This window comes from Numenius arquata, chromosome 9 (assembly GCF_964106895.1).
Source record: "Numenius arquata chromosome 9, bNumArq3.hap1.1, whole genome shotgun sequence".
Taxonomy (NCBI): Eukaryota; Metazoa; Chordata; class Aves; order Charadriiformes; family Scolopacidae; genus Numenius; species Numenius arquata.
Window position 1 is genome coordinate 36006047 of NC_133584.1, and position 125572 is coordinate 36131618.

At 38.5% G+C, this 125572-nt stretch overlaps 1 protein-coding gene across 2 annotated transcripts; it reads left to right on the forward strand.

Annotated features, from left to right (window-relative positions):
- The first annotated feature begins 35855 nt into the window (after positions 1–35855).
- HMGCLL1 (3-hydroxy-3-methylglutaryl-CoA lyase like 1) lies at positions 35856–114656 on the forward strand. Of its 2 annotated transcripts, XM_074153306.1 has the most exons (10): positions 35856–35935; positions 35970–36146; positions 59909–59986; positions 60977–61084; positions 65884–65979; positions 67470–67618; positions 80763–80826; positions 85304–85492; positions 110151–110276; positions 114543–114656. In XM_074153306.1, the coding sequence occupies exons 2-10, from the start codon at positions 36045–36047 to the stop codon at positions 114654–114656; spliced, it is 1026 nt and encodes a 341-aa protein (XP_074009407.1). In that variant the 5' UTR covers positions 35856–35935; positions 35970–36044. The 2 variants fall into 2 exon arrangements, with proteins under 2 accessions (XP_074009407.1, XP_074009406.1); XM_074153305.1 differs by lacking the exon at positions 35856–35935 and having other exon boundaries at positions 36045–36146.
- Positions 114657–125572: the final 10916 nt, after the last annotated feature.

The following is a 125572-nucleotide window of genomic DNA, read 5'->3' on the forward strand; positions in this document are numbered from 1 at the left end:
TGTTCTGAAAAAGAAAGCATTTGGCTAATTGGACAAAGGTGCTTGGTGGAGCTCTGAAATAATCACTACCATCCCTCATCTTTCCCAGCCCTAAATACACATTTGAACTCTATCTTTTAATCCTGTTTTTTTGGCAGAACATCTTTAATCTCCTGCTCTCCATACTAAGAAAAATTCATCTGCATGTGAGTTTAAGTAAAAGTTACTATTTATAGTAGTTTTAAGTGGTTTATATTGTCTAAATTTTTATTATACTGTCATGATAAATTTACAGGCTTTTTTCCAGTGTTTTGCTTTGAGTAGAGACTCAGATGTGTGCTCTGCTCATACCGTCTGACTACTGAAGTTGGATGACTTTTTTTCTTCCAGTAATAAATATCTTCACCCCTTCCTATCCTTTTCTAAAATACAATCTAAGGTCATTCAGAAACGGTTGCAAATTTGACTAGAATCTTCCTTAGTTGTTCCCACCAAGTGAAAAATAGAGACAAATTTTGGAAATGAGACATTTCCAAATGCTTTAAATCCTAGGGTATGGTTCACAGCAAGTTTAAGGTGCCCTTCATAACCCTGTTTTGTCACTGTCAGTGCACCCATAGTTAGGATGTAATGTGGTAGTTTGGATATTTGCTTAAAATATGTCCTACTCAAGCCCTCTACTTGCTGCTTTTTTGGAGTGTTTTCAGCCTTTTCCTGTAGAATATAGTGTGATGATTCTCTCTGCCACTCTTTGTGAACTCCTGTTTAAGTTGTTAAAATATCTAAGAAATAATTCATTAATGTTATTCACTCCAATTAGTGAAAGAGGAAATAAGAATTGTATATTCTGATTCTGTGGTCATACAGAAAAAGAAATTATTTGTACAGCTCACTATCCACATGCTAAATTTTTGGGTGATGATTTCCTGGATACCTTATGTTGAGTTAATAAAGAATTTTGATGCTGTGATTTGGGTAGGGGGAGGTCTAAAAAGCTGGCTGGGTTAGCTACTGGCCTAAGGGCTGCTTGCTTCTTAGTGACCATTCCATGGATAATCTGGTTTCTTAATGACTGTTTTATTTTGATTTAATTCCATGGTTGTTGTGACAGAATGAATTATCAGATGTAGGAAAAAGCCAAAAGCATCTGGGTTCAATTAATCATTAACCCCCTCATGTCTGCAGGGAGCTGTGGCAGGAGCAGGGAGAAGGCTCTAAGGCATCTGTACGTTGGACTCAATTCACAATAGGACAAGAAGATTTCAGGAATTTATGAAGTATCAAGAAATTACTTTTCTAATGCAAGATTGACAGACTGCAGGACACATTAAATAATTCTTCCATTCTGACCAAGCCTTTGCCATGCCCACTTTGGGAAAAAAGGTAGTTCAAATAAAAAAGAACAGCAGAGGGAGTAATCAGAGATCTTGAAGACATGGTTTATCCAGAAAGAATGAAATTAATTGTTTTAAGCTTAAAGAATTGTACCTGGTGGGAGGATTTCAAATATACAAAGAGGAAGAAAAAGATCTGATTTCTCAGTCAGTGAAGGACCGGTCAAAAAGGAATAGGCTGAAACCACAGTATGTAAGGTACACGTTACCAACAGGAAAACTTCCCAGTGATTAAGAAGTGAAGAACATGTTTCTATATTCCTATCAGTGACAGGAGAGACATACCTCCAAACAAGCTAGGGTTGACTGTGCAACACTATCCTGTTTCACCATATGTGCTCTGAATCAGGAAAATTTAAGTTCTGGTCATCTTTTTCCAGATGAATGTTGTAAACCTTAGACCAGTGGTTTCCAAATTGGAAGATGAGGTGTGAGCACAATGAATATGAACTACCAAGCCCAAACTAATAAACTCTAGTTCTGCAGGACAGTATCAATACTGGTCTTGAGATTGGTCTGGGGAAGGCAGCGGGCTAAGGAGTCAGACCCAGTAATGCATGGGACAGGGCCGATTTATGTTCCTGATGCTCAATAATATAAATATTGGGTCTACACAGTATCTACCCAAGTGGTAGATGCTTGTGTTTTGGTCCCTGATCTAGTGGGAATGCGCTTACATAAAACAGTATAGCTTCACCAGAAGAAACCAAGTCTGCCCACTTGCTCCCCGAATACTTTCTAACTTTCAAGCCCTTCAAGCCCTTTCAAGATAAGGGTTAAAATCTTTTAAACCAGAGAATTCTTTAGCTACTGTCTGATATAGTACTTTAACCCCAGAGCTACTGGATAAAAAGAGCAGAGGAAGGATCTTCACACCGAAAGTTTTGTGAAAAATTTAACTTCAAGAAAACCAAATGAAACTATTGTATGTATTCAGCAGAATTTATGTATAATTTTAGGGTGACTGAAATGGAACTTTTTTTTTTTTTTTGAAAAATAGACCTTCTTACCATTGTAAAACTGTTGCTAAGACGTTCTTCTAGTACTTTTGATATTACAGTGTTAATACATTTAGGAATACAAGGTTAAATTTCATGTTTGGACATGATCTCTGTGAATGTAATGTGTCCATTCTTTTCTGGAAAGATATGACCTGACAACACTTGTTACCCTTATGACCACATTGTTGTAAGTATTGTTTAGTTGTTTGCTGCTGTTTTAAATTATTTCAGGAGACCAGTGGACAGTGCTTCTCTATAGTTTCTTTTACAAAGGGACCGAAAAGTTACCTGTGTTGTGTTCCTAGAAGATAATGAAATTAAAAAAAAAAAAAGACATCCTGTTTTAAAATTAGGGCACAATATGTGCAAATACCTCTTTTCGACTCCACCCACTGACATTAAAATGCAGTACCAATTGCAACAGACCTAATTATTTATAATATGACAACCCTTTTCCTTTTTTTACCCATTTATCAAAGTGCCAGAGTGCTATAACAGTCTCCTGTACTATCTATGAATTATAAGAACAAGTTTAAAATAATATCTTCATCCTATTTATTGCTTAGCTATTTGGAGAGAAGCTGTGATCTAGTCAAAAGTAAGTACTAGTAAATAGATTATTGATTCCAGCATACAGAACCTACACATTCCTCAGACAGCCTGAACAGGTACTTATCCCCGCTCCTTAATTCTCCGCTACCCAAAGCAGAGAACGATTGTTTTCTGAGCCATGGATCTGACTATCATCCTCCACTACATAGCTATCAGTGATGGTATTGAAAACCAGAATGGTGAGGAAGGTGAGCCCACCACTGTAAAAAGAGAAACACAATAAGCAATGTAAGTGGAAGCCAGGAAAAAAAAAAAAGTCTGCAAAATAGAAATAAAAGAATGTTTTTGGTATTTTCTTCTTCGATATTAGCGTTTGTTGCTGTCACTCCTTATTTCAAGAAACAAGTTTGCCCAGTTTAACTTACTTTTTTATATTAAAAGAAAACAAAACAGGCACTAGTAAAGAGCTCTGTGTTCAGTTTTTAATGGGGAGAAAAAGCTGTAAGAACCTCAAGAGCAGATGAAGGGCTGTTGAAGCCTATAGCTATGACAATGCTTATGGGAAAGTCTGGAACAGCAGGGAGGAAAGTGTCAGCCAAGAAACCTGAAAAATAGTCCAAACACCACCATAAAGTCCTTCTTTTAATAACGTGGTTTTAATTTTAATAATATATTACTATTTGGTTTGTTTCTTAGGGACCTGTGTTTATTATAAAGCATTTCTTGAAGCTGTCAGTCTATGGGAGCTCCCCTAAACTCCCTCAAAATGCAGCCTTAGCATGTTTCCTCTGTTTTGAGAGGGTACATGAGTAACCACATACTACTAGAGGCATTAAATAGGCCACCCACCCTCCAAGAAGTACAGTCCACACTTCTATCTGCTCTTTATGGCAGCTAGCCTAATGGGAACAATGTCAAGGGGGTGCAATGAAACACCCTGTGCGTCTTTTGACTTCTATCTTAGGGAGGATCTTTTCATGTTTGACAGCTATTCAGTCAGAGAAAATTAGGAAAATTACAGAGGAGCTGATTTAGTGCTGATGAGAAAGGAAGGGTGCCACCTGCCATATCATCATCATCATCATCATCATCATCATCATCATAACTGGTTTCCAGCCTGTGCTGTTGCCCTTTGGTCACGTCTGCATAGGCATGACCTGTTAGCTGCTCTAATTACTCATAGGTCTCTAGTTTATCACTCACACATGCTGCACGACCGCGACCCATGAGCAATGTCTGCAGCGGTGGGAGCCTCATTTTCTGGATGACTCCAGAGAGTTCATGCTTGGTCTTGTAACTCTCTGTTCTTCTCGTCTACATCTGGCCAGCTGTGCTAGGTCTGTCCAGCGGCAGACACATGGGCACAAATGAGTTTTTTGAGGAAGTACATGGGTGTGCATATGCGTATGTGCAATTTTTTATTACAAGCAGGGCTGGCAGCTCTCTTTATTTAAAGTTGCCTGACACTTTCCACTATAAAACCTTATTTCCAGTTGCCAAAATTTAACTATTCGATCTGAAATGGTTCAAGTCAATAGCTCACCTCAGATTCAAAAGATTGCAAGGGGCATGTCCTTGTTTATTTGAAGTTATCAGGCAAGACCTTTCAGTGGTTCCCTGAAAGTTAAGGACACCAATACACTGCTTTATAAGCAGTACATTTCTTTTCCCACATTAAAAAACACAGTTCTCTGGTGAGAACTCATGCCTCCACAGTAGCAGGAATGACTTCCAGCTTGGCTGGCATATTGGTGACTGCTAGTCTAGGTGAATACTCTTACAGTGATAATGTGTCCAAATCTGCCTGAGATTTAAGCCAACACCTCAGAAATTGCAGCCTGCCTTGTAACTGCAACTTCATTTGCTGTTGCTGCAGCCGCATGAAAGAACATGAACTGGTTGTAGGCTGCTCTCTAGTGTCTCTTGATTGACTGGGATCCAGACTGTATTGCTGTCAAAACTCATGTGTCAGACATCCATCCTACAAGTCACAGAATCACAGAATCTTCATGGTTGGAAGGGACCTTTGAGATGATTGACTCCAACCATACACAAAAAAAAAAACCCAACCCAACAATCCCAGGCACTAGAGCATGCCCTGAAGTGCCATGTCTACATGTTTCTTAAATACCTCCAGGGATGGCGACTCCACCACCTCCCTGGGCAGGCTGTTCCAGTGCCTGACCACCCTCTCAGTAAAGTAATTCTTCCTAATATCTAATCTAAACCTCCCCTGCCGCAACTTCAGACCATTTCCTCTGGTCCTGTCATTATTCCCTTGGGAGAAGAGGCCAACACCCACCTCTCTACAACCTCCTTTCAGGTAGTTGTAGAGGGCAAAGAGTCCTTAGGACATGCCTTACAAGGCATCATGCATTCACCAGATTACACCCAGTAATTGCAGATTATGCTGGTGGTCACCTTTCAGTGATCTAAAAGTGCCAGGGACCATCCTCTAGCTCTGAGACCTGGTGTCTTGGCTGCATCCATATCACATAACACTTGGCCTTGGGTCCCAAAATAAGTGCAATATATCCGTGCATCTAATGTAAAAGGTTTTGTTTGTGATATGCCAAAATTAATGTACTAAGCTGGCTCTCTCTGACGTACTGAATTCATCACACTTCCTGATATGCTCATGCACAGTAGCCATTTCTTTGATATTTCTCAGCCTTCAATAGCCCAAATAGAGCTACTTCTCTGATCAGAACAGTGGATAGATGGAGTACAGAAATATCTCCAGGACAAAGACTCTGTGTGGAAGAAAAAAATAAGGGCATTTGTAGCGAAACTCAGATGTTCAGTAACCATATATTCAGTCTGATTGGTGAAGGGGCCAAAACCAAGGTACCTTTGAAAGACCAGAAGGGTTCTATCACAGGAGGCAGAAAAGTCCTTACTTACCCAAGGCTACTCTTCTCCAGCCAGAACCCAACACTCCTCCCTGCCATCACGCTGCTATCAGCAAACACTAACTCAACCTACCCCTTCTAGTGATAATGAACAAAGAAGAAGACCACTCTAAGTGTGTTATCAAGTTACTGCATTTGTTCAAGTGGAAGAATTTTTGTCTGGTGTACTGGGAGATCAAAGAGCAGTTACATAAGGTTTCCGTTCTCATTTCTGGTTTCGTTTTTTTCTTTTTTTAAATTTCCTTTAAAAGAAAAACTCCAGACCTTCTTCACACATAAAATAATTGTAATCCAATAGCATATTCAGATATTCAGAGTTTAGGAAATTCCAGAATAAAAGGCATTTCTGTCCTGATAGTGTTTATGTTAAAAATGTAATTTTATAAAACATAAATATAGAAAATACTACATAGCTTGCATCAGTATAAAACACAAACAGATTTTTTTTACAAAAGTCTTAATCACAATGTGTGCTATTCTTTGTTTCCTAATATGTAACCTTTTATTACTGTGTCTGCTTTATAAAATTTTCTTGAACTGGATGATTTTTTAATTAGCTCCCTATTATTTTCCAATCAACCGCTAAAAAATTCCTCAGTTTGATCCTTCCTTCTGTCTAGAATATCCATTCATGAATAATGAACCTAATCACTCAGGTATTTTCCTACTTTATTTGACATTTTCTTTACGTAAGTATTCTGCATTTTAATCCAATAAATTAAGAATTACTTCAATCATAATTATTAGAAAAGAAGTTTCATACAATAAGAACATTACATAATACAAAGTAATACCAGACTGAAAAGTCAATGGTTTTTAATAATTTTCAGTGTTGTGAAAGAGAAAAAAAAAAAAACAGCTCATGATGTTTTCAAGCAGAGCAGCTTTTAGAGAACTTTTATCAACAGCAGCTGTCACAGATGGGTTATGTTAGTTAAGAAGATTCCAAAACAGGGAAAAAAACCCATGCTTATATAAATGAGAATATCAGCTTGATTATAATACTCTTTTGCTAAGAGAACATATAATGTTGGGCTTGTCTGTGTTTGCTTAGACAGGAGTAAGGAAGTGTAGACCATAAAAATATAGTTCAGAGCACTTTTTCCTATCTAAAAAACTTGTATCTATTCAAATGCTCAGTGATTAAACAGAGCACAATATATCATTCTGCATATTTTGAGGACTTCGTAGGAGCCTGGATGAGAGAAGTGCTAAGAAGATCGTGAAGCCAAACACAGAATTCTTTAGTCAAAAGATAATACTTTATTGCCAGATTAATTTCTGAACACAATAGATATTTTTATCTTAATGTATTACAAATTGATGTAGTTATTCATTTTTACTTGAGTCTTTACAGAACTTTAATGAAACAAAACTGTTCTCCATAGAGTTAGCATAGACAGTCACAAATCAAAAGGTATTAATAATCTGAAAATGAATAGAACTTTGTCTGACATGATCCCACATTTTATGTTTTTAGTCATGTCAATAGAATTAACTGGAGTGTAGTCAGTGATTCCTGTAATCTGTGTTATAACACAGCTCTTCATGAAGTGAAAATGATGACGGTTATATTTGTCAAGTTCACTGCATAGTCACATGGAAGAATTAATTAGCATCAGAACACTGATTTAAGAAATATTTCTCTAGTCAAATCCATCATCATAACCTAATAATTAACTACCTGTTTCAGTCTTTGCTATCAAGATTATGTTCTTTATTCTCTATATGGAGTGTAAAGCATATAGATGGAAAAACACGAGTATGTATGGAGCGCTCTCATAATCATAGAGTGGTTTGGGTTGGAAGGGCCCTTTAAAGATCATCTAGTCCAACCCCCCCTACTGTGGGCAGGGACATGTTTCACTAGATCAGGTTGCTCAAAGCCCCATCCAACCTAATCTTGAACAATTTCGATGATGGGGCATCCACAACTTCTCTAGGTGACCTGTTCCAGTGCCTCACCACCATTATCCTAAGAACTAGAACTTATTTGGCTCCACAATTTATGTTCTTGACAGCCTAGTGGTGTACTTTCAGCAGGCCAGTCAATAAAAGGTTTCATCTTCTGGAAGAAGATAAGGATTCAAATAACCTGAGGCTAAGGTGGGACCTCGGCTGCATACCCTAGAGAGCAGAATACTACGTGAATGGTGGTAGTATTCCCCCCCCCCCCCCTCCTTATCTGAAGAACAGGCCAACCATTTGTATTCAAATGTGATGTTTTAGGTGCTGACAGTAGTTTCAGCAACTGAATCCATCCTACAGAGCAGGTGAAGTATATGCGAGGGTCAGAAGTCTCAACGCTCTCCTTTGGCTGTGTCTCTGGTACTCCTGTAGTTATCCACATAACTCCTGATGTTATCCACATCCTCCTAAGGCAGCTAACTTTCCCAATTTATTGTTTAGGGAATGCAGAGTCTTGATTCAGTGTTATGAATTCCATTTCCTAACACTGGCACCTGCAAGTCAGGTGTAGTTAAGCCACATCAACGTGCTCTTCTCAGAATGTGCCCAAGCAAGAGAACATCAGTCACACTAAGTACACATTATGCTATACTGGAGTTTGAACTGGGAAAGCTGACGGGTGCAGAGGATCAACTGGAGAATAACTCATCTCTACATGCACTTAGCCATGGCTATACTGCTTTCCAAATGATTTCTTTTTCTTTATACCTGATATTTTGATATCCTGAATATATTAGAAATGTTTCTTTAACTACCTGCTTGACATAACCATTGGCTTGCTTTGGGCAAGGAGGTGTTGGAGGAATCTTAGGAGAGCAGTTGACGACTGTAATATGTAGAATAGAAAGTTTACACCCAAGGGAACCCAGTTTTGATAATTAATTTGTAAACTGGTGTTTCCAGTATAATCAGAAGAGCTGAAAAAAAAAGGGGGGTTAGATATGTCACTGAACCACAATCCTTTGGAGAATATGCTTCCCTAATATGTGTCTCTTGGCTCTTTGAGGACTAAGAACTTGATCAGTTTTCCTGTTGCCGTCATCCTCCTTTATTCAAGTGGTCTGAGCAATATAGTTAATTCAGAAGAGTTGTAATCAGTCTGCACTTAGCTTGAAGTTGGCTTCCTGCATTTCAGATCAGCCAAGTCCTTGTGTTCCTAAAAATGTATCTGTTATTTCTAACACCATTGATCTAATAAATACATGAAGTCCCCCTAAAATCCTTGTCCTGTGTTATTGAAAATCACAGCCTAAAGGAATCTGTTGGAGATGTATCCTTCTAAGCATGTCTGTAAGTTCTTTCTGGATATCTGCTAAGTATAGAGAGTTTTCTAAACTCTTTTTAAGATAAGGCATGGGCAATTCTATGTGGGAACTGTCATACAACACATTGTAAAACTTTTTAAAGTTTAGAACATTTCACTGTAACAAGAGGTCAGAAAGATAGGAGATTTGGGGAAAGCAATGTGTTAGTTTGCTTTTAACAAAGACAAAAGGAAGGGCAAGTAAGTAATGTATACTGAAGCTACTAAAGGATTAGAAGGTGCAAAATTATAAATAAAATGATAATAATATTTAACAGTAATTACAACCTCAATGCTAATGATTTTGTATATTTTATGTTCTTTATGTGCACAACAGCAATATATTTAATACTGAAAGTAATGTTATTTTGATAAAAACTCTTTCACAAAATTATAATTTAAGAATCGTTCAACACTTAGAGATAATAAACAAGATCAGTAGCAATAGCATCTGTCCTAAATGGCTCATAAACCCAACATCTAAGCAAAATAACTTCAGTTCAAACTGATGGTAAAATTGAATTTGTTTGAATGTGAGGTCTTCAAGATGCCCAATGAACCAGTAAAAGTGAAACCAGCTATTGAATGCATATCAAGACATCATCAAAAGAACTTGCTAGAATTAGAAGTGGAAGAGACTAGCAAAGAATTCTGCCTAGGAGTGAATGATGTAAATAGCAAGAAATCCAAATAGAAATGTGTTTTTTTTTTTTTCTTAATCAGCGTTAATCAAACATAGAGTAAGAATTTAAGATTGCAATTTCTCAAAATATATTTGCATGAAATATGAAGGCAACCCATCCTTCTGCCTAACAATTTCTTTCTTTTCTTTTCTTTTCTTTTCTTTTCTTTTCTTTTCTTTTCTTTTCTTTTCTTTTCTTTTCTTTTCTTTTCTTTTCTTTTCTTTTCTTTTCTTTTCTTTTTTTCTTTTTCTTTTTCTTTTTCTTCTTTCTTGTTAGCACTGTGGGAGGATCTCAGCCTAACTCTTACTAAGTGCTGTACTAGTCCAGACCACAACACTCATTTTCCTCTTTTTCTTAAGCTGTGATTTAAAAAGGTTTAACAGCTACATTCCCAATCACGTAGCTGTAGTGGAAAAGCTAAGAAGAGCACATGCAAAAGGTAGTACAGCCTTCTCGTTCACGCTTCCATCAAGCAAATGCTGTTGTTTGGTAGACTAGAGGAGGAAATTCAGACTGTATGTAACATTTTCACCCAATCTCCTCTTCAAAAGCATTAACTTAGTTAGCAGAGTTGAAGTCATTCTGCCAAAACACTGTGTATCTTTGGCATTCCCAGATAATCAGACACAGAATATATTCCTGTAGGTATAATTGAATTCTGAAATAAGTACTTACTGTAGTATAAAATACACTTGGGCAGCATTTTCATTACAGCACTTAATCCAGTTGAAATCTGTATGAGTGCCTCAGAATTCCCCCAAAGAGTATCGTGTTTGCAAAAATAGGTTTGACAGATGTACAATAGGTCATGAAGTATTTAAGAGAGATAACACCTCCAAAACATAATTACTTCCACAATGAAATGAATAAAAGAAAGGTGTAGAGACTTCAATAAAATAAGTCTGAAACACTCCACATTTTATTGAAGTACCTAAGAGAGACCGATCTTTCCCAGAAAAGAGCTGAACTTATTACAAAGCAGAGGTGGAATATCTGCACTCAGGACATGGCTTCCAAAATACCAATTATTTTAATGTGACTGTGTGACTTTTAAGACATAGATTGGTCAGAGAAGTATTTTAGTTGGGTTTTAAACTGAATTCCTAAAGTCTATGAAAATGATTCTAACGATTTATTTTCAAAAACACCACACCTCATTACAAGACATTACAGAAAAATTCTGAATAGGTTTTCAATTGCCAAACTGGTTTGAGAACTAAGATAAATCTGGAACTTTTGGAACTTCTACTGTCTTTTTGAGATTTCAAAATTATGGAAAGCCATGTTTACAGAGACACTTCTTTCCATTCGATCACTTCAGATGGTGTTTCTACCTTCTTTGCAGAAGAGATTGTAAACTACGGAAAACATATTCAGGTACAAAAAAATGTGCTAAAGAGAGAGACACCTGATAAGATGTCTCATTAAATATATATACAAATTCCCTTATGCCTAAGAAGAAACATTTAATAATATAGGAAACAGATGTTTTCAGCATGGAAAACTGTAGAGATTTTATACAATTACCAAAATTAAATGGTATAGTGTCCTTTTTCTGTTTACATGATACCAAAATGCTTCAGTGCTAGGTGTCTGATCTGCATAAGCACTTACAGCTGTTTCTTAAACTGTGCAGTTTGTAAATCTGTTGGCTCTTATTGCCTAACAACAGCTGCCAGGTGATCAGATTTGCATGATTATTATATATCTCTTCTTCAATAGCCATCAGCTGAAAGGCAGATCTCTGCTCAGTGTGATGCCTCCTGTCCTGAAGCTTTTCAGAAATGTCAAGACCCTTGCCAGCAGTCAAGCTGCAGTTTCTCTCCTCCTCCCCTCCCTCCAACACAGACAACCACCCCCAACCCAACCCAGCCCCATGGTAAAATTTACATAAAAGAGAAAGAAAACCTCTTTCCCTCCAGGCCACCTCTGCAGCAAGTGGAGTCGATGGAAGTTTTGCCAATGACCTCATAGGCGCAACACTCCCTAAACTTCCTTTCTTCTAGCAGGCCAATAAACTTCTTATCTGCACAACGTCTGCCACATATTTGTACCTACATATTTTTGCCTACAGTTAGACTAACTTAACACTGGGAAAAGTTACATAGCCATAAATTTGGAAAGCATTTAATAGGGCTTTTAGGAATATAACCCCCTGCAAATCAGCAGAAGTTGTGCAGCTGAAACCTGACGTTTGCTCTGCAAGTGCTGTTGAGGTACCATTTTCTTGTATACGGTATGACCGTTAGTAGACGTATGGGTTTTTATATCAGAATAATGAATGAAAACTAGAACATTGTTTATTTGTAATATATGCTATCGAGCATCTGAATTAATGAAGCAGAATTTGTGGATGGATGGCATGTTCAGGGAAGTAGAAAAACATTACTGCTTATAATTCAACCTTTGACATTTATATTTAGGAGTAGCTGAAGCAGGAGTCTGATGTGTTGCTGGTTTTGTTGTCTCTTACGTATTTCACTAATAATTTCAACTTTGGAAGAGGGAGAGCAAATATCCATGTTAAGGGTATAATTAGAATGTAGAGAAATCTAGGCAAAGCTGCTTTCCAAACATCAGCCTACCTCAGTGCGGATGGGAAAGGGCATCATAGACTGAGATTCCAGTCAGATGCAGTCTTTTCTGACTGGGGGAAGAAAAAAAGGAAGCTGTGATGGAGTTCTGGGATGATCACATCTGCCCATTAGGGGCTGGACATCTATCTCTCTTTACACAGAGCTACCGAGCAGCCATCATTTACATTAAAACTCTCAGTCCATTACCAACAGTTGACCTTGTGACCTTAGTTTAAATGCTTCACATCCCATTACTTTCCTCCTGAGTCATCTACTTTCCTAATATTTTACAATAACGCACTTCAGCATTGTCACAGGTTTCTGGCTCCAATTCTGGAAAATGTTTCCATTCAAGAAAACACTCCACTGTGTGCTTTATTTTACTTATCTCCTGAAATTAAAATGAAGCATGCCGTTACCATTTGCTCTCCATAGAGATAGACTGAAAACATACTTATGTGCTTCTCTGTCGTGGGCTCTGAATGATGGCAGTTATTTTTTCCAGTCTGTTTCAAACAGAAGAACTAATGTAATCATAAATGCATTGAAATTAAATCATAATACAGGGTCTTCAGAAGAATGCATATATTCATGTTCCCACTTAAAAAAAGAGGTTTATTATACTTGAAAAAGATATTTGAAGCAATCCAGCTTTCTAAAGCATTGCAGTATACTTTTGCAATAGCTTGTTACCCATTACTGAATAGATTTAATTATACTTTCTCTGTAGTAGAATTACAGTTACAGATGTTTTTTTGCTACTGATTGGAACGTCAGTAATAATTTAATTAGATATTATGACAGTTTCCATGGCTTATACGTTAACACAGTTAAATTCTCTCTGTAAACTAATTTTGAGAACAAATGTTTCTGTTCAAAATCTTTTACAGTGGAAATGTTTCAAAGGTAGAAAAAGTTAATTATAAGGCTTTTTTCCCCTTCTAAATCCTCTGAAGGAGTAAGAACATTTTCCATGGAAATATGGTCAGTCACTGAAATGCCAAAGAGACTCTAACTGTAGAACACTGAACGGTAGATGGAAAGTATATGAAATTTAAACTACCTTACAATCTAAGTTAAACGGTACTATTTATTTATATAACTATAGTGACCCTCAGTGTGCAGAAGATATGCTTTTTACTGTGTGGTTTTCTTGTATGCGAGAACATTGAATGGCTGTATTATATTTAATTAAAAGCAACAGTGGGCCTACCCAGATGTTAAAAGGGCTTGATCTGAACAGTGTGTTGACATCAGATGAATAGGAGAGGCCACCTGCTAGCTCCACTTTTGGCTTTGTGGATGATTTGCATTCCTGTGGCCTGTTGCTCTGCATGATTGCTCTCAGCACTTCACAGCCCCGTGAACTGTTTAATATCATGGATACCTTCCAGCCATGCAGGCTATCTCCTTTTGTAACATCAGTGCAAAAGAAAGAATGACCACTTGCATGATTCTGATGGGTAGAGCATGATGTTTTCACTTAGCATATACCACATCAAAGAGGAGGAAATGCTTTTCTATAAACTGGATTAAGATAAAAATTAATCCATTCTTGCCTAAGAGCGCTAACAGACCTTTTTTTCCTCTTTCTGAAAGATAATGCTCATAATTTGAATCTGAGTACGATACAGTTCAGACTGCAAGAGGTATCCTTGTCTTTTCACTTGAGCACAGAATGTTTCTAGTGTAAATATGTAAAATTTAAATAATTTACTAAATACGTATACTCTCTGAACACTGCGAATCCCTTCAATAGCATAAATGTATTCACAAACACAAACGCAAATACTGGACTGCATGTGCTTTATAACTATTACATTACCAGTGTAGTCCTGATTTCTGTCATCTTTCTAAAAAACTATAAATACTTTAAAGTGAGAGGCAAGAAAAAATGGAATCAAAAGGAAAAAGAAATCATCATAGCATTTTCCAGCAGGTAATACTGAAAGACAAAAAGGAAATTTAAGATCCATGTTTCCATGTATTGTCCTCTCTTGAGATTATACTTGCTGCATAAGACTTAGTGAAAAGTTCTTACATGCTTCCAACTTCAAGGTTACCGTATCATCACTCAAGGAGTGGAAGGATGCCATTATCTAAAAATATTCACGGTTATTTTCCACCTTTGTATTTGTGATCTATATTTATTTTTGCAGTGATGAGTTGACTTCATTCCAGCTCTCATTGACATTTCCTTGTAGTTTTATACTTCAGGATTAAATAATATATTTAGCAGACAAAAAAATGCATCCTGTTATGGTGTGATAAAAGATATATTCATTTATTTATGTTCTAGAAGCAAAAGCTAACAGTTACTTTAAGTTTTAGTAGACTGCTGAAAAATATGCTCACTTTTGTGTTTGATGTATTTTTCATTATGCAGATTTAAGGTACAAGGCAGAAAAATAAAATATTAATGCACAGCAGATTTATTATACAATGTGTGTGATAATTCAGTTCTGACTTCAGGTTAAAAGATTTTTTAAAGTCTGAACATTTTAAATCAACTTTTTGCTATAACCAGACAATGACCTTCTTGCCAAATTAAGTTACTTAAGAGTGGGGATAACTGAGATTAAACCACAATATATACTCTTAAATGCCTCTTTAGGAGCCTACTCTAAAGCACAGATTTTTCCGACTCCTTACTCAGCTAACTCCAGTATATAAAATTCCTACGTATTTAAGCTTATCATTTCAAAGTTGCTCATGTATTGCAAATTTTTTTTCTCAGTATATCCACAGATGACTCAGTCTTAATGTTGGGAGAGAGCAGAGATTTCATTTTGAATTCCAGAATATAAAGTGCACATAGCACTGGTGAGAAATGTGATTTTGGTTCCATCCTTTGGTTGAAAGGGTCTGAATCCAACATCGTTTCTAAACTGCCAGACTTCAGAGGTTTCAGGGAATAGGAACTGTCATTCTCTTCTGGTTAATTAAAGTTTTTCATTGCCCAATTAAATGTTTTCTAGTCAGTGGCTGTGATGAAGAAAGTCAGTGACCCCATGGCCTGCTGACTGGTCAGGATTTTCCTTGTGGAAAAGCTATAGTGACGGCTAGTGAACTTCTGCAGCCAAATAAAATGGCTCAGCTCTGCTCAGGCAGAATGTGGATCACTAGCACTGGACTGTTGGCTAAACAGAAGGTACTTGGTTGTTCTGGTTTTCCTGAAAAAAAACATTGCCCCCAGCTTCCAAATAGTGAAACACCATCAGATAGAAGATAGGAGTATCTTTTTAATCTGTAATTAAGCATCCTAAACCTCAAAAAGGATGAAGCTGAAGATAATGCCCCACTTGCAGCATTTCAATTTGAGGGGCTCTGGGGTGTCCAAGACATCTGCAGTAGGTCTGACAGATGCCAAAGGGCCTGCTGGACACCTATAGTCCTCTAGACCAGCAGCCAGGGGACATGGCATCTCAAAAAGCAGTGGGTTTTTGTAAGCACACATGTTAAGCTGAGACAATGGAATCCCAATAAGAGTGTTTAAGCTCCTGTGATAGTGGTTATCTAATCACCACAGTCTAGAGAGTGATTGAATTCACTTTGTGCCTGGACCTGGGAATGGGTTTTCCAGCTCCATGGACTGCATTGGCTAAGTCTGCACCGGCTGCCACCGGAGCTCATGTCTCTAGCATTGGAGACAACTGCATGCAGACACAATTGAATTCAACTGTCCTAATCATGTGCTGAATCTTATAACTGATTGTGATGTTTTCCTGTACTTCTAACTATAATCAGTAAAACTATAAGGATTTAGGGAATATATTGCAACAAATGCAAATGTTATAAACCACCTATTCGTAAGGTGACCACAGAAGCTGGGTATTGTACGCTTGGACTTTGCAAAAACCTGCAATTATTTATGCACATCTTCTCCATAGCACCAGGGAAGTGTAGGGAGAAGAGAACAGAGACACTGACATTATTCCCCCAGTGAGCTGGCTTTGCAGCACTGGGTTTAACTAAGAGCTAATATAACTCGTGTCCACCACGCTTCTTCTGGAGAGGCCCTGCAGTCCTAAAAAAGCTGAAGGACTTGAGACTGGCAGCAAATTAAAGTTTAATATGTACTGCAATTTGTATCTTTTAGAATCCTACATCACTTCCCCATCATAACTGTGTGTTAACTGCCATTACATCCAAGTATATGAAGTAATAAATAGGTCCCAAGTGCCAAGTAAATGCTGAAAAAAATCTGAGGCATTTCTTCTCCATGTGGGAATCATCTCTAGTGAACTATACTTCTGTAAAAGGAAAGTTATTACTGTTGTTCTACAAGTGTTTTCCTTCACTAGAAAGCTGCTATGGAAAATGACAAAGAGTTTACTCTTTGGTTGAGTGCTCTGTAAATGCTGTATGCCTTCTCCAGATACAGCTTTGCAGATGGAAATGTTTGAGGTGAGGCTGAAGGCTTTACTGAATTGTGACCTGCTATAACATGAGTTTTCTTCTCAGCCTAATTGTCTCTGCTTTGCACTGTTCAGGTGTGGCAAAACAGCTGTTGGACTCGCTGATCTATGCAGATTTAAATTCTTCTGCGTGCCTGAATCCCTATGTCATGTCATGGTGATGGAAAAGGACTGAAGATCTGTGTACCAACTGACTTTTAGCCATGAAAGAGAAGTGGGCTTTCCCTGAAGAGGTGATAGTCCAGAGCATTCCAGCACTCCACTGATCCCTGTATCTACACAGATTTGTGTAATTTTGAAGCAGAGCTAACTTCTGCCACAGTCAAAATAGTTCCTGCTGAACCTCAAAAACACTAAAAGTGACATAAAGTCATCTTTGCCACCCATACATGACAGAGGCTTATGTTTAATCAGCATTAAGTAAGGAATTTAAGTAAAAGAGAATACGATTATATAAATTTCACTTTTAAAACAAACTAGATTATCATCCCTTTGACCATATCATGGAGACAGCTTTACGATAATATCTCCAAGTATATCCAAAACACGATAAGGAATTGATAGTGGATGTTTTTGTTGTTACAGCAAATGGAGTGGTAAGGCATAATGATAACTACTGCTATGTACTGCCATTGTATATATAACGATGGGGTTGTGAGGCACCACACTCTTTAGGGCTTATCTCTGTCTATTTTTAAGCAAAGTGTTAATTGAGTGCAAATGTGTCTGATTCTGTGATGTAAAGAACTGTTCTTTGTTGACAGTCCTTAGTCTCTTGATTGCTTGTTTGGTATTGGCCAGTGTGGCCTTGAGTGATGAAACACCTTAAAATATGAACTGTGCTTTCTTCAAAGTATGTATTTTGCCTTCAATATGGTGAAGCGATCAAACACTTAGACTTAGCTTACAGGAAGAGAACAACTTTGCTATAATAAGTACTGGGGGGCCTCAGTTCAAGGAAAGAGAGGATGCTGAGGAATGTTAAAAGCAGACACTGTTATCACTCCCTTTGAGTACTGAGTTTACCTTCACCTACAGTTGCTTCGGATCCTCCCTCTCTAACCTTGAAGAAAGCCTTTCACAAGTATAGTGACATAATTTAAGGAAGGTGTAGCACTGGGGAGGACAGAAAAGGGAATATCGCCATCTTCTCTTTGCAGTATTTTTACAGAAAATATATAGGCAACTCTCTGGATTCCATGAACACATGAACAAAGATCTGCCTGCCTTCTTGGTAATAATCTTAAAACAAAGCAAAATTCGCCAGCCTCCTCACTCCTCTAGTTACCCCTCTCCACCCTTAGGAAAAAAAGTCAGAACAGTTTCGTATGTTCCTTTGTTTGGAAAATTAGAAAATATACTTGTAATTCTTGACTGATGCGTGTTGACCGCTTGTCCCCTTGCTAACTTAGAAGGGGATCAAACCCAGTTTCACTGATGTTCTGACATGAGATGCATATCATGAACAGATTCTTTTTGAGAAAGTGCCTCTTTGTATCTTTCCACAATTCAAAATCTTAGAATCTCTGGACCTTCCTGCTTACAAAATAAACACAACTGGCCCCAACCTTGACAACACCCCTTTCCTCCCTCAACCCCACACTCAGGTGGTAATTGAAAGCCCACCAAAGTCTATGTCTTCCCTGGAGGCATTAATTTCAACAGAGCTATTCTTAAGGGACGTGAATTCACAGGACTGAGCACTGTGCTCACTGTGTGAGCACTACTCTGGTGGTTGTCCCATGCAGAGAAAGCTCCTCTCCCTCTCTCCCAGTAACAACTTGTTACTTGCATTTTTTGTCTTTAGCGCATTCTCTGAAGTGTCTCACAACATTTCTTATGTCCTTGAAAAATAAATGCAATGATCATATCTGTGGCTCACATTCACTCCAGCGGGATTCTTGTTTCCTAGCTCTTCTGACTATTCCCAGATCTCTGACCTGCTCTCTTACCTTCATTTCATGCCACTGGGAGAGACCAAAGCCTTCTGTGACTCTCTCCTTCTGAAAAGCATTCAGTTCCCTTATTCTGTGACTTGTATTTCTTACCTGCTGAAGGTGAGAAAGTTCTTCTCTCCTGACTTAATCATTTTACGGGCTACCCTTGCTGCTGCCTTCCTTCAACAGAAAAGGTGGCTCCCACACCTTGCTCCCTAGTGCTTTGCAGAGATTCACTGGTGTGGGCACAGTGCAAATCCCAACAGCTGGAAATTGATCGTTACAGGAAGAAGTTAGGTCCAGCTCTTAACTGCCTGAGCTGTGAAAGACAGGTATTTAAAAAAAATTAGTAGATTACGCTTTTGAATAGAAGTCACTAGATGATTGCCTTTTTATTTGCAATGATCACGTAAGCTGGTAAACTTTATGTTGCATACGTTCAAGTTGCAGTCTTTCTCTTTCACATACGTGACATACGTATGCATATAGGAGACTCCATCTTGCACCTGATAAATATGTTATCAACAATAAAGCTAGAAAAAAGTACTATTCGATACATTTTTCTTGGGTTTCTGCAAATCTTTAGTTACGTCAGAAGATAGCTCAAGATATTTCTTAGGCAGTTCACTTGAGATCATAATAACAGGTTTGTTTCTACTGTCGCTGGTAAGAACCAGCAGGAAACACAATAATTCAAGAGCGGGTATAGCTTGGGTAGGTCACACCCAAGTTTCTTTCAACTGGTGACTGGAAAAGGGCAAAGAAGAAAGGAAAAGGAGACGGGGTTAGAAACGGAGCATGCTATTCCTCTTCCTTCCAAAATGAGCTCTGGAAAAACAAGACTCTGCTCTCAATCTATAGTAAAGAACCTGGACTGCCAAAATGAGGATCATTTTCCGTCTTTAAGCCTCCTGTAATTTTTCAGTGAAACCAACACAGAACACTCACTGAAAAAAGCAACTAGTACTGAGTTTGAAAAAAAAAGAATTTAAAATTCTGTTATCAGAAAGAAATGTTATTCCTAAACCACTTAATTGTAGTTAATTACCCAGTAGAAATATGTCACGTTTGAGGATTTGATTTTTTTTCCCCCTCTGCTACTTATAAGCACATTAGCAGGTATCCTGAATCTGGAATATCTCTTCCTGAAGCATGATTATGGTTATCTACAGTCCTGAAGGACTGCGCTCTTCAGAGTTAAGAAGGCAGAGCAAAGGTCAATGGAAGCTCAGCTCATGACTTTTTACAATCCAGCTTTTTCTCCAGCACAGTCTGAGGAAGTCCAAGCTGTGGTGTTTCAGTCTCATGAACGTCTTTTGGCTTTCACTGCGGCTTGTATTTAAAGCTGGATAACTGTTTTAAAGGGCACTTGAATTCAGTGTCCTTTGTAGCATACTGTTCTGCATCTGTTTAAGAGGTGTTCCATGTGCTTTTGGCAGATGATATTTCCAGCCGTTCTGAAATGTTTAAAAAGGCCAGTTTTCTGAACTGCCTGCTGCTGTATATGCTGTAATTCATATTTGGGCTTTTGAGGTTATGGATAAATTCAGTATTTTAGATGTACGTTGTTGTGAAAATAATAATAAAAATAAAATGCCACTCCAAAATATAAACAGTGGAGGAAAAATATAAAAATATAGGTTTAATATTTTTATGGTTTATCTATTTAATTTGGAAAATAAATTTTTGTTTCTTTTTGACACTGCTGGGAGGCAACAAAATCACTTCTCACTGTAGCAATATGGTAGTTGTCTGGCCCAGAATGTATCATTGCAAAAGAACAACATCGTTACTTCTGCGTAAACAAAAACATTGGGGATAATTCTCAGAACGAGAAGATCGAATCTTTACGTGTTTATAGATTTTGACACTCCCCACTGCCACATGGAAGACATAAAATCAAGACAGAAAAGCTGTTTCACCTTGCTGCATTATGCAAAATATATAGCTGAATAAGTAAGATGGGGTGATGTATATGGATGCCCTTTCTTTCCTTTCTGTTTTGCTCATTAGAATATAAAAACAGAAGCTGCTGTAACAGAGCATGAGAGAGAGCTTAAAATTCGGAGAGCCTGGAGCTGCTTGTCATTATGCTAACCTTAAATTACTTTTTAGGCAATTATAGCAGATGCACAGCCATTCTAGAAAGGCACAGGTCACAGTCCCATGCTGCCAATCCCATACAAGACATGTATCATCTCTTATTTCATGTCTGGTGGCCTCATACAAACGTCTTGTTAACTACAGTGCTTAAAGGTATCAGGCATCCGTGTTTATGAACCTGAATCACTGCCCAGATGAACTACTTGTGAAGAAGCCACAATGGAAACTGTTCTTTGCAAATATTTATAAAGGATGGTTCACTGGTTATGTCTGGCGCTGCTTTCATAAGTAAACAGCTACCCTGTGTGTAATTTAGAGATAGTAGATGTACAGACATCAATACTTAAATACTGGCAGAAATATATGTGAATGCTATGCAAGTTCATGTCTCAGTCGCAATAATAAAAGAACCAACTCAACATGTGTGTACATGTATATGTGCATGCATACACGTGTGCAAATTTTCTCCATAGAAAATATATTATTGGAAATCCTACTCTAGTACATTTTCACACATATAGAGAGGAACCATTTCTTCTGGCTTAATATACATTATTATTATGCATTGTGCATCATCCTTCAACTCATACACTTATAAAATCCAGTTGGGAACAATAGGCATCCTCTCTATGTAGGAATTGCTACATTTATTTAGATTTCTAAATTTACATTAAACAAGGTAGCTAATGCTTTTTTAGTGTAACATAGCGTTGTTCTCTAGAACAAAACGGTAATAACTCTGAATCTGCTCAGACACTGGAGGTTTTGAGGGACCTATGGACTCAACGCTTTTAAGTTTCAATAGCTTTCATATAAAGTTGGCATATAGGATATTGGGGTATTCACTCAAGCACTGTTATTTTGAGTAATCAGACCTGACGACATAATGAAATGCCTTTCTTCTTGCCTTGCACAGCTCCTCATTTTAAAATATTATGTGTCTTAAGTTAAGAGTGCTCAGCACCTCACAAAACAGAGTCCTTAAGCAGCACAGTCATACAGTTGCATTTCATTATTCTAACATTAAACATACACTTTTCAGTCTTGGTATCAATTTTATCCTGTTCACATGTTACGGTGGTTTGCTGTTTTCAGGTTTGTCGCTCTTGCTTCACAGTAAGAGGCCAGTTTACAATATAGCGCGACCGGCTGCACCTTGGTAAAAAGAAATATATTGCAGACGTGCTGAGCAACCACCGCTGGTATTGCTTTCCCATTGCACTTTGTTTCTGATCTGCCACACCAGGATTATTACAGGCCTGAGCCTCTCCGGAGCGAAGGCTGCCAAATGTGCTGAGCTCTGTCAAACTTGCACGGCGAGTCTCTGAAGTACTCGTCCGATGCGAGGGAGGTTTCATCCATACGGTGGCTTTCCCCTAAACAAAATGGAATCAAATTGAAAGCAGTTGTAATTTGGAGCATAAATTGTACATCGAATAACAGAACTGCAGTTTGCCTGTCATTTTTCATGAGGAAAATATGCATAACTGGTATTTTGCTGAGAAATACATCAGTAGAGTTTAAATATAAAAGAGAATGATTGCTTTAAAGGAAGACCAGTGCTTCATTTGAGAAAATATACTTTATTATTACGATTAATATAGGTATCCAAAACAGTATGTGTCTGCAAAATTCCAGAATGATTTAAAATAGATTCCCATTGGAGAGCAAGGCCCACCTCAGACCAGTTTCCACACTCTGTGACTTGCAGATCAGGGTCTAAAAAGTTTACATCTCAGTGGGAAATGTCCTTTATCTCCTTTCACAGCAGGTGAGTCTGTCAAAGGTGAAGAATGATACCAAGAAGACTCCTTCCAGCCCACTTTATCATTCAGTCTCATTTTGCTTTATTAAATTTTTTAAACAGTTCATCAGGTTAGTCACCAAGCTTTATTCTCACTTATTGGACTAATTTTAAAATGATACTATTTTGTCTGCAGGAATAATGAGAAAAAGTCATTGGGGATCAGCTGTGGATATATGGCCCCTCCTTTACTCATGCTCTCGTGGGGTGGATTAGTCATGTGTTGGTTTAACACATCCCTACAGGCAATGTCTTATTGCTTAAGGTTCAGAAATATGAATAATAAAACTAGACCATAAGCTATTTAGCTTGCTAGAAATTAAATTTAACAGCTTCAGCTCATGAATCCAGCTGTAAAAGTACATACAAGGCATTAAATTAACAGGAACACATGGAAATCTATAGGATCATATTCCAGAGGAACCAAGTTTTGTATTTGTCTTACCAGATAATCTAGTATAACTAGACAAAACAGATTTCTTTTTCCTAACATTAAACTTCTCCCTCCGCTAACAAAACCCTTCTTTGAAGAAACTTTACTGCTGCAGAACAATACTCATAACCCTGACTTGTCCTCCTCATAAAAACCCCAAATCTCTCAACTAGTCAACTTCCTTGCCCCTGTAGCAAAAAATTGATGCATTTAGGAAGGATTAATGTGCCCAAGAGATTATCTGTTGTGGTTTTTTTTTTTTTTTTCAAATACACTGATTAAGCCCACTAATGATATTGCATCTGCCCGCAAACTTCTTGTGCATATTCTTAGATCATCACAGTCACAGCAATGCTTCTAGAGTTAGTATTTGAGTTTATATCCATATGAACAAAAATTAATGACTAAAATCTTGTATCTCAAGAACAAACTCCAGTCCAAAGGGATTTTACTTTTTTCAAAGTAGAGACATTGCTGCTGTTACTGATTCTGTATAGCAAGCATTCAAACACTGCAGTAATAGGCAGCAGTATAAAATCCCAGGGTAGATATGGGGTGGGGGGTTCACTTATATAATCGTAAGATACATTTGAGCCTTCTGTGGCAGAAGAAGTTTCATGTAGGAAATTCCTGTGTTAAATGCTATGACCGCCTTTAAGTAAGGAAGTATGGGTGACAGTGTAGTGGGCTTCATAGAAAGGTGAGCTTTGCATCTATTATGAATATATCAGTGAAGACATACTGGGGTAGGCCAGGTTAAGAGCAAAAGTGAACATCTGGCAACTTGTCTTCCTCCAGACCCTACATGCAACACCTGCACAGAGGCCAAATACTTTGTCATTACACAGAATTTCAGGATTTCTTACTGTATGAGGAAAATAAAGTGCTTTTTCTCCCTTGGGGCAAATCCTAATTCTGCTTCTGAGGCCAAGATGACTCTTTCTGAATTGCAATTACGTTTTGGCAGCACATGTCAGGACAACAGACTTTGATGGCACATCTCTGTACAGACCAGTGCACCAGTAAGGGCTAAGAATGGGAGCCAGGCCAATGACCAGCTGCTAGCCAGCTCTCTTCCTTCTGCAGAGTACTATACCAGGAATAGGATATTCTGCTTACTTATCCCACAGCCCCCCAGAGAAGATGAACTGCTGTCAAAGTCTTGGGTTGTATCGTGTATGAAGTCAGTTGTCCGTTGTTGCCCAGATATTATTTATGTAATTACTGCTAGGCAGCCTTTTTAGGAGAAAGTTGATTTCATCACAGCCACATATCCATCAATTTTATCGTCTTCTGACATCATCCCTCATGCCCCTATATCGCTGTTGCTAGGTGACATACTACCAATTGTGAAATCACAGCTAAGTAAGGGTTGTTCACATTATCACAGTTAGTGTCTTTTCAGCTATTGTATATGGCCTTATCTTTTGTAGTGGTAGAGATGGAAGGGCTTAGTTATGGCACTATAAAAGGGAGCAATTAAGTCTTCCTTTAAAATTATGACCTGATTAGTATTCATATTAAAAGCATAACATCACATATTGGTGCACACGATGCATTTTGTTTATATCAGAGGTATGTATTGCGATACCTCTTCATGTACATATTAAAGAGACAACTACAGGAGGTGTAAGGTCTAGGTACAAGCAACCTCTCACAGGATCTGCGTTCCATTGGTTACTATAAGAAATCAGGCAGTGATGAATAATTAAATATGCTTCTGAGTAAAACTCTCTAATTCCACCTAATGACAACTGGGTAAATACTTGTTATATTTTTTAGCCTTTCTTTTATAGCTGCCTTCTCATGCCTATGGACACTAGTCTTCCTTAGAATTCTGCTAAGCTTTTAGCTTCCATGATATCTCATGCAATGATAATAATCCATACTAGTTAAGAATTACCTAAATATGTACTGAAAGATGAAAATTTTTATCAGTTTGAAATGTTCTGCCTGCCATGAAATTCATCCTTGTTTTTATGCTATACGAGAAAAATGTGACATACTCAATTTTAACCTTGGTTGAAAAGTCATACTTTTCTGATTTGTCATGATGACATGTGTTAAGAATCAAAGGAATCATTTGCTTTCTTAATGGTATGGGAATATAATTTGAAGTTTGTTTTTAAAGCTGAATCACTGTTTTCAAATATAATTCCTCAGGAAATATGTTTTCAATTATACTCCCCTCCCCTTTTTCTTTCAGAACAGCTACACAATCTATTTAGGCAAGATATAGAAGTTGTTTTCCATAAAGATCTCTCTCAAACACCTTCTTTTCTAAGTCTCCATTTCTGTTGGAATTGCTTACATAATATGTAGAACAATAGGCCACTTATTCCAATGATACCCAGTTAATCCTGAATGTGCATCTCATCCATGGTTGACTTAATTTACTCTCACTTTGATTTGTGCTTTGAAAAGCTCAAATCATTGGTGCTATTCACAGACTGTTAAGACCCATTGGCAGCAAAAATTTCGTATCAGTTTAATGCTTTAATTAATTCTTGTATTCCATGTCTGTATATAGCACCAGCTGCACAATAATTCATGACAGTACATTCCAGATAAACCACATTTTGAATAGAATACAATAATTACCACCCTTAACAGACCATTTATGCTTCTACAGAAGGATTCCAAATCTGCCTGGGCAGACCAGAGGACTAATAAGAATAAGGGTGGTGAATTATTCATCATGCAGTGAATCTACTCCTTAATTTGGAAGATTGCTTCACATTTTCCAGCAGAAAAGACATTTCAACTGTTTTTGCCTTTTCCATATAGCTCTTTTATGGATGGAGCCTTCATCTGTGTTAAAATTTGGTTCCTTGTGGTTAGAATTTTACTGCCAACTTTGGAGACCCCACCTATTCACCTGCTGCTAGGACCTGAATTTGATCTCCCTTCTGTTTAAGAAGGGATCATCTTATTCCCTTTGTATGGTACCACTGTTCAAATGCCATAGCAACGATTCACTCAGATATCTAACCATGACAAACAGAGATTATTTCTTGGTTTTCTTAAAAGGTTTTCAGCAATACAACCACTTCTTCATAGTTAATATGCTAATTAATAAAATCTAGTCATGACATAAACAGAGAACAGCAAGAGATTCTATGCTCTGCCTACCGCATTTTCCTATCTGTTTCTGTCTGAAAGAAACAGGTCTCGCTATTTTGTATCATTTTTGTCAATAAAAGGCTTTAAAAAGCTGATTATTTTTCTGATTGCCTTTCCCTTCCCATATTTCTGTTCTCTTTTGTCATTTTGATAAATTGGGATAGGAACCATGTTTTATTTTACATCTGGATACAGTCTAGCTGAAGACAAACATGCAAGTACCATTATATTTTTATATGTTCATAATTAGCATCTTACACACCTTAGCTGAATGATCTCTTGCCTGAAATAATTGTTTTAGTAGAAACAAAATAGTCTACAGGTACAACCAAATTCCTTTAGAAGTAGAATTCTGTGAATTAACATTCTGTGAACTTTCTATCCATACTATAAAAAACATACGAATCAGACGTGAAATCTATGAAGCACAGCATCCTGTCTGTGATGGTAGCCAGGACCAGATGTTTTACACAAAGGTGCAAAAAACCCTTACGGTAGGCAGATGTTGGATTATTTCTCTACTAAGGAGGTCTCATCCTAAGCCCTAATACTTAGAGATTGTCTGGTACTCTAAAGGATGAAGTTTTATTTTCATTCCAGAACTCTTCTTCAGTGTCTCACTAAGTTTTGCTCTTCGAGAGTGTTTGTTGCGGAATGGTGGCAGGAATTGAGTTGTGTGGGCTCCAGATGTAGGTTCAGCATTGTTTCCCATGCTGGAGCAACATGCAAGAGCACAATCTGCTCAGAGCAACTGGAATATTAAACTGCTTAGCTGTTAGCCCCTGGCAAACATAAAGGAGCAGAACATAGCTAGAAAATTACATTTCTTAACATTGTAGAAATTAAATCGATATTCACCGGGCATATTCCTGACTCCAGGCTATGCTGCTGCTAAATTCCAAATTCTTGCTACAAGACATGGAGATGCCTGTGCTTTTAAAAACAGTTGGACATACTTTTGTAATGGAAAAGCTTTGGCAACTTAAATATAGTGGTCACTGCTTCAGGCACAGATGTACCATGGGTAAACACCACTGTGTTTACAATGGGAACACAAGTTTATTGTCTCATGAACATGTGTGGTGACAACACTACGGCAAGGAGCAGGAAATGGACGTTAATGAGGCTGAAGAGAGCAAAGTCTCTCTGGGACCAATTGCAAAAGAAAGTTAAAGCTTCCCTTCCTGGCTGTCATGCACTGGAGCAATCCTACCGCCTCTGTGGTAACAATGCAGCCCCTCCTGTCTGCGTTGCATCTTATGGTGCTCCATGGTGACCTGTTCCCCTTCTCCCATGTTCCTCAAAAAGCCCACTTAAAGAGGAGTATAAGAACTCAAACTACCTCCGTGAACACTATGGTATCTCACATCTTCGTTAGCTCTCTCCTTCAGCTCTAAATTACAATTATAGTAATTGAAGCATTGGGTCAAATTATGGTCCTTAACATGGTATTAAACACCTCAAAAATTTTAATAGAAGTTCTGTAGATGCCAGAGGGGGAAAAAAATTGCAAAAATAATAAAGAATAGTTTTATGTCCAAAAAGCCTGTTTACCTGTTGTCCTCAAGGGAAACCATATATCTTTAAGTATCTCTCTATACCAGGACCCGCCATTCTTAAAGGTCAAAGAAAAGTCAGAACTGTAACACTAATGTATTACTATAGAAGTTAATGAAATATTCTATGCATTGTTTTTAATTCCTTATTACTCAAATTCCTGGCTGTACAGTGATCCAGTGTCAACATTTGGTTTGGCATCTAGGATTCTCTCCTAGGAAATGGGAAGTGTGGGTTGAATACTCTGAAGGCTTCTCAAACTCTGAGCCAGCAACTTCACGGCTGTTCCTCTGTGCTTGACATTTCCTACTGGCCAAACTTTCAGGGGCTACCTGTTCAACATGTGGACATACTGCATTGCCTAGAAGAGACACCTAAGCTTCCCACATGGCAGTGGAGAAGCAAGTCCGTAGCTAAGCTGCTCCAAGTAAGTCCCTGAGGGTGATGTGGACACCTAGCTCTCTCCACTGACTCTGCAGAAAAACGCAGCTTAGGCAGCCTAAATCTCTCTAAAGGCTCATAAATGCTGCAATGCCTCATTTAAATGCCTAAAGTAGGAGGTTTGACTAATGCTGTCCATACCTATTTTAATTCTCTGCAGTCTCATGCAGACAGACTGCTGTATCTGTTTGTTGTGGGTCACCCCCTGGCAGGCAGCTCAGCCCCACACAGCCACTCGCTCACTACCCCTCCGCAGGGGGACGGGGGACAGAATCAGAAGGGTAAATGTGTGAAAACTCAGGTTAAGATAAAGACAGTTAACTAGGTAAAGCAAAACTGTGTGTGCAAGCAAGGCAAAGTAAGGAATTACCTCACTACTTCCCATCAGCAGGCAGGTGTTTTGCCATTTCCAGGGAAACAGGGCTTCATCGTGTGTAATTGTCACTTAGGAAGACAAGCGCCAGAACCCCGCTTCCTCCTTCTTTCCCCCAGCTTTTATTGCTGAGCATGATGTCATCTGGTATGGAATATCCCTTTGGTCACCTGGGATCAGCTGTCCCAGCTGTGTCCCCTCCCGACTGCTTGCCCACCCTCAGCCTACTTGCTGGGAGGACAAGGTGAGAAACACAGAAGAAGGCTTTGGCACCGGTCAGACAGCTAAAACATGGGTGCATTATCAATACTGTTTTCATCACGAATCCAAACCACAGCACCGTAAGAGCTATAATGGAAAAAATTAACTCCACCCCAGACAAAATCAGTATCCTCTTGTACTAGGACCACACTGTCACATTTCAAAGCCATTCTTTGCAATCAGAAAGATGAGAAAATTTGTAATTTTCTTAAGAAAATGGCCGAGTCTTGTGTTGTCACATAATTCTATGAGCTGACACATAGACATTAAAACCCCCAGCTACTAAGCGAAACAAACCCCCTTCTTGTCCTGGTATACAAACATCTGTTTTGGTGGTGAACTGTGTTGTAAGTTGGGGAAAGAAATCACTAGGGGTAGCGTGGAATGGTTGATACTGCAAATAACAATCTTGTTATGAAGAACAAGATTGCTCTCTTTCACAGAATATTGCTTAACCAGCACTGTGGGTACCTAAGGGTAACAACAATAACATGTGTTCTGCTTCACAATATGGCAGCAGTAATTTAATTTAAAGGTTCTTCTCCTCCTCCCCCCCCCTAAGATGAAGCTTACAGATATATTTTTGTTTGAGGTGTTGTGGACTCAAGAAAGTGCTTATTACTGCAACTGTAACATGAAGTAATGCACCTTAATTTTTATGTGATTATATCTTGTATTAGCAATGAAGACAGAGAAAGAAGATGTAAAAAAACCTAGAGTTTTTCCAAGTTTATTGTGGTGTTGCTACCATTATGCTGGAAAGGGAATCTCTGAAAGTCAATACCATTCCAGTATTTCCTATGTCTAGAGTCACAGTATTCATTTGCTTGGTTCAGTCTTTGCTATTGAAGCCAAAAAACACAATCCTTTGTCCTAACCAATGCTACCAATGAGGATTTTAGATCACAGGACACAGCTGAAAACTGCAATCTGACTCTGGAGTTAAATACAAACAGAGATGGAAGAAATAAATGATGCACACATTTACTTGATCATCTCAGATTACTTTGTATTATGGTGCATGTGATATTTGTTTTTATTCCACATTACACACTATTTCAATTTATTTTTCATTATTTAGCAGTATATTGTCCAAAAGTTTTCGCTATGCTGATAATTTAACAACTGCATGCGGTTATTGTGGATATGCATTTTAATTATGCATTGTCTGGGCAAAATGATATGAAGTAAATTGAAAAACATCAAACTGCCATATTAAACACAGGCAGACTACCTTGGCAAGCACATCCTTTATGTGCAAATGTAAACTTTGCTTTGTCTGTTCAGTAATACCTCTGTCTTTTTTACTGTTTGGTTGCCAGATTAAGCAAGTTTATACTGCATCAGAAGACGACTTCTCCACTTATTTTTGGCCCTATGTTGAATAATGTTGGTGACAGAAGAAACAGAAAAATTCTAGTGGCAGACGGGTCACTAGAATTTAAACTGCTACTATTGCCCTGGAACAATTTACTGTCAGGGACACAGCAGTTGAGTATCCCAAGTCATTTTTAAAGGACAATTATATGTTAAATGCCTAAAAAGAATTTAAACAGTTATTCCTGGTATGGCCACAAAATATTTTTTGTACATTAACTTAGTAATTAGAAGAATAAAACTAAAAAGAACAGAGAAATCTAACCTTTGGCTTAATATAATCTACATATATTTGTGCTTTATTAGATAATGCCTAATTCATTTTCACTTGCTGGAAAATTTGAAATAGAGAAATTGCATATTGGGTATTAGTATATTAGACATTACTATATTAGATCCTAGGGTTTGTAATACAATCTCCAACAAGCAAGACAGCAACTAATCAATCTCTATTTCTCTTGTGATTTCATTGCCTGAATACACAGTTCCTTGGACTATCTGAGCTTCCCAGAAACACTTCCGTTCTACTCTTTTTTCCCTCCCCTTATGCTGAAGTTGCATCCTATGCTGCTGGAGGGACACACTCTCTAGTTATCTCTTTACCTACCGACCTCAAAGCTATTACCACATAACCCTTAACAGATTATATATTATATAATATATAATGAGATACAATGAGATTATATATTCATATTTGTATATTGAACTTCATTTCTACCCTCCCTTTCAGCCAACTTCCCGCTTCCTTGGTGACCTTTTCTCTGAAGTCATCAACAAGTTTGCTAAGTGTACTGGTTTAAGACTTTCCTTGTCTGCAGAGGTAGAAATCAGGTATGGAGTCGAATGCAGTGACAATATAATGGACTTAATAATGTTAGGTGGCGTGGGACTCATTCGACTAAATCTATCTACATCTGAGTAGTTACGCTTGTCTCTGTACAGTCAGCGGGGAGACAAAGGCATACATTAGAATATTGTTCATTTGATACTAAAAGACATGTTTAAAATAAATCAGAATTGCTCCCTAAGAGAACACAGAAAAGGTGCAGGTCTTTTAACTCTTTTTCCTGTTTGGAAAGCACTATCCCCAGAATGCAGTGCAGGTACACTTGCCAGGTGGTTATTTTGTGATGTTTTGGCTAAACTCTGATAAATGCTCTCTACTTGAGAAGAAACGGATATAGCATGAAAATTGTCCCAGCACCTCCTTATTCAGTAAATATTTCCTAAGGATGATTAATAGTTTCTCTTTGTACTGTGTGATATAAAGCGGTTGCTGGCTGGAAGAGCAAGAAAACTGGCCCCACTGACAAATCAATACTGTTTTCTTGGCTCTTAGTAACATAAAAGGAGGAAGGAAAACAGAGGTTACTGCATATCGTACCTTATAATCCATATAAGAAATCACATCAGTATTTAATGGCAGAAAAGACCAGGTGGGAGAGGAGAGGGAGATACTAACTGCATTTATGTGAAAGAGAGATGGTAAAGTAGTCTGTGTAACAGTAGGCAAAATACTTGCTCTTAAAAGGAAATATTTTCTTAAATGTTATAATAGCACCTTGAAAATCTATGCAGGAATTGGCTCATTGTTTCTCCTGATAATGCCAAGTGGTAAGTCAGGTCACCGAGAGGGAGAACTTGCAGTCTAAAACACAAGGGACACATTTGGTTCATCCACATTTCTGTCAAGTACGGAAATATCTCAAATGGAAAATGTTATCCATAAATAAGCACTTTCTGCTACAATCCTCTGCTGTCTTTGGTATTCCTCATGACAATTATATGTAGCTATGTAATGCTGGCACTTTGGAGATCACCCAAAGGGCTGCAGAGTACCATTCTTACCAGTGTAAAGCCAGTGCCCTGTATAAATATAGAATAACCTAGCTTAAGGTACGTCCCTTTATTTTATGACTGTGTATAGGTGTATAACTGTTGATTATGAAACTAGGTCTAAGCTCACAGAATTTCCTTCTTTTCCTATTTAATACTGTCTAGTAGTATGAGAATAAAATGTTTCAATTTCTTTGTGTGTTTTACACTGTCATCTAGTTGGCCAAAACCCTGTCATCTGACTGAATTAGTGAAAGAATAGAAAAGAACAGGATCCAACATCTGGCAAGACGTAACTTGGACTTTCCTCTTGATTGTGTCTGTTTCAAATGCCAGGTGTCTATCACCTGGGGTGTAATCTTACTTTGGCAAAGTAATTCTATTACTAACTCTCTGAAGAATGCCGTCTCTGAATGATGCCGCTGCTAATGGAACACTGATTTACTGCCACAACTGTAAAGAATCTTTTTTAACATTGTGTTACACTTCCCATCAATTTAGATCAACCAGACCTACCATATGTGAGAAGTTATCTGCATTTTTCTCCAATAAAACTGAAATGATGAAAGCTTTGCTTTCCCTGAGGTATCATCCACTATTGGTAGCCCCGTTGTTTGTTCTTTAGCCCTCATCTTCTTTGTCAGGGCTGGAGCATATTATTCCTGCAAGGCTTGCCAGAATTCTATGGCTTATTTGTTGTTTGAGACTCACCATATGTGTCTTTGATCCCTGCCTAGTAGGCACCTTGGCCGCTTGCCAGTTTGGCACTTACAATTATCAGCAGTATGAATAGCTCCCTTGCTTCTGATTCTGTCCTTCTTGCTGTCATCAAATCACTCTTTAAACAACTTTCTTATTTTCTTTTAGATGCTTGTAAACCATCAACTTATTTTTACCATGCCTTTCTTGGCCAAGGCTTTGTGTCACACGGCAGGAAATCCAACAGCTTGATGTTTCCACTCCTAATGATCTGACTGCCAACTACCTGTGTAATTGCATGGGAACAATAAGGAGTACAGAAACATCTCTCATGGTAATATTTGAAGTTTCTCTGCATATTACACAAATTTGCCTGTTCTCTCCATCTGCTAGGCTTGGTGGCATGACTTTTATGACAGGTTATTTATTTTAGTGAAAAGCATTCCTTTTAATAAACGTTTTAAAACCTTTGACCAGAACAGAGCGTGAGCCAACGACAATGATAAATTCAGAGGAATATCAGAATGATAAATAGCTTTAAGAGACAGATGGAAAGCCAAAAGCCAGTCATGTGCAATTTCTATTTGTTATCCTGATGTAGCACTAAACACATCTGAGTCCTTCCATGTGTTCTAGTAAACTGAAGTTGTTCCAAAATGCCATTGTTGAACAAAAGATATGCAGAATCAAAATAAGGAACAGCACAGGGCATAGAAAGGTCCAGACCACGAGAGGCCCATGTGCTGTTGCAGAAAGATCTGCCAGAAGTCTCCATTATTCTTCACATGATTTTGCAAAAGCTTCAATCAGTAAATATACTGGTACTACCACCGAAAGTAGACAAGGTTAAACAGCATGTTACCTACCTTCATGCTAAGTCAGAAAGTTGGGCGGAGTAAGTTTTTTAGCCCCTGCAAGCAAAGAACAGTATGGGCATAATTATGCCTGCCCAAGACGCGCTCTTCTTGGAGCTACTTTCACATTGTGTTATCATCCCATGTGGCTCCTGTTTAGGAAAAACAATTTGGTTTAGCTCTAAAGTCTTTAACACACAGTGCTAGATTTAACAGCCTTCTCCCAAGAGACATGGGAGTTTCAGATAAATTTGTCTTATGTATATATCTCTTGATTTTGAAACAAAAATTTACATTAAATTAGAAGCAGTAGTTGAAAAAATCAGTGCTAAATTGGCAAGTGTGAACAACAAATTCAGGTTTCAGGGAGAATGAGAGGTACATCAGGAAAAAAACAACAAGAAACTGTTCCGTGAGAATCCAGATTAATTGGAATTACTTTATAACGTGTCACTGTTACATTTTCTTTCTCTGTCCCACAACACTGGGATTTCAGATAAAGATGCTCCTTCTCAGCATATTTGGTGGCGCTTTGAGTCTTAAAGCAGGCCTGAGTCAGAAAGCATTCACAGTGGACTTAGAGCACGCTGCTTTAAGCCCTACAAAAATGGCATCAAATTCTGGCAGTATGTTTTTATGGTTACAACAACAGTGACCAACAAAGAAGCAAGGCTATTAAAAGGGATTTATTGTGGAGAAGACAGCAGTTTGACGGCCAAGCTACCTACAGAGGGTTACAATGAACCTCATTTCAGAGGTATTTGTAAGAAAGATGATTAAAGGGAATATTAAGTTTGATTTCAATATTGAAGTAACTTGAGAACATGCCACGTAGGTAGGAGAGATATACTTTATACACACACTTGCATTTTTCAATCTATTTTCAACTCGCTGTGAAATGTATAGAAAATTGCAAATGAAATTTAAGTGCTTTTCTCCTTACTCGTATGACATCATCGATAAACTGTCTCTCCCTGGGAGACAAAAGAGAAAGGCTTGATTTCACGGCCAACCTTTGTATATTTCATCCCTAGCTTTACAGGTAACCAGACCAAAGCAAGTACCCAGAGTCAGATTTAACGGAAACTTAGTGGAATTTTGAACAGTGAAAATATAAGAAGTTTGAATTCACAAATATTTTACTGGAAGAAGGCAGAAAAAATACTAACTGCCTCAGCTCGCATTCAGTAGAGAAACCCCCTGGCACTTTCCTGTGGCCAGATTTGAAATTGAAGAGATGCCAACTAGCGATGTTTCAAAATAAGTTTTTAAATCGTATTTTAAATACTTTATTCCTGAAAAGCTGTCATTATCCTTGAAAAACAAAAATTTCCCAGCCAATCAATCAGCATCCAGTTTTGGTGAATAATTGCACTCAGAAACAGGGAGAGTTTTGGGTGCACAGAACCGCAAGCTTGAAATGCAAAACAGCGAAAGAAAAGAGACGGTGCTTTGAGAGCATCATTTCTATCCGCGAACGACTGCAACAGGCTTGGCTGTAAACCTGATAATCTCTTGCAGAAAATGACTGAGGGAAAGGTTAGTGAATTTTACAAAAAATCCCTGATACCCCGGAAAAGGAACGATCCAGAAACAATTTCCAATGCATACGGTATTTCGCTTGAGAGTAGTTTGGAAAGTTGGCTGACACACTGAACGCTGAAGGAGATGACAAAATATAACCTGCTGCTTCTGAGAGAGCTGCTAAAACCTGGAAAGTATTTCGTGTGCTAAGGTTCTGCCGCACAAACGAAAAGCATAAATGCAAGCGTGCACACAAAGCCTCCTGTCAAAAGACCTGCTGCCACCTGAACGGCCAAGCGAGCGCGACAGGCTTTATTCCGCACCGTTTGCACAGCCTCAGGAGCCCCAACAGGGCAAGCGGCCTTGGTCTCGAAGCAGCCCGCTCCCTTCCCCTTGCTCCTCTCTGTGCCCCGCAAGCCTTCTGCCAAAAGCATGGAAAGCCCGGGCTGGGCCCCCTTTCCCCCCGGGATGCAGAGTGTCGGGGACGGCTGGCCGTCCCCACGCTTGGAGCCCCCCAACACCGAGCTGTGGGCCCGCCGAGCCTCCTCAGGGGTTTCTCCCCCACCCCCGCCCCGCAGGCAACACCAAACGCGGGCAGCCGCCTCCGGGGCTCCTCTGCCGGTGGAAGGCGAGGAGGAGGAGGAGGTGAGGAACGGCGGCCGTTCCGCGGTGGCGGTTGCCGGCCGTTGGCGGGCCGAGGCGGCGGTTGCCGCAGCAGCCGCGGGAGGGGGCGCGGCGGGGCTGCCGGCGCGGCGGGCTCCCGCCCTCCGCCAATCACAGGCGCTGCTCGGGGCCGGGCTGCAGCCAGTGGCTGCGGCGGGGGCTGCGGCGGGCGCGGGGCCGGGGCGCGGGGGGGGGTGTCCCCGTCGGCCGGGAGGCTGTGCCGACCTTGCGGCTGGCTGCCGGGCGTCCGGCGAGCGCCCCGGCCGCCGCGCCATGGGCACGGTGCCGTCGGCGCTGAAGCACTGCCTCAGCTACCAGCACCTCCTCAAGGAGCAGCTGTGGATCGGGGAGCCGGCGGCTCCGCACACCGGGCAGGTATCGCCGGGCTGGGGGTGAAGGGATGGGATGGTGCCGGCCCGGCGAGGCGCGGCCGCCACCAGGGGGAGGCCGGGGCCCGCCGGGCGCGGGGGGCCGCCGCCGCCGCCCCCTCGATGCCGCCCCCTTCGCCTCCGCCTCGCCCCCTCGATGCCGCCCCCTTCACCTCCGCCTCGCCCCCTCGATGCCGCCCCTTCGCCGCCGCCTCGCCCCTCACACACATACCCTGTGTCCCTGCTGCCCCCTGCCTGCGGGCCGGCCCGCGCCCCTCTCCCGGCCCGCCCCGCCCAGAGGGGGCCTCTCTCATCCCCACCCGTCGCCGGGCCTTTCCCGGTGAGCGTTTCAGAAGGCGGCTGGTTTTAAACCGCCTGACTGGTAGTAGACACATAGGTAGGCAGCGCTAGTGGCAAGGATGAGGGCAGTGTTAAAAAAATCTGCTCGTCTGTGCCGCCACTCACCTGTTGTAATCCACTTTGTGGGAAGTCATGAAATTGTACGGTGACACGTATTTTGGCGAGGCCACAGTATCGCCTTTGCTCCCCTGGAGTTCGGAGTTCACAAACCAGAGTGTGGTGGACCCATCTGCGCTCTCAGGTGGGAAGTCACCACAGCCGTGGCGTGCAGAGGCAGAGCTGTTGACTCCTCCGGGACAGCTGTACCCTCCTTTTGGCCGGTGGTGCTCTGTGTAAGGATGGGGTTGTCATGGAGGGATGAGTGGAGGTGGTTGCTGACCCTCCTGTCTGTCTCCACAGGTGTGGAGAGCGGCTGGAGATAGTGGGGAGTGGAAGTCAGATGAGGAGGCATGCGGGCAGGTGGCCAAACGAAGACCATAGGCCAAGACTGTCCTAATTGTGCGTTTGGAAAGAAAGAAATGAAGGAAAGGGAAAGCTACCAGTGGCTTTCAGGGAGAGGCTGCATAAATCTGGAAGGACTTTGGAGGAAGATGTCAATATGGAGAGCTCGAAGGAAATTGAGTGTGACATTGTCTTTGCTATAACAACGCATATGTTGTTGGGGGCATATTGTATTTGAACTGTCATTCTCTCCTGAGTCTTAACTCCAGTAATCATTCAGTGCTTCAAACATTACAGAACATGAGCCAAGTCTAGAACAAAATTGGTTTAAATATCATGTCTTAAAAAAAATGCACTTCTTATTCATTACATCTTTCTTCCTGTTTCCGACACCTTTCAGATATACCAGGGGTATGTCTTCCATTTTTCTCCACCATCTGGAAGTGAAATTCAATTATTGGATAGCAATGTAACTTCAGAGGTGGGGAGATCATGAAAAATACAATGCTCTGAGTGCCATGAAAGCTGGCAGCACTGCACTGTGACTTTGCTTCAGATGATCTGGGCTTGATATCTCAGAAGCTACATCTATGGAGTACCCAAAGGAATGCTTATGGCAGATGTAGATCCAAACTTTGCCAAACCATAAAAAAAGCTATTGTGAGCACAGAGCTTTGTATAGGTAAGCTCCATGCAACTTCTAGCTGTCACAGTTACCTGAGAGTAGTCTTTATCCAGCATTGAATTTTGGAGAAAAAATCGGACGTAATTCCTTCAGTCATTTCTGTAAAAGTGCAAAAGCATTTTTTTTACTGTAAAAAGAAGTAAAATAGAATGAAAGGACTTTTATGTATGAGGCATAAAGCAAAGCACTATAATCCTCTTCAGCATGCCCTTGGTATATTTTGGTGTGTCATTTTCTTTCAAAAGATGTGAATGTTTTTAAAAAATTCCTTAAAAATACCTTGATAATGCCACTTCGTTACGTCAGTCTGTGCCCCCTATCAGACAAAGCATCTGAAAGGTTCAAGGGCTTGCAACAGAGTTTGAAGTCAAAGACAAGCAGTAATATTTTCCCAGAAAATCACAGATCGAGAAAAAAACAGTGGTTTCTTTATTTTGATGGATGCCTGTAACTTTTGCTTTATTTTTCCAGTGCTATTCTTTCATTTTCATCACCATTTTTCTTCCCAAAGATATGGAAAGATATCTTCCTCAGTAAACAGCAAACATGAGAATTTGCTGCTTACCCTCCCTGTGCATATTGATGTGATTGTAAGACTCACAGTCCATCAACACTAATTAAGTCTGGAGTTGGTCACTGTTAATGTTTTAACATTTGCATCTGCATTACCGTGCTCTGATTTTTATTAGATGATTTCAATAAGTTTCTTCACTTGACATGAATCTGTTCAAATTTCCATTTTTCTCACATGGGTGATTCTGTAACCAAGCCAGTTCAAGAAAAACCATACTCCTCTTTATGGGATCTACAAACCATACTAGCTCAATGATTGTAAAAAGTGATTTTTTTGTTTTAACCAGTGTATGTAAGACAGTTATGGGAGCACCACTGTGATGACATTTATGTGGGTACACCAAGAAATAAAGTAGGGGAAAGGGCTTGGAGTGTAAGAACAGTTTCCCAGAAATGAGTTAGTGCTTTCATCTTTGATGAAAACGAGGAGTTTATTTTCTTGCTGAAAATGTTCAGGAATTTTTCAGGGTGTTCCTTTAAAGACAAAGTAAAATGTAGGTGTTACTAGACTGTTGCTACTAGGGCCCTGGTAAAAGTAAAATAATTACGTTTTCTCCAAAAAAACCCAAATACATATAAATTTTTCTGTTTCATTTAGCCAGCAATTTTGTATTATTTTTACAACTATATTTGACTTCAAAACAGGGTTGATTGAGGAGCAAAATTATTGAAAAGGAGAGGTGAAAAGCAAAAGGTAATTGGGATAATGGCTAAAGAGAAAGTAATCAGATTTTTCTACTATATTAGAATTTACTAATAGCTATTTCACTCTTATTTAGACTAGTCTGTATTGCATAAACTGTCAAACAGCCGAATAGTCAATAGGACACCATATTCCTGTTGTAGTATCTTCATCTTACTCCATTTTCTTAATTTCTTCATCTTGTTTGCTTCAGAAATACTGTTTTATGTTTTATACAAGGGGATCCTAGTTCTCCTTCATTCTCTTAGCATTATCTCAGTGTATACTGTTTTTATTAATACATCTGATTAACTTAATACTAAGGGTCTGATTAATTTTACTAAATAGGAGCTATAGCTACACGAGAATTTGTTAAAGATGAATTTATATCAGAACTGTAAAATGTGCTAGGATCTACGTAGAAAGGAGGTGGCAGTAGATGTAGCTGAACTAGGGAGATTTCCACACTGATGGAGATTGCTACTGATGGTGACTCATAGCACTTGACTGGAATTAGTAATGTACTTTGTGTTCTGTTTTGTAAAAAGCTCAGGCTGTGCACCAGGGAGGAAGGCTGGCTGTTCATCCACTGCTGGTCATCATCCTCTGGCTTAGTGGAAACCTTCTGGCTGGAAGGAGGGATTCTCTGAGAGCAACTGGCATTGGTCTTATCCTGCATCCGACTTAATGCTATGTTTTCATGTAGGTTAAAATTGAATTTTAATGCATTAGGAATATGCTAAAAGGACACAGCAGGGAAGAGCTGGATGGCTAAAGAAGGGGTGTAAAAGACTGAGATGAAATTCAAGGATGCAGAATGATTATGTACTTTGAGACTAATAATCCAAACTAGAAAGGGACATTATCAGTTAGAAGCGATTGAAGCAGAGAAGAACCTTGGAATACTCAATAATTGTAGGTCTGTGAGCTGCCAGTACAGTACAGCTGTTAAAAAAATCAGATTAACTCCTCAGATACATCAGAGAAGAAATTACCAGTCAAACAGGGAAACGTTAGTGCCATTGCAAAAGACCTTATCTGAGACTTGTTTGGTTAGTCATGTTCAAGAAATTGAATACCAGCTGGGATGGGTTAGGTTTTGCACTCTGGAATGGTCAGAAAAATGGAGATGAAATGTAAAAGGACTGATCTGTTCAATATCTAGTGTTAAGACCTGGAGGATGGGCAGACAGGGAGAGAAGACGACGAAAGAGCTCCTTAAAATAAAGGATATGTTGCCACACACAAGCAAACACTTGTTATCTTTTTATATTTTAAAAGCAGAGTAGAAATTTAGAAGCTAAGTATCAAGTGGTGACATTCTTTAATAGCTTTCTAATCAAAATAATGAGTGAATTACATATGATTTAAGTTTAGAAGAAGGTGGTTTCCATTGTAGTGAAAATGATTTGATTCTTAAGAGATTTTAAAGTTTACGTAGTAAGGAATAGAGGACTAGATATTTAAATGATGTAAAATAGAGACAATTCCAAATCCAGGTTTTAATTATGTTGCATGGCTTATAGTACTTGGAAAAAGTAGAATTAGTTGAGGTCAGAGTGTCAAGTTCAGTGTGAATACTGATCTTCTGCCACTTAAATCAGTGCATCCTACTCTACAAGAGGGTAAGATTCTTTCTCTTAGAGCGTTGTGTTTTAATATACCACTAGCTAGGTGAATTAAGAGATACTGTATATTAGGAGTATATTAGGAGTTACATGGTTTGGTGAGGGCTGCCTACATCTACCACAAACAAGCAAAAATAAGTCAAAAATAAAACTAGTCTCTTGCTCTGCTGGATGTGACTGACTCTAGGAGGCATAAATCTACCTAAATAAGCTAATATGTGCTATGTTATCTCGTAGGATTTCTGTCACAGATTTAGGCTGTCATGTGGGATGCAATACCCAGAATTATTAACAATTGATTAGTATATTATCAGTGGAAAGCACAGTGTATGTTATTGTCAGTTTTATAACCGGAGAGGAACACAAATTCTGCATGCTAAATATGTATGATAATGAAGAAGAGCTTGGATTCTCTAATTTTGACAGCTGACTTCTGTTTCGGTGCCTAGGTTGCGGTGATTTATATGTTACATGCCTAAATAGCCAGCCCTAAACCACACAGCCTAAGATTCCCTCATGTCCTCACTGCATGACACTCTTGGATCAAGAGATGCACACAAGTGTCTTACTTTTGCAGTTTTAATTTCATAGTTTAGATTTGGCAGGATACTATCATATTTTAACCATATGCCAGAAACCTCTCAAATTTATTTTTAAAGTAATTCAAGGATAACAACAAAAACCACAGTTCATATGACAATTATGTATATTTGTCTTAATCACTTCTTGTATTTGATGGTTGATTCTTGATTCAAATTACAGTATAAAAAATGAGGCATATGGTATTATGCTACCTGGGAGAAGAAGGCATGTCTGTTTTATTTTAATCTTTCAGCTACACCTCACAGCAACTGATTTGAGGCATACTATATTTCATGTTCTTTTTATCTCCATGTAATTACATATTCCAGGAACAAATTCATATTTGCAGGCTCTCCTTAAATAACTATTTAAATTATTTTAATTTTTTATGTAATTTATTTAGTTTAAGAAGTATTATAAAAATTTAATGTCATCAATATTGTAGATATATTAATTTATTATGACGATTACAATACGCAATAAATACATCATAATTTGCATTCAGTTTTTTTTTGTCTGCTGAAGATTGCATATAAAGTGTATTTTTAGTAGAGAAAAAGGAAGCTAGATGTCCGGAATTTTATATTGTTTCTTCTTTAAAAGGATGAGGTTATTTAAAGGAACTTAATGAAATCAGTATAAAGTATATTAATTGCATGGAGCAAAGATCTTGTATCCTTTCTTTTTTTCTCTTTCCTTTACCCACCATTCTTACTTCATTCTGTGTTTTAGTCCTAAACTTTCAAGATACTTAGATTTTATGTTGTCTTTCATGTAATTGAAGACTAAATAACTGATCACTAAGAGACTTTGAAATTCCTGATTTCCAGCCCTTCATACTCCTCTACATGTAGAAGCCTTGTCAATACAGAACTCAGTAGATGGATCTTGACAAGAATAGGACTTTTTGGGTTTTTTTGCAGATTCCCAAGCAGCATTTATTTTCGTAATGTTCGTAAGATGTAAAGCATGCAATGTTATTCAAAAAAGAAAATAAATACAAGAATATAAAGTAGAAAGGTTAACTGTAAATATGAATTAGAATGAAATTATAAACCATTAAGTTTGTATTGGTATGCTGTATCTTTTCTTGATGACTTTGGAGATGATAAATTACATTTCATACGGGCTGACACTGAAGGTAGTAAATAAAACACAAAAACTCCCAGTGAATTTAACTGGAGTAGAGGGAGTTCAACGCTGAGCTCTTTCCAAAGTTTTCTTTGAAGTCAAGAGGAGTTTCCCCTTTAGAAGATCCAGTCAGTAGACTCAGGCCAATTTTTTCAGCCAGGTATTCTTTATGCTGCAAAATAAGAGCTCAGGAACGTTGGTGGATAAAATGTTGAAGAGAGAATGTCTGAAAAGGCTAAGTAGTTGGCTTGTTAAAGGTCTTAAACAGGATGTTAGAAGTTAAGAGGCTGATAATAAAGTGTAAGTTTGACCTAAATGAAGTCACTAACTTGTAGTTCTTTTGTGCCATTAGATTGCAAATAGTGGAAAGATAACAGGAGCTTTTTAGTTGATACAGATTTATGCTATATTGGGGTTATTATGTGGGTTTAGAACTTTATAATACAGCTGGAAATGTTGTAAAGGATTTTACAGATCTTGCTCTGCAAATTTGGGAACTAAAAAAACACACAGGAAATTTCTGCTCAGACCCAACATCTGTTTTTTGGTGAGATCCCATTTTTGACTTGTCCACCTCCACCTCCTTCAAAGCTTACATATGGGCACAGTGATGTTCATTTCCTCTCTTGCCAGCTCAAGGAAAAAGATTAATTTCAGACACCCCATGTGTCAAATCATCATTTTAAAATTCATACGTCTTGAGATCATTCTTCTTAATTCATTTTCTCATTGCCTTGGCTGAGAGTGAAGATAAGTGGCTTGCCTAAGATCAACCAGATCCAAATTTAATTCCTACTGAAATAAATGGGAATATTATCTTTGTCTGAGGTTTTAATAAGGATTTTATTTACAATTTGTGGATCTTCTAGCTTCTAGTTTGGGTAAGGAGATCTCACAAGTGCCTTATAAGACTACTGCAAGACTTACCAGACGGTCAGACATAGAAGTTTTCATAAAGCAAAATATTTACTGCTCCTAATGAAGCAAATTTTATATCTTTGAACTGTCTGACAAAGTGACAAATAGTAGTAACAGTCATCTCTATATTGGCTAGGATTGCAAGTTTGTTTTTGTTTTTTTTTTTTTTTTAATTTAGGCTTGGCTTAAAGGTGGAATGCTGGGTACCGAGAATGAAGTTACACTTAATTTCTCCTAGTTTTAGTGCTAGGACCTTTTTTTGTGTTTCAAAGGAAAAAAGGTAGCTCCAATTCTTGCAGCATCTGGGTTGCAAGATTCACTTGTTTATGCAAGTGTGTGTTTGAATTTCAGTTTCTGTATGAATATCACACAATGAGAAACCAGTGCAGCGTTGGTACCATCCAGAGATAGAGCTGAAATGAATTCTTGTCACCCTCTGCTCTTTCACAACATAAATATTTGAGGCATTTAACCAAGGTGATGATTCTCTGAAATTTTAGGAATTGAAGGTTATTGAGATCCTTTGATGTGTCAAATATGGAAGAAATTATATTTAAAGAAACTGAGGGGGACTTCAGAAAAGTAGTTATTTAGTACTTCAGGCTGTGTTGAATTCTTTTCTATTGTTTAGCTCTCTCATTCATTTTGCAAAGATGAAATATTTTCCTTAGCATTTTTCTTTTCCCCCAAATGTATATTTAAAAAGATAGATGAAGTATGAAAGAGAAGTGTGTATTAAAGATGGTGTGCGGTATTGTGAACTTGTTGGGGAATACGTACCATCTTATAATGTGTGCCAATGTACATCGTAATGTATTTGTGGACCTTGACATGCAGTGTAATGAAGGACCGTCAATTAACTGAACCTCAGAAAATATTGGAACAGAAAAATATTAGTTTTAAGAATGGGGGGAAAAAAAGCTATCAGACACAGATTTAGAGGAAAAGGTTCCCTTTGGCTGTCTAATCCATCCATCTTCTGTCACAGAAAACCTTATCAGGATATTGAAACTCTGAGGAAAGTTACTTTATTGGCTGACTTGGAATTTCTGAGATAAGAGGATGTAATATGACGCCTGTAGCTCCATGATGAAAATCAGGCTTTCGTACCTTGCTAAATACCAGTAAAGCTAATTCAGCATTTTTGCTTTTCAGCAAAAGGGAAATATTTTATTACTGCTGTATTAGTGTATACTTGTATAGCCCTTTTGGGGCAGAAATGTCAAAATGGTGTGCAGCTGAGATAAAAGATTTTTCTATTTTGTAATACGTTGATAGTGACATAAGTTATAACGAATAATATAGAATTTATTAAATAAGAGATTGTGAATCACATTCAAACTATTTTTTTGACTGTCTGGGCTTTTAGTCAATCTCTCTGAAGCAATCAGAAAACTGATAAATGCATGATTTACATGTCAGGAAAATACTTTCAGGGATTGTTTTAAGGGTTGCTTTTTAATCTTAAGGCGTTAGAGTTGGAAGTAATCAGCTCATGACTTTTCACAGTTTTACTGGGTTAGACATAATAATTAATGGCAAAGATTCAATCATAGTTTGGGACAAAATTCTAATGTTGCAAAAGTTGACAAATAAGTTGCAGGTGATGAGAAGAAAAGTACACTTTCTGTCAGAACATTGTAGCTGATACTGTTTAGATAATAGTCTTGTTAAGTGGAGATTTATTTTATGGTTTGGTGTAAATGAATGAAAGTTACTCCAATTGTTATATTCCAATTAAATTTTTTATTTGCATTAAATGTATTTAGGAGAGTGCTTCTCAACAGCTCTTGCAACAAAAAAATAGATTTATTACAGGCAAAAACTGCTCAAAGGTGCATTGGTAAAAAACTGTGCTGGGTAGACATTTCTTCTTTGTTTGGCTGTTTTTTTTTTGTCCACAGATGTTAGCTGGTTTGTATGGGAATAAAGGTGTTAGTTTATGAGTTTCTTGGAAAAAAAAAAAGTTTAAAGGCTTTGAATGCATGAGATGTGTGGACTGAAGCGCCAGAGGACATTGGTGGAATGTTAGGTGAAGCCCATAGGGAAATAATTCAACAGCAGCATCTGGAAAGGAACTGTATGTGGCTTTAGGGTTTACTTTTAATGCAAGTAGTTAAGATGAGATTAAATATAGGTGTTACTATGTGAGAAATCGGGGAGCAAGGTAAGTGATGAAGGTATGTCATGTGGAACACTGTGATTAGGAAAGAGATTTAACAGAATCCACAGCTGATCGCAGCTGAATTTTTAAAAGCCTGGAAACATACTTTGAATTGAACTATATGTTGGCTTCATATAAAGCAAAACAGCTTACATGAAGAAGTTATTGGGAAAGAGAAGAGAGAGGATAGGCAAGTTCCTTAGCCCTGCCTTGCCTGAATGGTATGAAGAAGACATAAAGTTAAGCTACTAAACCAGCTGCCTATTGGCTATGCAGAGAGGAATCAACTGGTGATTGAGAACTGTCTTGTCTCTCAGCTGTTTTTTGATATTTAGGACTTGGTTCAATTACTTAAGCACAGTTGCTTGGTGCCATGCGAATTGCCCTAGAGTGGCTGAGATGGCTTATAGGGTTGACAGATATCAATAGATATATATGGGAGATCTGTGCCCTCTGGCACATTAACTGGAAGTGGGATGCATCTCAAATGCACTAGATGCCTGTAATTAGCCATCTGACTTGTGCCCTTACTGCTTACCTGAGTTGTTTCATATGTTTTTGGCCATTGCTGATAGTGCTGCGAAGTGGCTTGATTCAGTGATCCACGCTTCATCGCTGATGCCTTTTAAGATGCTGTATAATATCTTACTCTACCTCCAGCTTCCAGAAAAGGCACAGGTCCCGTGTCCTACATGCTGTGTTTAGGGAACCTTAAGACATTATATATGAATATATGAATTGACTGTACTGGGATACCTAGCACACCTGTAGACACTAATGTGGAGATATCTGAGTTCAGGTGTCTTAAAGTCCAGTTGAATCCTGCCATCAAGGACACTTCAGGACATTTTGAGCTTAGTGAGTAGTATGGCTGGATTTCTGTTTAGCCCTTAATTATTACCTTTTGCCAGAATTTAGAACAATTCTTTGGTCAAGATTCCATGTCATGGTAAAGTGAAAGTACAGCTAATGGTAATACTATTTTTGACTTATTTTGTGCTTAGTTAACACTGACCCATTGATCTTATTACCAGTTTTACAACACATTTTTCTCATCTGTTCTACAACTTATTATCCAGAATATAAAGACTGAAAAAAATCTTCCTAAATTTGTGGTCTAGAAGTGGAAGCAATAAAAAATAAGTAACTCTTGTGATTCATTTTGCCATGACAATGCTTAATCTTCTTAAAAAGTCTGAAGAGATACGATCCCATTTTGATTTTGTCTTTGTCATAGTTTCTCTAGTACCGGTCCATTTTCTTCTGCTTGTTCCATTCCACTGATTTCAGGTTTGCATGATTAGAACATGTTAAAATCTTATTACATTACTATTTAATGTAATTGGAAATTTAACCAGTTCAGCAGAAGCTGTGCCATATAATTATAATATGAGTACTTTTTAATAAGCTCATAAAAGCTGATAACCATTTTTAAGTGTTTATTTTAAAAATAAGGCATCATATCTGTCTTTTTTCTAAATTTCAAATAAGGAAAGTTTTCAATAGCTTTAATTATTATCAGTTAATAATTATTATCAGGGTAGAGAATTATATTCTCTAAATATGCTCACATTTGACTGATTCCTTTGTGAAAATGAAACATTTTTATAACATCAAGAATGGTGTAGCATTCAAGATACCATAATTTCCTTCCTACTATTGGAAAATTATTATGATAACACTTTGCAGATGTTATTTTTCTAAAGAGCTTTATAAATTTTAGATTCTCCTGAAGGATGAGTTGCCAACTGTGGCTAAATTAATAACCATTAAACTACTGTCATTTTTATCAGTGACTTTTGGAAAGAGAGGTATGGAAAACATAGCGGTGGGCCAGCTGTACTTGAATTAAAGATTTCCTTGATCTTTTAGGCAATGCCTTTGGACACAGAAGGTGATTTTGATGACAATAATAATTGAGAATAGTTGTATTAATTCCAACTTTTCCTTGGATTCTTAAAGATCTATGCATAACTCACTTATATTGACAATGAGGTATTTAAAGAGACTTGTCTGATAGGGTGGATGGGGCTGGCTTGTCAATGTATTTGTTTTCCCCATTGATAGCCCAAAGCATTATAAAGAACAAATGACTTTCACATGCTGGTCTTGTAAGGATGATCATGCCTCTGCTTTTTCAATGTGTGTGGAAAAACACCACTCCTTCTCCCTTCTAGAATTCTGTCTTCAGTCTTGCCTGTAAAACACCATACACACCATAATACTATTACCATAAATAATAGTAAAGGAAAGTGTGGGAGGTTTTGGCTCCGGTGTCATCAATATGCTGTTGATCTCAGTTCTCTGTATCCTTTTCATCCAGCCCAGATGGTAGAGTATAATTGCTTTTCCAGGCTTTGACCAAGATAGGGATATGGATGAAAGTGAGTTGGCTGCAAATCAACTTGGTTAATGGAGAAATGCTTTTTGTTAGCCAAGGGAAGCATTTAGGGAAATAGAAAGTAGAAAAAGGTAATGTATACACCATGTCCTGAAAATACATTTTTAATTTTTGCTAAAGTAGTCATTTTAGTAAGTAAGTAAGAAGCTGTGTTGTCCTCTTACTAACAACAGAGGCCTGTAGTACCATTTATTATTAATTATTCCATTGTAACACAAGTCTAACTGTGGTTGTCTGTGCCTCTGCTACCAGCTGACTCTAGTAATACATTCCCTTCATCATTATTTTGCAAGTTATCCAAAATTATCTGTGACTACACCACATCTGTTTGCTTTCAGGTTGCATGAACTGTTAGCTGTAATCGACACTTAAATTCAAACCTCTGCAATTCCACGTGCTCTACATTTGTTGAAAATAGCAACAAATGTTTTTTAGAAGATGGCAAGTCGTCAGTGATAATTCAGAGGGGTCAGGCTCATCCAAGAGACTGTTATTTGAGAAATTTGGTCTATTTTTTTGTTCTGTCAGGTTGTGAATGATTTTATGTAAAATACAGACATAAATATTACAGAAGGAATTTCTTTGTTTTATAAGATTGTGAGCAGTCTTTGGGCTTGATTTCATCCTTCTGAGTATTTGTCCTGTAATGCTACTACTTTTTTTCTGAGCATCCAATGTTATGGCAGAGAACTGGATGTGGTTTGCAGTTGCTCTTAGAACTAACTGCTCTTTCTGTTACACATTCAGTCCCCAGTTCCTGAGGTTTCCTTTTTTCAGGGCTGTCAGAACAGCAGTTTTGATAGCCTGCATCTGCCTGTGCAATTTTCTGATCCACTGGAGCTCACATTTGGCAAATTTTAAGCCATGACCACCAGAAATGTTTGTGTGACTCTCAACTGACATGTAATAAGTTATTGTTCTTGGCAGGATAGTTAGAATGTATCATGGACTGTCAAGATTTTGATCACAATTTAAATTTTGTCACAATTTAAAATGAATAACTTCATGCAATTCAAGTGTTCACATTTCTTACCTTTGCTTACTAAAGGGAAAGGCTTCTAGAGTTCTGTAACTTATCTTCACATCATAATAATTTCTATGCATATTTTCCAGTATACTTTCATTGGCTTTCTTTAAATTGGAGACAGCCTGGGCTGCAGTGATCATGCACCGGGGGACTTTGCAGTCCTGAGAGATATGGGTCAGGCAAAGACTAAAGTCAGGACCCTGAATATTAGGAAAGCAAACTTCCAGCTGTTCAATGAGTTATTCAATAGGACCCTCTGGGAAACTGCCCTCAGGGACAAGGGAGCAGAACAGAGCTGGCAGATCTTTAAGGAGGCTTTCCATAGAGCACAAGAGCTCTCGATCCCCGGGTATAAGAAATCAGGAAAGGAAGGCAAGAGAGTGGCATGGCTGAGTTGAGACCTGCTGGTCAAACTAAAGGGCAAGAAGGAAATGCACAGGCCACGGAAGCAGGGACAGGTATCCTGGGAAGAGTATAGGGATGCTGCCTGGTTGTGTAGGGATGGGGTCAGGAAGGCCAAGGAACAGCTGGAGCTGAACTTGGCAAGGGCTGCAAAGAATAATAAGAAGGGCTTCTGCAGGTCCTGCTTTTCCTGCCAGAAAAGGAAGGTCAAAGAAGGTGTACCCCCCTGATGAGCAAGACTGGCAAATTGGTAACAACAGATGAGGAGAAGGCTGAGGTACTCAACAACTTTTTTGCCTCAGTCTTCACTGGCAACCTCTCCTCACACCTCCCGTGTGGATGGACTGCAAGACAAGGACTAGGGGAGCAAAGTATCTCCACTGTAAGAGGAGATCAGGTTCATGACCACCTGAGGAACCTGAACATATAGGACCTGATGAGGTGCATCTCAGAGTAACAGAATCATGGAATGGTTTGGGTTAGAAGGGACCTTAAAGATCATCTAGTTCTAACCCCCAAGTCCTGAAGGAATTGGCTGATGTAGTTGCCAAGCCACTCTCCGTGATATTTGAAAAGTCATGGCGGTCAAGTGAAGTCCCCGGTGACTGGAAAAAGGAAAACATTGCACCCATTTTTAAAAAGGGTAGAAGGGAGCACCCTGGGAACAACTGACCTGTCAGCCTCATCTCTGTGCCTGGGAGGATCATGAAACAGATCCTCCTAGAAGCTATGCTATGGCACATGGGGGACAGGGAGGTGATTTGAGACAGCCAGCGTGGCTTCACCAAGGGCAAGTCCTTCCTGACCAACTTAGTGGCCTTCTATGCTAGACTGACTACATCAGTGGACAAAGGAAGAACTACAGATGTCATCTATCTGGACTTCAGATCACAGAATCTTCATGGTTGGAAGGGAGCTTTGAGATCATTGAGTCCAACCAAAGAAAACAAAACAAAAAAAAAAAACCAAACCAAAAAAACCCCACCCACAACCAGACACAAACCAACAATCAACAATCTCGGGCACTGAAGTGCCCTGAAGCGTGCCCTGAAGTGCCATGTCTACATGTTTCTTAAATACCTCCAGGGATGGTGAAATACCTCCAGGGATGACGAAATACCTCCAGGGATGACTTCTGTAAGGCCTTTGACATGGTCCCCTATAACATATATAAACATATAATGCATATCAACTTCTGGCTCCATAGCTGGTGCCATTGCGAGGGTTTTGGCTTTTATGACAAGGGAACATTCTTTGCTGACTATAACCTGTTAGGGAGGGATGGAATCCACCTGTCTACAAGAGGCAAGGGAATCTTTGGCAGCAGGCTTGCCAACTTCATGAGGAAGGCTTTAAACTAAAGGACTCGGGGGTGGGGTCCAAAATGGCAATGCTCATAGCATCGCATCCAGCTGCGGAATAAACCACGCCAACCAGAGCACCGTCAGATGTTCCTTAGCTGCACCCCAAGATAACAACCAGAAGGCCAGCCACCTCAAGAGTGTGTATGGCTATGGTAGATCCTCTTGCACCCCTCCAGGGAAACCTGCATGCTCGATTACCTCTCTGAAATGCCTGTACACCAACACATGCAGCATGGGGGTAAACTGGAAGAACTAGAGATCTGTGTGTGGTTGCAGGGCCATGATCTCTTTGCAATTACAGAGATATGATGTGATAGCTCACATGACTGGAATGCTCTCATAGATGGCTACCTACCTTTTAGGAAAGACAGGCCAGCAAGGCGAGCTGATGGAGTTGCTTTTTATGTCAGAGAGCAACTGGAATGTATCGAGCTCTGCCTAGGAGTGGATGAAGAATGAGTCAAGAGATTATGGCTAAGAATTAAGGGGCAGGCTAATATGGGTGATGCTGTTGTGGGTGTTTACCACAGATCACCTGACCAGGAAGAGGAAGTCGATGAGGCCTTCTATAGGCAGCTGAAAGTAGCCTCACCGTCACAGGCCCTGGTTCCTGTGGGGTCTTCTACCACCCTGAGATTTGCTGGAAAGGCAACACAGTCAGGCATGCAGAGTCCAGGAGGTTTCTGCAGAGCACTGATGACAACTTTTTGATACAGGTGGTGGAGGAGCCAATGAGGAGAGGTAAGTAAGTAAGCAGGTAATGAGTAAACAGGTGTGCTGCTGGACCTTGTACTAATAAACAAAAGGATTAGTTGGGGATGTGAAGGCTGGGGGCAACGTTGGCTACAGTGACCATGAGATGATGGAGCTCAGGATCCTGCATGGAAGAAGCAGGGCAAATAAATAGGATTACAACCCTGGACTTTAGGAAAGTTAACTTTGGCCTCTTCAAAGACTTACTTGGAGGAATCCCGTGGGCTAAGGCTCTAGAAGGTAAGGGTGTCCAAGACAGCTGGTTAATATTCAAACACCGTTTCCTCCAGGCTCAAGATCAGTGTATCCCTAGGAGGAAGAAATCAAGCAAAGGAGGCAGGAGACCTGCAAGAATGAGCAAGGAGCTTCTGGAAAAACTGTGGAAGAAGGAAGTTTACAGAACGTGGAAAAAGGGACTGGCCACTTGGGAGGAATATAGGAACGTTGTCAGGGTATGCAGGGGTGCAACGAGGAAGGCTAAGGCCCACTGGAATTATATCTGGCAAGGGATGTCAAGAACAATGAGAAGGGCTTCTTCCAAGTACATCAGTAGCGAAAGGAAGACTAGGGAAAATGTGGGCCTGGTGCTGAATGAGATGGGTGCCCTGGTGACAGAGGATATAGAGAAGGTGGAGTTACTGAATGCCTTCTTTGATTCAGTCTTTACTGCTAATGCTGGCCTCTAGGAATCCCAGACCCTGGAGGTAAGAGGAAAAGTCTGGAGAAAGCAAGACTTACCCTTGGTTGAAGAGGATGGGATTAGAGTTCATTTAGGCAAACTTGATACCCAGAAATCCATGGGCCCTGATGAGATGCACTCACAAGTGCTGATGGAGCTGGCAGATCATAGAATCATAGAATAGTTTGGGTTGGAAATGACCTTTAAAGGTCATCTAGTCCAACCTCCCCTGCAATATGCATGGACATCTTCAGCTAGGTCAGGTTGCTCGGAGACCTGTCCAACCAGATGTTATTGCCAAGGCACTCTCCATCAACTTTGAGAGGTCATGGAGAACAGGAGAGGTGCCAGAGGACTGGAGGAAGCCAGTGTCTATTCAGTCTTCAAACAGGGCAAGAAGGAGGACCCAGGAAACTACAGGCCAGTCAGCCACAGACCAGTCAGTCTGACCTCCATTATGGAACAGTTCGTTCTGGATGTCATCTCTAAGCATGTGGAGGAAAAGAAGGTTATTGGGATTGGTCAACATAGATTCACCAAGGGGAAATCATGCTTGGTCAATCTGATAGCCTTCTATGATGGCATGACTAGCTGGGTAGTTGAGGGAAGAGTAGTGGATGTTGGTCTACTTTGACTTTAGCAAGGCTTTTGACACATAACATCCTCACAGGTAAGCTTAGGAAGTGTGGATTAGATAAGTGGACAGTGGACGCCTAGGCTATATGAGACGTCCTTATGGGGTAAGCATATCCTGTACATTGTAAAATGCACAAGAGACCTATTTCCTTCTGGAGTGGCATTCAGTCCCCAGGCGGTTACACAAACCTGGTGATTGATATCATCAGCTGCTAGATGTGAACCTTAGGATGACCTGAATTATTCTTTATCTCCATCGGCCATATTAATTAAAACTCCTTCAGCTGCAATGGGATTTTAAACATTGAGCATGCCTTTAGATACCTGCATGCGGGGAACCACTTAGAATCTCATTTCAGTTGCCTAACAGATGTCTCTAGTGCCATTAAAGGTTCCCTGCAGTGTATAGATATCTTGACAGATTTGAAATTGGACCTACAGTAAATGGGTAAAATGGGACCCTTGCCCTTCCTGAGCAGCACTTGGAGGCCAGATGACTTCAGGTACATATGTTTAGACAGCAGGAATGAGCTGAGGTTTCTTAACCTTGAGCTGAATACCACTCTTAAACCACGTCTTCTGTAGCTTTGGAAGACCTATTCTAAAGGATTTCCAAAATGAATAGTAATATATAGGTGGTATTTTGCTTTTTAAAATTTATAACCGCATGTCCGTGAGTAGTGTAGTTAAGAGTGTGATTTGAATTTTCTAGTTTTGTGTAAGAACATTATTCTTAACACAGCAACATTTTTTTACAGTCTGGAGCATTCCCTATTAATATAATTTGAAGTGTCAGTTCATCACTGCTCACTAGGTAGAATTCTTTTTACAAAATATTAATTTCTGATTTCTAAGTAAAAGTCATAGTTTTTTCTTATTAATCATTAGTTAATATTATTTGCACTTTATGACCTTTGTGTTTACCATTAAAGTCCTCTGTGTAAGCAGAATTAGATCAAACAACTGGCCACTCAAGCGGCATAAGCACTTACAGTGAAGTTGAACTCCCTTGTGTTTAAAATCATATTTCTTCTGCTTTCATATGAATGATTTGTATTTTATTGTAAACAGCCCTGCAACAATTTAGTAAGTGTACTAGTAGATTATATTAGAATCTAATAATTAATGGAAATGACAGTAGGAATGTTACAGCTATTACTTTACAATAGAAATCCCTACAGTGACTTCTCAGTCAGTTCAGATAATCTCCCAATATATGTAAATCACTAGCCTTTCATGAGCTCACACAACCCCTCTAATAAAGGTTGTAAGCACGTTCAAATTAAATTTGAAGAAGTGGACTAAAGTAATAACTGTAGGTTTAATCCCCAGTATAAGAGAGACGTAGACATACTGGATCAGACCCAGCAAAGGGCCATGAAGATGATTAATGCATGGGAGCATCTGTCATATGAGGACAGGCTGAGAAAGCTGAGAGTGTATAGCCTGGAGAAAAGGCTCAGGGGGATCTTATATGTAGGAATATCTAGTAGGGTGAATAAGGAAGACAGAGTCACTGACAGGACAAGAGGCACAAACTGAAGTACAATAAATTCCATTTGGAGATCAGAAAAGTCTTTTTTACTGTGAGGGTGGTCAGCACTGGAACATATTGCCCAGGAGTCTCCATCCTTGGAGATACTCAAGACCCAGCTAAATACAATTCTGGGAAACCTGCATTAGTTGACCATGCTTTGTGCAGGGGTGGTTGAACTGGGTAGTCTCCAGAGCTTCCTTCTGACCTCAAGGATTATTTGGTTTATTCCAGATAAGTTAACTCTGCAACTAACTATTATCATTCTGTAATGATTTACTTGCATTTTATGCTTTGCTCTCCTACGGATGATCGCCAGTTGATTAAATTCTTTTTTGAAGTAGGGCATCCAAAAGGGTGTCCAAAACTAGACACAGGATTCCTACTCTTTTAAGTGTCAGGCTACTGTTTTATCTATGTCATCCCTGTTTATAGCCTAGGATTAGATTTGCCATTTCATTTTCTTCTTTTATTTTTTCTTGAGAGCGTGATGTTAGTGACTCACATTCAGGTTGTTATTCATTTTAATACCCCAGTCCTTCTCTATAGAACTGTTTTGTTGGGTACTCTCTATGTTCTATTTTACAAAAATATTTTTTTGGGGGGTCAAAATTATTAAAATGGAGAAATGAGCATGATACACAATAGAATTTGTAAGGGGCAGATGTGCAAAAATTCTTTTACTTAGTCAATATCAGATACAATAAGGATAGTCTTAAGTGTTGTGTTACGTATTGCTTTCATTGAAATGCATCATATTTATTTCTATAGTACGTCCATGGAATTTTGAATTCCAGTCCTGTGGTCTAAAGCACTTGCAACTGCTTTGTTTGTGGTATTTCTGTGTTATCATTCAGGTCATGAATATGCAGTGGTATCATAAGAAAAATTACTTAATGAAAGCTTCTCAAGGGCTGATGAGTTTTTTTGCTGGTCATGGCCTGTTCCTGGCTACTGTTCTTCCAGTGGTCATGTCAGCAGCATATGGCAGAAGTTCTAGAATGAATACTCTGTTTATCTTTGCTGAGGGATATTTACCAGGTATGTCCCACTGCTTTCTGAATATCTGTATATATTCTTTATGTCTCACGGGTGAATCTTCTCCATTTTCCCTCTAGTTAACTTGGGAATTAATGTTTTATATCTGCCTTTCAGCAGTGTGAACTATATAAACAAGTCTCTGCAATACCACCTCAATCATTATTTGATTATGTACTGAGACTTTTATTTCTTCCTGTTTATTTCCTCTATGTCTTGTAAAGTTTAGAGGCATCTATGTGTTCAGAAGATTGACCACTGTTTTCTTTGTTCTCCTTCCAGCAATCATATTATTTGTCTCAGAGCCTTCTCCCAGTTTTTGGGCATTTGTTCACATCACTGCACGTATACATACAGAGTTATGATGCCACCTCCCTGCTGACCTTTGTTTAAAATTGCTTTCCTGAATCATTCTTCCTTGCACAAGATGGACCTACCTTTGCTCAGTTGTCCTCTGTGCCCGAACACCACCTTGTGGAAAAGGAAAGCAGAGCTTCATTTTTGCTTGGTTAGAAAGACTGAAAAGACCCGAACCTTCAGATTCTTCTCCTTTACTTTTGAGTCCTTTCAGTTATTTCTGAGCAGCTCTGGGTAATATTTACCTGTGCTACCAGTGCTGATATGAATGATCTGCATGGAATAAAAATCAGAAGGATGAATGAACCTCAGCACCTTTACTAGAAGTTCTGAAGCAGTGACAGAGCTTGAAAAAGTATTTTTATTTAATTTGATTACATTTATGGTTATCTTAAGAAGATTATACTGCTCTAATTAAGGTTTACTAGGATTTTCTGTAATAAACTTGAATTTTCAGCTATTTATACCTCAGGGAAAATGTTTCCATAGAGAAATTTGGCATTCAGTCTCTCAAGCTGAATGGTATGGTTTTCCTTTTTTAATTTTTTTAAAAAAAAAGACTCTTTGGCTGCGTTCTGTTTTGAGGGAGGCAATATTTTGTGGTTTTATATGCTTTTTGTTCTCCCTTGGCAAGGCTTGATACATGGAAAAAACAAATTTTCCAGGCTCTTAGTCTTTTATGTCAACTATTTCCTTTTTGATTTTTCAAACATTGTAGTTTGGTAGTCATTAGTTTTTAACAGAGGCACTATATAATTCAATAAGCAGTCACCTCTAAATATCTACCATAATTACTTTTTATACTTCGTTACATGAAAATACTTAATACAATACAATTTAGTAAATATTTTTTCTGAAACAAAATTGTTTTACCTGACATGCTTAGTGCTTAATGCGTATTTATCTTTTTTGAATTCTCTTATAAAAACTATTTTTCATTTTTCTTTTTATTATCTGTAGACTATTTAATGCCATATTTGAAGGTGTTGAAATTCTCTAAGTTTGTCTCATTGTTGTTTCAAAAAATCCTTCCTTTTACTCAAGGGGATGGTGCACATTTGGAATCCTCCAGTTAGAGTTCGGGAAACTCGATCCCTCAATTCAGGAAGCCCAAGTCCTGGTTAAGGTCTAATGCCATCCAGATAGTAAACAGAGACGTGTTTAAATTCTGCGTAAGTTCTTAAAGACTTCAGTCTGTTATGTGGGTTTGAAACTTGCCTGGTGAATGCAGATGGCATTGAGCCTGACACTGAATGTGACTGGTGGCTCAGGTGACTTTTTCAGCTGTGTTCCAAGTGATGTCCAAATATTCTGCAAGCGTGACGCTCATCAGAAGACTTCGTAAGAAAACAGGGAATCTCTTTTTTCTTCCCAACAACATTGTCAAGTACGTATCTCCAAATTCTTGGAAGGATAGCATAACTGCTAGGTTACTGAATATTCATTCATAGGACAGGTGAGATTAAGGTGAAGAGGTACTCCTTTCCTCCTCTGATTCGGCTTGGACCACAGAATGGAAAAATGCTACAGTCATCTTAGCAGAAGATAGTACATGTACTCATATAGTCTCTGATTTGTTTCTGAGTTTTATCCACTGTGAAATGCGTAAATAGTACACACAGGCCTGAATCTAAGTATTCTGCCTCCCTTTTACTTGTTTGTTATCTGAACTTCAGCAATGCAGCACGAGAGAAATTATTAGTTAAGTTGGGGAAAAGGATGATCAGAATTTGTGAGATGAGTAAGAAGCTGTCTGAGGAGGAAATAAGAGATAATGTTGAATGCAGATTTATTAGGCCATTTATTAAAGAGACATTGATGGTGGAGTTCCTCAGGTCTTTTTTTTAAGATGTGTTTCTTCTATAGCACTAACGCAAATTTTTTGAGATAATATATGTTTGTGGTAAAGTAAGGTAATCGTGCTAGTCCAGGCATTTTCACCAGGAAATATTAAGGTGGTAAGATCTGCTGATGACAGAAAGGCAGGAGGAGACAGTACCACAGTGGATACCACACAGGAGGAACCGAGTGACCTTGAAGACAGGAGCAATCAGTGCACTATAGATGAAACAAGATGAAATTCAATGCAAAGCAAGACTCTTCTGGACTAAGAACTACGTTATGTACTCGAAGCTGTTAGTTCATCAGCTCAAAGAATGGAAGGATTCATCTGTAGTACTGCCTTGAATTTCCACTGCGTGGCCCTTGTGGGAGTCATCCTGTACCGGGTTCTCAGTGTCATGTTCAAGAACAATGAGTTGGAGTTGAGACTGTCTAGTGGACAGGAAGGCTATAGAGAAAATCAGGGGATGAGAGACCTGGACTGTGGCTCAAAGAGATGATATCACAGATGGAGAATAAAAGTCAGTACTTGAATGCCTTTTAAAGTGTCCATTCCAAACTTCTGTCCCCGCCGAAATCCAAGGGCTGCAGATGTCCTCTGAATGGCCATGTGAATGGCTACTGCGCGTGCTGTAGCTGTGTGAACTGTTCTGTAAAGACAGGTACAGCTCTTTGATTTCAGCAGAAGTTTTACCATAGTAGGAACTGAATAGGATTTACAGGATTTGGCCTAGAAATAGAACATTTTTGCCACCAAAGTTTTATGGACATTTTTCATGCTCTAAATTAAGCTTTGGTTCACATCATCTATTTTAGCTCTTTTTTTTTTTTTTTTTTCCCCCAGTCACAGCTTTACTCATAGTGCAGCTGTGGCATTTGTCTTGTAACAAGAAGGATCTGATAATCACGAAATAACCCAGATTTATGCCCGTAGTCCTGAAGCGATGCCATATTTGTGAAAATAACTTAAAAAAAGAGAAACAATATGCAGCAGATGTGAAGGTTTTACCTTCACATTTAAGTAGGTTTATACTGTCAGTGAGTGTGGGCTTAGCACAGCCTGACAGAGTTTTAATTTACCAGATGTTCCACGTGATCAAATAGATACTATACAGCTGTTTCCCATTCTTTTTACTGGACTCAGATAAATACACAGTAAATGCTCTGAAATATGTTTATTGTATTTTGGCTAGTATTGTGGCTGTTGCTGCAGAGAGTTTACTTTAATCCACAGGCACAGAGAACGTGGGGAGAAATCAAAGGTGCTGCAGGAGTGCTCATTTTCTGTTACCAGGAGGAGAAATTAGCAGCTGCTAATAAGCTAGCTGATGATACTAGACAGGGAGGGATGAAAAATGGGTTTTTCATCTGGTTGCGGGTGATGTGAGATTAGTGGCCATATTTATGCACTGCAGGAGTGACTTCTGGGCTCTGGGTGAGCTGCTGAGCTGACGTTCCCCTGGGCTGGCGGTGCTGGTTGTTCCCGTGGTGTAACCCTCCGGGGATGCGGTGAGTGCAGCAGGATCAGCCCTCCGGCAGGTAGCTCATGCTAATCCGAGCATGGGCTTTCAACGCTGGAATGGAGACACTGGGTCGGATTCTGTATTCAGTGCAATACAGAAAACAGGGAGTCTGCAGAGCTCCTGGCGAGGCTGTCTGCCTCCCTCCTGTCCGCTCCTCTGGGTACAGGCGGCCTGCCCCAAGTTGGCTGTTTAATGTATTTTTGAAGACACACAGCTTTTGGGGGTCAGCTTAAGCAACTGCTCTGAACTATTTCAGGATTTAAAGGCCCAGGTTATGTTAACTGCCACACCTGTCAACTTGATTCAATAACAGAGCAGCTAAATAATAATAAAGTAAGTTTCATTTCCCTTCACCTGCTTTTCTGTTCTTGTTTCTCCTTCCTCCCCCTCCAACTCCATGTGCTCTCCCTAGCCCTTTGACCTTACCACTGCCTTCCTTCCCTCTTGTCACTGTTAGCCTCCTGTCTTTCCAGAGCTGCTCTTACACCTGGAAAATTCTTCTTCTTGTCTACCAGGGGCCTTCCTTGTTATCCTTTGAATCCTTCTTTAAAACCTTCACCTTCAGGCAGAGGAATTACTTTCATCTTTCATTAGTAATCTCTTCAACATTTCTTGACTGCTCTGTTATTTTCAGATTTATAGCCTAGTCTTGCAAACATTTACAGAGAAGTAACTGTTCAGTTAAATTGAGAACATTCTGTTAGAAGTTTGGAGGGCTGGATTGTTCGTTGAGAAGCTTTGTGAAATGGGAATATTTCTCACTCTGTAAAACACAATGTTCATTTATGGTTTTATGTACATTTTTATAATAAACATTTGTGGCCTCAGAGGAGCAGTGGAACATGCACACGAATAACTTCTGCTTTTAACTTTTTTTCCCTAACTCAAGGTGTGGAACATGTTCTTACAGATTTTTAAAGGCCATAAGCAAACTTAATGTTGACAATATGACTTTATACCCAGAATCATATGAGAGGACAAGTATGAGCTGTACCTTTGATCTTGGTGACCTTCATTGTTTTGTGTTTCAGTACTGATTTTTATTTCAGGAATCTCAAGCATCTGGACTGCCTGAGTACATAAAGATTGTAGAAGTTGGGCCAAGGGATGGATTACAAAATGAAAAGGTAATTTTTCTCTTGTTTTTTTTTTTTCCTTGTGTGTGTTTTGACATGGACAGTTGTGTTATTTTCGTTGCGTAAAACACGTACATCCTGCTAATGTGTTTTTTCCATTTTTTACTATAAATATATGTATTTCTTTTCATATTAATAACTGTTTTGTATATTAGAATAGAAGTATATTACTATTTAGCCAGACGTTAAATCATATAATTTCTTTCTATACTTGGTTAACTAGCCTTTCTGTTACTCAAATACTATTTCTTTTTCTGGAATTTGTTTTGTCAGTCAATAACATCATGGATAAATGCCATGAAACACTGGCTTTCTTCATAATATGTGTTTGTGCTACAAGTGCTACTACACTAGGAATAGTACAATAGGTTTCATCATATTTCCTGCTGAACGGGTATGGAAAAAAAAAAGAAATTACTCTTTTGATAATATTAATTGCCTAAAGGGTGGCAGGGAAGCATGGAAGAAGATTGAAAGAGACTATGTAAAATAGGGTATGTGTATCAAAACAGTCATCGCTTTCCACCAACATGAGGATAAGCTTACATATATCGTTACTGATATCAAAAATGTTAGTAGTAGTAACAGAATGCAATTACTCTGCCTCAGCTGTGGAGCTTTTTTTTACCCCTTTTTTCTCTGGTTGGACTCTTTTGTCTTACTGTTTCCTTTGTTGCTTCTTTTCTAAGTTGGTGTTTGGTTACTAACAATTAGTGAGGCCAGATCTATAACCATTTACACAGAAGTGGTTCCTCATTCTTTTGTGGTGGACAAAAAAAGGACTAGGATCATGTGTACTGCCTAGTGCTTTGCTTATGCAGTAGCTTCCTACTGTCAGGAAACAACATAGTTACGGTATAATGTATGACTATAGTTCATTATATAAAAGAAAAAGTATTGATTATGTACTGACAACATTTCACTTACAAAAGTTTCTTACCGCATGAAGTACTTTACTATAGTATGTCTCCATGTCCGTAGGCGATAGTCCCAACTGATATCAAAATCGAGTTAATCAACCGGCTTTCCAAAACGGGCCTGCCAGCAATAGAAGTGACCAGTTTTGTTTCATCCAAATGGGTGCCTCAGGTACGTAAAATCATCACCATTCAGAACTATTTCAATTTAAATGCCATTCCATGCAGTGGAGTTTTCCAGTAATATAGCCTGTATAATTATACCATAAAATGGAGCAGAGGTCATGGAATCAGGGAATTGTCAGAGTTGGAAGGTACCTCTAGAGATCATCTAGTCCAACTCCCTGCTAAAGCAGGATTTCCTGTAGCACATTACTCAGGACTGCATCCAGGTGGGTCTTGAAGATCTCCAGAGAAGGGGACTCCACAACCTCCCTGGGCAGCCTGTTCCAGGGCTCTGTCACCCTCACCAGAAAGAAGTTTCTCCTCATATTTAAATGGAACTTCCTATGTTCCAGCTTGTGCCCGTTGCCCCTCGTCCTATCTCTGGGAACCACTGTAAAGAGTCTGGCTCCCTCCTCCTTCAACCCACCCTTTAGGTACTTGTAAACATAGATGAGGTCTCCCCTCAGCCTTCTCTTCTCCAGGCTAAAGAGCCCCAGCTCTCTCAGCCTTTCCTCATCAGGGAGATGCTCCAATCCCTTAATCATCTTAGTTGCCCTTCGCTGGACTCTTTCCAGTAGTTCCCTGTCTCTCTTGAACTGGGGAGCCCAGAACTGGACACAGTATTCCAGTTGTGGCCTCACCAGTGCAGAGTAGAGGGGGAGAATGACCTCCCTCAACCTACTGGCCACACTCTTCCCTATGCAGCCCAGGATTCCATTGGCCCTCTTGGCAACAAGGGCACATTGCTGGCTCATGGAACGTTTGCTATCCACCAGGACTCCCAGATCCTTCTCCTCAGTAGTGCTTTCCAGAAGATCCATCCCTAACCTATATTGGTGCCTGGGGTTCTTCTTCCCCAGGTCCAGGACCCTACATTTGCCCTTGTTGAACCTCATTAGGTTCTTCTCTGCCCAGCTCTCCAGCCTGTTCAGGTCCCGCTGGATGTCGGCGCAGCCCTCTGGAGTGTCGGCCAGCCCTCCCAGTTTGGTATCATCGGTGAACTTGCTGAGGATACACTCTGTCCCCTTGTCCAAGTCATTGATGAATATGTTGAACAGGACTGGGCTGAGTATTGACCCCTGGGGGACACCACTGGTTACAGGCCTCCAACTTGACCCTGCTCCATTAATTACAAACCCTGCTCCATTAATTACAAACCCTGCTCCGTTAATTACAAGATAATAATACATTACAAGATAATGTTGTTTATTTGTAAAGTGGGATGCTGTTGTCACAGTTCTCAAGTTTTGCACTTTCATTCAGGTCAGCTGAAGTTGGGCTAATTACTGAAAAGTAGTCAAAACTGAAGAAAAGCCAGTAAGCTGGGCAGAAAGCGGTTAAATCCCTGACTCATCAGCAGCAAGAGCAGGTTGCTCCAGAAGGGAAGGGCAGCTGGAAGCCAAGCATGATACCAAGGGGAGCAGAGGTTGTAGTCTTGTTGACCAAAGGGCAGTTGACCAATGGTCCATGAAAGCAGAGCAAGTCTGGTGAGGGTAACCAGGGCAGGCAAGAGTACACATGCTCAGATGAGTCCACAGTGATGCAGCAGGTCCCAGGTTAAGCCTAGAAGTCAAGCCTGGGAGACATAGTCAGGATCCAGTCAGTAAGGTACATGGCCAAACACGGGCTTAGACACTGCTGTGCAGCTGCACTGTTGCTCAGGCAGGGAGGAACCATTAGAGTGTCCCAGTTTAAAAGTTGCTGTGAAGTTTTGATGAATGGTAATAATTTGCTCATTAATTTTCAAAAATTAATTTTTACAGTTGGTACATTTCAGCAGAAATCCAAGCCTTTCCGAAGTCAGCAGCAAAACTACATTGGCATTAGGAGTGCCAGGTTTTCATTTGAGATTTAACCCTGCAAATTCAGCCTTAGTCCTGGTGTTAGCTAGGTAGCTCCTGTTTGTGAAAACTTACTTATTCCCTGCAAGTCAGGAAATAAGTCAGTACTTGTCTATATAATTTAAACTCATTTTCAAGAAATTATGGACCTGTTTGCACAGAAGCATTTGAGTACTTATGTTTAGTAAGGACTAAACAAGTTATTTACAAAGTAAAACATAAAATTAATTATTTGAGAAAATACTTCATTTTTTAACATTGTTTGTTGCACATCTTCTGTCCCAATGTGTATAAAGTTTGTCCACTTTAAACTGAGAATGCATCCTGGGCCTGGACTGTATTCCAGGCTTTCCTTTGAGAAAAAAATGGTACGATCATACTTTTTCTTATTCATGAGTTAGCAGAGCAAACTGGCTGTACAGCACTCTGAGGGCCTCCTTTGTTTTATTTCAGTGTTCTTGGGATCACCAGGGAAGGGCCTAGAGGAAGGGTAATAGGAAAGGGGAAGAGAACAGCCACAATGCAGAATTTCTTTGGTGTCAGTGCAGGGGCAATGATGCTGTGCCAATTAAAAGTGGCTAGGCGAAGTTTTTCCAAGTGGCATCGGACCTTAGCAGTTACAACAACAGAGAATAATGTAAGTTTTTAAACAGTAGAAGGAAAATTCTAAAGCAAAGGTGGATTTCTTCCTTTCTTGTTTAATTACTTCCTTTTCCTGTGAGCCATTTGGAGTACCAAATTTAGCACAGGTTGTCAGTTTTGGAAAAAATCAACAGTCCCTTATCTTAAATTTGTGTCTGAATACTTTATTTTAATGGCTTAATTTGTGTTTAAAATGTCTTTTTATTTAAAAGATAAGATTGTGTTGCTTTGATAGGGATTGCAGTCTTGACTGCCTTTTCTTTGCTTGTTTCTTTTTTCTTTTCATAGGTCATGGGAATAGAATTCACGGTTATGTTTAGATCACTCATTCACTTATTTCTTTTTTTAGTATTTTAAAGCTCTTTTATGGTTTCCCATCCACTGTTTTTTTTGGCAGAGTTTTTTACTGAAAAAAGCCAAAAGAAAAAGTTCCACAGTAGCTAGGTGCCATATAAAACAGGATCCCACACCTATAACCTAAATGGCCAAAAATTATAAATACCTACCATTAAAAAGCTTATTTTTAAAGAAATTTGGAAAAGAAATATTTTATTACAATTTAAAATCTTAAAACATGCAATATGTGTTAAAATGGGATTTTACTTACAGGAAAAATAGTTATGGGACAAATGTAATACATAAAATATTATTTGGACCTGGCAGCTTTATACTAGTTGAAAAAGTGTCATTTTAGTTTTCTTTTATATTTTAAGACATGCTATAATTTTAAAGTGTGGAATTAGTTCCAACATTTGCCATTTAATTAATTATTTAGCTTCCAACATTCTTCCTTGCCCTGAGAAATGTAAATACTATTTATATTAAATTAAGGAATGAAAAATTGTTCTTAAAAAACTAAGGTTTTTTTTGAAACAATTTTTTTTTTTGTGAGGTTATCAGATATGTTAGGTGGTCACACTGATTTACTTTATGCAGAAGCACTTACAAAAAGTTGCTTTGTGCCATCACTTGTTTCCTGATGAGAAATTAGTTATGTCTGGCCATAGGACACTTTTCATACCTTATATCCACTTCCTTATGCATACATGTTGGGCTTACATTTGAGGAGGCATACATAAATTTTTCTGATATTTTTAATCCATGAATTTTCATAGTAGGAAACCAGTTACAGGAAGATTCCAGGTTGCCAGTAGTATTGTCAGTTAATAATCTGGTATAATTTAATATCACATATTTAGTATTGTGGTACTGCAAAGCTATCAATAAAGTATTTCTTGAAAATAAGGAGTAATGAAAGCTTTGTGGTTCATGGATCTTTTCATATGGTATTCCTCAAAGGACTTTTCATCAGCATGGAACGAATCAGAAATTCAATTTAATATTGTTTGCTTGGAAGATTTGCTTTGATGAGAGATGATCAAAAAAGCATTGAAAATACACTATTCGTTTTTTAAAACTCAAAATTTGTAAGACATGAAATATGAGGGATACGTTTTATTAACTGTATTGTTTAGAGGTATGCACACCATTAAAAAATAAACTAATTTTTCCTCTACTTCTTTCAAGAAAAATGTGCTTGTCTAAATAATCCACAGTTTATTACATGAATAAGTCTTGATTCATCTTCTGGATTAGTAGATGGAGTATGTTTAATCTTGAGTGAGAAAAATGTAAGAATATCCTAAAAAAGGCAGAATTTCTTTTGTGAGAGGAGGCTAAGGAAAACAAATGCTTGCATAAAATAATGATGTTTGCCTTTGCTGTAATAAGGTTTTTGTTCTTTTGAAAAAAAATTCGAAGTACGTTAAAATGTTACACTGCGCAGAGAACTGGATTTTGCTATATTTTTAAGGATAGACTTGTGATTAGTCTTTTCAAATATGCTGATTACAGCATTGAGTAATTCAGGTTCACTTATGCTTAAAATTGTGAAGTTGTATTTATCAGTGCTGAAGTTTTCAAGATTTGGATGGTTTTAATACGTCAGTTATTCTGTTAATTCCACCTGTTCGGTCCACTGAGGTAAGTTCACAGTTGCAATAATAGTTGATGATGAACATGATCACAAGTCTATCAATTTATGATGCAAATTGTGTTTTTACACATACACACAAAAAGAAACACTGGAGAAATCTTAGCCCCAATTCTGTATTCATATAGAACTGGAAAGCTTGCAACTCAGGTACTCAAAAGTTAAGAAATGCGAAAGACGAGCACTTGCAGTTTAACCCCTTTGTTGTTACACTTTTTGTATGAACTGTATACCTAATGAAGGCAAAAACACAGTTTGAGCCAATTTCTGCTTAGCTGTATAAAATCAGAAAAGAACTGCTGATCAGTACAAATTATTTATATATTTTAGATGGCAGATCACAAAGAAGTAATGACGGGCATTGAGCGGCACCCTGGAGTCCAGTATCCTGTTCTGACGCCTAATCTTCAAGGTTTTCATTCTGCCGTAAGTACCTTCATAGAAGGTATCCACAATTACCTCTTTCGTGTTTCAGACCATTTCAGTTCAATATGATAAACTAGCTATTTAATGTCATATAACCTGTCCTGTTAGAACTAAGCTATAGTTCTTTTAGTTAAAATCTCTCAGTTTTCATTGTGAAAAATGGGCAAATTCACAGAGTGATGTTAAGATCTATATATTGGTATTTCAATGGAACTGTTGATCAAACAGTCTTTGCAATTTCCTATAAAATGATGCTTGTGTGTAAAGAGAAAGACAGTTCTTCTGTTGGTCCCAGAAAAGTTTCTGAAGGGTGTCCTCGTATTGGAAAGTAGTGAAGAAGAATGAGGAAAGAGTCAATTAAATGAAATGAACTGTCTTTCAGTTTCTATACTGCGTATGAGATCTCTGTTAAAACAGAATCTTGTACATAGGTGAGTTTACTATCAATAGTCAGATTTATAGTGCCACAACTTTGTCTGCAATGGTAGCTTGTATGAGTTGAATTAAATCTGCTATATCTCTATACTGCATTTAGTGATATAATGAAAGGAAAACAATGCAAAAATAGTTGTAGGTGATTGCTGAGTTCTTTGTTGCTGCTATTTTTTTTTCTTCTTTCTATTTGAAAGGGTATTTGTTCCTGAAAGGGTTGCTGAAGCTTAGACATTATCGTGTAGAAGCAGAGAGTAAAGGGAAAAGCTCCATTTATTTAATAGAACAAGAGTATTATTCTCATTGGAGAGTGAGAATTAATTAGTTTTTCTCTTAAGCTTAATTGTTTTCTTCTATCATTTGGTTTTCAGTATATACTAGTTTGCCTCACGTTAGTTGAGTACTGAGGTACTGAGCTCAAGCTAATTGCCCCTTCAGTGAAGTCACCACATTTACACATTTTCTAGACTGGTATTTGCTCTGAGACTATTTCTCAGCAGACTCTCACATACACATTTTCCATATTGACTATGACACCGAGATCAATGGAGCCCTTGATCCTCGAGTTGGCTCTGACAAGGAAATCCCTGTTGGTTATTGTTGCTGCTGTAGGCACATGCAGGCACAAAGCTTTCCTAAGCATGAGAATGACTTCCTGGCATTCATGAGGAACAGGCTTTGTACAGAGGATGGATATTTCAGAGTTGTTACATGATCTTTTCCTTTTCTGAAAAATGAATATAAGTATCAGTCATTGTTATTTTCTTAGTTGGTTCGTATGATTTCCTACATCTTAATACCTTTATCATTTATCACTTTAAAAATATGTTTACCTAATTGCTAAGAAGAGGAAGGAAATACGCCATAGTGAATGAACTCAAAATTTGATTCAATCTGTTTGTATGCAAAAGATTTTAAAAAATGTGAATGACACTTATATTTTAGGTACAGATGACATAATCTACTTTAAAATTCTAGACTATCATGCAGAAGTAAATGCTTAACCTAATCTCTTAATATAGTGTTATGATTCTGTTTTATTGAAATATATTTTTCAGATTGCAGCAGGGGCTACAGAAGTCTCAGTATTTGGTGCAGCATCTGAATCTTTTAGCAAAATGAATATTAATTGTTCAATTGAAGAAAGCATAGAAAAATTTGAAGAAGTTGTTAAATCTGCAAGGAATATGAATATTCCAGTGCGTGGGTAAATATAAAGATTCTTATGTAATACACAGTTATTGGAATCACTGTTACAGGGTTTCTTTTGTACCAGTAGAAAAGTATACTACCAGATTTTTACATTTTAGATGAACTGAAATAATAGTCTTTATTGTGATTTTTTTTTTTAAAAGATTGAATATATTTAGTAATTTTGCTCTTTGTTTTGTAACTACTAATGGTGACTAGTTTTCTCTGGAAATTGAAAAAAATAACACGTGTATATAAACGTACCCATCTTATTATACAAATTTATTTTTATTGTCACAGATGACAGAATAAAATTTATTTTGTCCCCCTGAGAACTCATAACACTGTTACCTGCACCTTAAAAAATACCCTGCATACTTTAATTTTATTATAGTGTTGATAATATATGACTTTATACACTGTAGAATCAAGGTATAAAAGTGATAGAACAAGTTTACTCCTAAGAAAAAAAATGTTCTTGATGTAAGTTATTCCGAAAACTCCAGGCATTGAAGAGTTTGGAGTCTCTAGTGCTACAAACTCTGGATTTGGCCAGTGTTTATCTTTCTCTAGAGTACCTTCTTTTAAACTTGAAATAATCCTGAATGGTACTTGCCCTTGAGCGGTCTCTCTTTTTCATTTCCATTTTCTTTTGCTTTACACAGAGCTACTTATCTAAGATTACTTGTGAATACAAAAAGGCATACATGGGTTCAAGAGAAACTCAACAGTGAGATTCCTTGAGGTTTACTAGTAATGCAAACTATATCATGCTCAGAAAATACCTGGACTTGAAAATACATAGAGGTAGATACCTCAGAGACTAAGTGCTTGAAAACCTATGTGGGAATAAATACTAGGATCTGTCTTTCCTCCAGAAATAGTGATGAGGTAATGCTACTGTTCACTTTTTGCCCAGTAATGTGGTAGTTGGAGCATTTGTCTTGAGAAAGTGGTATCTGGATTTCTAGTTACACCTCAGCCTCAGAAGACCACAGGATAACAGAATGGTTTAGGTTGAGAGGGATCTCTGGAGGTCATCTCGTCCAACGCAAGGATTTTAACACACAGACACACTTCCAACCAAAGATAGCTCATAAAATGCTTCGGTCCTTTTTCCCTAGACTGGTTGTGTGTTTCAGATGGAAAAATACTGAATAGAGAAGTAAGGACTTTCACTGTATTCAGAAATGATAACTTATAGCAGAGTTTAAATACGCTACCTAGCTGCTAATCTGTCAGGTAGAGTCAGGGTTTGCCTTCCTAGGCAACTTCTCTTATAAGAGGTCTATTGTGCCACTGTTTGCCACATTTTCTGGAACTAAATTCTGAGCTGATAACATAACTAGTAATTTGAGTTTTCCAGGAGGATCAAGCTCAGGGATGCCTGAATTTTAAGTCCCAGATAGGTGTGGATAAGGAAATAGGCAGTCAATTAAAAAAAGACAGCATGTGTATAGCAACAAACCTCAGGCACTGGTGAACATTTTTACACTAAACTTTTGTTTTCTGGTTTTCTGTGGTGTCTAGGCATGTCAGGCAATATTTTCAGTTTCAAAGTCCTGTATTTCACTAACAAAAATCAACCAAATGGCACAATAGAGGCAACCAACCATCAAGGGAATCCTCAAAGCCTATGCATTGTATGTTTTTCGATATCAACAAATGGACTTTGCAAGTGATCCAGAAGATGTAAACTGCAGGTGATGAAGAACCCCCGGTGGTGTACTCTAGATTGATGTTGGAATTGAAAATGTTTACTTTTCTCTGCAACAGTTTTCACATGTTTTAGAAAGTGGCTGGTTTTTTTTTTCACCCAGACTGTATGTCTGAGGCATTTGTAATACGCCAGTAGCAGTTATTCTGGCACTGATACAGTGACGTGACGGAAATGACTGTTCCCATGATAGGATTCTACAACATTCCCATACATTTACTGTCTTCTATCTGATGAACCGTGTGTGGCAGGATTTTTTCTGCACACAGTAGAAAAAAAAAAAAGAGAAAGCAGCAGGATGGGAAGGCATGTACAGAGAAGAAGAGGTAAAAGGCGGAAAATGGTCAAACAGAAGCAGAGCACAAAAAAAATTTATAATAATGAAGAATAAAAAGAAGGAAAAAAAGGCAAAGACATACAAAGAGGGGGGTGTCAAGAACGAGGTAATGAAGCAAACAGAAAAAACAGCAGTACAGAGATGAAGAGAAACAATTGAATTCAAAGAAAATACAATAAGATTATGTTTTAAAAGTGCTTGCTTTGTGCATCCAGTGCAAAGATCTCTGATTTCACTTCAGCATGCAAACCTAGGCGAACTTCACACAGTACGTGCAGGACAATTTTATTGAGTCTGTCGTGCCAGGTGCAGCATGTTACACAATGCCTCAGCAGTGGACTGCTTAATAGCAGATACGCTATAAGGCAAACAGATTCGAAATTGTGAATGGAAATGATTTAAGTTTGCTCCAGCTATATCTTTCTTCCTCAGGCTTACAGGTCTGAGAAGAGTGAACCATCCAGAAGTTGGAAGCCATTGACAGAATCATTTGCTTTGTGGGATTATAACCGAGTAAAGAATCCAATTAGAGAGGGTATTGAAGATAAACTGCATTTATGGTTATACTGCAACTATCTTCATCACAGGATATTAGCTTGGGAACTAATTTATCCAGTGAAAATTAGAGGTTGAGGCGTCAGCAGATAAGATGCTGGACTAATGTTACACTTCAACAAATCAAAAATTTTAGGAGAGGACTGTCTGGTATTTGTCCAGGGGGATCTAACATAACTCAATAATAAAGTAGCTAATCTGTTAAAAATCTGCTGAGAATCTAAATTGCAGAATATGGAGCCTTATTTCATAACAAAAAGAAACCTACCTAAAGTAGTAATTCTGAGTATCTGAAACATCCGCTGAACATGGATTTCAGTATATGAAAATAGTGAAAAAAAACTTTTGAGCATGTTAATAAGTTAGAAGATAAAAGAGAACTGGTTAAGGCAATCTGATTGGACTTTGAGTGCAGTTTTAAAAAATCCCTCCAAGGGAGATTTTGAGGAGGCAAAATAATAATTAATGAGAAATAAAATGCTGCTATGGATCAGAGTCTAGACAAATATGTTTTCAAGAGAATAATTACCAAATGTTGTGATGCATCAAGTCTTGTTCCTGCATGTTCATACTCGGTCAGATGCACTCCTCATTGGGTTGCAGAGTTAGAGGAATCTGTAGGAAGCGCTGAGATGTAATGATTGCTCAGAAATAATTAAAAAAAAAGGGGCTTGTTTAATGTCCATCTACCTCGGTACTGACTTTTAAGCTCCAGTATACTGTCTTTTGTAGAGTAGAATTCTGAAGACCAGAAAAGTAATAGCAGCAGCACAAACACAGAAATGCAGAAATCAGAAGGACTTTTTTTTAGTGGTGGATCTCTTAACAGTTAAACAAAGCTCTAGAAGGTGGACTTAAAACTTCTAATTAGTTAAAAAATTAAAAAATACCGATAAGGAAGAAGCATCAGTTTTGAATGCCAAATCCAGGAAGTAAATAGATCTGTTTACAACGTTTCGGCTGCTTGTGAGGGGGAAGATTATGGAAGCACACCATCATTTCCAACTTAATTCTAGAAGACTAAACCATCATTTTCTCTGCTACTAACATCCAACAAAAGCCTGCCCTACCACAGGGAATTCATTAGGAATGCATTGAGCGGAAGTTGTTCATTAGTTCCCAAATATTGCAGTACATTTAGAAGACTTGTGGAATTTTAAATTGTATTTGATGATATAAAACACAGGGCTTCTCTTCCTTGATGAAAAACAGTGTGGAAAAGATAATCAGAAAGTAAAACTTAAACAGAGATTTCATATGAATATTCAGTGCAACCAAGGTGACTTTTTTTCTGGAGATAAAACAATAAAAAAATAATTAGCTATTAGAGCCTGCGATTTATGATCTTGATTTATGATCCCATGTTTAACTGCTACTAAAGAAGCTGCTTTTAGTGACAGATAAAATAAATGGCATTTTTCTATCCCAATTTCATGCAAAATTCTCTAAATGCCAAGACAGTGGAGGCTTTGTGGCAAGTTGATCTTTATGCGATGTTTTTTATGCTTTATATCCGGCTCCGTATTTTAAGTATCACATAGACAAGTGGGGTCTGAAACTTACAGTTTCAGAAACTGAAATTTGGGAGTCTCTGTTGAATGACCTCAAACCCAGCAGTTTGGAAACAAAAGGATGGGGTGTTTTATAATTCATCAGTTGATGTATTTGGAATTGGTGCTCATAGTTTGACTGGATGTTATTTAATTTCAAGGAGAAGATTGTTTTCAGGTTTTATTTAGCCGTGTGCCTTGTAGTTACTGAAAATAGTTATATATTGTTTACAACTGTTGTGGCATGAGGCAAATCTGAGCGTGACCTCATGACAAGTCTGAGCTTATCATCCTAAATCTGCTTGTAGTTACTAGAGAGAAATAGGCAGCCTTCAGGCTGTGATTTATCATATGTGCTTTCTGAAGTACCTGCCTTAGGATAAAATGGACCACTCTCTGGGTGATCCATCCTCTTGGCTGCAAAGGAGCTTGGGTCCTATCCTGTGTTAGTCGTCCGATAGATGGCCTATCTAAGGCACAGGGTGTAGATGATTATCTTTGAATTCAGAAGTTAGAACAGATGAATCCGATCCTACCTGTGTATAGGCTAAGGATTAGCACCTTGTCATTTATGTAAATTACAATAGATACAATAAATGTCTTAATAGGCTTTGTGGTGCAAGGTAACACAAAATGAACCTGTCAACCGCATGGACAAAGATTTGTACTCTGCACTGAGAATCAACATTTTGTTTTTAATCACCTTTTTAGAGATTGGCTACTTTTAAAGAACCATGGGCAAAACCTGCAGCTGTTGCTTAAGCAAGCTCTCAGGACTACACATTTTGGCTTCTAATATAAATTTTGGAGGCTAAATATTTTGCTGGAATTACATAGGTAATAAAAATATTAATATGCACAAATTGTATTTCTATCAGTTTCAATACCAAGATTGTTCCCTTTCTAAAGCACTATTATTGTTTAAAGTGTTATTTATTTGCAGGAAATGGATAATTTAATGCCTTGCCCTAACTCCTTATTTGTGCAGTTGAAAAATACTTCCAAAAATAATTTTAAAGGGTTTAAATTTTATTTCCTATTTTTACTGGCAATTTAGAATTTATGTAGTGAGCGTAAATCATTGGCAATCCTTGAATCTTATGAAAAATACACTCAATCAGTTGAAACTAAACTGTAAGCTTTTACATGTCTTACTGTTGCTACAGCTGCACTAACATTGACTTGATCATCATCCTTAAAATCTATGTTGTCAGCTGTCACATTTAAAATCTGTAGCACAGTACACAGTTTCCTAAATGTTTACTAAATTAGTTCAAATGTTTATGAAGAATTGAAATCTTGTGTATGGTCTTAGAAGTTGAGAGTATTTATTAGCATCATAAAGGGGTTTTTATTTTTGTTTTTTGTACATTCATAAAAACTTTACAATAACATCTGGGACATATTCTGTGAAGATACTGAGCCAAATCAGTTATAAACTATGTGGTCAGCTAATTACTACTGCACATATTTTGCATGTAAAATGATACAAATTACTGCCGGTTTTAGAGTGGCATCTTTTAATGCATTATTCAGGTACTATTAAAATGTCCAGGACTGATGAAAAACTATGGCAAATAGTAATTGCAAGTAGTCACTTGAATTGTGTTTTAATTTAAATGCATTTTTAAATTAAATGTACTTATGAAGAAAATGTTAAATAAGTTCTGATTAAGCTAGATTCTTCCAAGTTAATGTATTGCAAAATTTAAAAAGACACAGAAATAAACTGCAAATAGTTCAATAGGAGAACTGTAAGGAAGTAGGGACTTGTGTTTCCCCCTTTTCAACAAATGGTACTTCAGTACCTTCTTCGTGTCCTTTGATGGTGAAATGTCAGACTATCTCCCTCTGAAACATTCAGTTCTGTATAGGGCTGTCTTAGTCCTGATAAAAATTAACTGGCAATATAAGAACTGAAAGCTTGTAATTTTTTTGTTCCCTACTAAAAAACACCTCTCCATGACCAGCGATTAAAAGCTGCATTTATGTCTTAGTCCTGAAAAATTTTCATGTGCATAGCCTTTTTGAGGCCATTTGGACTATTTGCATGTGTAAATGTGAATGTGTATGCAAAAGTTTAGAGGTTTAGTGTTAGAAAAACAGATGGAAATGTTTGCTGTAAAATAACTCTAGAAGCATTTCCTTACAAAGCTGCTGCTTCATAAATTAAAGCGTATGTAATCACACATTAATTCTAAACTGGTGTATGCAGTTCCTTTGTTTATAGTTCTGTGTCTTTTAAGAATGAGCAGTTTGGTGAAGTTCACAATAAATAAAAGCATATTGAAATGTATCAATATTTGACTTACATCTTTGTATAGAATTCAAATACTGGTTGATATACTTGAAATATAGCAATGTTTTTTGCTATGATAAATAGATACCAAACAAAAGATTGTATGCAATATTGTTATTATTACCTTTTGTATTATGTTATAATAAAAGTTACAGTTTACAACATATATAATTCCTTGTTGATTATAGGAAATATTTATTGTTTTACTTTAATGCTAATACACAAGGTAAGACACAAAATAGTGGAAACTTAAAGAGAAAGAATTTATTTTAGTTATCTTTATCTTGTGCTAGTGATATTTGGATTTTTTTTGAAAAAAATACATGTGGAATACATGTGTGGAAGAACACATCCGTTTTATTTATTTATTTTTATTTATTTATTTATTTATTTATATACTTTATAACAAGTAATTCTGGAAACTAATAATGAAATCTTTTTTGTTTATAAAGAAACATCCTGATTATCTGATAGTTCTGATTATCAAGACAATCTGATCTTTATAATCCACTTCATCAATGCTCTTTTTTTCTTTTATTAATCTTGAATACCTTAATTCAAGATGTTTGGGTGGCCGTACAATACTGTATTTTATATGCCTAATTAGAAGTACCATGAGATAAACTCCAGCAATTCAGTTCTGCACAAATCAGTACAGTTTAAAGCTGCATAAGTTTTACAAATACAGATGGAAACTTTGAACTCATATTTTCTGGTATTCTGGAATATTTAGGACTGGAGTCCATATGATTTTTGACATTGCTTTAAAACTCCATTTTTAGACTACATTGTGTAGTTTAGCATAGTCACAATTATACTGATAACAGGGTGATTTATACCATTATCACTTCTTTAGATAGTAAAACCAATTTAACACCATCATGTCACCGTGAGTCTATATTTGAGATCATGGGAACAACAAAATGTAGATGAATATTTAATAAACTTGGAAGCAACACGTTTTAGTGTGCGAATGGTAAACAGGTCTACAGGGTTGCAGAGAATTAAGCCAGCTGGTCACGGTCCCCTGGAGAAGTTTGAGAAGCTGGAGATTTCTGGGATGTGGGGACTTGGTGACAGTTTAAGGACATCTACTTTTGGATGTAGGAGCCTTTGTACTAACTCTATTGTACTGGATACTATGTAAGAGGGGAGATTTTCCTTAGGAATAACTTTACACCAAGTTTTACCATTTTGTTTTTGTGTACCTGCAGATAGAAAATATTATTAGTAGGCCAGAGGAGCTACTTTTACTTATTTCTTTATTTATTTTTTAAAAGGGATACCTGTACGAAGTAAAAATGATCCCTGTTTCTTCTTAAAGGGTAGCATAGTCAGACTTGAAATGTTAGTATGAAATTATAAAGTAACAATACAATGTGTTTGCTACTATGTTACTGATTGCTCCATGGATAATTTGATACCATTATTGAAAGTTAAGTGGCCCTTCATTATAGTAACAGCTTTGTTCTGTTTTTAGAGAGGAAGTTATTTTCAAGAACATAGTTCACAATTTAATGGTATTTTCTGGGCATTCTAAAAATAATAACAAATATTATTACTATAGGATTTCACTTTGAATAGCATATTTATTACTCGTAACTGGGCAGTAAATACATGGAGAGGTTGTTTGTTTGTTTGTTTTTTTTAAATCAAATGTGGAAAAAAAAATTCTGGCCTTATTTACACATTTTGGGCTTGGCTTGGAGATTCTGTTTCTGGAAGAATCTCGTTTCCCTCCTTTCTTCTTTGTATTTCCCCTCTCCTTACAGTGAAGATTGCCTGTTTTTAACAAATGGCTTCCTTTGCGGAGAGACAGAATATATCAACCTTAATATTATGAATTCACCAAATGATAGGCATATACATTTTAGCACGAACATCCAATAAAAATAAATACATCTGCAGCGAACATGGTAAATTATATGTGAACTTACACTATAATAATAAACAGGAAACAGCAGCATCTGAGTCTGCAACTGGCTTCTCAGGAGGCTCCATGCTTCCAGCTGTGGTAGCAGCTGTGGATCTGGCTCTGGAACTCTTGCTGAAACAAGCTGACAAAGGGCTGATTACAACATGGAGTTCAGTTTCTGCTTGGATTAATTTTCCTTTTAACACACTTTGGTTATGAAAAGTTTGCTCATTTACCCTGTTTGTGGTTTTATAGCCTGCACTTCACAGTCGTTGGGCTGGTGTGGTGATTATCACCATTCCTAGTGACCTTGATCGTGGGGACCTTATACTGTCTATACCATTTGTGGGACATTGCAATTTGGTTTTGGCTTACTAGAAGAAATTGAAAACTCTCTTACTTTTCCTTCTTCCTCCCCATCCCCAGAGGCTGTTCAGCATTTTTGTCCAAAATATTACACTGGAAGGTTGTTGGGGTTTATTTTTTTTAATTGTTTTTGTATGCACAGAAGACAATTTAGGAGAAAACCAAATGATACTCACCTGCAGAGAAATCTGTAGAACAGGCAAGATACTAAGTGAACTCTGCCATGTGAAAAAAGTAGAGAACTTGTTGTTATCACTTTTTATTTAAAGGGAGGGATTCTGATTTCACAGAGCTTGAGTGAGCAAAACAGAATTTACCCGTGTGTTCCTAATACAACTGTATAGATAACGTTCACTTATCGCAGGTCCTTCTTTCCACCTCTGCTGCTTGGACTCTTTTCTTGCTTGCATGCTAAAGATGTAGTTAAGCTACTAAAACTTCTGGCCTCGATTCAGCAAAGATTTAAGCACATACTTAGAATTAAACGCTTCCATTGCAGAGTCTGCTTTGTGAACTCCCAGATATTTGCTTCTGCTCTTATACTGTGAAGTGTCTCTGGTGAATATCCTGAGACCAAGACAGTCTTTTCATTACAAAGTCTTTTTTTTTTTTCTTTAATTCCTGCCATCTTTTTAGACAACAGCTGTATTCTCCAACTTAATTGAATCCCCAAATTAAATCCCAGTTGCCCCTGTAACTCATTGCTCAAACTCTTCCCTCTTTTTCCCTCTGCTGCTTTTCTTCGTGGAGGATCTTGCTTTTTCTCCTAAGGAAGAATACAGTATGCTTTTCCTTTTGTCACACTCTTCTCCCTCCCCTAATCTTTTCTCTTTCTCCACCACTGTCAGAGCAGTGGAGTTTCTTGTCTACTTTCCACCTGTACCCCTTCCACTTGCCCCAGTGACCCCATGTTCTGTTCTTCCTCTTATTTCTCCCCTCCCTGATTCTGTTTCTTAACCTCTCACTGTCCTCTGGTTCTTTTCCACTGCAATAAAAGCAAGCGTTTGCCTCTTCACAATTGCACCTTTGACCCTACTTGGTTCTTCATATCATATCTCATCGCCTATCTCTTCTTCATTCCTAAGCTCATTGAAGGCACTGTTTATAATTACTGTCTGGAGACCCTCTTCTGTGATTCCCTCCTATAACTCCTACACTTTGGCTTCTGTTCCTTGCTTGCAACTGCAACAGCTCTCACCGAACTCCCTGATGACAATATCTCAGAAACAGTAGTCTGTCCTCATTCTTCTTGACTTGTCAGTGGTGTTTGCTGCAGTTGACTAGACCCTTCCTGAAACTTGTGTCTTTTATTGCTCTTTGTGCCTCTGTCTTGTTAATTTTCTTCTTTCTAAGCGGTTCTTCACCGCATTCTCCAAAGTTGTCTCCAATTTCAGGAGGGTTGTGGGTGGAGGGTTTGGGGCTCTGCTGGATTCTCTTGTGGTTTTAATGCATTATGGGTTATTTCATACAGAAAAAAGAAAATGTAACAACCAAATGTATCTGTAGATAATGGATCTACTTTCCTATCGAAACCTGTTTCTTCTCACTTAAACTTATTAATTGGGAACCACACAAATGCAATCAGAAAGCATCACACCTGGTGCTGCCTTATGTCTAGGTGTCTTGGCAAATGCTCAGACCAGACACGTGATTATCTTCCCTCTTTCATGTAGACATGCGTATTTTCTCCTTTCATATGCAAGGCTCTCTGTACCCCTGCTGCTGCACTCGGTCCTCGCCAGCATCGGTTCCGGCTCGCATTACTTTTTCTACAAATGACTCAAATTGTATCTCTTATTTCCAGTAAGAATATAGCAAGACCTTGTCAAATGGAATTAATATTGTATGTCCTCTATTAAAAATGTTTATCCTGATATATATTTGGAGTGCATTTTACTCTTTTACAGCTTCACTTTAAGCTTTCTTTGTCATTGCTGCTAACCAAGTCCCACTTCTATTGCTCTTGTCCTTTCTCCATGGAATCCCAGTGGGGTTTTTTATATTGACGGTACCAAGAAATGTAATGGTATCACCACATCTCTGCTTTTAATGCCAATTTATCAAATGAAAATATTAGATAAAATTCTGCCAAGCTCATCCTTGATGAACTCTACTGAAACCCGGTTCTTTCATTCTCCACAGGACTTCGTTCTCTCTCTGGTAGGAAGTTCTTTACCTGTCAAATTCTTTCAGTAATCCCTATTTTCTCCAGTTTAATATTGAATATCAGCTGCCCAGATAGATTACATCTCTCATATTTTCCTTGTTTAAAATGTCAGTCTAGTCACAATGGTGTAAGCATGCAGAGAGTTCATAATCTCAAACAGATTTGTACATTGTAGTAGGCAGATTCCTCAGGTCACCACATACTTTCATACCCCAGCAGGCCCAGCTGAATTATGTGAGCTCAGGCGAGTTTCTGCTCGCTGGTGTGAACCACAGGGAGTATTCCCTTGTTCTCTAGATACCTTTTGGCCTGCTTTTACTTTTGTTTGCCCTACTCCATTCCAGATGTCATTTTATCACTACCAAATGCATGTCTTCTTGATCTAACATATGTAGCCGTTAGGAACATGTAAAGATATATATAATTAAAGGGAACGTGCATATATGTACTGCGTGCTTTGCATTTACTTTGTATTTAGTACTGATCTTGCTTACTTCAGAATAAGTGCTGTGGCTGATGTTGCAAAATAATTTCAGTAACAGTCTGTGTATTCATTAGCTCTAGGCACCGTAGTGTTCTATGAAAAGCAGTCTTTTGGGTCTGAAATTTTTCATGCTTGGTTTCATTTGAAAAGCTGTGTATGCATTAAAAAAAATTAAGGAAAATATCCTGAATTGTTTTGAGTCATGTGTCACTGAAAAGCAAGGCAGTATTTAACTGTTAACAGTAGCTACTTTTTTATCTTTTTATCTTTTTTTTTTATCTTTAATGTAGATAAGAAAATTTAGAATTTTGAAACTCAAACAGTGACATCTAAATTGGGGGTGGTATTTAATGAAGTCTATGGCCAAGTTTCAAGAACCTGGTTTTCATAATGACATACAGATAATTGAGATCATGCCTAGTAGGCATCTGGCCTAAAATTATGAGCAGGATGTAACGGACCCAACCACTTTTGTGGAAACAGAATTAATTTCCATTTCTTTGTCAGGGCTAATCAAGTTCTTTTTAGGTTCAAGGTTTGCCTCATTCTTACTGCTGCTTCCAGTGTACCAACACCGTACCTTCATATAAGGGATGGAATATGTTATGTGCATTAAAATGTTGACATTTTTTTCACAATTTGTTTTTGCCTGTTACTCATCCTAATTTCACATTCTATCAATCAGTTTCTCCTTCAACTGGGAAGAAACAATACATCCTTTACCCTGCGGACCTTGACTACATACAAACTGGCATCTGTTCAATCCCGTTTGCATTATACAGTGTATAATTTTACATTATATCCTTCAGTGTTGAGGGAAAAGGAATGATGGGGGATTAATGAAGGCTGTTGTTCTTCTATTAAGCAGTTGAGCAACCTCCCACTGGGACTGGGGCTCTGCCTGCCTCTGAATCTGTTGTAAATCCCTCTACAGCCACACTTATTTTGATTTTGAATGGCTGTTTCTGGTTAGTTTAATCCTATTCCTAATCAATTTAAGATAAACAATTAGAAGTTTAATTGGAATTTCATGGCTCTTAATTGTCATTAAAAAAAGGAAATTTAAACCAAATTCTATGCTAACACAGATTTAAGACTAAACAATGGAGGCTTGGTTGTGGCTTTCAGTTTTTGTGCTTTGTGGAGCCGATAGCTGCTGGGAGATGCAGTCTGGCTTCTCAGTTTCTTTGTGTCCCAAGACATACCTAAAGTACAGCTTGTGATGGAGCTATAATTCTTCTGGGGCAGAAATGCCGGTATGGAGTTAGAGGGGGAAAGCTACCCCATTCAGCACAATCTAATGACTTAAGAGATGGTGGGATTGTTACAAGTTGCTTGTGTCCATGTGTTGCTTTCTGTGATCTGGGCAGTTAGTACAAGGAAGAAAGTGCTGTCTTCCTCAGAATACCTTGTGTGGGCCAAGCAAAGCAAAACTTGACCTGGCTCTCATAACTTCAGAAAGAAAAACGAAGAAAATTTGAAGTGTCCTGCAGTAGCATTAGCTTGGGTGCTTTGTCAGTCCTTTACAACTTGTGACATACTTTGAGCATAAATAACGCAATGAATCTCTGTTCTGTCATTTAAAAGGAAAATTCATAAAACGGCTGTTTTCATCTGATGTAATTTTATCTTTTCATTCAAACATTTACTCTACATTGACTGTCTTAAATATTCAAAATTATATTTAACCTTTATTTTTTGTGTAACATGGATGGATACAGGTACACGTATATAAAACAGAAGTATCTTTGTTTTGTCTTTTTATTGTAGGTATGTGTCGTGTGCATTGGGATGCCCATATGAGGGAAACATCATACCAGCTAAAGTGGCAGAAGTAAGAGTGAACTTTTGGCTTGTCTTTTTAATGAATCAAAAATACATTTTAAAATGTCTATAAGTAATGCCTAATCCTAAAAATATCTTTAATGGATAAAAATTAAGGAGAACAAACACAAAACATAGCTAATACTAAAACTGGGTGCATAACCCCACTCAACCATATGCAGTCAAATCTAAGGAAAGTAGTATGTTTTGATTGTTATCCATCATGAGGAAAAATATTATGTGCTGTTTCCTCCGAAAAAAAAGGTAAGGACATGCTTAAGGAAATAGACTCAAGAGCATATGTCAGTGGCCCACGTTGTACGAGATGACTTCCGGCACAACCTCTTGCAGAGGGCATCTGCTTTTAAATTCATTTTATGCTGGCATAAGCATACTGTGCTGTTAGTGGGTAGAGTCACTGCTACAACATTGTCCTCCTTTGAATGTCATGTGATTGACACAGGAACCAAAACTCATCCCCAACATGATTTCCTACGACTTAACTTGCTCTACTGCTATGGTGGAATAAGCTGCACCTTCCCTCCCCAGCCCCTTTTCCCATTTAGTATAAAGGAGAAGAAGGAGGATGTCTTAGTCCAGCCTTTTTTTCCAGCAGAGAAAGAGTGCGTGATACAGAAGTGTTAAATTTTGCAGGAAGGCAAAGAGGGCACAGAAGCTGAAATGGACAATAGAGAAGAAAGTGGACAGAATTCAAGAGGCACAAGTCAGAAGATGCTGCCCTTCCTCCTGGAGAAAGACTTGTCTTTGTTATACTTGATCACCTACTTTTGGTGATCTAGCAGAATCTCCAAACCACTTTTTTTTTTGCTTTGCAGCGCTAGCAGCTAGTCAGCATTTGTCTGATATATTGTGTTCTTCGTGTGTGGCTTTCAGGTCCTGTTGTCCTGCATCTTCTAGTATACATTCCAGATGGAACTTGTGATAATAATTCTCCCACAGCAGCCACCAGCCACATATACTCTCTCTCTTTGAAAAAAAAAAAAAAAAAAAAGCTAAATTGGAAGGTACTCAGTATTTCTAAATTAATTGGGTTTAATATGAAGTGAAAGTTAGAAGTGACACAGCTTTAGTTGGAGCCGTGATGACAGATTCAGCTGTGCTGTTGGTAAATTGCTTACTGCAATATCATGTTCCCCAACAGGCTTCTTTCCATGTGTTGCTTGTTTTTTAACTACTCTCCCTGCTCAGAAGAGCTCCTTTTCAGTTTGCCAGTGGGAGTGCTACTTAATGTTCCAAACCTGCAAACTTTTACTCCCACAGATATTTTATTTTCTTGTCTTCATCCTAATAAGTGTCTTCTTGTGTACCTGTGCTCCATCGTGTGTGTTTAAGAATAAAAGCTGCCACGTTAAAGTTATTGAGGCCCAGATTCAGCAAGCCCTGATGTTTATATAGAAGCGTTGGATTAGCTGTTAACGGATTTTACATAAACACATGCACTCATCCTTTGCTGAATCAGAATTATCAAAATTACTGGCCATGTTGCTAAACCCTTTCAGAGAGCCACAACTCTGGTCATCTTTCTTGGGATGGGAGTGTGTGACTCCCTTGGCTGTGCACGGCAATCAGCAGCTATGACTGAAAGGTTTTGGCTTGTTTCTCCTGTCTAAAGAAGATGTCAGTCTAAAGTCAATGATTGTGACAATTTTTTTTTTTTTTTTAAGCAAAAGATTTTTTAACTGAAGCAAACCCAATTAGGAGAGGTTTTGCTACCAGACAACATGCATTTCTAGCTCACTAGGTCCATAACCGTTTCACAGATAGTTATCTAATGAGTGCAAACTTCAGATGCTTTCAGCCTTCTAGAATCCATCTGGTATATCCATATGGTTCTTTATTAAAAAAACTCCAACCATATCTATTAAAATAAACTGCATAGTCCTTTTTTATCACTCTGCTTTTTCTTGAAATGGAGTAATTGTTTAACCATTTATCGTCCTGTGGTTTGCGAATTTCGGCCTTGGGCAAGTAAGGCTTGAAACTTGTTGGAAGCATCCTCAAAGCCAGTTGCGTTGTCCATTGTTTTTGTCATGTACTTGACTGTTTCTGTCTTTCTGCCCACTTCTTTCTCTCCTTAGCTTCCTTTTAACCTAGAGCAGTGAATTCGTTTAAGTATTATCCAGCGTACAAGCTGAGCAGGCTACGGAAAATGTGCCTGTTCTTATTTGAAAGCCGTTGGATTATTAAAAAGTTTCCCTGACAGCACAAGGAACTGCAGTGTGGTTTTATGTTGTTATTTGCTTAAAATCATCTGTAACTCGATTATGACTTTTTGTATTCAGTTTAAGAGTATAGTTTTAGATATTATTTCCAGCAGTAGGATTGTTCACATGCCAAAGGGGTTGTGGTGTTGGGTCACCAACTCCCGTTTTGATCAATGCTTGGTGTCAGGGCAGTGCTCCCAGGGGGAGTAGCACAAGACTCATGCATAGTAAAACTGCTCAGTGGTGCACAACACAACCCTGTTCAATCAACAAAGCTGCAAGCTCGTAATCACATTCTGATTGTGCTGACAAAGCAGTGTGTTCTCTTCTCCCCCACCCTCCTCCCAAAAATCCACATTGAAAATGTACAAAACTGTAACTAATGGGGTGCCTCCTACTATGGTAGGATAGAAAATTCAATATGAAAAACTCCCATTCTGCTTCCAAGCATGCACGTTCTTCTTGACATTAAATATACATCTCTTTTAAAGGGTCAATTTAAGGTTAGATCATGACAAGGCAGTGATGATACTCAGCTTGTTAGCAGAGTTTCCCCCTCTCTTCTTTCATCCTTCAGAACTTCATTTTCAGAAGCTGAAAGACCTAAGGACTGAGCATGGGAAAGAAGTGAATGCCACATGATTTCTAGCAGTTTATATAGTCTGTTTGCCATCACTAAAATGCTCATCTAGAAAAACTTCGAATCTTGAATGAAAAAGAACATGAGAAAAAAAATGCAGTCTGCGTCTTTTACCCTGATCTTAAAGAAAAACTGAAGTTTGAGGATTAACTAGAGGTAATCAACCACTAACTGCAGGTGATATTTTTTTTTTCTTACAACAGTAGTCCAGTTAAAACACCTGCCCTGTGTTGATGATATAAAAATATGCTGCAAGATAGAATCTTTTTTGCAATCTGGTGAATGTCCCTTTTGTAAAGCTTATATTGAATTTATGCTGATGTGAACCAGGGGCTCTTTGACTTTAAAGCATGAAGAGTTTGCAATAGTCATAGCACTTCCAGGCTTTAAGCAGAACAATTCAGACTACTTGAAGTTCTTTTTCAGCTGTTCTTTGAATTAAGTGAACAGCAGTATTAATCCAGCACTTCCGAGACCGCTGGTGCAGCACTTTGTCAGCTTCCTCAGACACATTCACAGCAATCCCTCTGATGAGGTCCTGGAATTGCTTTAACAGCAGAGTGCAGTGCAACTGAAGATGTCTTGGAAAAGGGTCATATTTTTTCATTTCTAAACAGTTAATTTCCAGATTGGGATTCCATTCCAGTGGAGTGGCCTTTCGGGATTGCTGACACACAGTGGGAAATGCTAAAGGGGACAAACATACTCAGCAACTAACAATAAGGTGAAACCCTTTCCAAATAAATTCAACGAAACTAAGGTGGAAAGGTTCTACATTCTATTTCTAAAGCAGTATTTTTGGTGCAAACATAATTTTGTGCGTTGGAGTGTATGTCTCTCTCCACACAAACATTGTCAGACCTCAAATCTCTTACTCATACAGAGAACTCCTCAAAGATGTAATTCCAGAAACATTTAGGGCTCTACTTCCATAAGTAAGAACTATTTATATAGGGTTTTGTTTGATACTAAGAAAAATTCTAAAGACTAGAATGTTAATTAAGTTACAGTTTTGCTTTGTTAGTACTTTAATGTTTGATTTCATGAAAAGCAAGCAGAATTAGTATTAACTAGATGTTAAAACTTCCGTTTTCATTGATGTTTTCAGTGCCAAGAGAAAGCAAAATCAAGTTTCTTGTTAATTATATGTTGTCTTAGTTCAGCCATGTGCTTGGCTCTGTGTAAGAAGAAAACAAAAGGGCAGGTCTTTACCCTGCAAAACTTGTAAACTGAAAAGTACATGGAGAAAACCAAACAGCTGGGAAATCCCCAGAGACATGAAAATGTTGGGAAAGGGCTTGACAGAAACTTAATTCATAGTGTAAAATCTTGCTTATTTGGATTCTGTAGGAGAGTCAAAAAGCAAGTTTTTGATGGATTTGGCTTGGTTGGTTATTCCATGTACAGAAGCAGAACTATAAATTTAAAGTAAGAGGATCTATGGGACGTTCTTCTTGGGTGACAGTTTTCAAGAATAAATAGTGGGTTTCTGATACATAGGTCCACCTTGGTGGGTCAAACCTTGAAACCTGTACAGAAGTGTGTCCTTTTTAATGTATGTTCTTGATCCTATTTTATATTCTTTCTTCTTGATCGTTTCATGTTTCTCTGTTTCTAATCAGGTGTCTAAGCGGCTGTACAGTATGGGCTGTTATGAAATCTCTCTGGGGGACACAATTGGTGTGGGGACTCCTGGAAGTATGAAAAGAATGTTGGAAGCTGTTATGAAAGAAATTCCTCTGAGTGCTCTTGCTGTTCACTGTCATGACACGTATGGCCAGGCGTTAGCCAATATCCTCACAGCCATACAGGTAACTCAGGTTCTCATTTTATAGATGTGATAGTAGTAGTCTCAGTTTAATTCAAATGCACAATTTTAAAAAAAATCCAGCCTTAAAGAAATTACTAGAAAAGGAAAGAGGCACTCAGTAAACTTTCAGAAAGTATTGCTCACACATTGGATTGCCTACAGGTATTACTGCTGATGCTTTTCCAAAAAAAATTTCACTTCTTATCTACTTATTACCTTCAGTTACATGGAAAAACAAGAAGGAACAGTGGTGATTATTATATTCCATTGGCTTTGTATAAACCGGGGAGATAAAATATAATTTTTTTTGATGTCTCAGATTCCACTTTTCTTGGGAACACCTGTATGTTCATTGTTCACTAAACTAAAATTTCTATTTTACAGAGGTGTCTAAATATAAAATAGAATAATGCATAATTACATCTTGATTTCAGATGGATACATCTGAATGCAACTGTGTACACAGAGTGGTCTAGATAAGTTTACCTCTGTTAACATGCAGTCAATATGCTTTTTTTTGTTTGTCAGTTATACCTTCCAAACAATATTAGCAACAGCTTTATATCCTATTAAATCTTCTTTCAAATCTGTGGCTAAATAATCAGAAATAGTGAATTACCATAAAAGATACTTTTCTCTTTGTGTTTATATATTTTTAAGAATAGGACACAGTACAAGAAACAGACTGTAAGTTCTAATGTAGTTTTTGTAAAGATATAAACTTGAAAAATACTTTAATGTGTATATGCATTCCTAAGAAGGCCTATTTTTACTAAGTGTTACAGAATCAAAAGCTGTTTACAAATCGTAGGCCTTTATTGTTCTATTTTATACTTAATGGCATCTTTTGCTTCCTTGCAATTCACGCAGCCGTTTTTAAGGTCAACTTTCCTTGTCCTGACTTGTTATTTTGGCAGAGCTCATATTATGTTGTTTAGAAGTAACAGCAGTGTGTTAACAGTATTTATGATACAAGCAACACGAAGGAACCGGGAAATGTTTCATTATGGGAATCTCTGCAGGTATTTGATTAAATACTGTATGGCAAAATCTGGTAAAAAAGGCTCTAGCTTTTACTCACAGTATTTGCTTTGACCCTTACACACTTTTACTGTTGAAAATATGTGCATATGTACCATGGGATAAATAAATTGCTAATTTCACAGTTAGCTTCAGTTGCAGATGTAACAGCTAAAAGCATGAAAACCCCTGAGCATGGGAGGAGTTCACCATAAAAATACTTGAAACATTGTCCTTCCTTAAAATAATGGCTGTCATGGTGCCTACTAAACACTGAACGATGGCTATGCTTTGTTAACCCCAGTATTTGTTATAAGTGATTCTTGTTTCAGGTTTAGCTCCTGCTCCTGTCTTTTTATTTACTTCTTAAATCAACTGTGTAAGAGTTAAAGGGGAAAAAAGTTCTTAGGTACCTAATGGGCAGTTCAGGCTAATTAACATGTAAATTTAAGAGAGCAATAGACCTGAAAAAAAAAATCCCTATGCACCCTTCTCATATTTCTGGAAAGCCAGGGGTGCCTGAGACCCAACAGAAGACTTCCCTGTGTGCTCAAGTTCTGCTACAGTGCATGTCTAAAGGTGTGGTGTTCTTTTGGCTGAGCTGAACTTGTCATAGATTTTGCCAAAAGTCCTTGATGAAGCAGGCATTACACAGTCTCTCTGACTGGCTTTGTGCAAGCAGCTCCTTGCCTCGCTCTAAAGGTAGGTCTCCGGGCTCTTGGATCCTCAAACGGGGCCCACACGTCACAACATCCTCTCCTGTCTCTGGTCAAAGAAACCAGGCAGCTAGTGATGAATCGTAGCTAAGCAATACTCTTTCTAAAACAGGACAATTTTTACCAGTCAGCTGTATGGTAAAGTGCCAAAGCCAGTGGATCAGAGTGCCCAGGTTGCTTGTAGCCCCTGCTGTCAGGCTTGTCTGTGCTCTCTTCTCTGCCAAAGATACACGTACGGCAAAGGACTGGAGTCAAGTCCCTTGTCTTCAGCTCAGCCCTTCATTTCATAGACCAGACTCTCCACAGATGCAATTGCTTACCCTTCCTCCTTTATGGGTCTGTGCAACCGACACGATATTTCATCGGGAGTGAAATAGGTTTGAGGGGTTATAGAAATAATGGGCTGCAGTTATTGTTTGAAAACAACTTTAAAGAACGTTCGGCAGGCAAATTACACTCTTCTACATTGCAGACTACAACCTCAGACCGAGTACTATTGTATTGTATATTGTATTTCCTAAGAATTAATGAATGACAGCTGGAAAGCCACAAATCACTCTGCACTAATTCAGGCATTGCTTCGATGGGAGATCTCCTAGGAGTGGAAAGAGGTGCTGGTGATTCAGTAAGTGATTTTTTATACAGATCACATTGTTCCGTGCAGGGTTATACTACCCAGAATATTTTCTTTTGTTTGGGGCCGATCCAAAGTCATCTAGAACTGACAGGCCATATCTGTATAAGAAATTAGCAGGGAAGTAGTCTTGTAATTTTAGTATTCAGTTTTATGTGTGTTGTTTTAGCAAAAGGATAGGTAGTGAAAGATGGAAGAGAGATTAGCCAACTTTTAAAGGATAAGTAATTTTTTAAGTTGTTGAAGTGAATAATATAGATAGAAAGCATTGCCCAGAGAAATGAAATTCACTTTCTTTTACAAAGAGAATCTGTGTAAAAATGTGAGGAACATGAAGTGATGTTTCAGAACAAAATAGTAAACATTTGAAGTAGAAACATGACTGACTTTTGGTTAAATGGTTTAATAGAAAAATATCAGAGTATACAATTTAACAAAGAGACAAATTCAGAAGTTGGGAAGTGATGTGGTGATCTAGTTAGAGGTTGTGGTATTTTAAGTAAAATTGCATATGTGTGTTAGCTAATGTGACAAACACAAAATGTAGCTAAAAGAACTAATAAAACATTTATAGGAAATTGTTACAGACCTCCAAGGAAGGGTAAAAAGATGGGTCAGGAAACTTCTGTGCTGGAGAGGCCCCAAGAAGGTAGACCACTGATCTGGAGAGATTTGAGTTACCTTGACAATTGACTCCCATAACATGTACAGAATGGGTAAGAAAGGGGAAGTTTTTTAATGGAAGTGATACAGAACTCTTTTCTTGCACAGCTTGTGTAGTTGCCAGAAATAGCTTTGTCTGTTTTCATAGCACATATCCGAACACGAGAAAGAATATGCTAAGAGGCAAAGAGGAGTTTTGGCTGGTAGTGATACCCCAATGAATGAAACAATCACATGGTAATCCCATAGAACTTCATCAAATTCAAATCACTATCATAATTCATTACTATAAACCGATCCTTGCCCTACTGGGATCAAATCCTAACTTAGAGAAAACAGGCATAAAACTCTAATGATTTACAGGGAGCAAGGATTTTTACCACCTCGTGTAGTCATTTCTACCTTAATGGACACAATGAGATGAATGAGATGGATGATTTGCCAGATAAAATTACTTTTTATTAGTGTTTTCTTTTTCCAGAAAACAGGAATTTTGAAATAAAATCCACATTTTATAACAAAATGAGCTTTGTTGCGAAATGCTATATTAGAAGAGAGCCATGAGGACGTGATAGAAGTAAAACAGTAAAGCTAAAAACCGTTCGTCCCCTGGTTTTCTAAGTATGAAACAGCAATCAAAAAATCCACGGCATGCTGGGTAACAAAGCAAAGACTTTAAGGGAGAACAAAAAAAGCAGGATTAACTCAAAGCATTGTTAATTCAGGTATGCGCATTTATTTATGTGCTGATATAAATGATCACCATTTTGGAGGATCAAAATTTAGGACTGCTTTTTCTCTGCCTACAGTCTAGGTTTAAACCACATCTGAATTCCTTCACTTTCTCCCTGTAAAACAGAGAACAAAGTGTATGCACAGGCCTTCAATAAGATTTACATTTTTCTCCCACCTTTATCTGCCGTTGACTCCTGTGCATTATGTTCATCATTCGTAGTTCAACGGCTTCTTCCTAATGACCTTTGGTAGGATCATAAGTTTGCTTATTCATCTACATCTCTCAACTCCTAGCTCATTAGCAACCTAAAATTAAATGTTCAAAATGGTAGCAAGAAAGAAAAAAATAAAGACACCTTATCGTTCTTGATTTGTAAGAAAGGCTTTCTTTTTAATTTCCCACACAGCACAATCATTCAGAGCTACAGTGTAGTAGAATAAATTGACACTTCTTTTACAAGGTAGAAAAGATAGATGAACAACCATGAAAAAGTGTGAGCCTTGCATGTAATCATTGTGCTAGGCTTGAGCTAGGCATTTCTTATGGAACAGTGAGTATGAACTTTCTAGCTGAGGAAGGCGGTCTAGCTATATTTTTGTCTTGCTATGCAAATCAAAAAATACTGGTTTGGGGGAGTTACATGGTAATTGAGGAAATGAACTTGGATGTAGTGTGCTGCCAAAGTTCTTGCTTGAATAATACATTAAATACCACTAGGATTTTGTTTTGTTATCAGCAGTGTGCTGGGGTACCTACTGCCTGGCAATGAAATTATTTACATCTAAACTAATTTTTAACAGAGCAAAAATAGTCATAATAGTTAAAATTTCGACACTGTACGACAGACAGGGTTTTTTTTTTAAGCCAATAGGGAGGTATTGTATAAAATTAATGAGGTGCAGGAGGCCGGAACCGTAATATATTGTCTTGTCTTTCCTTGATTTGACATGTCACTGTGCACATCACTTTTATTCAATTTTTTTATTTGTAAAACAGGAATAATGCTCATCTCTTTTAGTTTGTGAAGTGCTAAAATCTACAGAGGAAGAGCATTGGACAAGTACAAATTATTTTTATGAAGTCTAGATTTCAAATTTGTTTTTGAAATTGAAGTTTAAGAACTGAATAGATTTAAAGTTTGGTATAGAATGTAATTTTGAGATTAAAAAAGCTAAGGTATATGAGTGGGCAAGTGATCAAAATACATACATGCCCAATCAAATGGAGTTCTGTAACACTCCATTTCCTTTCCCATGCACAATCTGGCTCTTTGAAGAATTTATGTAGCACAATGTGGGAAAGGGTGGGAAAGACTTGATGTATGAAGCATGCACATATTTTGGGAACTTGAAAAAATGTTAATATTTTTGCATTCCTCTTTTGAGAGACACTTAGAAATGGAAAGTTTTCAGCAAACCTCAGAAGTTCACTTTCCTTTCCTGTTTGTACAAAGATCTGCTAGGAAACTGCAGAAGGTTTAACAGACATCTCCAGAAACTAATTGCAAGGTTCAGATAGGGAAACATTAGAAAACAACTTGACTGAGAATAGCTGTACAGGATTCAGGAAGGGCTGGTCATGCTTCAGTATTTCGCTGGAATTCTTTGATGTAGTCACTGCCAAAGAAGACAAAGGATACACAGTGGCCATCATATGCTTTGATTTTTCAGAAAACAATTTACAGTGTTCTGCACTGGAAGTTAATATTAAGGTGTGGAGGCGTGTAATAAGTGGAAAGTTGGCTAAATGGCAGGAAACAAATGGAGTTATGAAACGGAATTTCTTCAAGCTGGAAAGCACCCATCAGCAGGGCTGTTGGAAGTATTGGCCTGTGGGTCCCAGGTTTTCCTGCTTAAAGAAATGATTTGCAAGGCCATAATGCTCACGTTAAGGGCAATTGTTCTAACTTGTAGAAATTGAACTTTTCAAATTTTAGATTTCCATTGGGAGAAACAGAATAGCTAGCACAATTTGTAAGTATAAATCTGTGTAATATTATAAAACATGCAAAAGAAAAAGTTTGGGACCAAAAGTAAGAGTACCGAAATACACATAATTTTAGGTAAAGCAAGAGATTGTTTATTACAGCATGCCTGTCCTTCTAAATAAGGTTCTTCCTAGAGATTTCAGCTTTTGGATTTCTCTAGGAACTAATTTATCCTAGGCACTTACCAGGTATTTTCTGGGTTTGAAAGTGTAAACAATACTTTCGAATTATTTGTCAGCAAACTATAAGAGCTATTAGTAATAACACAAAATTCTTCAGAACATCAGTTGGCTTTTTTTCTTTTCTTCCCTGTTTCCTTTTATTCCCTTTTCTTCATAGAAACAACATAGCACTTAGGTAAAGTCAGCAATGAAAAAATCAGATGTTTGAGCTGAAGGAGTACGTGATATTAGGAAAGAAAAGAGTGAGTAGAATTGTTTAAGGTTGAAAGCTAACAAGACAGAGGTGAATGACACTGTGTTTTTGAAAGCAGATAAGTTAGACGGAAAATGGCAGGTGAATTGTGAAAAGATACCAGACTGCAAGGTTTCTGTGAAGAAAGCTTAAAAAGAGGGTGTGTGCTTAAGAAAGCTTAAAAGGAGGAAAGTAGAAAAACACTTGCATTTTGTCAAATAATATTGCTACTCTGAGCAGTCAGCTAGTTACTTTTGTAAGTGAAAAAGCATACTGCACAAATGAATAAATCAGACCTACATATGGGAAGAAAATGAAAACATAGGCATTCATACTGAAAATCTGAGAGATGTTTTCCAGTATTTTCTCTGTTCTTTCTTTTTTTTTTTTTTTCCCTTTTTATAGGTACTGGTTTTACGTTGTTGCCTGTAATTTCAGCAAAATAAGAAAGTAAGCAAGTGAATAGGCAATACCACTCCTGCTCTTTTCTCAGATCAGTACAAAAGAAGTAGCAACCCTGCTTTTATTGCGCTCTGCTGCTTTTTGCAGGATGTGCAAAGTATGCAATTTCTGAGGAGCTGAAAGCTTTTGATCTTTCTCCCTATGCTTCACAAAAACTTGATAGCCTGATAGTTCATGAATGTTACACTACTACTAGAAAAAAAAAAAAATTAAATAGTAGACTTGCTTTAAAGATTTTTTTTTTACCTTTTTAGGATAGCAGAGGGAATGTTATTGTATACTGAAATAACAGCCAGAATTCCTGAGGCAAAGATGTATTTATGTGCATATACCAATACGTGGGCTGCATGTTTTTTGTGGTCTTTTGGTTTTTTATTTCAAATGAAACTTAGGATATTGTAAATGATTAACAAATAATGGAAATCTACGTTTTTCTAGCTGCCTCTAATATGATGACTGCATTTCAGAAGCTTTCAACCCTAGTTACTGACCCAACAAACCTCAAGTCTAAGTCTGTTTCAGGATACTAATCAGACCAAGAGATCCTTCATCAGTTATAGATTGTTCTCATCTCCAAATTCCCTCACTAGAGCTGACTTGGAGCAGTACACACAACTTCCCTTTGGCTTACAATCAAACCTCAACTGTCTTTCATAACATTTTTAAACCTTGAATTTCTCATGCACATCTATGCATCTCTCTTTGTATCTCTGCAAGTTCATATAGATTCATCACCCCAGGTCTAAATGGAATATGAATGGAGAAATCACTGCAGCAACTAGATAAATAAAATCTGAAGTGGTTTTAGTTTTCTATCTTAAAGCCAAAGATAATTTCAGTACTAATAGCATTGAAGCTGTGGATATATAGAAAGAAATAATTTGGCCCAAATATTCTATGCTGTTTTTTTCTGTTTGCAGTTTTGTTTCTGCTTGCATACTTCTACTTTTTTCTTGGACCACTGTTTTATTGTAGCTTTCCTAATCACTTCTTAAATGCTTTCATTTCTGAGTTTCCCGTCCTGTAAGTGGCATTCATTTGCACATTTCATTCTTCAGTGTCAGTGGTACATTCCCATTTCAGCTTCATTGATCGTTTTCTGATTCATTAACTCTAGAACCATTAAGGCCATACTGATTTGGTTGACCAGTATGTAAAAGGCATTCTAGTATTGCTTTCATTACTATGCATCTTTCTCCTCTCGTGAACCCAATTCTTCCCATGCAAAAATAAACAGATTCAGAGAATTTACTTTAAATGATTCCTTGATCTTCATCAGGTTCTGTTCTGCCGCATCTTTCTTCAGCTGTCATATCTGGAACTCTAGTTTGTAAAAGGGAAAGGAACTAGTATTAAAGGAGTATGAGAAGACAATTCTGTCTTATTTCACCTTTTGCCAGCTAATAAGAGGCTTGCAAAGTTGTGCTTGCAAACAAGGCTCACATAAAATAGCACAGAATATGATTTAGATACAAACCCAGCAGATTATAGGTGCATTTGAGGATAATATTCCATAGAGACTGTTAGCGTGTACATCCCCCCTCCTTTGTAAAGCCTTTTTGCCATTCTTTGCCTCCATCAGTGCTTAAGCAGAGTAAATATCCTACTGGCAAGAAGGGAGGATGATGTGAACAGATACCGTGCTCCTACATTCACCTAATCCCAATATTTACCCTGGCACTTAGGTTAATTTTTTCCTCTCTCACTATTTTCCTAGTCATTGTTTGATAGTTGTAAGTCCACATGGCCAGAGCAATAGTCTTTTTACAGACCTCCTTTTATCATCTCAACTGTGTCTTGTTTAACTTGACTATTTAAATGGGTAAGAGTCAGCATCATCCAGTTCTGAAGTGGACTGGGCAGTAATCCAGCTCTTTTTGTTAGAGACAGACATTCATTTTTTTGGACTGGAAACAAATTGCTTCCAAATGCTGGAAACGTAAGAAGGCTTTTCAGAAAAGGTTTTCAGGTGTTTATAGAACAAATTAGTATAAAATAGTTTTCAAAATGCTAAGCCCAATTTAAAATAAATATTTAGTACTTTTAGGAGTTGTGAAAATATAGCACTAGAAAACTGAAGTCACTGACCTGTAGCATGCACAAAAAATACAGTGAGGGCACACTGGTGTCAGATTCCCCATGCATATTTCTGTTGTGCCTCAACTGGACTGCATGCATTAAAAAGGTAGTATTTTGGGTTTTTTTTTTTAACATGAGACTGGCTGGCTGTAGGTTTGATGAGATGACTGACTGTAGCGTAGCAATCAAAAATTTAACCGATAACTGTTATTTTACAAGTTTTTGATTCAATTCCTGAAAATCAGAGTTTAGGTTATCAAGATGACTGGAAAATGAAGAGTTTTCATTGGTCTGGAGGTTGATTTTTTGTCACATGCAGAATCACATAGGTACTCTCTTATTCACAAAAAGACAAGCTAGTTCTCCAGAACTGTTACCTGTGCCTTTTGGTTTTATGGTGTCTTGCTTGTCTCTCACACACCTTCCAACTTTCACAACAAATGAAATGGCATCAAGGCCAGCTGATACAAAAAGCTTGCGACCATAAAATCAAATTCTTACCCTCCAAATGTCAGCACTTCCAGACTGACACCTATGAATGATCCCTGAATGCTGCTAGTTCCCAGACTGTGCCAGAAATTGTTGGCTGGAATGCTACCTGGCCCAGGGTAGCATGGTAACTGTGCCAGGGACTGTGGCAAGAGTCACACACAGTGGACGGTTGAGTTGCAGTCCTGACTCCATTTAGTTTATTGGTCATATATATATATATATGTAGCCACAAAAGAGCACGAGTTCCTGTGTATTAACAGCACAAAAGAGAGATTTTTGCTGTCATTCCTAGTGGCCATTTGGGGATATCTGCAGAACTGAGATTTCAGAGGTTCTGGGCAGCTCTGAGGGTGCTGCTGGTGTCCTTGGGCATTTCACTGCAGAGCTGTTGCAGGTCTTCTTTAAACATCTGGACACTGCATCCATCTCTACAGCTAAGGTGGGACTCCCCACACTACACGTCTTTGATTCAAGGCATGGGGGCATGAGGACTTGAGGAACCCATCACTGTTTACTGGCATGACACGATTAAGTGTACATGTAAGTTGTTCTGAAAAGCTGAACTGTTTTGGCTAAGTTTTTCCAGAGCACTGTAGTTCAGGGCAGATATGCATCCCATAGGTTATCTGCTTGATTAGTAAAAGATTGTCAAAGCTCTAAGCAGCTTACCAGAGGATCTGAATATGGAAAATGCTGGCTAGTCTTTGTAACTGACATGGCTATCATACTAATTTAAATTAAATTTCTAATTTAAATATACCACAAAAATCAATGTCTAAGTGTAAAAAATAGTCACCTAAAACATGTTCTAGATTAATACCAGGTTTATGTTTATTAGACCACCTATTCATTCCTGTGATTAAAATGTACTTACGATAATGATTCTAGGATATATCATTTTAGATACTTTGTAATCTAGAACATATGAGTACGTGCCAGTAGTTCTGTATCTAGCTTTGTGATCAGCTAGTCATCTTCTTGACTGACTGTGATACACTCATTCCTTTATTTTTCTCTTTGTTCTGAGCTTACCTGTTGCACACGAAAAAGGTATGTGGTGCAGTGGCAGAAATAACATACAGTATTTCAACATAATTTTTAAAACAATTGTGAAAGAAAAATTTCAAAAGTTTGGTGAGGATACAATTATTTTAAGTACCTTTAAAAACAGATTTTTATTCAGGGTTTAATTCCTCATTCAGTTTTCATGTTATTTTGAAAATAAATTATTTCTATAAGAGTTGCTTGGCTTGTTTTTAGAAGTTCTCCCTATAATCATATTGCACGTTTTAATCAGGCTGTGACTCCGTATACATCTACTTGAAGAAGAGAAATGGCTTTTAGACGTGTGTTTTTCTACTCAGTGGAAAAGAACCCCCTTCCCTTTTTACCCTGAGATATTTTTTCTTAAAGTTTAACAGCAAGTGTAAAATAAGGACAGAATCACTACAGTGCTTCCCACTTGGAAATGATTGTTTCTTTTCATTACCTTTTTTTATTTGTGAGTGTATCTATTCTAGGTCCTGCCTCGAAAAGAGGGTGTTGCATGGAACCTGGCTTCCAGACCCAAGCAAGGGTCAGGAGTTTGCCATGGCAGGAACAGTCCTGGGAAATCACAAATCCCAGTGTCTCCAGTAGGGAAGCGCAGTGTTTACAGGATGATGCTTCCTTCCTTTTTGGGCAGCTCTACAGACAGCTGTGCTGAGGGGGTGGAACTAAACCTCTGGCCATTCTTGCATATTTGTGGCTCCTTGGAACCAATTTTGTTATCATCCAGCAAAGAATAAAGGGGGGAGAGTTGCTTACTATTGTTGAGATACATCAGGTGGCTTTAAACAAGCTCTCAGGGTGTTTCCTAAGGTAAACTAAACTGCAGATAATCTGGAGATGCTGTGATCAGACAGACTGAAGTTCCTGCGCTCACTCTAAATGAGAGTATTAGGTGGATCTTTGTAGCCATATGAGAACAAGTAACCATTTCCACAAGTGGAATAAGTCGAAGATGAGTCTTCAGTTAAGACAGAAACCAAAGCTGATGCAGTGCTTCAAGTATGACAATCATCTTTGCTGTCCGTGCTGTGCAGAAGCAACACTGAACCAGTCTCCCGAGTCAATTCATTTGTCGTTTATCTTTTTTCTTTTGAAATATTACCGTACAAATGGAAACAGCCAGGCTTTCAGAAATAAAACCTTTTTGATCATTTTTAAAGGTAAATGAATGATAGTTTTGTACACTCCATAATTTTTGCCAGTTTTGCATATTTTCCTGTTTATTTAATTTTTTTCTCCTTTGTTGCTTAGTGCAAGTGCTATATGGTGACAGATTGTTAGAGGCAAATGATGTGATTTCCTTAATACAGAGTCCTTTCAAATGCATAAAGTAAACAATTATAGAAGAAAAGATTTTTCTCTGATCTATGATCATAGCAGTAGGATTTTGCTTGCACTCAGAGTTGCAACAATAGGTAAAAATTTTTAATTTGATGTAGTATCTTTTCCTCTAAAGAATAAACTGAGCAAACAGAATAAAAGTAGCCTTAGCAAAGCAATATAATGTGCGTCTGTAGCAAAAGATAAGATGCTAAGTGGAATGCCTTTTTAAACAAAAGAATGTTCTCGCTTTACTGTTGACTGACATACGGGATGAGGAATTTGCAACTATTTTTTTAAAAAAGGACTTCATTCAGAATAAGGGAAAAAATATTGCAAGACAGATTACATTTTGTGGCTCCCAACCTTAATGCTACTATTTAATTAATCAATGTAGTGGAAGGGAAGATTCTTTTGGAGGTATTGTAATGTGGTGAATATTATGAAATTGATCCAGTTATGATGGAATAGTAGAAGCTGAGAAACTGTCACACTTTTTTTTAAAGTTTCCTGCATTATGATGAAAATCATGGTGAAAACTTTATTTGAAATAGAGATTCACACTGCCTATGATGTCCAAAAAGATGCCCGATTTGATTGCATCTTCTTTGGTCACATTACTGTAGTTATTAACTGTTTAATCCCATCCTGGAATTCTACTCAAGACATTATATTTTAGCACAAAATGGAAAGTTCTGCTTCTTTGAAATTATATAGATGAATATATATTCCAGAGCTCTTAAATATAATATATATTTTTTTATATATAAAAAATATATATAAATATATATATTCCAGAGATCTTAAAAGGAGGGTGCTCCTTTGTTCTGAATCTTTGCAGTAGGTGCTATATTTTCCAACATATATGTTGGAATGGACAAATGTCCCATTTGTTAAATACATTTGTCTGAGTCTTGAATCAAATTAAGCATGTGCGTAGCTGTTTGCAAGTTCAGGGGCTATTAAGTGAGAATGAATTTTAAGAAAAAAAAGTACTGATAGAAATAGTATACTATTTTTTTGGTTACAAAAGATGTAAAATGGAATAATCAAATTGAAAAAAAAACCAGAAATATTTAGTACTTTATTATATTGACCTAACTTTTGCCTAACTAATTGTGAACCTAGTCTCTAGTTCCTCTACAGAATGAAGTGTGCAAGAATGAATACATTTGGTTTTGTTGCTGGGTTTTGTTTTATGTTTTTTGATGTTTTATTTTTTCTCTTGCAATGATTTTCAGAACACAGATACCAGTGAAGAAAAAAAAAAAAAGAAGCAGTAAAACTACTGTAAATATTTTATAAAATGTCCATCTGAAGCCACTCAACCTCTGGTAATTAGAGGCCATACTGTGGAGACTGACAGGGTAAATTACCAGTCAGTGTTTACACAACAAAACATATGCCCAGTACAATATCCTACACTGATGTTACTGAAACCGGAGCCCGGAAATGTACAGTGGAAACAAGACGTGGTACTTTTCTTGGGCCAACACAAACAGCAATTACAGCACAGTGTGAGAGAAGTCGTAAGAAATACTACTGCATATCAGTAGTTCAACCAAGTCAGCACTTTTGTGTAATTGCAGGGGAAAAGGGCTGAAAAACATTACAGATCTCAGCAAGAAATGGCCCTTTATACTTTTAAACTGATCCTTGATAAAACAATGCCGGGGTCATGAGAAGGCTACTCTGCCAATTTTGCTTCACTGTGGGATCCATTGACATCTGGCTGAGCTGCGGAAGCTGGAAAACTTCTTTAATATTCTCTTGACAGTAAAATGGACATGTGGAAAACATTCTAATCTGTTAATCTTTGGTGCTCCTGAAGAAAAAGGACATTTGGCTTTATACTTTGCGATGATAAATATTAAGTCTCCAGATCTAGCTGTAAATAAGTTGAAAGCATTTGAATGGAGAATGCAGTTCTTATTTTCCAACTATGTGAGAAGATGGATATGCACCTGTGTAATCCAGGTGACGTAATAAATGCCAGGAGGTTTTTCTAAGGGTAGTTTACCATACATCTTGGCAATCAGCTTTTCTTTATGCTGAGTATGTTTTGTCAATGAATATTGAGGAGCAGAATCTCAGAGCTTCCTTACATCCTATGTACTAAAATAGAATAAAGTATTGTTTCACTCAGGGGATTATGAAAACGGAATTAAGAGAGATTCAAAATAGACTGAATAAAAAGTGAAGGTTTTATTTAACAGCATTAAGTGTACAAATTATTTTTGGCATAGACTTTAAATCCAATATGGAGTGATAGTGAATGATGGAGATATATTTCTGTTCACCTTGAGATAAGATGACCGGTTCATTTCTATTGTGAGATATATCTCCAGAACTGAGATGAGGAATCTCTCACATTAGAAAATAACTGCTACGAGCATATACTAGTTATTGTAAATACGAAGCATATATTGTCTATATTAATATAAAATGCAAAAGATTCCATGGATTATGGAAAAACTAAACTAGAATTCAAAATTCTGCACATCCATGCAGTACATTCTAAGTTAATCTGAACAACTAGAACAATGCATAAAGGTAACACTTTTATACACTTCATGAAAGTTAAAATGATTTCCCAGTTCTGAGTAGCAAATTATATCATTATAACACACATACCCTGTTGGAAATGTGTTACTTCCTGTAGAAAACTTCAGGTATCTTCTTTTGCAAAATAAGAAGCGTTTGGAATTAATGGAGCTGTTGCTTTTTTTTTTCTTCCCCCCAAAAGATGAAAATCATAATAACAGTTAAAAAGATGAAAACATACTTTTGTTCTCTGATACAATCAGGTCCTTTTCATTCTGCCTGCTTATCAATGAATTCTGATATTTCATTGATTGTTATTGAGATCTGCAAGAGGAATCGAATGTATTAACTCCAACTGCAGGTTAGAAATAATAATGATACAGAACCCACAACCATTTTGGTGTTTCTGAAGTAGCTGAAAACCTAAGCTTCAGCACGATCTTCCATTTAGATTTTGCTGTGTGTTTGTGAAGCACAGCACGGTTTGGGTCTCAAATGAGAAAAAAGCCATAGGCAGGAGTTTTGTGGTTCACTGCCTGGGTGTCCCATGTTACCCAATAGTGGGACATTTGTTTAGAGGGAAGGTGAAGAAAAAACCTGAGCCCTAGGTAAGACAGTACCACTGCTTGACTATTGGATGTATTTGTGTTTGGCTGCATTTGTAGATTTTTTTGACTCCACTGCTGAATCTGCTCCATTTCTAAGTCAGCTGAATCTTTCTCGGATGGTTATTGAGGGGGCGGAAGGGAAACATTTGACTATAGCCTAGCTTGATTCCTATTAAATAGGTGAAATGGGAAGGAAGATGTTATAATAGTAACCTGAGAAACTTTCTGGAAAACAAAGGTACTGACATCAGAGGAAAAGCCTTGAAAGCATGAGATAGTAAGTCATCTGCTTAAATTGTAATGTGCAGCAGGTCATTTAATATGTCGTTACTGTCATCGTGTTTGGGATAGTAGCCAAAACCTTCAGCAGACGTTCTGGTATGTGGCAGAGACAAGGGAGACTTGGATTAAAGTATATTTACCAACTGCTCCCTTGCTTTGTGTATCACCGCATCCAGGAGAAACAAGTGTAGGTCTAGTTGGCAAGGTGTGAGTGGGAACAATACTAAAAGTCACTACTATCGGAAAATGTCTTTTCACTCTAAATGTGGAAGCTCGTTATGCAGTTGAGATGGGAAGCATAGGGTGAAGCTGAAGTAGGTAGAGAAGAAAATGTCCTTGTACTAGAACAGGCATCAACCTTAGTGTCCAACAACTTAAACTGCGGTCTCACCTTCAGTCTTTCTTGGAGAAAGCTACTCGAAGACAGAGAAGAGTCTGGCCTTAGCATATATTTTCAAACACCCGAAGAACCCATTAGAATTCCTGATGTCATGTTGGGGTCCCTCCACCCATGTTGGTCCACTGAGCTTCCACAGCTTCCACACCAAGGAGCCAGTGGGGGTTTTCAGACTGTGAAGACCACACATGTTGTATGGGTGATGGGCCCCAGACAGGGAGCTGATACTTCTGTAGGACTCCACAGCACATCTGGAGATGAGCCCCAGGGACACGCGGGAGGTCCCCATTTTTGCTGAGTGGCAGGTGGGTGTGATTTCAGAGATAATACAGGGGATGAAAGTCAAAACAAAGTGGGTTTTGTGGGTGGGTGATGTTCCTGGCTCTAGGGGAGTCAGGTGCTGCTGTGTGAGGGCTCTGGCTGAATTGAAGTCAGATGGGATTTTAAATTTTGTTCCTTTAGATACTCTGATGCTGACACACCGTAATACTACCGTGGAATGAAAATAGTTCTGCTCTGCTTTTCCAGCTTTCTTATAAATGCCGTCATTGCTACAAATTTATTTTATAAAAATAGATGTTTTCTGCCACCTACCTATTTTGTTTGCTCACATTGGTACAAGCTAGTGTCCTCTGCCACTGGTGCATCATGCTGAAAGTGTTCTGTTTATACAAAGTGAGGGAAATTATACGTCCAGGAACAGTTTTGGCCACCCAGGTTGAGCTGGGGAGTGGTTCAACAGAAATTGGTCTTCAGTAACTAGAAGGGTTGGGAGTTGGCAGAAACTAACCAGGACTGAAAAACAAAGAATTTGTAGTTTCTTTCTAAGATATAGATGCCAATAAAAGGGATAGCTGAGATAGATGAACTAGGTTACGTGTTCTTTTTAATGTAGGAAAAAGTAGCCTTTTCTGATTCTGTGATGCTTAGGTCAGATTTGCCATTTTTCATTGATGGATTCACATGTTCCACATTTGCCACATGCACTTCAAATACTAGGTCAGTGCCTTTCCCTGATTCTGCAGAGTAGCGCTCTGTCCTTTTTCAATATTGTAACTCACAGTGAAGTGCGGTCTTGCAGCCTGCGTCTCAAACATTGATTTTTACCTGTGATTCCATTCTTCATGCAACCCATTCTTGGTTGATGTCCCATAATTCAGCCATTAGGATAGTTCAGCCATTTTATTTTAGCGGATATGTCTTTACTCAGCTTACCCTCTGTGAGCCATTCCTTGCTAAGTGAGTGGATTTTGTTTCTTTATTGGATCTTCACTGTCAGCAGTTCCAAACGTGCTTTCTCCAGTCCCAACAAAACTTTCCTCTCCCAGTGCAGCCCTTGGTAACTTTACCATCAATTTAAGTAATCTTTTTGTCTTCCCTGTCCATTCAAAGCCCTCAGTTTATTTTCAGGTTTTTTTTTTTATTAATTTACACTGGCATGTAGCACGTGAGAAAAACCTGGTTGTCACCTGGCTGCATCTAGGGCACGGACTAGCCGGAACAGTTGAATCTCCGGAGACCAGATGATTCTCTCTCTGCTTACCCTGAAGCTGCCCTTTGCCTTTTCCCTCTGGTTCCTCCTTTCCCTCCAGATCCCAAGATGATCTTCTCTGCTCTACCTATTTAACTGGTATTCTGTGTCCAGACTTAAATCTATGAAATGAATATCCCACATTTTTAGATCAGATTATTTCACGACCCTTAGCAAGCAGACAAACAGTTAAACCACCACAGTTTTACTTGAGAGCAGCAACTTCTGCTGGAGAGCATCTGGGGCAGTAACTACTTCAAATCAGCAACAGCTGAACTGGGAAATCTGGCAATGCCCTGGGTTGCTTGGGGAGGGAAGGAAGAGAGACTGGAAAGTCACTCACTGCTCTGATGGTCATCGCATCTTCGACACCACCTTGAAATGTGTCTCCTGCTCCCCCTGCAGGTTTTGTGATCCTTAGCAAGGGATCAGCTCGAATTGTGTACAACCCTGTATTGGCAAACCCTAGTCTCTTGTAAGTAAAACAGTGCATGTACTCAAAAAAAGGAGCAAAATGAGCCTGCACAGGCAATACTAATAGTGACTTGTGAACATCTGCTTCCCAATATTAATTTTGTTACGGCGTAGGATTTTTATTAGGACTTTCCAAGCATTTCAAAATCTCAAAACTAGTCTCATGTTTAATGGCATTGATTCCCCCTAAACATCCGCGAACGTTCTCTGAAGAACTGGATCCACAACACAGATGTCATCTGCTCGAGCTCACTGGTGAAAGGTTTTTTGTGCAGGTGATGCACTGGCAGCCAGAGACACAGATTTTTCCAACTCATTTTCGTAGAAATTTCTTCACGGTTCTTTGTTGAGGTTGAGGAAGAGAGCATGGTCAGCTGCTGCTCTCTTGACCCTTGGGCATTTTAGCTACCAGGCTGAGCAGTTCCTGACACTGAGGTGGAACTTTCCGAAGCTCATAACTAAGTCCAGATCCTGTGTTCTCTTAAAATCAGTATTCTTCCTGTGCCAAGTTTGAGAGTGCAAAGCTACAAGAATATCTCCAAGAAGCTCATGTTAGAATTATTGAATATTAGCATAACAAAGCTTATTTCTTCCCCAGAACTTGTTCTCGGAAGTGGCCAGCCCCATTTTTCACTAAAACTTTCCAAAACAATCCAGCCTGAGGCAGAGACAAGGCATGGAAAATATAAGCTCCAGCAGTTAAAGGCTGACAAAGTAATAAACAACTGAAAGTAGGGCCTTATGATGGAAAGTGTTAGGGAACTTTAACTCTAGATGTCATTGCCAGCTTTGCTTATAATAAATGTGTCAGTAGCAATATGAAAAGATGTGTGCAATAAGTAAAAGGAATGCTGTATTAACCTATTTTATGCAGCATGTCTGCCCACAAATGGCTTGCATCTTAATGTGTTTCGGGAGAAAAGGATTATTTTTTTTTTTCACTGAATGTATTAATTTTCTAACTAAATGAACTGGGAAATTATAGATTTTAATGTAACAGTGACACCCTGTGGTCAGTAGTGATGGAGTTAACTCTGAAAAGTAGTGTTCTGTTTTCTAATGCATTAATCTTTAGCAAGAGCAGAGAGAAGAAGCAGCAGGACGAAAATGCAGTTAACTTGCAGAGTTTTCCACAGGGAGATGTTGTCCCATTTTATTGCCTTCTATGTAGAAATTTATGCTCAAATACTAAAATAATACTTATTTACATACATTTGTTTTATTGAAATAAAGGGGGATGGCAAGCCCTGATTTCAGACAGCTTGGTAATGTAACTCCCAGAAGGGTCTCTGGGCACAGCCCCCTTTCAAAGCGCTGCTGGTGCAATTGTTTATATTTCTATGGTTATCTCTGTCTCTTCAGAAGAAGGCATTTTTCCTGGTGGCATACCAAGTAGTGGTGGGTAGCAGACTGATGCCAGAGAGACACGGTAACATGACAGGTACTGACAGGGCTGCAGGATTAAATAGTCTTAGTCTTGTTCTGCCTTTTGTGTGGACAATCTTTAACGTAACATGTAGGTCCTCCTTTTGCTTCTTCCCCCCTTCCTTCTTCCTTCCTTGAACAAATGCTGAACTAATACAGCGATTCTTTGCCATAGCTACATGCACCTATCTTTAAGGCACTGTGGTACTGAACTTCACGATGCTGTGGCCCCTAAACTTTGTGAGACAACAAATCTTTTCCTGTTTAATGCATACCCAGGATCCCCAATATTATGGTTTCAAAATCTCATAGTTGAAAAAAACCCCTAATTTGTGAGAAACCTCGTTTCTAGCTACTGATTTATATCTCTTGAATTCCTGGAGTTACTGATGCTGACCTTGCCATTTTTAAGAGGGAGGGACAAAGTTAAACTTCTGTCAGATGAAGCCAGGTTTAAAGATCAGTAAGGAAGGAGAATGACTGTCCCAACAAGAAGTTATGGGGAGGCAGTAAAGCAAACTGAGAAACATGAAGCATTTATTATTCACTGGCAATAATGGTTTCCTGTTAAAACTGGCTGTTTGACAAAGGTGATGAATTTAATTCCTTGCTCTCTCATTGGGGAATTAGGAAGATAGCATGGGGCAGGAGCAAAAAGTCTTCTGCCTTCTCTAGAGAGTTAGCTAAAGCCAGCCAAAGCTAAAGTTTGGAAGGTGTTCAGGAACCACTGTCAGGAATTTAGTGATTATCAAAACTCTACAAGTGTCAAAAAAGATTGGAGCACTTAGGTTGTCCTGGAAGCCAAGTCATTGTTCACTCACACAGACATCCATACATAAGCAGCTCTGTGAATGCTCATCTATGATATATCCTATGAAATAGCTGCAGTGCAACTTCTCAGGAATCTCAGCACAATTTAGTGCCTGTCAGAAAGTGACAACGAGACTGTGGGCTTCTTAAAGATCTCATATTGACACTGAATGTTTTGCAAGCTCAGATTGCTGAAAGGCTTGAAACTCATTATCTCTTGTAAAAGCCTGACAAATATTGGACATGTGATGAAGGAAGAAGCCTTGTTTTACACATTATGTCAATTTTTAACTTTTCTTTTCGAGCCCCTTCTGCTTTTAATGACTGCAAAAGCAAACGAGCTTCATAGCTGCTCAAACTTGCAGAGAAGTTATTTATTAGGTGCTATTTCAGACTCTCTGCTTGGACAGGCTGGGCTGTAATATTAACCTCCAAATTAGTTATTAGTGCTGCTGAAGGATGTTTTCCAACATCTGTTTTTAGCACTGTTAGAATGGAGCTTGGAGTATGGAGCATTTAAGGGCTTTTTGAATGGGGCCACACTGGAGATGAACTGCAGTGATTCTGCACGTGAATCAGAGAACACGTTATATTTGCCCGTACCACATGCAAAAGCAGACAGATGCAGGTGATCCTGCTGCTGAAATAGCAGTATGTTGCAGCAGACATCTTATCAAAAGTGTTGTGAAGAGACTTTAAAGGACAATATTTTAAAGGCAGAGACACCCGCTCATTGCATATTAAGAGCACTCATTTGAAGACATGTCAGATTTGGAGGTCAGTAAGAGCTGACTCTGGCTGACCTCCGGCTCTGACAGAGCTGCTGTATTCTATACACCACATCAAGACCTTGTCTACAACCGGCTGAATGTTAAAACGGCAAATTCATCCTGATGCAGATACATTTATAGGGACATGAATGTGTTTATACAGTACTTCTGGGAAGTAATGGTACTAGGATGAAAGCCACCACACCGAGGATGTTACCAGTGTAAAGCTGTGACTAGCCTTTCTCCTTTTTCTGTTTAGCCAGAATAGCTGATGGTTTAAAAGACAGAGCAATTATCGTGGTCCGTCTTCTGGAGGTTACTGCTCCCACTGCTTACCCAGCAGAAGATACAATTGTTTATGCTCTTGCACGTATGTTAGGCTAAAATGACTGAGCTCACCCCAGCTTCCAGTGGAGGCAGTTTGAATTAACTTAGAGGAGGCTGCCTGAGAATACTAGGATGTGCTTAGCCAAAGATGCGTATTTCATGTTACCTTTATATTGCTGTGGTATCCCATACCCCTCCATGTACTCACAAACACTTTCAACAAACAATAATAAGCAACACGTACCCCAGTGTTACGAGACTTGCACTGCAAATGCAGAATTGTGGTGGCATCACGAGTGTTTGTACAAGTATCAATAAATTAATATGTATATATATCCAATGCCTTTACAAGACACACTCTTTTAATGATGGCAGTGTATTATTTCTTGTTTTTTCTCAGTGAGACCCCTGTGAAGGACCAGAGCAGGCTACTGTTAGTAATACAGCTGGCACCACACAAGAGGAGGTTCTCCCCAGCTTCGAACTGGCAAACTTTTCTGGCTATTTCCAGATGCCACTTTAATTGTCACCAATACAATTTAGTTGATATTTTTCCCATTTTTGCACAAGAACAAGTGTTTCGTGAGATAATTTTCTGGGGTTAGAAAGTGCTTGCTTATATGCTACTAAAGCTGTTTCTGAGCCTGTTGATCTTCCTTGGGAGTTTAACAGCTGTGATGTACCTCAACACATTGTTTGCCTATAGCTTTTATCCCCATGTAAAAGTTACTGAAAATAAATAGAAAATAAAAAGAAGAATGCTCTAGCAGTTATGACATTTGGTTATTTGCTGGGGCTGTTTAGTATGAGGAAGAGGAGGCTGAGGGGAGACCTCATCATTCTCTACAACTACTTGAAAGGACACTGTAGAGAGGCTGGTGCTGGTCTCTTCGCACAGGTAATTAATGACAGAACGAGAGGGAATGGCTTCAAGCTCCAACAGGGTAGGTTTAGACTGAACATTAGGAAAGAATTTTTCACAGAAAGAGTGGTCGGGCATTGGAATAGGCTGCCCAGGGAGGTGGTTGAGTCACCATCCCTGGATGTGTTTAAGAGCTGTTTAGATGTGGTGTTGGGGGATATGATATAGGGGAGAACTTTGTAGCGTAGGGTAGATGGTTGGACTCGATGATCCCAAGGGTCTCTTCCAACCTGGATGATTCTATGATTCTATGACATAACCTGACAGCCAGGGGAAACTCCATGAAGGACAGTTTCTTCTACCATTTTATCACTGAAACAGTCATTTCTGATGGAAATCTTAAAGTCAGCCTTCAACAGCAGGCATGGTAGTGGGATGCATGATTGTATCATAACAGCAGTTCTACGTTACTGTCCCTTTCCTCTTCCCCAGACCTTCATCGTACCCTAAGTCTTTTCATTAAGAGGCCTTAAGTGTGTTTCTGCAGGGACACTTGCAAGCCCGACAGCTGCCACTGTGGAGCTTGAAGCAATGACTTCCAGAGTAAATATATGAATCTTAGCAGCTAGTGCAAAAAGAGACAGAATTTCCAGTTGAAAGCTATCATAAACGCATATCCTCTGTGTATTGGACACAGATGTGTTGTATAACACATTTTTTGACCGGTGGGTTACACAAACAAAGTGTGTGACAAGTGACTGAAATGTGAAACATGTACTTTGGTGATTCACTCCATAATTCACAGATTAGTGTATTTTAAAGTACAATATCCCTTCTTAGAGAGTCTTATTGTGTGAGCAATATTAAACAGTACTGTCTTGCCTGTCGCAGTTATGCACCTTGGCTCCTTTGAGGTCTTTATTACAGGCTTTGGGCAGCTACCCAGCTCAAGATAATGTTCCCTGCCTGAGAATAGGACCTGGGACAAAGCTTCATTGGATTACTCTGTATTATTGGCCTCCAGAAATGTTGGAACTTCAAAGACCCTGTAAGGCCAATGATAAAACTATGGAAAGCACTGTTAAAACTAGAAGCAAATACAACAAAACATTAGGAAAGTTTATTTCCGAACTAAAAAAAAAAACCACTGTTGGGTATATTCAGAAAGGGGACTTGGCAACTGCAACGCACAGGGCATCATCTTTTGCCTACCTTGCCAGCTAGATGGTGGTGAAGGAGAAGCTCAGGCTCCCAGTTTAGCCTGCAGGAACAGGTAGGTCCCCTCAGAAGGAGAGCGACAGAAATCACCTCTCTCTGGAGTTGGGCCTCTAAGCTGATCTTACTGATTTGGGATTGTGAGTAACAGGCATGGTTTAACCTCCGAATCTCTCCGGACCAAAAGTCAGAGTTGGAGTATTGAAAACTTACCTCTGCACAGGAACTCCTGTCCTGAATTTGAGCTGTGATTGCACACTGATTCAGTCTGCCTGACTTCTAAACTTTTGGTGTATGTCTGTCTGAATTAGCACTAGGGGGAGGAGAAACTTCTAATGTTCTTAAGGTAGAGAGGAAGCTGGTTTCTTTGAAGATCCAATGACCTCTCTGCCTAATATCATTGCCTGCTTCTGATTATCTCGAGCCTGAATGCCTCCAGAAGCATCTGATCTTCTTCAAGGCGAAGTCTGAAGAGCTGTCTCTAGCAAGGGAGAGCCAGTGTCCTGGATCACATACCTAACATGTTAATACAGAAACAAATGCTTCCCAATTTCAGCTTTATTTTAAAATCTAATCACAGAAAGAAGAGGGTGCAAGAGCTCACTAAACAAGTCAGTGGAAATCACAGGCTTGGTTCCTTTCTCTCCCTGACTAATCTCCCAGGATAGGCTTTATACCATAGGAAATTTAATATTATCTCTTGGGCAGAGTTGGTAACTTGTTTACTATTCTTTATCGTAAATATGCTGAGAGAGGATCAGGAGAGAGAAGGAGCTTGAATGCAGTCGGAAGAAAATAAAAATCAAAGAATTATGACTATATGGCAGCTGGCTGTTTTTTCAAGTCTTAATTTAAATGAGAAAGCTTAACACTGTACAACAAGTACTCCCTTAAAAAATATTCAAAGATCGGAAGCTATATCTATGGAGAACTTTCATGGTATCCAAGCTGTTCAGTTATTCCAAGCTTCTTAAAAACTAGGCTTTTAAATGCTGCTCCAGGATTGTGCCAGAGTGTGAAATTTGCTATTTTGGGGGTTGTGTTTTCTTCTAGACCGGTGAATACAATAAACAATGGGTCAGACCAGGATAAAGTCCTTTAAACTTTTATTTCCAGTTGATTTAAACTCATGAACTCTTTAACAGATCTGCCAAAATTTAATTCTTCTTTACATTGTGGTGTTCAATTTGGGTGAAAATACCTTGTAGTCTTCCTCTAAAACAAGTACAAAAATTATTTACATGGTGGTTTCATGACATCTAATAAAGAAGAAAGAAAAGGAAATGAGAAGAGAGAAAATGCTAGAAGGGAAGTTCTTTGTGGAGGAATAGCCATTAATATAAAACACATTTTAGAGAGTAGATGTCCCAAAATCATTTGGCTGACACATAAATCAGATGCTAATATTAAGACTTCCAAATTGCAAAGACTTAGACATATGCTTAAAATCACACATTTGAATAAATGCTTTGATTGTGTTTGGTTGCATGTAAGCCTTTGCAGGAATAGATACAGGGTACTTAAAAACAACATGCAGAGAGACAAAGAGAGAAAAGACATAAAACTCTGTTTGGCTCTAAAAGAGCAATCATCTTATCTGCCAAAATCACATGTAATGGACCGTTAGTTCTCTGTTCCACATCCTGTATTTGAACAGTCTTACCTTATAAAGATTGCAGCCTAACGTGATTATAAGGAATTTCCTCCAAGAATCACATCCATTTGTGGAAAAATGTGTATTTTATCCATCGTAACTAACATGTATAGCCTGCTATGTATGAATAATTAATTATAAATAGTACTCTGTGCTGATGTTGGATTTCTGTGTTGCTATCTTCCAGATGGGAGTCGCTGTAGTAGATTCATCAGTTGCAGGACTGGGTGGTTGTCCCTATGCAAAAGGTGCTACCGGAAATGTAGCCACAGAGGATGTGATATACATGCTTAATGGTCTGGGAATCAATACAGTAAGATATTTTTACTTTCTGCTTACAACTTCAAGGAAAACGAAAATATTTTTCTAGAAAACATGGGATGCATATCTGACAATTACTTCTGCTGTTCAATGAAATATTGGGAACAAATAGTAGTTTTTCCAAACTCAGTGCTTTAACATGTCTTGACACATAACAATGATGGTGTGTTCACTAACAATTTAGAATAGAACTGGTTTTCGTATTTGACGGCAATTTTAATAAGTTCCCTCTCCCTACCTGGAGCTATGAGGAGCTCAGTAGCAACTGCTTTGAGTCATTGCTCTGCCTCAGTAAATACAGAAAAATCACTACTGTAGATGTCACTCCAGAAGGCTGATCAGCTCTTCAGTGGGAAGACTGAGTGTACCTCAGCTTTTTTCACAGAGCTTTGGATTTGTTTCATAGTGCTTATTAATTTGTTGTCAATTTTTTCTGGCTTCAAAGTAGAAAAAAATGTGGTGTTTGGAGCACATGGTGCTTGGTGTGGTGTTTGGACAAACATTGCTGTTTGTCAGGTATCCACTTAATATATTTTAAAATTGTACAGAATCTGTTACTGGCTAGCAGGCTTCACAGTCATTTTTGTTGCCAGCCCTGTTCTTGGAAGAGAGGGCGAAGCAGCTTATCTGCACTGAGCTGCACTTTAACGAACCTTACCAGTGAGCATCTACACGTCAAGAGCACACATTTAGTATCCCTGGCTTGGTTGGCACATTAATTATCCTGTGTTCCTGGGAACCAAGTAATGCTGCCTTCTCCAAAGAGTGTGACCTTTGGTGTTCCTACTGATCATCATTGTTCTGGAAATGTGGCGAAATGAGTTTGTGCTAACTCAAGCAATACAGTGGCTTTAACTTAGACACAGACTTTGAGTGTCAAGCTCAAAGGAGAACGTATAAAGAGCTGCCAAAACTGCACCGTGTGTGGTTTGTATTTAAACTACTGCAGAAAGAAATTGAAAAGCCTGGTGCCTGAAGGACAAAGATCTGAGTTCTTGGGGAGCTTATCACGTGTCTGTAGGTTGCAGCTGAGTGTGGCATACATGCCGACAGAGTTCCTTGACATAAAAGGATCATGGAACTTGTTTCTGAATTGTACATCCCCTGAGCACTGTTAAAGCATATTTAGTATCTTACAGAGTTCACTGTAATGTTTATCTGCTTTCATGTGCTTCTTGGGGAGTTTTGGGTAGATGTCAGATACCTGTTTGGAAAAGGTTTAATCACAAGTGTCCATTGTACAAGTGGGCCCTGTTTTGAACCATTTGTATGTGCTTTGGGGTAGCGTTTTTCATGAAGAAGGTGTTTATTCTTTTGAAACAACACAGCTCTTTGGAATAAGGAGGAGAAATCACGCATTTCACTTTACATTGATGTGCATCTTAGAGGTAGGCTTTCAGTATAGTCTTTCCTTGGGCAAAATACCCATTGACTTGTCCAACTTACTCATCACGAAAAGAATCAATTAAATAAAAGTAGCCTGATTAAATGACATATACCTTTTTCCAGGCTTCTTGATAAGATTTATTAACCTGTTAATGACCCGGTGCCCAAGCAGGAATCTAGCTTGTCCTAAAGGTTGATACCAAATCCCGTGGGGATAAGAATCTCGCCATCAAACATTTAGTTCTCCCTTTTTAAAAAAAAAAATAAATTAGATTTTGCAGTAGCAAAACATGAGCTTTGCTCCTTGACCCTTTGCTGGTCCATTAATAAAAGAGTGGATCACTGGATGAGAGACACGGAGCCTCAAAATTATTACCTTAATATTTGAACTTCAGTCTTTGCAGTGCTGGCTGGTTTTGGTACCATGGCCCATCGTGTAAAATAATTATTGCAAAAATCTATTAATATATCCCCTTTTGTATAATGGCACAAAATGAAATTGTAATTACTAATGTTATCCATTTGCAAGGAGCATGTTTCTCTCAGCTATGCACTAAAGCTTTCATTTGTTGACTGAAGTCACTTAAAGTGTCAACCAAATGGAGAGTATTAAAGTGTACATTATGAAGTTCAGATTGACTAGATACATCAGAATAATAATTGATGCTTGTTCTATACTGTTCTTCAGAACATGTAACCAAGAAGTGACACGTGAAATGAATCTCTAGCAGGCTAAATGTGAAATAATTTTCTAGCAGAGCCCATCTACAAAGAGATTTATTGGTTGTACCATGGTAATGGATAGATAATTATGTCATAGATCATTAATACTTATGAAACTTTGTAGGAAGACATGTGCTTTCTATTAAAACAGTTTCTGTATGGTTCCTATGTAATTACAGTAATAGTACTTGGGCTTATGATGCCTTCAAATCACTTGGCAAACAATAAGCCTTTCTGAAAAGCAGCTAGGTACTGTTAGCCTCACATTACTGACACTGAAACTGAAGTTCGGAGAGATAATAGACTTGGTGTTTATGAATGCTGAATGAGAACTGATTAATTGAAGTCAATGGGAGTTAAAGGACTTCGCCTTCTGGCAGAAGCTTTTCTGACTTAAGGCACTTATCCAAGTTCATATCTACTTTTGGAGGTACTTATCTTTGTGTTTCATAGTTTCATTCCTTTGTGTCAAGGATTAATTCTGGATATATAGAGTGGTTACCAAATACACTTAAGTACATTTCTGAGAATCTGTCTGAAGACATATGCTAGTTTGATTCAACAACCTTACAAACACCTGTCGCGACTCTTTTCCCATCCCCGTCTGTGAGTCGTGTTTGCGAATGCTGGGTTTTGTGCCCTCATGGTAATCCTTTTTTGTTCACAACACTTACATAAGAAATACAGTGTAAAAGGCAGAGATGCTTGTATTCCATTTAATGAATGTAAACTGTGAACATACGTTTCTTATCAACACATATCACATTATGCAGTGTTACAGTGCTGAAAATGTGAATTTTGTATAGCTTTGGGGGTTTTATTTTGCTATCTTTCATAATCTAACTACCAAGTATGTCTAGGGTGGTAAGTTTCTTGTTTCTTCCTAGTAAAGAAGCACAGATGGTCTAAGATTTTTTTTTAATTTTGTTATGTGCAATAGCACTCTACAAACTAAGCCTAAATAATGACCAATAAAGCATAAACAGAATGAGCAGAAATCACCCTTATTATAACTGTATTAAAATAAGACAGTTATAAAAGGGTGTATTTGAACAATATGTTTTAGACGGTGTTATGTATTAGAGCTGATTGGAAACTTTGAAGCATTTTTTTTCAAATTAAAAATTTCTATGAAGTAATTTCTATTGTCGTTAACATTTTTATCCAATTCGAAGAATGAAAAGGGCAAAGTTGGTCTGAACTTTAGTGCATAAATCCTTAAGCATTATTAAAGTGTATTTCTGGTGCAATACATAGGGTACTCTTTAATGCCAAGTGACACTCTTCTCTCAGTTTTATGTGACTGCTCAGTGTATTGGTAGTTCAAAGTCCTCTATTGCATCCCTTCTACAGAACTTTACTGGCTTCTAAATTCCAATCTTTGGAGCAAGTACTACATCACTCATACGATCCAACTCTAAAACTTCTGCTATACATGAATAATCTAGGAGACTAATAATGTAGTATTTTTTCCTCTTTGATCAGTGATCTGATTCCATTTTAGCAATCAGGCAGCACTGATATGTATTTTATGTTGGTTAAAAAACAGTTGGTTGCTTGAGGTACATTTTTTTAACACAGGCAGATCAAGCAGCTGCAATTTTTTGCTCAGTCGTGCTAGCATAGTAAATTGTAATTTGGAATTAAAAGGGACTTCTTCAAGAAGGATATTATATTTATACAAGAGAATGCATGATCCTGTTTCTCACTGAACTCAATTCCCAATACAAACGTGCTTCCTCCATTTTCCTGAGCTGCAAATGGGATACTTATAAGCATAAGGTTTTTTAGCATTGGCTGATAAGTACAGCAGATATGTAGACACTCTATTTTTCTTCCAAGTTCTTCACGTTGTTATGCCAGTTCTTTATCCCAGATTCTTTTGAGTTTGAAGGATATTACTAGAGTATTCGGTCTGCTGCTGTTAGGATAAGAAATCACCCTCAAAGTGTAGAACCTTCCAAACGACTGGAAGCTATGATTATTGTCTGTGTCACTGTAACTCTGCTGATCTCTATTACTGACCTGTGACATGAATCAGGCCGTCTGTTTGCAAAAATTAGACTCTGAAGCAAAAAAAAATCATTGGAGTTCGAGCATTTTCAACACGGGCATTTATTATTCTTAACATTTTCCACCTCTTTTTTAGGGAGTAAATCTTTATTCAGTGATGGAAGCTGGAAACTTCATCTGTACAGCTTTGAACAAGAAAACAAACTCAAAGGTTGCACAAGCTTCCTTCAATACTGGAACTATGAATTAAACGGATTTTTTTTGGCAGCTTAATTGTTTGTCATCTACTTTGATGAAGGACATTAATGTAAAGAAAACAAATATAAGATTACTGTTTCAGCAAAAAACCAAAATAGAGCCCCTGTATAACTTTTTATTATCGGAAGAGGTACTGTACTGTCTTGTCAAGAATTGTCTGATTTGTAAGTAAGAAATAAATGACTGTAGTACAGAACCCTGTGCTTGGTACTTCTACAGATGAGAAAAATGTATAAACACCAGGATATGTTACCATGTTTTAAATTGAATTTTAGTTCTTTTCAGGAAAACTGAATAGAAGCAGTGAATACATAGTTAATTTTTAATCAAGATGACTTTTAGAACAGTACAAATATTTGCAGTAGTTTATGAGATCCCACACTGTGTGTGGCCATTCTATTAAGTGTTTTATTTATCTGTATCTTTACGTTTCATTTGTCAAGTCAGTTGTGTTATGAACATGGAGCCAAATCTGAATTCACCATAAGAATTTTTTAGCAATAGCACTTTTTTAATTTTTGTTTTGTTTAACATCTGTTAAGTATACAGATGACTTTATCTTGTTCCAAGACTTTGTGGTGAATGGCAGTCTGCCAGATCCTCCAAATCTATTGCAAATTTCCTTATTTGTTACATATGTTAAATTTGTTGTAGTTGCTTTTTTTCATCCACTGTATTAAAACTTAATTATATGAAGTAATTAAAAATTGTCAAGGTTTTCAATCATCATTCAGGGTAGTAGTAGTGTAGAAGGGGCTAAATTTTTGTCCAAAGTCTCATTGCAAAACAATTTGATTTTTTAATCTATAGTCTATGAATTCACATTCTCACTGATAAGTCATGAATTTTTGAGGATAATAATATCCTGCTGGACTAGTTTATGTGAAGGGAAACACAATTTTTCTTTGTGTTCTACTGATAGTGATACTGTACTTTTCAATGTCTTAGTCCAGCAAGATGCCAGTGAACTGCATTGTCATTTTTAGATCAATAATGGATAAATTAAAAGAAGAGCCTTATCCTGTCTATAAACTGTTCAAATGCACCATGAAAATATTGTCATTTTTTTCAGTCTGAAACATCAGTACTGTTATTGCTTGTTTGTGTAGGATCCTTCTGTATTTCTCTGTGTACTTAACCTTGACTTTTTCTGAAAATAGCCTCTTACCATGAAAGCCCAAAACCTTGGACTATGATCTTTTTCCTTATTCTCCATTTTCCTCCCAAATATGCAAGGTTGGAAAAAGGTAAGATGAAAGAAAGTGAAAGATAACATATAAAGAAGGTAAAGGCTGAATCATTTTTGTCCGGAACTCAACTCTGCCAAGTTACAGCTGAGTCTCATCTTGCCGTTGAAATTCCAGAGTGAACCTTTTCTGAGGTCTTTTAGCCAGTACTGTAGTTTAGAATTGGCACAGCTTAAGAAAGTCGAACTTTACATGCCAGGTAACTCAAAGCTAGAAACTTGATATAAAACCCCTGTCCTCTTTATTTCACTGAATTTCACTGAAGTTTTTAGAGTTGGAAGGGACCATAAAGATCATCTAGTCCAACTCCCCTGCCGAAGCAGGATTGCCCAGAGCATGTCAGAACATGTTACTCAGGACTGCATCCAGGCGGGTCTTGAAAATCTCCAAAGAAGGGGACTCCACGACCTCCCTGGGCAGCCTGTTCCAGGGCTCTGTCACCCTCACCGTAAAGAAGTTTCTTCTCATATTTGAGTGGAACCTCCTATGTTCCAGCTTGTGCCCGTTGCCCCTCGTCCTCTCACTGGCAACCACTGAAAAGAGTCTGGCTCCCTCCTCCTTCAACCCACCCTTCAGATACCTATAAGCATTGATAAGGTCTCCCCTCAGCCTTCTCTTCTCCAGGCTAAAGAGTCCCAGCTCTCTCAGCCTTTCTTCATCAGGGAGATGCTCCAATTCTTGAATCATCCTTGTTGCCCTTTGCTGGACTCTTTCCAGTAGTTCCCTATCCCTCTTGAATTGGGGAGCCCAGAACTGGACACAGTATTCCAGTTGTGGCCTCACCAGTGCAGAGTAGAGGGGGAGAATGACTTCCCTCGACCTACTGGCCACACTCTTCCCTATGCAGCCCAGGATTCCATTGGCCTTCCTGGCCACAAGAGCACACTGCTTGCTCATTGTCATTTTGCTGTCTACCGGGACCCCCAGATCTTTCTCTTCAGAACTTGACTCCAGCAGGTCCACACCTAACCTGTATTGGTGCCTAACATTCTTCTTCCCCAGGTGCAGGACCCTACACTTTTCCCTGTTGAACCTCATGAGGTTCTTCCTTGCCCAGCTCTCCAGCCTGTCCAGGTCTCGCTGGATGGCAGCACGTCCCTCTGGGGTGTCAGCCACCCCTCCCAGTTTGGTATCATCAGCAAACTTACTGAGGATACACTCGGTCCCCTCATACAGGTCGTTGATGAATATGTTGAACAGGACTGGACCAAGTATTGACCCCTGGGGGACACCACTGGTTACAGGCCTCCAGCTTGAACCTGCTCCATTAATCATTACCCTTTGGGTCCTGTCACACAGCCAGTTCTCAATCCACCTCACTGTCCCCTCATCCAGCCCACACTTCCTTAGTTTCCCAATGAGGATGCTATGGGAGACTGTGTCAAAAGCCTTGCTGAAGTCAAGGTAGATGACATCTGCTGCCCTCCCCTCATCCAACCAACCAGTTATAGCATCGTAGAAAGCTATCAGATTGGTCAAACATGATTTACACTTGGTAAACCCATGTTGTCCACTTCCAATAACCCCCCGCTCTTCAACTTGTTTGGAGATGACATCTAGAATGAGTCTCCCCATTACCTTCCCAAGGATGGAGGTGAGACTAACTGGTCTGTAGTTCCCAGGGTCCTCCTTCTTGCCCTTTTTGAAGACTCGAGTGATGTTGGCCTTCCTCCAGTCTTCAGGCACCTCTCCTGTTCTCCATGACCTTTCAAAGGTGATAGAGAGTGGCCCAGCGATAACATCTGCCAGCTCTCTCAGCACTCGTGGGTGCATCCCATCAGGGCCCATGGACTTATGAATGTCCAGTTTGGCCAAGTGGTCCTGAACCTGGTCCTCCTCTACTGGAGGAAAAACTTCCTCTCTCCATACCCTCCCCCTTGCCTCCAAGGCCAGAGATTCATGAGGGACAGCCTTAGCAGTGAAGACTGAAGAAAAGAAGGCATTCAGCAACTCTGCTTTCTCCGTGTCTTCCACCACTAGGGTGCCCATCTCATTCCTCAGTGGGCCCACATTATCCCTAATCTTCCTTTTACTGTTTACGTACCGAAAAAAACCCTTTTTGTTATTCTTAACTGTAGTGGCCAAGATGAGCTCAGCTTGAGCCTTGGCCCTTCTAATTTTCCCCCTGCATATCTTCACCGCTTCCTGGTATTTCTCCTTGCCTGCCAGGCCCCTTTTCCAAAGATCATAAACCTTCTTTTTGTTCCTGAGCTCCAGCCAAAGCTCTCTATTTAGCCAGGCTGGTCTTCTTCCCTTCCTGCTTGTTTTTTGGGATTTGGGTATGGCACTTTCCTGGGCTTTTAAGAGTGCCTCCTTGAAGTACGACCAGCCTTCCTGGGCACCTTTGCCCTTCAGGACTGTCTCCCAAGGGACACTTTCAACTGTGCTCCTGAAGAGGCCAAAGTCTGCCCTTCGGAAGTCCAAGGTGGCAGTTTTGCTGGCCTCCCTCCTTGCTTCAGCAAGAATTGAAAATTATATCATTTCATGATCACTCTGTCCAAGACGACCTCCAACGTTTACATCCCCCACAAGACCTTCTGAGTTAACTATCAGCAGGTCCAGTAGGGCACTTTCCCTAGTCGGTTCTTTCACCAGCTGCATTAGGAAGTTGTCTTCCATGCACTCTAAGAATCTCCAGGACTGTTGCCTCTCTGCTGTGTTATATTTCCAGCAGATATCTGGGAAGTTGAAGTCCCCCATGAGTACAAGGGGGAGTGATCGTGAGGGCTCTGCCAGCTGCTTATAGAATATTTCATCTGCCTTTATATCCTGGTTTGGGGGTCCATAACAAATTCCCACCACGATGTCTGCCTTATTGGTCTTCCCCTTAATTCTTATCCATAGACACTCAACGCTGTCATTGTGCATATTGCTAAGTTCGAGGCATACAATACTGCTCTTAACATAAAGGGCCACCCCACCACCTCTCTTTCCTTGCCTGTCCCTTCTGAAAAGTTGGTAACCATCAATCACAGCACTCCAGTTATGTGAGTCCTCCCACCACGTTTCTGTGATGGCAACCAGATCATAGTTTTCTTGCTGTATGATGGCCTCCAGCTCCTCCTGTTTGTTACCCATGCTGCGTGCATTCATGTAGATACACTTCAGCTGGGCTAATCGTCCCACTATTTTTCTGGGAGGGCAAGCACTAATTCCCACCTGTTCGTGTGCAGACATTTCTGCAGTTACCATCTTATCACTACTCATGTCTTCACTGCCACATGTGTCCTTCTCTCCCTCATCAACTGCCACAACAGGCTGCAAGGCCGTGCTGGCACCTTTACCTACTAGCACTGGCACGCTACTCCCAGGCACCACTTCAGTAACCCTGGTTCCAACCCCGTCCCCCTTCAAAACTAGTTTAAAGCTCTCTCAATGAGCCCTGCTATGCTGTAACGGTAGTCAAAACCAATATAAACTGCATTGTTTTAGTCTTCTTGTGGTAAGAGTCAAAGAATAAGCAAAGGAATGTGTTTAGGTGAGGCAGGAAATACCTTGCCTATCAATCCAAAATACGAAATTGCACCCCTTCCTGTAGTATCTAGTGAGAAGACTTTCAAGTAGTCTTAAAGACATGAAGACCCTGATTTGCTTGGCCTGCTCTGGACGGATAGTTGGATCACCACAGAAAATGCTCTGTCCTCATTTTCCCATATTTTAGCTGGGGCTTTGTTATTTAGCAGCCACTACTGCTCTTATATCAAAACACAAACTCTACTAAAACTAGGTCTTGAACCATTCACAGATTTTAAAATTCTGTAATGGATTAGATCCAATGAAGAAGTGAGGAATCTGCAGCAGTACACCATCCAAGATCCTGTGATCATGTTTAACCAACATGAGCAAAACTGAGCTTCTCACAGAATGAAAGTGAAGTCGCCCCTTGTAGTTGTGATGCAAACCACCTTTTAAATACTAGCCTGAATGTTGGGCTAAACAATTGATCTGAGATTAGCTTGCTACTTAGCCTGAGGAGATTCAAATGCATATTTTGTGGTATCCTAATCAATGGGTCTAACCACCAGGCTATATACAGAACTGAAAAAGAACCCACCTTCTAGTAAATCTGGGTGAAGTTGTGCCACTGGGTAGGATGGCATTCAAAATTCCTGAGACCAGAAAGATCACAAGAAAAAAAAGTCTCTGCAACAAATAGGAGTCTTTTTCCCCTTGAAGATGGTGGTGAGGGCTTCGACCAACTTGGCTAGGGCCAAGTTAGGAACTGAACTGATACTGTCTACTTTTATGGTCTGTACACTAACTATAACATCTTAGATAAAAGTGACTGGTTTCATTACTACCACAACTTTTGCATTAAGTAAAATGCTTGTATAGAACATAGACTATAGAATAAAAGATCTAGCTCTGCTCAGTTCTTTGAGAGTTCTAGACATCTGTGTTCCTGACTACCATGAAGGATTGCTAACTTTTGCACTAGGAAACCCTTACACTCTGGAGGAGTTTTCCGATATGCCTCTGTGCATCCTAGGCTTCTCAGCATCTGGGCTGTCGCTTGCAATTCTGAGGCTCTTTAAGAGTCGCTATGCACTGAAACAGGGTACCTATTAAATCACGGCGATGAACAAACTAAAATGCCTCAGTTCTTAATTGTGTCTGTTTTAGAAACTGCTTGGGAGCTTGTGGAGAGCCTTAAATGCAGGTCTGTTGTTCCATAATGATGTGAGCATTGGAAAAGATGAGCAGTCACATCTGGAGCCCGTGCTTCACCCGCACATTCAGCTTCAACCACATCGTGAGTTATAGTAATCCAGGGTGGAGGTCACAGACAAATGGATTGTTTGTCAGGATCGTTACAAGGGAGGAAGAAACATAGAGCCAGATTAAAAAAAACCCCGTTTATGTGCCAAAAGTGCCACCTGGGATGAATTTAGGCCTGTGGGTCCAGGTGAGCAATCCCCACAAAATCCTTCTTTACTTGTAGTGTGTCTGAGAATCCTGAGGCATCTCATGTTCTCACTACTAAAATTTGTTAGGCGTGTAAAGCGCTGCTGCTTTACTTTGCTGCGCTGGCATCATTTTGACTGTGTGGAACACTTTAACGCCTAATCTTTGGCTTCACAAAGTAGGCATACATTGCCCTTGAGATGAAGGGCTAATCCAGTAGCTATGCCATGAGCGTGCATCACTCACGCAGGCTGCCTCGAGTTCAGCACGTAATAAAGCAGTTGAGACTACATCCCTTCAAAAACATGGCAAGAACTATAAGGCGTGTGATGGCACTACTGCTCTCCAGTACTTCTGACCTTCTAAATCTTTATGCTTTTTTAGTCCCTATCACTGTCCCCTGCTGAGTACATTACTGTCACTTCACCCTGAAGCAACTCTCTGGCTGTGGATGGCTTGCATCCAGGTGTTTGGCTTTCATGAGCAGGTGTTGCTATTACTATGTAATTATAAATATATATATGTTGAAAGGCATCAAGAAAAAGCAACAGAGTGCAGAATATCATGATCGCACTGTTGGAATGTAGGGACATCTGTCTGTTTTGCTGATTGTCCTCTGTAAATGCTGAAAAGGGGACAGTGTAAACTCTGAGAGCATGTGGGATAGAAGTAGTTATTGACTGCCTTCTCTGAGTCTTATTGAAGACAAATGAGATGTACCAAGATACTTACTTCTGTACTTTGGAGACTTTCTTCTGTAGCTCACTGTATCAAAGTCACTGCAGAGATCTCTCAGAACAATATGGAGATCATCTTCTGCCAGGGCCATGGAGTATGTAAACTGGAGTTCCCAGTCTTTGGTTTATGTCCTGGTCTGAACTTGGGAAGGTTCAACAGCTGATCAATGTCATGTTGCTGGAATTTTCTTTAATCCTTTCATAGTAGTTTTTCTCATGTTGTTGGCAATAGAAAGTCAAATGCCAGCTTCTTTAGCTGCTCAAGATATTACATTGTTCTAAAGGCGTGCTGGTGTGCTTTTTTGGAGGAGAAGTTGTTCAGTTCCATTAGTCATGGGCATAATTTTTCTGCAGTGCCTTTCGTGAGACAGCAATGACATGGATCCTGTACATGGATAGTCCTAATGTCTTGCAACAGCAGCTTGCTTTGTCATTCAGACTTCTATCTTTTAGGGCAACTTGGCTCTGGACCAGAACTTTAATATTTCATTTTCATGTATAACCAGGGTTTCTGGAAATAAGAAGTGCATATTCTGGTCTTGTGAATAAATCCAGAGAGGCTTTGGCTAATTTTCCTTTCTTAATAGTGTCATTTCAGTTCATAACACTTTTATTATCGTAATAAGGAGTCACAGAATGAAGACTGCAAGTCGGTGAGGTAAAATTCCTATGTTTGGGATCAGTGCTGTAGCAATGAAACAATACTTTTCCAAAGAGTTAGTGTGAATGTATAAGAACTGCCTATTTTTTCACAGAGTTATTTTTAAGGGGTAGAAATATTGTTTAGTTACTATGATACCTGAAAATGAGGATTCTCTGCCACTGAATTTTTGCGTGGTTTCTCAGACTGCCTGAAGTTCTCTTTAATGATTGTGAAATGCCTAGACAACTGACTAAACAGTCTGAGAATCACTCTGGAGAACTGAACGAAAGACACTTGCTTTCCAGTTCTTGACTTGCTGATGAATGCTTTTCTTCTGTTATGTTATATTTTTGAAGATTATTTTTCTCTACAGTCCTGCTGTAATGCAGTGTTGATCTTCATTGCTGCAATAACACAGCAGGCAGAAGGACTACAGCCAAAGTCAACTTAGTCCTTTGAAACTGATGTCAAAGAGATGATATGTTTGTTAAAGGAATTGTCATGCACCCTCTTGGTTAAATGCATTTTGTGAATTTGCAATATGTGGTGTTAAAGCTGAAATAAAATCTCAGTGTTTATTGAAACTGATATGCTCATGTATTACGCCAGATTCATCAGCTCTGACTAACCAGCTCACACATACAGCATTAGTAAATACAAGCTGTCACTCCCACATGTGCGCCTGTGTTGACTTTGTCACCTTGTAATCCATTTGGAGTGCATTTTCTCAGGATTACCTTTTTATCAGTTTTCCTGTATGCTTTTATAGCTTCTAAGTTACTAGGGAAACATTTCTGCCCTCCATTAACTAAACATTAAAAAGCTACAGTCAGGAAAGGAGGTAGGAGTCGAAAAATTCAATGAGGCATTATCTAACTTCAGATGTTCCACTGCGGAGCAGAAATCTATGCCCTCTAAGTGATGTCTAAGACCCCCTACACACTTCATGGGAGGCTGAATGACTTCAGCATGTGGTCTGAAACATCAGCGTGTTGACCAGGGAACTTTCTTCGAAAAGTCAACGGCAAAATTCCCTACCCCATGCTACTGTTGAAGTGCCTCAACATGAGGTGCAGACAGTTGTCTTCGCCACCCTGAATCCAAGTATTTTCCTTGGTGGGAAGACACCCACGCTAGCTTTTTTGAAAGAGGGGGATGGCGTTTGCGCTGCTTCCATGCATCTTTTGTGTAACTAGCTTTACAGGTGAGATGGCTGAGGAAAATCTTCCTTTTGAAGAATTCAAGACTTACTGTGGCAAGACAGAAGTGGAAACTTGCACTTTACAGTTTTGTAGCTTCAATACTGCATAAGGAAGAGCTACTCCTGTGTATTTGTCTCAAAAACTCCTTCCACATTTAATTTGAAACCATCTTTAGATAAACTGCATAAATAATCCTGAAAGAAAAACCTGGAACCCAGTATGCCCCCTTTCAGATGAGAGCGTTGTAAGGCTAAAATGTATGCTTTCTTCCCCTAGCCCAACCAGTCTCCATTCCTTCACTCTGTGATGTCCTGGCTCCAATGGAAGAGGGATGAACACCACGTCCATACCCACAATGACCTATGTGCTGGGAATCCGAAGTCACCAATGAGAATTTTTCTCAGCTGGGAATTAGGTGCGGATGTCTCACTTTAGAGGAAAAGATTTTAATGATGAGGCTGTTACAAAGATACTACTTCTTCTTCCACCACAAAACTGTTCATGAAGCAGTTACAGTCTAATCAGGATCACCTGAATACAGACAATCCCAGCAGAAATTCCTTTATTTAATAATTCATGGCTAGATACAATTGACAAAATACAGTGTCACTTGGAAATATAAATCAAAAGAATACATGTATAATGGAGGAAATGCACTTTCCCATTAAGCATTAAAGTCAGCCCTAATGAACAGAGCCTGTAAAACTACAGAAGCAACACAATATCCACTAAATAATCTTGCTGTCTTCCAGAGTAACACACTTACCTTCCGCTTCAAATAGATTTTACATACTTGTGTGTGTGTTAGTGTGTGTGTCTAAGCACATATATAAGGGGAGTTCCTAGCATGAATAAATATAAGATAATAAGGAAACAAGAAGTTTGTAAGACAGAAAGTTACAAGAGGTGTTTTTATGACTGAGGTTTAGTTAAATCAGAATGTAAATGGATTTCTTTAAATTTTGTGACACAGAGGGTTCAGCATTGCCACATTGTTTTTTGAGGTCAGACTGAAAACCAACACAGGGTTCACTTCATAAGTATATTTCCTATATAAAGAAATGTTTTTATCCAACACTGATGAGAACATATTCTCAGTGGCATTTTCGGTTTGAGCTTTTTCCTCTTTATGGTTTTAAGATGAAGAATATTAATATGCTACTGTCAAAATACCTCAATGTTCGAAGGTAAACTAAATGCTGCAAATTGCTGGACTGATAAAAGAGATTGTTTTGATTAACAAACTAACCAACTTTCCACTTTTCTGTTGTATTTTTGTCCACAGGCTGATTTAGTAATGAGATAGTGCTTGATTGCAAAACAAGAATGAATTTTTGGATTTGTGCAGGTCCTAAAGAAAGAGGAAATGCATGTTGCAACAATTGTTAAAAAACTCTAATCTCTCCTCGATAGAATCGCACACCTAAGATTTTGATTGCACACTGAATCATTTCACACCCCCAAAGCCAGACGCAAAAGTCACATCGAGGAGCAGATTCCTGCTCTTCTGATCACACTGTGATTTTCCAGCCCTAGATCTGAATCAGACACGGTCAAAACTGGAACTGAATGCAGTGGAACCAGTATTTCATTCCTGATGCTGCTTGTTATGCGAGTTACGTTTAGTGGGAATTCAGACAAAATTAAAATTACTCAAATTCAAAATAAAAGTAATTAATCAGATGCTATCATAACAAGACAATACATATGCTACTCATGGTAACAGTTGTATAAGTAATGTCAGTCTATTATCCTGTGCTGACCAGAACCAGATTGATACAAAGATATATTAAAGACAACCAATTGCTAATAAATAGAAGTTTAATCTAGCAAAACAACTCAGCTACGGGGAGAAATCCAGAACTCATAGCCAGAAAGTGGGATCCAGAGTGGTGTGTTAGGGACCGTGACTCCCAGTACAGTGCATGGGGAGCATTAGGCACTTCGGGTATTGCCTAGAGACAATGAATAGGAAACACAGATGATGAGTCGGGTGGGTCATAACTTCTCTCTTGAGAAGCAGGCACTTCAGCCCCAGGCAAGTGCCTCTATCCACAGGGCATTCAGATCACAAAATGCCTTCTAAAACTACTGTATTCATATTGGAAAGTCTCACTCATTTCTTTTTGAAAGAGGAGCAAGAATAACTACTTTCAGCAACAACATGCTGGAAT

Bases quoted from the DNA above. Each gene is read 5' to 3' on its own strand.
- HMGCLL1 (XM_074153306.1), top strand. From the start codon at position 36,045: ATGGGCACGGTGCCGTCGGCGCTGAAGCACTGCCTCAGCTACCAGCAC. The intron at 36,147-59,908 runs GTATCGCCGGGC...TTTTTATTTCAG, and splicing joins CGGCTCCGCACACCGGGCAG to GAATCTCAAGCATCTGGACT. The intron at 80,827-85,303 runs GTAAGAGTGAAC...GTTTCTAATCAG, and splicing joins TACCAGCTAAAGTGGCAGAA to GTGTCTAAGCGGCTGTACAG.